The 144,179-nt window shown below is 46.5% G+C and overlaps 2 protein-coding genes and 2 long non-coding RNA genes across 7 annotated transcripts in view; 3 read left to right on the forward strand and 1 right to left on the reverse strand.

The window, feature by feature from the left end:
* Positions 1-979: 979 nt before the first annotated feature.
* On the reverse strand, positions 980-101,741 carry LOC117795195. 3 transcript variants are annotated; one of them, XR_004619067.1, is made up of 4 exons: positions 101,610-101,741; positions 13,497-13,564; positions 10,877-11,066; positions 980-1,074 (listed from the first exon to the last, which is right to left on the reverse strand). It is a non-coding gene; the product is annotated as an uncharacterized LOC117795195 (long non-coding RNA). The 3 variants fall into 3 exon arrangements; XR_004619066.1 differs by lacking the exon at positions 10,877-11,066 and having other exon boundaries at positions 997-2,219; XR_004619065.1 differs by lacking the exon at positions 980-1,074 and having other exon boundaries at positions 10,329-11,066.
* On the forward strand, positions 10,195-12,250 carry LOC117795196. 2 transcript variants are annotated; one of them, XR_004619068.1, is made up of 3 exons: positions 10,195-10,329; positions 10,584-10,665; positions 12,016-12,250. It is a non-coding gene; the product is annotated as an uncharacterized LOC117795196 (long non-coding RNA). The 2 variants fall into 2 exon arrangements; XR_004619069.1 differs by having other exon boundaries at positions 10,584-10,654.
* Positions 101,742-107,123: 5,382 nt separating the features above from the next.
* WDR87 (WD repeat domain 87) lies at positions 107,124-120,189 on the forward strand. Its single transcript, XM_019806564.2, has 5 exons — positions 107,124-107,217; positions 108,513-108,680; positions 109,075-111,950; positions 112,385-112,656; positions 113,016-120,189. The coding sequence occupies exons 1-5, from the start codon at positions 107,143-107,145 to the stop codon at positions 118,367-118,369; spliced, it is 8,745 nt and encodes a 2,914-aa protein (XP_019662123.1). The 5' UTR covers positions 107,124-107,142; the 3' UTR covers positions 118,370-120,189.
* Positions 120,190-134,695: 14,506 nt separating this feature from the next.
* LOC109490646 (WD repeat-containing protein 87-like) overlaps positions 134,696-144,179 on the forward strand; it is an 18,795-nt gene continuing 9,311 nt past the window's right edge. The window contains exons 1-2 of the mRNA XM_019806547.2: positions 134,696-135,270; positions 143,589-143,711. Of these exons, the coding sequence (XP_019662106.1) occupies positions 143,601-143,711 (111 nt within the window). The 5' untranslated portion in view covers positions 134,696-135,270; positions 143,589-143,600. The remainder of the gene's footprint in view (positions 135,271-143,588; positions 143,712-144,179) is intronic.

The following is a 144,179-nucleotide window of genomic DNA, read 5'->3' on the forward strand; positions in this document are numbered from 1 at the left end:
TGAAGCCAGATGGCCTGGGTTTGAATCCTGCCCTGCACTTTCTAGCTGTATGGCTCAGACAAGTGAGCTGCTTATCTGTGCCTCAGTTTCCTCATCTATAAAATTGATAGTATCTACCTCCTAGGGCTGTTGGGAGGATTAAATGAGTCAACAATACCCAGAACACACTTAAGAGCAAGGAACAGGCGTGGATGGGGAGCCCATCTGTTTAAGAGTCTCTGTAAGAGCCACAGTGGCAAGCTTTGTGGATTTCCTAAGATGCAAGGCACCCAAGCGCTCTGGAGGGAGGCTGCCCCCACTGTGGGGTCAGAATCCTCCTCGCTCTGGCAGCAGGCAGCCATGGGCACAGCAGAGCAAGGGACAGCAAGGGCCTCCAATTACCCAGCCACCAGCACGGGCCCCTCCAGCAGAGTGGCTGCTTAGGGTACCTGAGTCTCTCTGCACCCCAAGAATCTGACACCATTCCCAGGCCGGAGTGGGTGCTGGCAGACTCACCTGGGCCCTCACTACAGGGTGGGGACCCTGGCAGAGGGCCTCCCAAAGCAACTGGCCCACAAAAATAGCTATTTCCTGTGCTGGGCTGTGGAGACAAAGGTAATTTGGAAACTCCCCTCCCCGTCCTGTCCTGCCCCTCTCCGGGGCCTGGCCCAGAAGAGGGAACTGAGAGAACATACTGGTTGGCATCTTATAAAAGAAACAGGGAACTGGGGAGGGAGGGTGCTGTTGGCAACTCTGGGTCTGGGGGGAAACGAAGCAATCTTCGTAGGGAGCGCACTCAGTCCCTTCTCGAAGAGGAAGAGCTGGCGAGTCAGCGAGGCCCAGAGACTTTCCAAGGGGCAGGCGGGGCAGCGGGGACCTGTGCTGCGGGCCTCCCCGTGGCCTGGCCTGGGCTGGCAAGCGCTGCTTTCCTTGGGAGCCATGAGTCTGGAACCAGGGCACCTTCTCCTTAGATAAAGCTGCTTTCAACCCTGCACAGAGTGGCCTGAGGACAGTACGCGTCAAGGTACTGCATGTTGGGGGAGGGCTGGAGCGCCTGCCTGTGACCCTGGCTTGTAGCAGGCGGTACAAACTGTCCTAGGGGAAGGAATGGGACACCGAGCCTTAAAAGCACACACGGGAGTTAAAAAACCAAACCAAACCAAACAGTATCACTGCTCTCTTTAAAACCCTTCCATGGCTCCCAGGGGCCATGAGAAGAAAGTCCAAATCTCTTACCACCAGGCCCAGCATGACAGGCCTGATGACCTGGAGCCCCCCGCCCCCACTCAGGGCACACACCGGGTTCCTCCCACACGCTTCAGAGGCACAGCATCTCAGGACCTCTGTACAAGCAATTCTCTCTGCCCAAAACACCTCGCCCCTGGGGGAGTTCCTCTTTATCCTCCAAGTCTAGGCTGGCAGGGCACTTCTCCAGGAAAAGTCTTCTCGGACCCTCCCAGACCCACCCTCCTGCGTCGAATAAGACCCTCATCTCCTGCCCTGTTACTCTCTCAAGGCACCCAGGCTTTTCCTTACGAGTTTAACTGCCAGTTAAATTACGTGGTTATTTGAGTGATGACTTGATATCTATTTCCCCCACCAGCTGGGGAGTGCCATGAAGTCAGAATAATGGTAATGATATTATTACTTTTAACAACAGCTCACATTTATTAACACCTACGGTGTTTCACAGCATTATCTCATTGACTCCATACGACAGCTCTGTAGGGTCAATACTGTCATTATCCCATTTTACAGATGGGGAAGCCATGTCAGTCCTGCCAGGGGACAATGGTTAGTTTGGGGGCACCCGATGTCCGGGTGACATTTCCGATCATTCCCTCCCCCTGGATGGGGGGGAGGGAAGATGCTCACTGGGGACAGAAGCTCAGGTCCATATGACATATTTTTGTCACCTTCTGGAGTGACAATCTCTGATTCCAAGGTCTCCTTCAAGTTCGAGTCCCTCCCCAGTCAGAGAAGACATTAATTTCACACATTTTTACTGTGCAACTACGGTGTGTCAGATGTGGTGGCCTGAGTATGAGAGATGGAGCGATAAACAGGACGCACGGGGCCACACGTTTGCACAGCTCATGCCCGCTGGGGAGGTGGACGTGAGGCCCGGTCTCTGAGCAAGATCAGTCGGTGGCTGCTGGGGGAAGGGGAGAGCAGGAGGAAGACACGGGGAGTGTGGAACTGTTCTGTACCATACTGTGATGGTGGCTCCATGTCACAACCTGTGAAAACCCACAGAACGAATGCAAAGAGTGAACCCTAATGCAAATGAGGGACTTGAGCTAATGATAATGAACATCAGTTCATTAGTCGGGACAAATGCACCACGCTAACGGGAGACGTAAAGACCAGGGGAAATCACACAGTGGGGACAACTCTCTGTGATCAATTTTCCATAAACCTGAAACTGCTCTTCAAAAACAAAAACCCCCCAAACCCCCTCCAAAGCCCTCTCTTGAACCTGCTCCCATTAGCCACTCGTCCCTCATGTCGCCTGCCCTCACCTGGCCTCAGGGGCTCCGTGGTCCCCGGGTCTTCCCATCCCCTGGCACCCCCTTCCCAGCCTCCTCTGTGGATTCTTCACCATGACTCTGGACAGCTTTTCTCTTCTCTATCAACACCCCTCCCTTGGTGATCTCATCTAGTCTCCTGGCTTTTAAATACTGTCTCTTCGCTGAGGACTCCTACATTTCCCTCTGCAGCCCAGACCTCTCCCCTCAACTCCAGACTTCAACATTCAGCTGCCTCCTAGCCGGCTCGCACAGCTGCCTAAAAGGCATCTTACGTTTAATAGACCCAAAGGTGTATTCTCGATTCTTCACACCACCTTCACCTTCTCCTTGCAAACCTCCACTCGGGTGGTCCTCGACTCAATGTCTTCACTATTTACCTGGTATTGAGGCCAAAACCTTAGTGCCATCTTTCCCAGGCACCCCACCCCTGCCAACCCAGTCCATTCGGACTTACTGTTGGCCCCACCTTGAAAACATTAGGATCTGCTTACTTCCCCGCACAGCGTCTCTCGCCTGGACCATGGACTTGGCAGGAGCTTCCGCCCTAGTTTCCTGGCTCCCACCCCTGCTCCCACACACAGCCAGAGAGACTCTGTTAACATGACTCAGATCACGTCCTTCTTGCACTCAGAACCTTCCCACTATACATTTAGGAGAAAGCCTCAGTCCCTACATGGCTTCCCATGGAATTCTCTGACCTCATCTCTTCCCATGTTGTCTTTTATTTTAGCCATTGAGGTGGGTGTGTAATGGTATCTCACCGTGGTTATCATTTGCATTCCCATGATGATGATTAAGATGAGGTATGCACTTTAAATAATAATAAACCGGTACCATTAACACAGCATTTATTTTGTGCGAGGCACCATGCTAAGTGCTTTTCTACCGCGTGATACCTTTCCAAACCTCCTGGGCTAGATGTATTTTGGAATTCTGGATAATCTGGATTTTAGACAAGCAAAAGAGCTTGTACCCCAGGGAGGTCCAGGGAAGCATCTATCACATGAATATTTCTGCAGCAATGATAATCTGTCAGTTTGGATCATGTTCCATCTGGGATGGTGGATCTGTATGAAATCCCTGACTCTCCACAGCCATTTTATGAGGTAGGTAGTATTACCACCTCTAGTTTAGAGAAGGGGAAGTTGAGGCACAGGCAGGTAAGTGCTTTGGCCATAGTCACACAAGTAGAACTGGAAGGCTGGAGTCCCAACACAGGCCATTTTTACTATAGTCTTCCACCCCAGTTCTTAGGGCAGCTGACAGGAAATTAATCAATGCTTGAATGAGTGAATGAATGAATGAATGAATGGGATTAAAAGCTGGGAAAGTCAGGGGCGCCTGGGTGGCACAGCGGTTAGGCGTCTGCCTTCGGCTCAGGGCATGATCCTGGCGTTATGGGATCGAGCCCCACATCAGGCTCCTCCGCTGTGAGCCTGCTTCTTCCTCTCCCACTCCCCCTGCTTGTGTTCCCTCTCTCGCTGGCTGTGTCTATCTCTGTCGAATAAATAAATAAAATCTTAAAAAAAAAAAAAATAAAAGCTGGGAAAGTCAGAGAACCCAGGCTCTCCAGCTAATTATTGCTCATGGCAGGAAAGTCAAATGCACTCGGCTAATTCTGTGTGTTTAGCCTAATCAACGTACTTTGAATCCAAGATCTGCTCAGATATAAAGCAAAACACACACCCCCCCGCCCAAAAAATGATCCTCAGAAATAAGAGTTGTCTCTGAGAGTTTTCGTATTACCTTATTTTGAACAGAACGCTATTTGGCAGAGACACATTAGCACCTAAAGACTTGCCTTTTAAAGATTCTTTTACAAAGGAATAGGGACAAATAATTGTAAGCAACATTCATTTATTTTTATTTTTATTATTATTATTTTTAAAGATTTTATTTATTTATTTAACAGAGAGAGAGAGAGAGCCAGCGAGAGAGGGAACACAAGCAGGGGGAGTCGGAGAGGAAGAAGCAGGCTCCCAGCAGAGGGGCCTGATGTGGGGCTCGATCCCAGGACTCCGGGATCACACCCTGAGCCAAAGGCAGACGCTTAATGACTGAGCCACCCAGATGCTCCAACGTTCAATTATTTTAAACAAACTACTTGATGTAGAAGTCTTACGAGGCATTAAACTAGAATTTTGGAAACTGAAATAAGTGTGTGTACGGTAATACTGACACCTATCTTGAAGCACAGTGCCACTGGGAAGGATAAAATTTCATTTTCCTCAATTGACCTTTTTTTTTTTTTTTTAAAGATTTTATTTATTTATTCGACAGAGATAGAGACAGCCAGCGAGAGAGGGAACACAAGCAGGGGGAGTGGGAGAGGAAGAAGCAGGCTCATCGTGGAGGAGCCTGATGTGGGGCTCGATCCCATAACGCCAGGATCACGCCCTGATCCAAAGGCAGACGCTTAACTGCTGTGCCACCCAGACGCCCCCTCAATTGACCTTTTTTATTCATATTAGAATGATTAGTCTGATTGACTCAAAAAACAAGTGCTTATATAACCACTCTTACGTGTTCACGTTCATTGGTTTATCCATTTTCAGTAACTGTCCTTAAAAAAACATTAGGTTTTTATTTCTAAAGACCCAAATTTCTCTACACCCAACATGAGACTTGAACCCACAACCCGAGATCAAGAGTCGCATGCACTATGGACTCAGCCAGCTCTATGGACTTAGATAGCTGGGGACCCCTAGGGTTTTTGTTTGTTTGTTGTTTTAATTTTTTAAATGTAACAAAGTAAGTTAGTGGCTGGTTATACGTTAGAGATCACCAACACACAACTAAAAGGGGAATTAAAAAACCCCAACTGTCTCATATATATGACTGGGTTCCTGAGGCTTGGGGTATGGTTTCCCGTGAAAATGTAATGCGTAAGTTCCAGAAGTGCCATATCACACTTTCAGATGGATGTGGAAACAATGGATGCTGGAAATATATATAAATGGCCTGAAAAATGACTCTCATGAGAAGGATGCCTGTGACGAGTAGAACATTGTTTTCTGGTATGTGAGAAGACGTAAGCAACATTTACATTTCAGCTTTTTTTTTTATATCATAATGATTCTAAGCGTGTCACAAAATTTAAAAACTTAAACATATAAGTAGACAGCTGATTATGTCATCTGTAATCCCTACACAGTTCAAGTAGGCCCCAAAACTTTTTTAAAAATCTCTTTGAGGGGCGCCTGGGTGGCTCAGTCGTTAAGCATCTGCCTTGGGCTCGGGGCATGATCCCGGTGTTCTGGGATCGAGTCCTGCATCAGGCTCCTCCACTGGGAGCCTGCTTCTTCCTCTCCCACTCTCCCTGCTTGTGTTCCCTCTCTCGCTGGCTATCTCTGTCAAATAAATAAAAATAAAATCTTTAAAAAAAAATCTCTTTGAAAAGACGGGGAACACCTGGTTTTTGGACACGTATGGGTTTTTTAGTACAAGTATTTAAAAAAACTGGGAAGAAACACATTAGTTTGCAAATGTGATCGTCTTGGAGGATTCTGGGTACTGTGATTTCTTTTTTTTTTTTAAACAACATGTAAGAATTTGATAATCAGAGGTGCAAACAATACAGCTTTATAAATCTGAAGCTCACCCAAGGACATGATAAAGCAGTAGTTCTCACCCTTGGCCGCACCCCGGAAACATCTGGGGAGCTTTAAAAGAAAAACATCCCACGCCTGGTCCCACCCTTGGTGATTCTAATGAACTGGTCTGGGGTGGGGCCTCGGGGTTTCTTAAAACTCCCCACATGACTCTAATACGCAGTGAGGAGGAGAAGCATGGAAGCAAAAATTTTCCAATCTTTTTGTGGAACATGCTACTAAGTGTTTTTTAGAAAGTAAAAAGGTCCCATAGCCAAAGAAGCAGGATTCTTTCCTGTAAGATTTCTGAGCCTATAAAATGCAACTGTGGACCGTTGACTTTTACAGGAAGAAGTCACAGCGCAAGGTGGACATCTGTATGAGTCTGTGTCTGTCTGTCTGCTCAGCATTCCTTCTTTGGAGCAGCCGTGCCATTAGCAAGCCCTGTCCGCTCCACCTCCTAACCTGCCCCCCATTTTCCCTCTCCTCGTCCCACCCTGGTCCTGTTCTCCATGGTCTCCCGTCTGGACAATGGCAGCAGCCTCCTCCCTGCCCTCCAACTGCCCCTACAATTCATTAGCCACAAAAGTGAGCTAGTGGAGGTCCCTGGGGCACACCGAGTTTGAAAAAGCTGCTTCCAATGGAGACCGCCCACGGTGTTCCTAGGTGCCACACTAGGACTGCGGACGGGTCTGTCTTAAAGTGAAGGCAGTGTCAGGGATGGCAGGGCTGCGGCAGAATGAACCCGGGTCCCCGATGCCTCTGTGGAACCGCCAAGTCACGGGCCCAGGAAGCAGCCCGAAGAACCCCTGGACTTGGGAGTTGGGGAGCCCACCCATTCCGACAGCCTATGCTGGCACAAATGGGGTTTTCTGTTACTTGTAGCCAAAAGTATCCACGCTCTCCCCTCTCTGTGAAAGTACCGGAATTTATGGGTCATACTCATTTTCCCGGGTAAAATCACCTAATTTCTTTATCTCGCCGGCTCTACAACAGCGGGGACATTTGTCTGTCCTGTTTACCGCTCTGTCCCTAGTACCTGAAACACTGCCTGCCAAAGAGCAGGGACAATGACTGAGCTCAGTTCTTGCAACAGCTCCACAAGGTAGGTGTTCCAAATACCCAACTCCTCCCGACGTCTCCCCGTTGTCACCCTGCAGTTCCACTGGCCTTCTAGCTCCTTCGCAGAGCCAAGCTCTTCCCAGTCCAGGACTCCGCAGATGCTGTTCCCTCTAATGGGAATGCTCCCTCACATTCCACTAAGGTCTTCTCATCCCTCTGGCTTCCCCTCAAGTGTCAGTCCTTACAACAGACATCTCCTGACCCCTCCAAACACATCAGGCCTCCCTTGGATATGCCCTCATGGTCCCGCCATTGGGCCACTTAGCACAGATGCAATCACACAGCTGGTTTCCTCCCCTGAACTATGAGTTCCAGGAAGGTGGGGACCTCTATGTATTTCCAAACCCCTAGAGGGCCTGGCACACAGAAGGTGCTTAATAAATCCCACACCTGACTACTGTGGCCAGGACACTTACTGCTCACTGAATACCTTTCTAGCTCCTGCTGTGAGGGAGGCCCATTCAACACGTGCTGTGTGTGAAGGGAACTGAACTGTGTCACTCTGGGCCTTGGCATCTAAGTGCTGCTATGTGACTCTCTCGTTCCCTGTCCTGATGTAATGACCCTGGAAGCTACGTGTTCTAGGCGTGAGGCTTCAAGATGGGAGCCCCCATCGACCTGTGTCTCTGAGGTACAATATAAAGTACCCCTGACCTGACCTGCCTGGTGTCATGAGTAAGGAAATGATATCTGTTGGGTCCAACTTCAGGATTCCAGGGTCAACCTATTACGGCAGCAGTTCCTGCCTCTCACTAGCATCCCTGTGAATAGAGGCAGCTAGATGCAGAAACAATCGTGACCACAGATGGGAGGTGAGGTACAAGGTGGTGTGGCCTCTGGTTGCCAGAACTGAACCCCTGAAGGGAAGAGAGAAACGGGGGATGGAATAACTCATCCCTGGGGGAATCACCATTTTCAATTCCTGAGGTGAGGGATGAAAGGACCTGGACCCCCCCCCCAGGACAGAGCCTGCCTGGGGGCCCTCATCAAACACAGCTCCTTAGGGACCCCCCCCCCAAGGACAGAGCCTGCCTGGGGGCCCTCATCAAACACAGCTCCTTAGGGATCACGGCCAAAGTCTCAGCCCCTGGGGATGGGAGGAGGCTGCTCAGAAGCCAGCTCTGGCCTGGAAAACCCGATTAGCTAGAGGAAGCTGAAGCAGCAAGGCTGCAGGAATGGGCCTGGGCTAATTCGGGCTGACAACCTTCCCGCGGAATCACCCACTGGGGCTCTGCCCTCCCGGCTCCATCCCAGAGAATAAATCACACTGTCAGGTCTAATTTGGGATTCGGCTGATGGGCTGAGCAGAGCATCCATGCGTTCTGGCCACAGAGGTCAAGGGCAGCCCACACGCTAGCGGCCAATGCTAAAAGGCCCTGGGATTAGTGAGTTGGAAAAGGACTGGGAAGCCAACAGCAGCAGGTTTCCGACACACACCAGAGACGCTCTGCTCTGCTCCCATGAGATTGCTGGCCCAGGCCTCGGCTGTACAAGCCCCGTTTCCAGAGCATGGAGCTGCTATATCCAGCTTGGGGCTGAATGCAAGATAAACACTCATATTTAGTAAATAAATTGTCATAATGGCACCAGCGAGTGCTTGCTATCTTATAGGCCTGAGACGAAGCTGCCCAACCTCTGACACGCAGTAAAGGCTAATGCATGTAAGCCATGACCACCCACCATCACCTCCACCCCCTTGTCTACCATGTAACTACTTGGTGCCAGGCACTACTCTAAGTATCTGAGATCCACAACCAGTCCAATTCTCAAGGGTTAGGAGGCTCCTGGGTGGCACTCCCTACCCTGGGCTGAGCTGGACTCTGGAGCCTGTGCTCTTGGCAACCATGGCAAACCATTTTTGATTTCGCCATTTTGATTTCAAGAAGCTCGCCCTGAAACCCCGAGACAGGGTTTGGTGTCCCCTCTGACTTTCCGCAGCCCTGTGGCTTCCTGTATTAGAACTCTCATCACTCCAGGCTGTCTACCTACAGAGCTCTCCCCAAATACTCTCTCTCCAGGAGGGCATCTGGTAAGCCTAGGGCACAGCACTGGACCGGAAAATGGGAACTGCCCCATGTTTGTGAGATGGATGGATGGTGACCCAAGTCCCAACCCCTCATTTTACAGAGGAAGGGGTGGAGATTCAGAAAGAAGAGCTGTAGGGGGAATTTCACTGAAGAAAGGGGACATGGAGAAGGAGAAACTGCTCCTTGATGAGTCTCTTCCTCCTCTAAGGCCCAAAGCTGCTTCCAGAATGCCCATCTGACCTCCGGGCTGGCTCAGCACCTCCTCTGGCGGCCCACCGCCCGCTCTGGGGGGGTCACTGCCACTGAGGGCCTGCTTCCCTCACCAGATGAGGAGCCCCACAAGTGCAGGGTCCCCCCCGCCATGAGGCAGCCTCTCCACACCACCACACTACAGGGCTGGGCACAGAGGAGGCACGTGTTAAGTGTGTGTTGAATCGGCCCGCAGAACCCCAAGAAAGGAAACAAGGCCGGAGCCTCATTCTAGGAAGAGGAGTTAAAAGCACAGTTTGGGAAGGGGAGGCCGGGAGAGGTCTTCTCAGCCATCAACCTGCAAGCCAGAAGGAAGGTGTGGGGTTGGTGCTGCTCACCAGGACTGGACCGGAACCAGGGAGAGGTAGTTAACGCAGTGTGGATGTGATCCATGAGAAAGCTCTGGAATGACTGAAGCATCCCCAAAGCAAAATATACAGCCCCGTTCCCACCCTCCCAGGTGGGAGGATTTATTTATTTTTATTTTATTTTATTTTATTTTAAGATTTTATTTATTTATTCAACAGAGATAGAGACAGCCAGCGAGAGATGGAACACAAGCAGGGGGAGTGGGAGAGGAAGAAGCAGGCTCATAGCAGAAGAGCCTGATGTGGGGCTCGATCCCAGAACACTGGGATCACGCCCTGAGCTGAAGGCAGACGCTCAACCGCTGTGCCACCCAGGTGCCCCAAGGTGGGAGGATTTAAACCGAGGTCACAGAGCCAGACTGCTGGGGTCCTGGGGTCCTCTTATGACGTAAAAAAGCCCAGTGCCAAGAGCGAAGGATTTGGAGACAGACTGCAAAGGTCCCCACCCCAGCTCCTCTACCTGGTAAGTAGCTTCATCACTCTGTGCCTCAGTTTCCAAGTCATTACTGTGGGGAGATCACAGCAGGGACTTCACAGGCTGAGTGCAGGAAGGGAATGATCTCGTGCACATAGAGTGCTCAGGGAAGGGCTGGGTGCAGAGTCAGGACTCATTCATGTTAATGATTACTGTTCTTCTTCCCCTGTGGAGCCAGACACTGTTGGCTGGCTAACCCTACTGACATTCTCAAGTCCCTTTTCCCCTGGCTTCTTCCCCAGGAGAGGCTGAAAAGCTCAATGAAATTTCCCACCTTCCTGGGAGCAAGGGGAGGCCACTTGACACATTTCTGGTCAGTGAGATGTAAGTGGAATCTTCTGGGGGGGGGTTGGGGGGGGAAATCCTCAAGCAGTTCATGACTGGAAAACACTTGCTGCTGGGGTTGACCTTCCCCTCCTCGGCCTGGCTGGAGCCACAGCAGCAACCTTGAGACCTTGAGGGGAAGGCCAAGTGAATCCAAGAAGCTCTAGGCCAGACACCATGCAGCCTCTGAACTAACCTCCCGGCCAAGTACCTCCGGATTCGTTGTTACGGGAGAGAAATCAATCCTCATTTGTTTAAACCGCCGTGGGCTGGGTTTTCTGTTCTTGCAGCTAAAAGCATTCCTGGCTGATGCACCCACCGTAACACAAACGGCTCAGGGCACAAGTCCACGGTAATAGTTTGCCATCCTCCGTTTGGGTCCCTGGGTGAGAACCTCTGCCCTAGAGGGGAAAGTGTGGGAAACTGGGCTTGAATAGTGCTTATGAAGCCTCCGTCGCCATATTCTGCTCTTCCTTTTCAGCTGCATCTAGTTCCATCTGGGCAATTATTCACTTACTATGTTCTTTAAGCCACTTCATTTTCATTTTTAAAATTTCATTTTTAAGTAATCTCTGTACCTAGTGTGGGGCTCGACCTCACGACCCCGAGATCAAGAAATGCACAACTTTCCCGACTGAGCCAGCCAGGCGACCTGGTAAACCAATTCATTTTTAAACTTAAATATACATTTAAAATGGAAACTGTGGTAATACCAAAAAGAAAAGTTGGCATCGTTTGCTGCAAAAATAACAATAACTAATAACAAATACAATGTAAACAAAATATGTTCATCTACAAATCACTAAGAATTATCTGATGTAGCATAATTTGGGTTCATTGGACTAGCAAGAATTCTTCATTTTTGCCTTCTATCGGGGGAAAAAAAAGATCTGGCAATGCTCATCATTTTCACAGGGGAACAGAGGGCGAGAGTTAAGTAGGGGCTGCCCCTTGGAGAGGGGACACGTTGTGTTGTTTGCCAGGACTCCCGAAACGCCGTTCCCAAGTGAAATAATTGATTTAGATCTCCCACTGGCCGGTGGAAGAATTAGGTTGGGCACCTGCCTTACTACGTCCATTCGGGGCCTCCTCAGAGAGGCCTTCCTGGATTCCCTGGCCTAAAATCGCCCCTGTTCCTCCCAGGCAGCCCGCTTCCTGCTTTACTCATCACTGTAGTTCTTAACCCCACCCGACTTCTCCTCCATTCACTTGTTTGCCTGTCTGTTGTTTTATTCTCCAGGAGAAAGTTGGTTCCTGTAGGGAAAGGATTCTCTTTTATTCATTCTTGGAAGCCCCAGGGCCTAGAACATCACAGTTGGGGTTTAAATGCATATTTCTTGTTATGGTCAGGCAACACAGGGAAGACTGAGGAACCATTACAGCCTGGAGGATAGGAAGGAGACAGGGCAGCCCCACACGGTGTGGCATCCTGAGGAGGATCCTGGCATAGAGGACGGTCGTCGGTGGAAAAGAAGCAAAACATGACTAAACCCTGTGACTGAGTTCATCATACCAGCGCTCGTTTCCTGGTTCTGGTAATCGTACCAAGGTGCATAAGACGGTAACGTGAGGGGATGCTGGGTGAAGGGTCAATATGTGATCTTTCCGTATGCTTCCTGTAACTTTTTTGAAATCTAAAATTCCTTCAAAATAAAAAAGTTTTGTTCTTTTAAAGACTCTATTTATTTATTTGAGAGAGAGAGGGAGAAGCAGACTCCCCACTGAGCAGAGAGCAGACGCAGGGCTCGATCCCAGGACCCTGAGATGATGACATGAGCCGAAGGCAGACGGTTAACTCACCCAGGCACCCCCAAAATAAAGAAGTTAATAAAGAATTGTGCTAAGAAGCATTCTTTGATGGAAATGTGGCCCCTTGAGACTGTCCCACAAACACACTCCAGGTACGTGGGCAGAGCCTTACGCCAGGATGAAGGAATATGAAGAGACCCAACAAACAGGCAAGGGAGAAGTATCTGTCCAGATTTGCTCAGTTCCCAAAGTCTGACTCCCTGGTCCCTGCAACTCAGCCAACAACACTACCTGTGTGCAGAGTCTGGATGCTAAAATCTTCTGGTCTCCACTTTCCATACTGTGAGGGTCATTTGGTGCTTCGACGATCAAACGATACCCTCACTCCCACGGCTCCCAAGCACCCTGACTGCATCCTGCCAATAAAGGTTGGTGTCCCCTTATGAATTATGAATGCCCCACTACCAACTGCAACACCACTGCTTTGTCTATGCCAAAGGAACAAAGAGGATGTTCACTAGCAAAACCCCCAGAAACCTACTTATAATATACTCAAGATCTTTCTATCACGGGTATTTGGCAGATACACAGCTGAATGCATTTGCTTAAACTCAAAGAACTCGATACCAAAGAGGGAATTTTAATCTATGTAAGTTTTAAAAAGTAAATGGAGTTAAAATTGAAATTAAAACTGAATTTTAAAAAAAGTGTGATACACTAACGGATGCTATGAACAAAGATCTCCAAGCTCCCCCGTCGCTGGGAACAGTGGGAAACGTGCTGCGGAGGCTCCCACACAGAGCATGGCCTCTTTCCTCTTCATACTGCAAAGCATGTAAGTATGTCTCTGCATAAGGAGGGCTGTTCATGTGCGGGAAGAGGTCTGGCAGACACCCCGGCCCTCCAACTGCTGATGTCATTATCTCCGAAGGGAGGACATCAGGCTTGCTGGTGACGTGCGGGACAGTGAAGGAGACTTCCATTTTCCCCTTGATACTTTTTCAAGTAGTTTTTAAAAATAACAGAGGCCTGTGCGTCCTAGCTGCACGATTTAAGCAAACGAAGAGCCACACTCTACTCACGCTCCGTATGTTCCGGACACTAGTGCTCCTTGAGGGTCCCAGGAGAGCTGATGTCAAAGACTGTGCAGCTACGGAGAAGAACAACACAAGGTTATGTCTTTGGCCAACCTGAGCCTTCCTGCTCCAATTTCTGTCAGTCACAAATTCACTCCCTCAACAAATACTTATTGAATACCTGCTCTGTGCACCAAGGGTATAGCTGTGACCAAGACAAAGTCACTGTCCTCAGAGAGTAGACATTCCAGGAGGGGAAAAGACAATAAACAAATAATGTGGAGTCAGGGAATGGTGAGTGTCTTGAAGGAAACTAAGCAGGGTGAACAGAATGATGGGCCTGCTGCTTCCCATACTGTCAGAGAAGGCCTGAGGAGAGGACAGACACTTCGGTGCAGGAGGACCACAAACTGTGTGACTACTGGGGCAAGAGCCTTCCAGGCCATGGGAATGAATGGCCAGTGCCAAGGACCTGAGGCATACTATGCATGTGGAGCATCTTAGGAATAGCGGGGAGCCAGTGTGCCTGGCACAGGGTGAGTGAGGGGACAAGTGGAGGGAGGTGAGGGCAGGGAGGTGACAGGGGCAGATGGAAGGCCATTATGAGGATATTTCCTTCAGACAACTGGGAGCAGAGGAGTAGCAGAGAAATAGCACTCGTCCTGACTTGTAACTTTATATTATTAATTTATGTTTTAAAATATTTAGTATGATTGTTCATATGTGAATGGATAGTTCATGAAAACTTTATATTATTAATTTATGTTTTTGAATATTTAGTAGGGTTGTTCATATTTGAATGGATATTTTATGGATGAATGAATGTCTCCAGGCTGAGCAGCCATTGTCCATATTGTTCACCCTCACATTTCAGTTTAGGCCAGGTACTTACTAAGGCAGGGAAATGAGATCTGAGGGGATAATCTAGAACCTTCCTATAAGGTTCTAGGTTAGGCCATTAAATTAATGACTCTCACACCCTATGTGCCAGGCTCTGTCCTAGCAGACACATATTGATTCATTTCACTCTCTCAACAACCCTACAAAATAGACACTATGACTTCATCCATGGTGCGGAGGAGGGAACTGAGGCGCAAAGGGGGTAAAGAACCCATTGGCTGAGGCTGCCCAGCCAGTCAGAAGTATATTATAGCTGGGATGAACCCAGGCAGCCTGGCTTCAAGGCCCACTCCTGACCACTTGGCTAGGCCAATGGTCATGGCGGTCAACGAAGAGAGAGCTAACTACAGGCTGGAAATGCTTCCCAGCTCCACTTCTCCATTACCACAATGTCTGAATGCACCCAAACACCAAGGCCAAGCTCAAACTCCAGCCAGCTCCTCAAGGAAGCGCCCAGGAAGGAAACTAGCAAGCAGCTAGCCAACTTTCCAGAATCTAGGAATCAGGTTATCTTCAATAATCTTGCCCCCAGAGGGTCCAGGAGAAGCCAAAAGGGCTTCTTAGCCTCTTTCATGCCACAACCCCTGTTGGCAGGCTGCTAGAGTGTGGACTCCTCCTCAGAATCATGTTTTTAAGTGTACAAAATACAATACATAAGGTTATAAAGGAACCCAACTATACTCAGATATCAAAGGATCTGTAAAAACAAAACAAAACAAAAAAAACTTAAAAAACCTAACCTGAGATACAGTAATATTCATGCTTCTTTATAAATGCTTTAAATTACGAGATCCTAGTGCTGGGTCCAATAACTAGAGTAATTTAGAAACAGATGAGTGTAAATGATATTTTGCAATATCTGCAACAATTGTAATGTGATATGGAAATATTTTTACTTTCTCGTGGTGACAAAGTCATAGTCACTGCCAGTACAATGTGGCTTGTGGCCCTCACTGGCAAGGAAGGGAAATGCTAAATTTCAGAAGGTGGAGGAAATAAAGATGTAACTCCCCCCACCCCAGTCAACTTCACGGTGCTCTGAATTTCGTCCTTGGATGAAGGGTCCACGGACCTGAGATTAGGAATCCCGAAGCCAGACGCCAGACAGGGTGAAGGTGGAGCATCAGGTTCCCCGGGAAGGTAACTGGTGGGCGCAGGGGCAGATTCAGATCCTTGTGAGTCATATGGGAAGGGGTCCTGAGAACTGGCAGTTTGGGGCCGCCCTGCATTCGTCTCGCTTTCTCAGTCAGTCCCCTGAACCTTACCTTTCCCCCTCAGCACCTGGAATTCCTCTGGGAATGCCCCCTACCTCCACCATGAGTTGGCAGGGAAGGGGAAGGGCTGGTCATACGATCCAGGCCAGGCCAATAAAGCCACTGAACCTCCTCTTCCCTGCTCCTGGCCTCAGAGATGGCTTGGGGTAGCCCTAGCATTGAAGCCAAGGTGATTAGATTCAATAAACAGCAGCCTCAGGACGTGTCCGGGGACTACAGGGAAAAGAGATGGTTTCTTTCTCCAGGGGCGCTGCTTAGCCAGCTGGATATATACATGGAGCTGCCTCAGAGCCTATCTGAACACAAGGGATATACAGCCAGGAAGCAGAAGGAAACGGGGCCCTGGCCACTGCCTGTGAGGCTCTGGATCTAGCCACACCTGAAGCCATTCAGTACAGAACATCCCAGGCCTTGAGTTCAAACACCCTTTGATACTTAAGCAGGCTGACCTGAATGTCCATTTGTCCACAAAACTAAATGACTCGATTAACACAGAAGGGCAGAGCTGAGTGCAGTTCTCGACAATTCCCCTAGCTCACTACCAAGCCATTTAGAAAAGCACAAAATAAAATCAGATACAGTTACTATACATAGAAACACCAAACAGAAAAACACATATTCTTTAAAAGCTCAGAAATGGTCTCTTGGGTAGTTGCTTTCCCTACGCTGGTCTATGAAGCCCCGACCATCATGGTTTTTAAGATGCTTCGCAGGGCAGGAGGGAATCAGAAGCACCCTGAACATTTTCCTTTATCATCAGACTTTCCATTAAAAAAAAAAAAATTCCTGGGATGATCGGGAAACCCCTGCAATAAAGCTCCTGTAAAATTTTAATAGCTGCCTTTTAAATGACAGTGGAAATTGCTTTTCTGCCACTTTCATTCTCCCCCTTCACTTCTCTAGAGTGAGGTATGTGGCTCTTTAAATGCACAATAGCAGTGACGTGTGGCCGTGGGAGCTGTCATGTCCATCAGTATGGGGTCCCTCATCCATGGGAGGGGCCGAAGCAGAGGGGAGGATGATGAGGGGTTCGGGCAACGGCAGCAAAAGTGGGCTACAGGGCCAGCAATTCAGCCAGGACCCCAGAGCTCCCAGAGTCCCTCCCTCACACCACCTGGGGAAGAAGGACGGCCTTGCAGTTGCCTCAGCAATCCCAGCACACCTGCCAGAGCCACAGCCCAGCTGGCCCACCTGTCTGTCACACAGGCTACGCTCACAGGGCCACGCATCTCATCTCCCAGGGTTTACACCAAGAAACAGAATTCCAGATGACAGCACCTGGGGGTGAGAGGGTATCCTGGCCTGACTCCCGGCCTGACTGGTTCTTTGCCTCGGCCACAGTGATTGGTTCTGGGAGAGACACAAGGTCCAAGCAGGGCCAATCAGTGCAGGCCCTGGAAAGAGTGCTGGAAGTACTGGGGGGATGGCATGGGATGGAAGGCGGTCTGCTGAGGGCTCTCTGCCACCTGGGAGGTGGGGGGCACCGGAGAATGAAGTCAATGCTGAGAGAGGCAGAGCCCGGAAGTGGAGAAGGGTGCGTTCCTGACAACACCTGAGTGACTGACTCCAGTCGGGCCAGCCCTGGGACTTTCAGGTCCCAAAGCCATTAACTTCCCTTTGCAGCTTCAGCCAGTTTGAGCTGGGAAGATACTGTCATTTACAACAGAAATAACTGACTGACGGAACCGGAAGGGAACCTCAGAAATCAATAGCGCGTTCCTTGTGTTTTGGTGAATGCGATCCTTTCTAAGCTGATGAAACAAAACTATGTCATGTCTCTCCAGAAAACAAAACAAAACAAAACAAAAACACAAAACACTATGTTTCAAAAATGTCAAAGGCCTCTCTGAAGCCCCTGTCCATAGGAACTGGAAGAAGAACATTCTGATGTAGTCTGAACTGTCCACTTGATGGATAAGGAAATTGAGGTTCAGAAAGCTCACGTGACTTGTTTGGGGTGCAGGGCTAGCTCAAGGCAGAGCCAGGCCCTTCCAGAGCCCCCAGGAGGTACAGTCCTCGGGTGGACAGTGCAGAGGGAAGGGGAGGCAGTGGGTGAGGCTGCAGGCCCCCACACCCCCATTTACCAACAGCAGCTCCACTTTTTTCTGCTTTAAAAATTGGGCTTTCAGGGAAGTATCTGACCGAAGTTCTGCCACTCCACAGTAACATAGAGAAAACCAGTCTCCTATGACATTTCAAAGTATTTACGTGTTACTGACCTTGGTTTTGATCCTCACTGAAATCTTACGAAGCAGGCATTACATCCGCTTACATCTCTCCATTCCCCTTTGCTTGGCCCTCCCCGAAGACCACGTGAAGAAGGGGTCGCTAATCAGACGGGTCAGAGATTCTGACTGTTGGTACCTGCTCTTCCAGTGGGCGGCATTACCAGCCCCAAAGGCTAGCACCATGCCTACGCGCTCTTTTCTCTCCCTGCACCCAGAGATGGCAGCTTTCTCTCACGCTTTCTGTCTTGGAGCAGGACACACAACCCTGGGCAATGTTCATCCAACTTCTAAGAGGGCCTGGCCACACGCACGCCCTCTCCTGACCAAGCACTGATGGGGGCAGCCAGACCTTTCTCCTCTGTGCAGCTCATCGTGTAAGTGGCTCATAGGGGAACCTGGCTCGCTGGGGCCTTTTGCTACAAGTTGCCTTCTCCTTCCTAGACTTCATCAGAGATTCACATTGTGGCATCAGGGACCAACCCACCTATTAATAAAGTGGTTCAATCATGCTTCATTTAGAGAAGATTCCCATTATACCCATCCTTACCCCATCTTTGAAAGAGTAATTTAGGAAAATATCTGTTCATTCAATGGCTTCTACCCACCTGCCAACAAAGAAAATCTGCTATGTGCAAAGACTTCTGCCTTGGGAAAATCTAGGTTCTCAACTGCTATACTGTATGGCAGCCACTGAGATCATCTTGCAATTAATCATGTTTTCTCTTATGACCTATATTCTATTAATAACACACTAACGACTTAGCACTAGTTCTTTCGTTGATTGATTCAGTCCGCAGATAATGCCTGAGGCTGGGGCACTGACTTGGAGAGTCTTATGTCCTTGTTTCCTGTCCTCCCTTCCCCCCCCCCACCGCCACTGAAGGGAAACATCAGGATATAGGACACCACTGTGCCAGGGGGCCCTGTGGCTGTCCTGCCTCCAGCCTTGCCCAAGCGACTCCGCGAAAGAGCGACATAAGACAGACCTCTGCAGAGAAACTGCTGAGGGTAAGCAGCTTCGTGTGACCATTTCACGCACAGCAGCCTGGCCAGAATGTCAGGTCTGCCACCACCAAACGTACTGAAGCCACAGACTAAGGGGAACTCTCTGTCACTGCAGGTGGGAGCATACATAGGAAGAGACAGTTTGAGAGAGCGGTTGGCAATTTCTTGTAAAGAGGAAGAGACCGTAACCTCAGTGACACGCTTCACTTCCCCACTGGCTGGGGTCTGGGATTCCCTGCCGAGTTCCCAGACCCATGCGGCCTTGCAAATTCTCACTCTGGCCTGAAGCACGAGGTTTTTGCTTTGATTTGATGGCATGCCAGGCGCTGTGTTCAGTTAACTATCAACCCATTTAACCCTTGTAACAGCCCTGGAAGTGGGTCTAGTAGCATCCCCATTTTAACCAAGCAGCGAACTGAGGCACAGAGAGGTAACTTGCCCAAGATCCTATAGCAAGTAGATGGCACAAATCCACCAGGATTTGAACCCAGTAGGTCTGGCTCCAGAACCACCAACAAAGCCAGTTCCCAAACACTGCAGTTGAGAGTACGGGCTTCGCCTCGAAAGCCAGCAGATTCCACATCCAGACAAGCATTTCAGATGGATCAAAGACCAACTGCAAAAGGAAAAATCTATGTGTGTCTAGAAGATAACACAGGAGCATATCTTCATGTGGGTGTAGGTGAAGGTTTCCCCTTCAGCGATTCAAGGAGAGGGTGTGTTATCCTCATAGAAAGTGTCAGACTCATTCCCACAGTCCTTTGTCCCCTCCCCCGTCTGCCTTGTTCCAGCTTGTAATGTGGAGGTGACACTTGGATTTGAGAGGGTCCCACCTGTCCCCAGAACACCAGTCTCCCAACACAGAAGGACTGAACTCTCTGGGTGCCCCAGCCCCCCAGGGAAGGTGGGTTCAGCAGCCAGGAGGCTGGCTGTGGCCAGGAGGGGGTGAGAAAGCCAGACCAGTGCTGGTGTTCACTGCCCCCTGCCAAGCCATTGAACCACATGTCATTTGACACATCTTTCGTATTGAAACGACAATTCTACTTTAGACCACTACTTGCAGCCGCATGCACGCCTAACTAAAACTTTACCTTGCCACAGCTGGGCTCTGGCAGCCCCATGCAGCGCCATCCCCCTGGAGAGAGTGAACAGCCACTAACATGGATCTGAAGGTGCCTCCAAAAGAACTCGGCTCAGGGATAAACTTTGGGAATCAGAGATTTCCACTAAGCATGACTGATCACAGGCATCGAGAGAGAACGTGGTGTCTGAACTAATTCTCAGGGGACCTGAATTTTGAACAGCTTTCTTTCTCCCTATGGACGTCTAAGAGCAGTCAGGGAGACTGTCATTCTAGGGGCCAAGCCCAGCCCACTGGCACGACAACACTGTGCTCTGCTGGCCCCAGGCTCACAGGCTGGGGAAATCCTGCATAGCTTGTGGATCCTTTTTCCTCCTGTCACCAGCCGTTTGCTGGATGTGCCAACAGTTAAGCCCCTTCCTGCACTCCATAAAAACAGCCTGTCAATGTGGCTGACTGCTGGGTGCTTTTCCACAAAGCGCTCCCCAGATCTCAGCTAATCAGATGGAAGATAGAACAGTGGTCACTCTACCAAAATAGGTCAGGCTTTATTTGTTAATCCTCTTGTTCATAATATATTGAAAGGGAAGAATGAAAAAAAAAACATTAGCAGCGAGAACATGTAGGGTTGTTACTCAACCTATCTGTGCCTCAGTTTGCTCACCTATAAAATGGGGATAATAATAGGGGTGTTGTGAGGACTACGAAAATTACTCCATGAAAAAATATTTAGAGCAGAACCTATCATGTCGTGAGTGTTCAATAAAGGTGAGCTAACATTACATTACCTTACTGCTGGTGACATGGTGAATTTTTTACACTGAAGGCCCATGAAAAGCTTCAAAACCCTCCTCTCTGCAAAGAAAGGCACTATTCTCCAGGGCTCAGGGTCCTGTGGGTAGGAAATGGACCTACTGGGTGCTGGCTGCCCACCCAGCAGTCACTCTTCCCTTTCTTCGCCAGGTACTCGGTTAATACTACATCTCCCGACCTGCCCTGCAGCTAGAGGCGGCCAACAAGAGGTGGGACTTGCAGGAAAATTCCTCACCAGAGACCTGGAGCTGGACTATACTTTTGTGCCCATTCCCCCACCCCAATTCCCACCTGGATTCAACTCACTGGTTTGACTCCAGGGGTCATACTAGACCGTGATGCCACCTTATGGATGAAGGCCATCTGCTGGGGATGGTGAAGCAGAAAGATAGAAGGATCCCATGGAGTTGCCACACCAGCCCCGGGCTGCCAAACTCTGGACATTTTACATATGAGAGAAACCATCTTCCATGGATTTTATACTGGTGTCCTTTCTAGTCTCTGCAACTGGCAGTCAAGTGTATTTTCAAATGATACTCTGGCCTTACGCAGCAGATGGCCAGTGGGACAGCCTTCTACACCAGAGAAATCCCTCTTGAAACCTGCCACCATGTAACATGCCCTCAGGCTTTAGAGGACCCTTGATCTCTCCTTGACACCAGGCAGAAAGCTAGATGCAGAATTTCCCACACAACAGGGTTACCACCATTTTGCCTTACGAGGAGGTAAAATAAGAACTACGGAAGATCTACTGAGTCATTCATTCAGCAATTATTAAGCACTACTGTACGCTGGACACTGTGCATGGTAGGGTGCTGGATATGGTAAATAAAGGCAGGCACAGTTCCTGTCCTTACAGGTCTTACAGTCTAGAACGGGGGACAGAAAATAAACAGGCACACAAATACATTTTTGAGTGCAAATGGTGAGAAGTACCATTCAGGAAACCCAGGTGGATTTTAGCCCAGAGCTAAAGAGAAAGGAGAAGGAAGCCATTTGAAAAGTGGAAGTAAAAATACCCCAGGATGTCCATCAACTGAAGAATGGATAAACAAAATGTGGCACATCCACCCAATGGAATATTATTCAACCATAAAAAGAATGAAGGACTGATTCATGCACGTGAATGAACACTGAAAACATTATGCTGAGTGAAAGAAGCTAGTCACAAAAGACTATGTATTGTATGATTCCATTTACATGAAATGTCCAGAAGAGGCAAATCCATAGACACAGAAAGCAGATTAGTAGTTGCCAGGGGCTGGGAGAGGGGGAGGTGAGGTGGGGGGGGGTGACTGCTGATGAGTACACAGTTTTTCTGGGGGGGGCAATGAGAATGTTCTGGAATTAGATACTGGTGACGGCTGCACAACCTTGTGAATACACCAAAACCCACTGAACTGTGTACTTTAAGAGGGGTGAATTTTATGGCATGTGAATTATACCTCAATTAAAAGACACTCAAAGGGCTACCCTGATTCAATCACTGTGTTGATAATATAGTTCCTAGTGAAGGTAAAAAAAAAAAAAAAAAAAAAAATAGTATCCCAGGAGATGGAGGAGAATGTTTGAGTCTGTTCAAGGGAACTCACAGGAGGCCTGTGTAGCTAGATCATTGCGGCCCAGGTCAGATACATGCTTGCTAATTCTAAGTATGATGGGGAGCAGGAACATGATGTGTTCTGATCTACATTTCTGAACGATCCCTCTGGTTGTTGCAAAGAGAGTGCTGGGGTTCAGAAGAAACAGGGAGAACAATGAGGTAGCCACTGCATTATCCAAGGAGAGGCAGTGGTGGCTGGGACCAGGCTGAGGACAGAGGGATGGGAAGGAGAAGGCTGGCAAAGATGTAAATTTCAAATCGAGGGCATGCAGGCCTCGCTGATGGGGTGGTTGGGGGGGGCGGTGAGGCAGAAAAGGAAGATGTGCAGGTCTCATGAGTTTTTCCAGAGTGGTTTTCTGCCTGATTCAGACTGTGCACAGAACAAGAGCAGGTCACCAAATGCCTGTTAAATGAATTGAATAAATGAACAAAATCACTGCCTGGCTTTTTTGGGGGTGGGCACATTTTTGTGTTTTCAATAAAGATGTTAAATTCTCTCTCTCTCCCCACATATATATACACATATAGAAACATATATGTATCCTTACCTTCAACATAATATCCTTACCCATACCTGCTTTTCTCCCATCCACTGGTAGAGAGTGGACCACTAGACACCATCAACTACCCATCTGCTCAAACCAGAAACTTGAGGGTTATTCTTTTATACATATACACACTCTGTGCGGGATAAAGCTGCTAAGTCAGTGACAACAAGGCCCTTCCATCTCTGAGGGGGGCAAAGGAACAGATAAGCCAGCAAGACGTGAGCTCTTTCTTCTGATGAACAACCTATAGGAAAGGACAGAGGAAGAGATGCTGCTCCAGAGACAGGAATTGTCCTCTGTCTTGTTAGTGGGGGTGGGGAGGGGTAAGGGATATGGTCAAGAGGGGGAGAAAGCACTGTGAATACATACAGTCAAGTCAGGGGAGGAAGCTCAATTTGACCCTTCTAGCTTTCCCTGCTGCCGCAAGTGAAGCCCAGCAGAAGACAAGTTATAATCCAAACGGGTCATTAGCCCCAATCCGCTGCCAGCCACATCCGTTCCAAGGGAAACACCAGAACCCTGGAAGAATGCATCCTTATCCTGGAACCAGAAGTCGGAAAGGGCAAGGCACACAGAGTCTCAAAGAGAATGTCTCCACGGCCGCTGCCATCAGAGACCACAGTGCGCATAACACCCCAGGCTGATGCAACGCAATGGTCTTGCCAGGGTGTGCCCACTCAGAAACTTCCTTCTGGTTCCACCCTCCCCACCAATAGGGCTCATCTGGTTTAAGAACAGGGTGTGAGAAACATTTCACTGGGTGGTCCTTGGGCGGTGGGCTTGGTCGTGGACGTAAGGTAGATTAGCCTGTGCCACCTGCCCCACGAAGCCTCATCTGGAACACAGCCAGGGCCCCAATGTTTGATGTTAGCGGTTCTAGGACCCCTGTGTTATTCTTACGAGCGGCAGATCTGGTTGCACTGAATGCTTCGAACAGCTGACCAAACTCTGCATATTTCAATCTACGGTACTGGAAGGAGGTCAAAGTGCTTGTCACAGTCGGTTAGAAGGTACTTCTCATGCGGCACTCACGTTCGCCTCTCCTAGTGTGACCAAGGTCCAGGTGAGCGTTCACCAACATCAATGCCATGGACTCTCCACCTGTGGGCCGGAGCACCCTCCCAACGGGTCCCTAATGTGGATGGACATAGGAAGTTCGTTTGCACCACAATTAAGGATACTGCAGCACCTTTCGGACAGAATGCCGAGCAAAGCAGGCCATGTGACGTGGAAGAGAACGAGGGTACGACACCATCACTCAAACACAAGAGAGATACTTAAACTTTTGTCATTGGATTTTCCATGAATGGGATCATATCATTTTACTTCTCTGACTCTTGCTTTCCCTTAAATATATCACAAAAATGCCTTCAAATCAACTAGCATGCTTTTACCCACTCTTTTTAGCAGCTGATATTCCATAGTATGGATGTGCCAGGTTTTACTCAATCATTTCCTGAAAAAATGGACATGTATTTTATTCCCAGGGTTTTATTTATTTGCTACTGAAGATCATTCAGTAATAAACATCTTTTGGTACTGGGGCCTTTTTTTTTTTCCTGTAGGGTAGATTCTTAGGAGTGGGAGTGAGGCACTGAAGACTATTTATGGAATATTATATAGTTATCTTATGGAACGGATTCCAAGATCAAGGTGTAGAACTGTATGTGTAGGAGGTGCTTGTTTTGGGATTGAGTATCTCGGGAAGAACACACCTGAAATAGGTGTCCTCACTGGAGGGTAACTAGGCTACAATGGATGGGGGTGCGGGGGGCGCCACTTACTTTTTCTCCGTCCCTCTTTTTGGGTGCCATTTGAATGTTTTATCACGTGCCTATACCACTCATTCAAAAATAAATAAAAATTCTTTTTCAGGCTGTCTTCTAAAGTGGTTGCGATGATTCACACGTTCTCCAGCAGCCTGGGAGAGTACTCAGCTGAGCTCATTAATATCCTATATTTTTCTCCTTCAAGGCTGCCCTCCTCTGCACACCCCCCCCCATTTTTTTTGACCTAGTAGGAGCTGAAACATGTCAGATTTTACCTTCCCGTGATTCACAATTCCTCCTGTTCTACAGCCCTTGGGCAGACAGAAAGCAGACTCCCCGAGATGCTCATTTTGACAAGTCAACATGGCCAGCCCCTCCCAACAGCCTAGGAGAGAAGCCTGAGCCAGGATGGGAGCCAGATCCTCGGGGACCCGAGGGCACCCACGGCTCTCTCTTCAGATGCCTGCAGGCCACACTGTTTTAAACTCATGCTGACTGAGGGGCACCTGGGTGGCTCAGTCAATTAAGTGTCTGCCTTTGGCTCAGGTTATGATCCCAGGGTCCTGGGACTGAGCCCCACATTGGGCTCCCTGCTCAGGGGAGAGCCTGCTTCTCCCTCTCCCTCTGCTGCTTCCCCTCTGTTCTCTCTCTGTCAAATAAATAAAATCTTTTAAAAAAAATTTGCTTAAGAGAGAAATTAAAACAAACAAAAACCTCATGCTGACTGAGCTGCCCCCTCCTAGCTGAGTGGCCTGAATACCAAATGAGTCCCCCAAATGCCCAAAGTCTCTCAGAAAGGGCCAAGGAGGCTGGCAGCAGCTGCCGCTGCCCGAGGGACCCGCGCTCTTAAGAACAAGGCCAGAGACAAGAAACAGAAGGGAACAGGGGACAAAGAACACAAAAGAATCAAGCTCATACAAATGAGAGGCCTTCTCATTCACTTTCTATGGGCCAGGCATCCTCGATGGCTGGCCCCCAACCAAAGGCCTCGCCAGCCAATGCTTTTAAGCCCCACTGCGACTCTCAAGACAGGAAACCCAAGCTGACCTCGCGAGGAGAGCAGGCCCCGCTTAGGGCAGCAGCTCTGACAGCAGCACCTGTGGCTCCATGGCTGGCAGAAGCTCTGGGCTAATCTGCAGAGGGGAGGGGACTGGAGGAGAAAGCAGCTCTGGGGAAGGTAGCGGATGGGACAGCACGAAAAAACATCTCAAAATAGGCAGCGGGTCCGCTTCATGCAACTGGTGGGTTCAGGTCCTGTGCTCCAGTTCTGCAGCCTGCACTCAGGCCTGTGTTGAGTGTGGTGCAGGGGAGGGCCCAGCCTTTGCCTGAGCGGTTCCCTCCACCTGGGACGCTCTTGCCCTTGATCCTTCCAGACCCAGCTCAGCAAGCATATGTCCGTGTGGGTGCTGTCCAGACTGGCCTCGTTGAGTGAGGAACATGGGAGACAGCCTGAGTGGCCACCAGCAGGGATGAGTTGATGAAGTACGATGCAGACGCACAATGGAATCTTAGGTCTCTCCCTCCCTTGTCCTCCATGGCAAGTTCACTGGCAGGTTCTGTTGCCACTATCTCCAAAATATACCCTGAATCCATTTCTTTTCTCCTCTTTCCTAGGCCAGGCTACCACTCTCACTTTTCACCTGGACAATGCCATCAGATTCGCTGCTGGTGTCCCAGGGCCCACTCTTGCCTTCCTAGATTCTCGTCTCCACACACAGCCAGAGCAATCAAATCAAACAGAGATCATAGATTGCTTTCCTGCTTAAACATCCCTCAAACTTCATCGCCTTTCATTTTGCCCATTGCTCAAATGCTCCCAGCACACTGGCTTCCTTTCCCTTCCAAGCTTATCCCTACCCCAGGGCCTTTGCACATTTTGCTCTAGCTATTCTCAAGGCTGGCTTCTTTCTGCCAGTCAGGTTTCCCTGTGACTGTGTACAGGAGTGAGCAGGCATGAAATCTAACTACATGCAATGACATGGACATCTCATGGACCTAATGAAAGGCCAGACACAAAGGAGCATTTACCTAAGTTCAAAGTCAGGGGTGAGACGTCAAGAATGTGGTTTGACTTGGAAGGAAGGAGTGACTGGGAGAGAACAGGAAAAGGACTTCTGGAGGATAGAAATATTGTTTTGTTTTGAAGATTTTATTTATTTATTTGACACAGAGAGAGAGAGAGAGACAGCCAACGAGAGAGGGAACACAAGCAGGGGGAAAGGGAGAGGAAGAAGGAAACTCCCAACGGAGCAGGGAGCCTGATATGGGGCTTGATCCCAAGACCCTGGGTTCATGCCCTCGGCCGAAGGCAGGTGCTTAACGACTGAGCCACCCAGGCACCCTTAGAAATATTGTTTTTAGAGCTGGTTACATGAGTGTGTTCAGTTTGTAAAAGTTCACCCAGCTACACCCAGCTACACCCAGCAGGTGCTCTTGCTTTTATATATATATCTGTATCTATATAGGTAAAGATATAGATACAGATAAAGTTTAATAAAAATGTTCAAAGAATTAAAACATTTTGGCTGCATAATCTTTGCAAATCATAATCCTTCTTACGATTTGGGAATTTCCCACCCAGAAGTCTTAGCAGAAGGCTGGGCCTACCTCCCATATCAAATATCAAATATGACAAAGGGACTGGCTCTTACAGCCTCCCCTGCAGCTAGGCCACAGATGTGGGATCTGTGTTCTGCTTGGCAGATGTACCCTCCTTCCATGGCTTAAATCAGCCTGGAGAACCAGGGCTTATCTATCTTGCTGCTGGAGCCCAGAGCTGCAGCTTGGCACGAGATGAGCTCAAGGAGGCTTGAGGAGCATGACCCCCCCCCACCCATTTCCTCTCCCAGCACAACAGTACAAGAGCGGACCATTCTGTACTTGGGAGCCCATTCATTCTTTCAAGAGATGTTTACTGAGTGTCAGTCGATTTAGTGCCAGGCACTGTTCTAGGCACTAGGGATTCAGATGAACAGAACCCTGGAGCTGGCGATTCTAGTGGGGAAGATGAACAATAAAGTAAGTAAAAGATGGGTTAGAAAAGTGGTACAGAGAAAAACAGAAAAGAGGAGGCGACATATGAACAAAGGCTTTTAGGACATTAGGGAGGATGTGGGTAGGAGAGGAGAGCTTTCCTGGTAGCAGGAAGAGCCCATGCAAGGACCCTGAGGCAGGCACATACCTGGGTGTCTGTGGAGCACTGAGGAGGCCCAGGCACCTGGAGCAGGGCAAGTGAGAGAACAGAAGGAAGAGGTGAAGCCACAGGTAATGGGGGCAGATTGTGCGGGGCCTGGTTGGCCACAGTGAGGACCGTGGCTTTTACTCTGGGTAAGGTGGAGCCACGTGGGAGGGATCTCAGCAGAGGATGGAGGGATCTGATTGGGTGATAACAGAGTTCCTCTGGCAGCTATCCAACTCTCTCTCCTGCCCAAGATGGAAACCAATCCCAAGGAGAAGAAGTTTGGTCATTTGTGTGACAAATGTCTGTGAGAAATAAACAAGCAAAAAACTCTCCACCCACTTCCTCCAACCCGTCAAGGCCTCGTATGGGCCAGCATGGCTTTGCAACACTATGAATAAGCCACATCACATTATAGGAAACCAGACCCTCCTCCTCTGGTCACTGGGAGAATCCCAAAAGCAGATGGAGAAGCAGTAAGGCCGTGTGGCCAGGAGAGAGCCATCATCAAGTCCCAGCTCTGCCTCTTAGAACCTCTGTGCCCCATGACTCCTCACCAGACCTTTCTGAGTCCCAGGCTTCCTTATCAGTACAGTGGAGAGTGGAGAGGGGGAGTAATTTCTACCCTTGATGGGGCTGTTGGGAGGATTAAATGAGCTAACAGGTATCAAGTGATTGTGGCAAAGTGCCTGGCACAGAGGGAGGCCTAAAAGATGTTAGCAGAGCTGTCACGGTAACTGAAATCCGGAACGAAGCCTGAGGGTACCCCCTGGACAAACTGGACTCTTGACGACAGTAAACACTGGGCTGAGATGCAGGGTCCTCCTGAGGAGCGAGGCCTTCAGAATGGAAGTTTCTTTCTCCCTCTGCCTATTCTCCGGGGAATAACTGCCCAGAACAAGCATCACCCAAGCTATCCACACCTGCTTCTCTGTGCCCCAGGAGCAGAAGCCCCAGCAGAAGAGACCCTGACCCGGATCCACCTCTCTCAAGGAACTGTGAGTCAATGGAGATGCATAAATGACAGCATAGCTGGTGGTCTAGGGCAGTTTCTTGCTTCTCCAGTCAGAACAGCAGTTGGCCCCCGTCTGTTCCATGCAAAGAGGGCCAGGGCTCTGGGGGCCTCAGGTACACATCCGTAACAAAGGGAAAATAGTCACTATTCAGGCTTGTTCACATTCATTCAGCACAGACTTACTAAGCTACTGGGAGCCAGATGCTGCTCTAGACGCTGAGAGGATAGCAAGTAATACAACAAAGATCCCTGCCCTCACAGCTCACACGCTAAGGAGAATGGTGCAAAAAGCATACAAACATAAAAGGTCAGATGATAAGTGTTATGAAGAAAAATACAGCAGGGGACAGAAGGCGATGACAGGGAGGGCCAATTTAGACAGGGTGCTCCAGAAGGCCTGCCTGAGGCAGTGTCTCAGCCATTCAAGCAGAGACCTGAATAAAGTAATGAGATTATATGTGCATGTGTATATATATAATTTTGGATACGTCTGTCTGTATATAAAATATACATACACACAGAGCCGAGAACACAGTGCCTGCTATGGAAGCCTAAAGTGATCTAGTTTGGTAATTAAGAGTGTTCTTGGGCTTAAGACACCTGCCTTCGGCTCCGGTCATGATCACAGGGTCCTGGGATCAGCCCTGCATCAGGCTCCCTGCTCAGTGGGAAGCCTGTTTCTCCCTCTCCCACTCTGCCTGCTTGTGCTCCCTCTCTTGTTTTGTCTCTGTCAAATAAATAAAATCTTAAAGAGTGTTCTTGGGCTAACTGGGATTGGCATCTTTATAAAACCTACACTCTTCCCTCAGATTCCAACATGAGAATTACTACTAAAAGGTGTTCCCTGGGGGGGGGGGGCACCTGGGTGGCTCCGTTGGTGAAGCGTCTGCCTTCAGCTCAGGTCCTGATCTCAGGGTCCTGGGATCAAGCCCCACGTCGAGCTCCCTGCTCAGCGAGGAGTCTGCTTCTCCCTCTCACTCTGTCCCTCCCCCAGCTTGTGCTCTCTCTCTCTCTTTCAAATAAATAAAATCTTAAAAAAAAAGATTCAATGAGATGGCACAGGTAAGGGACTTAGAATAATGCTGGCACTCACTGCTATTGTTATTATATTTGATAAATGGGAGTCATAGTTTAAAAGCTTTGTATGTAAAAGTGCTTAGTAGTACACCTATTATAAAGTAGCTATTGTTTTTATTATATTACTATTATAATTTCCTTCATTTCCTCAGCAAGATTCAGTAAAGTGGGTATCTGGTGGAAGGGGTTACACCCTTAACAAAATGGATGTAGTCCCCTCCTTTAGGGAGCTGGTACCATCAAGAGGATGACAGGCCTCAAATACACCAGCTGAAGAGTTCAGGAAAGAAGGGTGGTACGCAGTTGGGGCAGGCCCCTTGGAGTGATGTTTAGAGATCTGAAAGAAGAGTCAGCTTTGGCAGGCTAGAACTGGGTGGGGTGGGGGTAGGGTAAGAGGGAGACCGGGAGAAGAGGAAGCACTCCAGGGCGAGGGAACAAATGCCCTGCATCACAGGAACTGGAAGCAGGCCAGGTGGCTGGAAGGCAGATGCAGAGGTACCCAAAGGATGAGGCTAGGGCCAGGCGGCAGGCAGGGGCCGTGGCACGCCAGGCCTGGGGGGCTGGCCTTTCCATAGGCTGCTGCTTTGGAAACGTGGACACTGCATGGGACACCCCTCATTCTCTAGTGGCCCAGGAGTGAAATGAAGTGTGTCCCTATGGTAAAAAAGTAAGCCCAATCACTGTCCTTAGGGTCTTGCTTAGACTCCCAGCTCAGAGGTCCTGGGAAGAGGACACAGTTGGTACCCAGGAGAGGACAGAGTAAACAATGACCTCATCCCTGCCTACAGCTGATCAGCCCAGGGAGAGCACCTGGCCTTAGCTGGACCTGTCTTGGGAACCCCTTCCTGGTCCTGATTAATGAGCCAAAGGGAGGTATCTTCCCTTCCTTGCGTTGTGGTGGGCTTGGGCTAAGAGAACTCAGGGCTGTTCTCCTCTGGAGTGTGTCCCGTAAGATGTACAACTTGGTCAGTGGATGGCCAATTTCCCACCCAGTGGAAGGAAAGACAGAGAGAGAGAGAGAGACACTAATATAAGAGAATGAATAAAGCAGACAAGGGCGGGGGGCGGGGGGAAGCCGTGAAGAAAGAATCCTGATAGTGGCATTCTGTTCTGGCTCCCATCTGCAGGCCAGCTGCTTCCCAGCACCCATCCTGACCGTGATCCCACCCTGGCCAGTGATTGGTTCAGGGAGGTCACATGACCCATGCTAGTCCAGTCGGAGAGCAGCTCTGACACCTTCCACTACAGTTGAGGGGCAGATACCTCCCCTCTTCCTCAAGCCAGGAACAGAGTCTTAAACCTGGACCAGTGGTGACAGCTAGTCTGCAATCTCCAGGGCAGCCAGGTTTGAGGATGACTTGATTATCAGAGGGAAGAATGGATGGACGGAAAGAAAGTGGGTTACTGGTGATGGCCCTGAGCTCCAGGCCCAACCAGCCCAGAAGCTGACCCCACCTCTGGGCTTTCCAGTTGTGTAAGACAATCCTTTCCCCTAGGGCCTATGGTGTTTCTGTTACTTGCAACCAAGTAACTGACGAGTACACAGTCCTTCCTGAGGCTTTGCTTTTGGTTTTCTGAACCATCCAGCACCCTCTGGTTAAATCCCCCTTTTTCACCTGAAGCCCTCAGGTGCTCTAAGAGCAGTCTAGCAATTTGGCCAAGGACTTAACTTGCCCCTGCCACAGTTTCCCCAGCTGTTAAATGGGGATAATAATGATAAACACTTCACTGGGTTGTTAAGAGGATTAAAACAATTTAAAGAATACCTCGCGCATTGTAAATTCTCAACACATCAGCAATTATTCTTCTAAAGCACTGAAGGGTAACTGAAAGGTCTCAATCTCAGTAAGCAATTAGCTACACCCCTCCCCCATCTTGTTTGCTGTTTCTTTGTTCAGGTCAGCCAAGACCCTTCTTCGCAAACAGTCTGAAAGAACAGCCAGCCCAATTTCTGTCAGGAGGGTGGCAAATCTAGTCTCAGTGGGGGATTGGAATGAAAGAGATTTGACTCAACTTCTCCGGGTAGCTGGGTGGTGGAGGAAGCCCTCATGAGCTCATTTCTCCATCAAATACAAGCTGGGGTCTAAAGTTTCAAAACACAGGCTGGGGCATGTTGGCACAGTCCCACAGGAGGACAAAGAAAAGAGAGTAAGAGCCTGGATGGAAGAGAAGCCACAACATGGCAGGTTCCACAATGAACTCTGTTGGGAGGAGGCTCCCAGGCTGGCTTCCAGCCACATCCGCTCTCTGCACAGCTATGAGGCTGCAGGAAGAAGGGACCCCACCACGTCTGTATTTACAGCTGGGAACTGGCACGGGCACGGGAAACTCGGAAATAAACTCAGTCAGGAAGTAAGAACTGGAAGATGCTTCCATAGCAACGCCCATCTGGAGCTCCCTGACTACAGCTGGAAACATTCAGAAGCAAGGCTTATCTAGAGATGTCCACCGAATTCACTTTTTCCATTTGTACCAGGAATATGTTACTTCGACCTCACTTCCTTGGGGAGCCTCTGGGAAGCCCCTGTTCTATGGCTCAAATAAATGCCATCCTTCTGAACATTTAGAACACAGGACTTGTCTGTGTGCCTGTGTGTGTTTCTTGTGTCTTCTCTCCTCTCTCTGTGGAGAGACGGAATGTGTCAGCCTTGTGCACTGGTACCTGGCCCAGAACAGGTCCTCAATCCATGTTTACTGAATAAATCAATCAACTGTTTTGTTCTCCATTTTGTTGCGATTCATAACTTCAGCTGACACGTAAGCCCCCATATGTACACAGCAGTGAACTGAGATGCGTGACACCTCCTGACAGACCTACTACTGTTATGCTCGTTTTAAAAATGAGGCTCCTTCTTGAGGTCACAGTCACAAAAGAACTGGAGTTCTTTCATCTCAAGAGAAGGATGGGAGACAGAGTGAATACCTAGAGCAGGGCTGGGCAGGTGGAGGGATGGCTAATTAGTAATGGGCTTTGATACTAATGACTTTTTGAGTAGAAATTTTGTAGAGCTGGAGTATACCTCATCAAGGAAGTTTGGAACATAGCTTCTTAGGACACAAACATTAAACAAATGGCTGTATTCTGGGAGAATTCTACCCAACCTCCCCAGAAACCACAGCTCACATGATTCCTTACATTTTTTATTTTTTTTTATTTTATTTTTTTTAAAGATTTTATTTATTTACTTGACAGAGATAGAGACAGCCAGCGAGAGAGGGAACACAAGCAGGGGGAGTGGGAGAGGAAGAAGCAGGCTCATAGCAGAGGAGCCTGATGTGGGGCTCGATCCCATAACGCCGGGATCACGCCCTGAGCCAAAGGCAGACGCTTAACTGCTGTGCCACCCAGGCGCCCCCATTTTTTTTAAATATTTATTTATTTTTAAAAAGATTTTATTTATTTGTCAGAGAGAGAGAGAGCACACACAAGCAGGGGGAGGGGCAGGTATGCAGAGAAGCAGGCTCCCCACTGAGCAGGGAGCCTAACATGGGGCTCAATCCCAGGACCCCGGGATCATCACCTGAGCTGAAGGCAGACGCTTAACCAACTGAGCCACCCAGGCATCCTTTATTTTATTTTTTTAAAGATTTATTTTATTTGGGGGGGGGAACAGAGAGAGGAGGAAAGAGAATCTCAAGCAGACTCCCTGTTCAGTGCAGAGCCCAACTTGGGGCTTGATCCTAGGACCCTGAGCTAAGATCATGACCTGAGTCAAAACCAAGAGCTGGCCACCTAACCAAATGAGTCACCCAGGTGCCCTCTGATGCTGTACTTTTGAACATATTTTTTCTATTTATGAAAGTGGTATATGCATACACACACACACACATTTGGAAAGTCACTTAACCTTTTTTTAAAAAAGATTTTATCTATTTGAGAAAGAGAGGGAGCAAGAGGAGAGCACAGGCAGTAGGGAGGGGCAGAGGGAGAGGGAGAATGCATATATATTACATAAAAACATATATGCATATAAAAAAAACTTGGGGGGGGCGCCTGGATGGCTCACCAGTTAAACGCCTGCCCTTGGCTCAGGTCATGATCCCAGGGTCCTGGGATCGAGTCCTGCATTGGGCTCCCTGCTCCGTGGGGGGTCTGCTTCTCTCTCTCCCTGTGCCTCCTCCCCTCTGCTCATGCTCTGTTTCTCTCTTTCAAATAAACGAATAAAATATTTTTTAAAAACCCTGGAAAATAAAGAAATGTGCAAAGAAGAATATAAAGTTACCCATGATCTCCCCACCAAAGGATAACCACTGTAAAGATGTTGGTTTATTTTCTTCCAGTTTTTTTTTTTCTAGTGTGAGCAGTGTGTGTATAGAGAAGTAGGGAGATAAATTTTTCCCCTTTAAAGTCTCCCACGCATGCTCTTCTATGAGATTTTAAACATCAAGTGAAAAGTAGTATTTTAAAATGGCAAAATTAAGCTTCTTTCCCCAAACTACAGACTTGGGGAGGAAGGAGACTTTGCGGTTTCTCTCTTCCAATTTCTGCTTCCACCTGAACCCTACTACAGTCCAGCAGTTCTCAATCCTAACTGTGCCCAACCATAACAGTAACTGCCACGGTCAGGATTAAATGAGCAACTACTACAGAACAGGCCATTTAAAACATCTGACAATGTTCTCTAATTTAATCCTTATAATCCTATGAGGCAGGTATCATCATTTTTACAGAAGAGGAAACTGAGACAAAGAAGGTTAAGTGACTTGGGCGCCTGGTTGCTCAGTCGGTTAAGCATCTGCCTTCAGCTCAGGTAGTGATGCTGGGGTCCTGGGATGGAGCCCCATGTTGGGTGCCCTAGTCAGTGGGGAGTCTGCTCCTCCCTCTCCCTTTGCCCTTCCCCACCACCTGTGCTCTCTCTCAAATAAATAGATAAAATGTTTTAAAAAGGTTAAGTGACTTTCCCAAGGTCGCTTGGCTGTTAAGTGGTGGTGTTGGGATTTGAACCCAGGCCATGTGACTCTGTTGTGCCCCTTTCCCTGGTCTACACTGCTCAAGACCTTGGCAACAATGACACCAACTGTGAGCTTCAGGGCAAGGTTCCCAATGTCCCTATTGCCAAGTGTGTCATCATGATTATTCATACTTCTCTCCAGACGAATTTTGTTTCCTAAAGGAAATGAGAAATTGCTGAAATTCAGCAGAAGTGAGACAGCCGGAAACTATAGCTGACCACATCCACATGTAGGTCTCTTGTGGGGCTGCCTAAGAAACATTCTTAAATGATGATCTTTCTTGAGGGTCCAGGGTCAGCTCCTGGGCCGTTTATCCTCCACTAACTGAGACCCCACCCGGCACCAGCTGGGATGGGAAGGCCCCTCCTTAACTTCCCTGCAGCCAGTGGGACACAGAACAAACCGAGCCGGAAAACTCAACAGCCCGCCACCTACTTACGAGTCAGTCTGGAGAAGTGGCTGGGGGCAAAGCCTGTCTGGCAGGGTTGGCCAAGGCCTGATCTTGCGTGTTCAGAGGACTAGGTGGGCTAGGATCAATACCCAGTCACCGCTGGGGCTCAGCCAGTTCTGTTTTTGCCACCAGCACACAGATCCCTGGACAAGAGCAGCTCTCATGACTCCCTCTGCCCCATGACACAACCACACCCACCTCCAAGTGTGTGTGTGGGAGTTCCCAGGAGTTAAGGCACTAGGGAGTTTGTGGGAAGAGAAAACCTCCATTTCAGAAAAAGGATGCTGAATGCCAGGGTCAGATGAGAAATTACTGCTTTGGGCCTGAAAGCCACTACCCTTCCAGACGCTGAGCCCAAAGGGTCTCCCCACAAACGGGCTCCAGGCAGGGGAAGGGCTGCAAGACTGTTGTTGAGCCAGTGGGCCCTCCAACTTCCCATGCACAGCGGGAGTCAAGTAGCTTTTTACCACCGTTCAATTTTAGGCCGTGCGTGCGTGTGCGCACGCGCGTGCGTGTGCGCACGCGCGTGTGTGTGCATGTACTGGGGACTGAGTGGGGCTGGGTTTGTTAACATTCTAAAAAAAGGTCGAGGGAAGGGTACAGTGAACAAGGAATTTTTTTTCTCCAGGAAATAAGACTCTCAAAGAGAAGTGTTGACAAACGAGCAGGGAAATGGGTCATCTCGTCTTCTACTGGAGTAATGGCTTTCTGGAGGGCCGCCTGGCAATACAAACCCAAAAAGGTTTAACAACCTGTGTGTGCTTTCTGACTCAGCTTTTCCATTTGTGCATTCATCAAGAAAATATTTGCTGGGGCGCCTGGGTGGCACAGCGGTTAAGCGTCTGCCTTCAGCTCAGGGCGTGATCCCGGCGTTACGGGATCGAGCCCCACATCAGGCTCCTCCGCTATAAGCCTGCTTCTTCCTCTCCCACTCTCCCTGCTTGTGTTCCCTCTCTCGCTGGCTGTCTCTATCTCTGTCGAATAAATAAATAAAATCTTTAAAAAAAAAAAAAGAAAAAAAAAAGAAAATATTTGCTGATGTCTACCATGTACCTGGCAGTGTCCTGAGCACTTGGCTCCCTGGTTCAGATGTAGAAATGGAGGCACAGAGAGGTCAAGGTGTTTGCCCGGGGTTACACTGCTCTGATGTGCCAGAGCTGCTATCCGAACCCAAACCACCTAGGTTTAAGCGGTAAACCCAGGTCCTGGCAAAGTAGCATCTTGGGGCTTCCACTGGGGAGGCCACTGTTGTAGGTTCCACAGAGCACTCCCTATCCATCCTGGTGAATGCTGGTCATGTGTGGTCTGCCCCAGACCCCATGTATGAGGTGGGGATGATCACAGCAGTCCCATTTTTCAGATTAGGAAACTAAAGTACAGAAGTTGAAGACACCCACTGCAGATTGCACATGTGCTAGTAGATATGTGTTGTGAGCCCAGCATCTCTTCTTTATCATTCAGGAGGTTCCCTCTCCACCCTGTTGTCATGCTGCTCCACCATCCTGGCAAGGCTGTGGCTCTGGGTTTATCCTTCATCCCACCTTCATATGCCACTTTCGGGGATGGGCAGAGGCCCTGCTGCTACAGACTGAATGTGTGTGCCCCCCACACAATTTGCTGAATCCAATCTCCAAGGTGATCGTATGAAGAAGCAAGACCTTCATTCATGCCCTTATAAAGAAGGTTCCAGAGAGCTTCCTTGACCTCTCTGCCTTATGTGAGGGCAGAGTGAAAAGATGGTCATCTATGAACCAGGAAGCTGGCCCTGAGCAAATAACAGATCTCCCGACACCCTGATCCTGGACTCCTGAGGTTCCAGGAGAGTGAGAAAGAAATTTCTAGGTTTATAAGCGACCCAATCTATGGTATTTTTGTTCTAGCAGATGGAATGGACTGAGACACCCGATGAGAGTCTTCCCTAGGGCTTGTATAAAGATGTAGAAGAAATTCTCTTTCCCTGGGGTTTATAAATCAGGAGGATTTGCACCTTACCCCTGCCTGTCTGGATGGTGAAGCCAAGTGGAGCAAGGGAGAGAAACAGAACCCCAGTGACATGTTTGAGCCCCTTACTTGGGTTGGGTCTAAAGCTCCTATCCTCCAGGTTTCCCAGTGACATAAGACCAATTGATCTTATATCCCAAGGAGCCTTGATTACTCGGCATGCGCTGTCCCACCGCCCACTTTTGTTCATCCTGGGGTCCACCCTCCTCATGCCATTTCCCTTGTACCTGGTAGAAGTCCTTTCAAAGGCCAGCACAATCGCTGAGGGTGATTCTCTACACACTCTTTTCTTTCCTCTCCAGCCCACTCCCCCTGCCTGTGCCTGAGCAGGATCTCTGTCCTCCACATTCCCACAGCACTTAGTGCTCGCCACTCATCACCCTGCATTATGGCTGTCTGGGTGTCCCCTGCCAGAGAGGCAGTACCAGACACGGATTAAGACTGCAGGCTCCGCAGGAGGAAAGATGTGGGTTCAAATTCCTGCTCTGCCACTACGAACTCTACAGAGAGTGAGGCAAGCCATCTTTTTCTCTCTCTGCTCCTTGATTTTGTTCATCTAGAGAGGGGGGCAGTAATAGTACCCACAGGAAGCAGACCCTGGCTGTGTGGCTTATGGTCACTCCCAACCCTTGTCTCTTGCTGCCTCTTACTACAGAGACATCCGCCTTCCCAGCCTCCCCTGTAACCAGGGGCAATAACTGGCTCCTTTATGGCCAATGAGAGAGAAAGAGAGGTCTGCTGGGGTTAGGAATGTTTATGAGAACATGTTCCCTTTGGAAAGGAAAGACACAGGAAGAGAAAGCCTTTTCCCCTGCCACCCTCCCCTGCTTGGGATGCTGTGTGTAAGGATGTGATCATCAGGCTGGGGAAGCCACCCTACGACCACACAATGACCAACATTGGGATGAAACGGACACACACGAGGACCGTGAAAAAGAGAGAAAGCACCCAGTTCTCAAAGGTGTCACTGAGCCTCTGCACTGGCCACAGAGCTTGTCTCTTTCACACTCCAAAGTGAGAGAATTCAACATCTCCATCGCTTAGCCAAGCATCACCTGGCATCTTGGTACCTGCGGCCCAACGTGTCCCAACCAGCAGATCGCCTCGTAGAGTAAGGTAAGGGTTCAGTGCCATCACGTGCGCAAAGAGCAGAGGAGGAGGGGCGGGGAGGCCAACAGCTCAGCAACGTCCCGAAGGAGCTACAGCCTTTCCATGGCCAAACACTGAGAGTAAAGCCCCGCTTGGACCTGTTTCTCCTACTGTCACATGTTCCAACTGCTAGGATCCATATGCACCCGCACCATGTTTGCCACATCTATCCCCGTACCACCTGTACTATTACTTACTCTGCATTTTTCTTTAACTGCATTCACTTTATTTTGGCTTACATACCAACGTTAGCCTCACCCAAAGCAGAAATAGCCATGGAACACTGGGTTTGATGTGCTATTGAAATTCCTTTCCTGTTACGCATTAAAATAAAAGTACAACTATTAAAATGTTTAAAGTGCTTATTCATACACCACCTCAAATTATCTAGTGGAATGATCTGACCTTGGGAAACCTGTCCCTGTGGCAATAAGACATCATTCCTAGTCAGCATGCTCTTCCTACCCCCCTTACTTTCCTCGTTCTCTCTTCACTTATGCTCTAGAAACACAAAAGCTGGACTGCCAGCTCTAAATAACCCTTCCAGAGGCTGAAATCTCTCCCCAACTCCCTCATCAGAGTGCTGTTCCCCCGGAACACATCCGCGGTTTATACTTGCTTCCTACCTTGTCTTCTAGGACAGGTTAATAGTAATAGCAATAAAGCCAACATGCACTGGGTGAGGACTTCTCTGTGCCAGGTGCCACTTTAAAGGATTTTACATAGATTAATATGATCTTCATGATCTTCAAATGACACCATGTGAAGCAGGCACTATCACCCCCATTTCAAAGATAAGAAAACTGAGGCTCAGAAGGAATTCATTCCCTTGCTCAAGGTCCCACCATTCGGACATGATACAGTCAGGCCCCGATGCAAGTGACAGACTCTGGGGCCTGCCCTCCTGCCCTCCTCCCTACTCTGCTGTCCCCACAACAGCCAGCACTGACCAAGTTTTATGTGGACGGAATACTATCGTGAGCGAGTCTGAGGAACTCACCTCAAGTCAAGTAGGTGGGAACACCTGGGACCCAGGTCTGCCATCTTCTTGCTCGCTCTCATCCTGTACAACAGACCACAGAGCCAGCATACATTTCAACCTTAATGGAACCTTCCTGTACTCCTGGAGGTCATGGTGCACCTCCACTTCCTGGCTTCCTCCTGTCCCGTTTGAGTTCATATTACTCAACTCTGAGGGGCCAACTCTCCACTGAAAGGAGGAAGAAAGTTCCTTATACAACCAAACAAAGCCTCCTGTCACCATCCCTCATGCCACAGAGGGGCTGGCTGACTCAACAGTTTTCTAACACCAACCCATTCATAACATTATTCTGCGGAAGGTTTCTCCTCACCTGGTTGCTGGGCCCCAGGCCCACAATCTTAATTGACTGTCATCATGATAGCCAATGCTTATGGGGCTTACCATGAGTGTTGAGCCATGTGCTAACGTGTGCTAAATGTTTCACAAGTAATGACTCACTGAATGCTCGCAACCTCCTTATGAGGAGGGCACTAACATTATCCCTATTTTAGGGTAAGGAAATGCAGCTGCACAGAGGCTGAAGCCAGTGGCCTAAGGCCAATGAGCTGGGAGTGGTGGTTCCAGAGGCCCTGCCTTACCCACCTGGTGACACTGCCTCCCACAACATAATCTCTCCCGTGTACGGTGCACTCACAGGGTGCCAAGTTCTGGACTAAACACATAAGATGACCTCAGTGAATTACCACCACTCCCATACACAAATACCTCAGCGAGGGAGGTATTTTAAAAACAAAGCGCCCGAAGCTCAGAGAGGTGAAGTCACCTGCCCAAGGTCACACAGCTATAGTACCAAGTGGAGCAGGACACAGTTAACTACAGTGTGACTATAAGCCATTAGCTGCGAGGCTCCATAGCTTTAAACCCAAACTCGGTCCCAAATATCCCTGTTCGCAGCAAGTCCCTAAGAGAAATCAATCTCTAGCTCCAAGGAAACGGGGTGGCCCGTCATCTCTGTAATAGGCTATCAGCGTGCAGGACAGAGCTCAGCAGCTGCACTCCTCCTGCTAACTGCTGCTCTGCAGCTCTCAGGGACCTTCTCAGCAATGAACCCACTGAGCTCATGTGCAGGGGGTGCTCCAGGAGCCAGGACAAGTCTTTCCAGGGCAACAGTAACTACCCAGAGACGCTGCTCTCTCCCTTGCTCTGCTGTTAGGTTTTTCTCTATGGCCTTTGCTCTGGGGATGCGAGGAGGTGTTTCTTCCCTGAAGGTCTGTCATTGGGACTCTTTGCCTTCCCGCCCTAGTAGGGCCTTCCTCTAGTCTCCTGATGTGTTCACAGGGTGTGTTAAGAGCAAGGACTCCAAAGACAGCCCTGGTTCAAATCCCAGCTTTGCCATTTGGGATCTCAGATAAGTTATCTCCCTTCTCCATTCCTCATCTGGAAAAGGGGATAATGCTAGTACCAACATCTTAAGATTGTTAGAGGAATTAAAAACACTTAGAATAGGGCCTGGCACTCAGAGCTACATAAATGTTTGTTACTGTTCGTGTGAGTGACCCAATAAAACACACGCCCACCCCTTCGGTGGGCAGAGATGTCCACTGGGCCTCTAAGACCTTGCGATCACCCACCAGCTACACATCAAGGAAAAGCAGACTCTCTCAAAGGACCCACTGGCTTGCCAGTGGCAAAGGGCACGTGAGCCTACATTTAGCACAGGGTTCTTGGTTCCTGCTGGACCAGCCGTTGAGACAGCAGTAATTCTAGTCCACTTGCAATAATTTGGCTTGTTTGGCTGTTTGTATGTTTATTCTTCGTTCCTGCCCCCAGACAGAATAGAAAGTGCCATGAAGGCAAGGCTAGTGTTCCAGACCCCACAGGACTTGGCAGGAGATGGAATTCAATAAATGTTCCCCTCATGGCCAACGTCTTGTGTGAAGAGAATTCCTCCACCCCGACTGTCTCAATTGGCTGCTTTCCCCTTACATGCCATGCCCAAGGCAGTGCCTGCCACACAAGAGGCCCCCAAAGAGATATCCAGTGACTGAATAAGGTTCTTGGATCCACTTAACAGAGCACCTACCACCTGCCAGGCCTAAGAGACCAAAAAAAGATGCCTCTATCCCTGCCCCCAGGCATCCGGTGATCTAGTCCATCTGGTCACAGGGATCAAGATGTGGTATAAAATGACTCAGAAACACCCCAGGGTGGTTCAGCAGCCAGCAGATGGGATGGGTGAGGGGAGGGACAGAAACAGAAGCTGACACCACTCCAGAAGTCTACAGAGCATACACCAGAGAATGTGCCTCCCTGACCCTGCCATACAGAACCTAAGTAAACATAGGAGCTTCACTCATGCAAACAGACAACACCGGGCCCAACAAAAAGGCGAGGTGGGTGGTCCACGTGGTCGTCTTTCTAAGCAACATCAACAAACTCAGCAGTGAACCCCATATCCTCTCTTCTGGAAGGCTGGCTCAGTAAGGCCCTCGCACCCCCACTGGGTGGGTGGAAACCCCAGGCCCAGTCTGGATGTGCTGTGCCAACAAGCAACGATGTAACAATGTAACAAGTGAAATGCATCCTGACTAGGAAGGCCTGGTGTATATCCTGACCCCACCCAGAACTAAAGCAGCCGTGACCTCCGCCGCAGGGTCTGCACATCTGTAGGCACAGCTGAGCTTGAGGGCTTTAGGCCACTGGTTCTCACTGTGGGGTGATTTGCCAACCCTACCCCAGAGAACACTTGCAGACAGTTTTGGTCATGACTGGGGGTGGGGAGCTGCGAAATGCCCCACGATGCACAGGACAGCCCGCACAACAAAGAATGATCCCACCCACAAGGTCAACGCCGTTGAGGTTGAGAAACCCTGGGTCTAGGCTCTCAAACTGTAAAACACAGTGAATCACCGAGGGGTCTGGTGAAAATGCAGACTAGATTCAGTGAGGGGGGCCCGAGATTCTGCGGTCTGAGAAACAGTCCAGGTCGGAACTGGTCCCGGGGGGGGGGGCGGGCAGTGGCATCCGGCAGCATCCATATCCCTGGGAGCTCCTTGGAAATGCAGACCCTCAGCTCTTTCCCCAGACCCGATGAATCAGAATCTGCATTTTCACAAGATTCCTAGGTGATTCTCAGGTACATTCAGTGAATGGAAATTAAAGAGCTCTGAAAAAAATCTCCATTCCTGGGTCTTAGGCCCTTTGGCAGGAGCAGTCTCCTCTGTGGGAGTGCCACACAGTTCCTGATGGCTGGTGACAGATATCCTGTCAACTCTCAGCTTCTTGGCATCAAATAACCTGTCCCCGCCCCCAGGAGCAGAGCTGCTCTGGCACCTGAGGCCTGGCTGTCTGCCAGACACCAAGCTCCTGGGCAAGAGTCTGGCTGAGGTGTGGAGAAACAGCAGTCAAATTCAAGCATCTTAATTGTTAACAAAAAACGAGAGGAAAGAGGACTTCATCTCACAGTGACTTAAAAATTGGAAGCTGATGATAATGATAGCCTACCTTTCCTGTATGCACTATTCTGAGCATGGGAACTACTGTCCCTATTCTACAGATAAGAAAGCAAAGGCAAGGCACAGGTAAGTTATTTGCCCAAGGTCACATGGGTGGGGAAGTGGTGAAGTCAGAGCCCACACCCAAGTCCAGGCTCCCACCTGCTGCTCTATTCCACCAAGCCCTGATGCTTTAATAGCTTCCTTACCTTTGGCACAAAGGAAAGAGCTCATTAATCCCCCACACCACCAAGAAACAGACTTCATTTGGCTGGACTGTTTTCTGGCACTTCTCCAGGGCAGCTAGCTTTTGGCTGTCCTACTTTGGAGAAGAAAGTAGGCTTCAGGCACAGAGCATCACAGCACAGCTGGGCCACCATAGGGACAAAAAAGTGAACCACATTCTTGTCTGAGAAATCAGAGAACCTAGCTGTGGAGTGAAGGGTCTCTTCCTCATGGACTGGAGTTCCTGGGTAACGGTCTTCAGAAGGTTCAAGTGAGGCAGGTGCCAGACCTCTCTGGTCCCCTCACACCTCTACCCAGATGCCAAAGTCAGCCCCCCAACAGCCCTTTTCTCCAAACGATCCCAGGGAATGGAACAAAGTGGAGGCTTCAGGGAGCAAATCCCTCCCATCACATTCTGAACCTTGTTCATCCAGCTCAAGCTGTGCCAGCCTCCTCTCTGTTCCTCCAACTTGCCAAACCGGTTCCTACCTCAGGGCCGTTGCACCTTCAGTCCTCAGGGCCTTTGCACCTTCAGTCCTCTCTGCCAGGAACCTTCTTTTTTCAACTCTTTGTACGGCTGGCCCCTTTTCACCCTTCAAGTCTCAGATCAAATGTCACTTCCTCAGACAGGCCCTTCCTGACCCCACTTAGGTATCCCTCTCACCAATTGCTCATATTACATAGTATCCTGTCTTGGTTAAGTGCCTGGCACAGAGCAAAAGCCCTCTAAATATCTGTTGAATGAACACATGGATCTTTATTTCTAGTCAGGTTAATGAAATGATGATTATCGTCTTAAGGGTTCTTCAGGACAAGAAGCTCTACTTTGCTAGTTGTAAACTCTATTTGTGGATACAAGACCAGCCACATTCCACAGAAACTAAAGAATAATAAAAACAACAAAACGATTAAAATAATATTAATGCAGTTAACATTTAATGCACCTTTACTATATTCCAGGGACCATGTACAAGGTGTTTTACTAGTTCAACGCTCATGAATAAGCCTGTGATGAACTTGTTCTTCATTTTACAGAGACAGACACCAAGGCTTGAAAAAGCGATGTCATTTGCCTAAATTCACAACTTAAGGATCATAAGGATCAAATACAGCGCAGGGCCCTTAACCACTGCCCAGCCCCCACCCCACACAGCTTTTGACAGTGTTCCCTGAGACTGGAATGACAGGGCATCTGGGAAAGTGACCTGTTATTCTCAGGAGATTCAGCCCAGCTGTGTCTTTCTCCCACAAAGAACACACAGTTAGTTGCTCACAACTCCCAAAATTCCAACTCTAGGGGCGCCTAAGTGGCTCAGTCAGTTAAGTGTCTGCCTTCAGCTTGGGTCATGATCCCTGGGGTCCTGGGACTGAGTCCCGCATCAGGCTCCCTGCTCAGCAGGAGTCTGCTTCTGCCTCTGATCCTTCCCCATCTCGTGCTCTTTTTCTGAAATAAATAAATAAAATCTTAAAAAAAAAACTCCGCCTCTATAATCATATTTGTACTAAGCAACTGATTGATCAGAGTTGTATACAAAATTCTATGGTTTTTAAAAAAAGATTTTATTTATTTATTTGACAGAGAGAGAGAGAGAGCACACGCAGGGGGAGGGGCAGAGGGAGAGGGAGAGGGAGAAGAAGACTCCCCACTGAGCAGGGAGCCTGATACAGGGCTCGATCCCAGGACCCCAAGATCATTACCTGAGCAGAAGACAGACGCTTAACTGACTGAGCCACCCAGGAGCCCCAAATTTTATGGGTTTTTAAAAAAGATTTTATTTATTTATTTGAAAGAATGAGAGCATGAATGGGGCGGAGGGTGGGTAACAGAGGGATAAGCAGACTCTCTGTTGAGCAGGGAGCCCAATGCGGGGCTCAATCCCAGGACCCTGAGATCATGACCTGAGCCAAAGGCAGATGCTTAACCAACTGAGCCATGCAGGTGCCCCCAAATTTTGTTTTATATGTAAAACATAAAATCATTGCTGGGCAGCTGTTTTTAGCTGAAGTTACTGGTTGAACTGGGCTTCACTTCCCCTGGAATTGAGCTTATGACTTGACATACCTGAAGCCAAGACTCAATTACTCTTCATGTTTGAAACTATCATATAAGACCTGATAACACTAGATAACTTTTATGCATGTGCCTGTGTGCCAGACACTTTACAATTCCAACTCATTTAACCCTCACAACCACCTCATGGCGTAGGTCCTATTATTATCCCCACTTCACAGATGAGAACACTGAGGTCCCAAGAGGGAACAGTCCCTTGCCTAAGATCACCCAGCAGGTAAGTAGCAGAACCAGATTTGAACCTGAGCCCCTGGCTCGGGTTTGCTTTCAATCACTGCCCTCCACTGACTCTGTAACCAAGTTGAAATCTGCCCAGAGGATATTGCACATAAGTTCTGTTTAGCTTTCACTGTACCACAAGAGTCATTCATTCACTCATTCATTCAAACATGTTTTTAAAACCTATTGCACGGTCAGGATTGGCCTAAGGGAAGTGGATGCAAAGGTTCCCACCTTCCAAACATTTGGCTTAGGTGAACGAATAACTGAAAAGACAATTTCATAACATCATAATATAAGAGGCTCAAAGCTTTCCCACTAAGATCAGGAACAACGCAAGGATGTCCCTTCTCACCACTACTTTCCTTACCTTTCCTTTCTTTCTTTCTTTTTTTAAAGATTTTATTTATTTATTTGACAGAGATAGAGACAGCCAGCGAGAGAGGGAACACAAGCAGGGGGAGGGGGAGAGGAAGAAGCAGGCTCATAGCAGAGGAGCCTGATGTGGGGCCCGATCCCACAACACCGGGATCACACCCTGAGCCAAAGGCAGACGCCCAACTGCTGTGCCACCCAGGCGCCCCTCACCACTACTTTTCAACAACATGCTGGAAGCCCTAGCTAATGCAATAAGACAAGAAAAGGAAATAAAAGGTATACAAATTAGAAAGGAAGAAATAAAACTGTCTTTGTTCATAAATGACATGATCACATGTGCAGAAAATCCTAAAAATCAAATAAAAACAAAGAAAACACAAAGCTCCTGAGAATGAGTGATTATAGCAAGGTTGTAGGATACAAGGTTAATATACAAAATCAATTGCTGTCCTATATACCAGCAGTGAAAAAAGTGGAATTTGAAATTAAAAACTCAGTATCATGTACATTAGCATACCCCAAAATTAAATATTTAGGTATAAAGCTAACAAAATATGTACAAGAGCCATATGAGGAAAATTCTGATGAAAGACATCAAAGAAATAAATAAATGGAGAGATATTCTATGTTCATAAACAGTAACACTCAATGTTGTCAAGTTTTCTGGTCTTTCTAACCTGGCAAGGTGACATGTGCCTGTAGTCTCAGCTACTTGGGAGGCTGAGGCATGAGGATGCCCATCAGGTGTCAGCACTAAGTTCAGCATCAATATACTAACCTCCTAAGAGTGGGGGAACACCAGGTTACCTAAGGAGTGGTGAACTGGCCCAGGTCAGAAATGGAGCAGGTCAAAACTTCTGTGCTGATCAGTAGTGGGATTGTGACTATGAATAGCCAGTACACTTCAGCCTGGGTACATAGTGGAACCCCATTTAAAAAAAAAGAAGAAAAGAAAAGAAAAGAAAAGAAAAGAAAAGAAAAGAAAAGAAAAGAAAGAAAGAAAGAAAGAAAGAAAGAAAGAAAAAGATATCAGTTCTTTCCAACTTAATCTGTAGATTCAATGTACTCCCAGCAATTCTGAATACAGACAAAATGATTCTGAAGTTTATACGGAGAGGGGCGCCTGGGTGGATCAGCTGGTTGAGTTCCACTCTTGATTTTGGCTAAGGTCATGAGATCAAGCTGTCTGGCTCTGCACTCCGTGGGGAGTCTGCTTGAGAGTCTGTCTCTCCTTCTGCCACTCCCCCCTCTAAATAAATAAATCTTAAAAAAAAAAAAAGTTTATATGGAGAGCCAAAGACCCAGAATAGCCCACCCAATACAGGAGGAGAGGAACAAAGTCAGAGGACTGATACTACCCAACTTCAAGACTTATTACAAAGCCACAGTCATTAAGAAAGGGCTGTACTGGTGAAAGAATAGACAAATAGATGAATGGAACTGAAGAGACAGCCCAGAAACAGACCCACATAAGTACAGTCAACTGATCTTTGACAAAGAAGCAAAGACAATACAATGGAGCGAAGATAATCTTTCCAACGAATGATGCTGGAACTGAACATCCACATGCAAAACAGTGAATCTAGACGCAGACTTTACACCTTTCACAAAAGCTAACTCAAAATGGATCACAGACCTAAAGGTAAAACAAAAAATTATAGAACTCCTAAAAGATAACACAGGAGAAAACCTACGTACCCTTGGTATCCTTGATTACTATAATCATTTTTTAGATGTAACACCAAAGACATAACATATGAAAAAAAGAGCTGATAAGCTGGACTTCATTAAAATTTAAAACTTCTCTGTTAAAGACAATGTCAAAAGAATGAGAAGAAAAGCCACAGACTGTGAGAAAATACTTGCAAAAGGTTTCAAAAATGGGCCAAAGATCTTAATAGACACTTCACTAAAGAAGACCTAAAGATAACAAATAAGCTTATGAAAAGATGTTCCACATTATATGTCATCAGGGAAATGCAAATTAGTCTAAAACAAGAGGGGTGCCTGGCTGGCTCAGTTGTACAGCATGTGACTCTTGATATCAGGGTCATGAGTTCAGCCCCACAACGGGCACAGAGCTTACTTAAAAACAAACAAAAACCACAACAACAATAAGATACCACCACACACCCGTTAGAATGGTCAAATCCAGAACACTGACACCAAATGCTGGTGAGGATGTGGAAAAACAGGAACTCCCATTCATTGCAGGTGGTAATGCAAAATGGTACAGCCACTCTGGAAGACAATTTGGCGCTTTCTTACAAAAGCAAACATACTCTTACCATTTGATCCACTAATCATGCTCTTTGGTATTTACCCAAAGGAGCTGAAAACTTCTCTTCACACAAAAACCTGCACATAGATGTTTACAGCAACTTTATTCATAATTGCCAAAACTTGGAAGTAACCAAGACGTCCTCCGTAGATGAATAGATAAAGTGTGGTATATCCAAACAATGCAGTATTACTCAAGCCATATAAAGACATGGAGAAACCTTAAGTATATTTACTAAGTGAAATAAGCCCATTGAGAAGGCCACATACTGTATCATTCCAATCATATAACATTGTGGGAAAGGCAAAACTATGGATACAGTAAAGAGACTGATGATTGCCAGGAGTTAGAGGGAGAGAAGGACGAACTGATGGAGCACACAGGGTTTTTAGGGCAGTGAAACTACTCTTTATGATACTACAATTGTAGATACGTGTCATTACACATTTGTCCAAACTCATAGAACGTACACGAAGAGTGTGGAAACTATGTAAACTATGAACTCTGGGTGACAACGATGGGTCAGTGGAGGTTTGTCAATTGTAATAAATGTACCACTCTGGTGGGTGATGTTGATGACAGGGGAAGCTGTGCATTGGTGGGGTAGGGGGTACTCTCCATTTTGCTATGAGTCTGAAACTGCTCTAAAAAGTAAAGTCAAAAAGAAAATCAGGCTACCAAAATAAGCCATCAATGAAAAGGTTCATGTTATTCTGAGATACCACATATCCATAATTTTAAAAATTGAACATTATGAAAAATCAGGGTTTGTTTCTTTTTTAATTAAGACTTGATTTTTCACACATCTGTAATGAGCCTGATGCAGACCCATCTCTTGGGGCTGCTGAGAGGGTTAAATGAGTTAACCCAAGTACCTGCAATGCCTGGCACCTGGTGAACGCACAATAAATGTTACCTATTATTATCTCCAGCACCCTGGACAGTACCCCGACACACAGTAGGCATTCCCTGGCCCAAGGGGCCCCAGCCATCTGCAGAGAGAGGCCCAGCACAAGGGAGGAGGAGACCTGGAAGGCCTCTAAAAGCCAATGGGATTGTCCTCTAGGCAATCAGACAACTAGGTAAATAAGATCTGCCTAGAAAAAACCGGTTCTGCAGCCTTTCTCCGGCTGCTCCAGGCCCTCTTCCCAGAGCCTGCCTCTCAACTTTGATCTAGGAGGTATAATTGTTTCCCTGATTAGACAGATACAACTCAAGAGGCTTTAGAACTGTGTCCCTCACAAGCTTTCCTCCAGCACCTCAGGCTGGAGGCCAGCAGTTTTGCCACATTCCAGGGGTCACTCTCTGCAAAATGACCCCAACATGGACATGTGTAATATGCTGGAAGGAGTGATGGAGAGACTGGTAAATGGATTCATGTGCTTGCAAATATTTACTGGGCATCCCTGTGATTATGTATTTCTCTTCTACAGGAGAGACAATTAGGAAAATTCTAGATTTCCTAGACTTCCTTGCACTTAAGTGTGGTCACATGGCTTTATATGGTCAATGACATATAAAGGGGAGTCTAGTGGAATTACCATTACTGACTAAACAGACAATCCTCTGCTCCAGGTATGTGTAGGAAGGTGTTTTCCGGAAGAGGTGGTATTCCTGGTAACAAAGGGCACTGTTCCCCTGGAATGATGGTGGCACCGCCATTGCGGCCATCAAGTTCCCCACAGTAATGCAGGGACTTCCTGAGGGAAAGCAGAGAGTGTGCAAAACAGTACCAATAACAGCTGGCAGCCACTGATGTCACCGCTTGCTACACACTATTTTAAGTGCAACACAAATGTTATCTCATTTCCTCCTCAGCACTGGACCAAGAGGCAGGTATTTATTATTTCCATTTATAGATGGAAAAAGTCTGGGACAGAAGGGATAAGTTACTTGCCCAGTGCAGACAGTAACTGGCAGAAGGGTTATCAGTACCCAAGTGATGAGGCTCTGAATCAAAAGTCTTCACTGTGAGCTATGCTAACAAAGTATGAGCCTGAACCAGGCCTGTGAAAATAAATGGAAGCCATCACCACCACGTACTGAGCACTTACTATGTGGTTACCTTGGAACTGAGCACAGCGTGGGGTTACCCTTCAAAACCCCTGTGGCTGGCACTGTGTGTCTACTGAAAAGAGCAGTGATGGACTTAAAGTTGTGTCACATGATTGGCAAGGACCATGAAGTCCAGAGGTACAGGCCTGCAAACCCCTAGATACTAGATCACACCTCCTGGGAAGAGCTCACAAGAGAAATTTTCTTTCATTATTAACTACAGTCAATAACCTGCTCTCAAGGACATTCTTGGCCTCTCCTTCGCCACACGTGGTAAAGGCCACATGCACTTGGCCACACAGAAAAGCAGGGCATGGAAGGAAACAGAGCAGAACTCCACACCCAGGTGCTCCTAGAATCAAGGCCATGGTCCCTCCCTTGGCCTTCGGGCCCTGGCAGCCAGAACAGGCTCCTCCTCCACCCTGGAGGAAGCAACGCTCCTCAGGACCTCCACACATGCTGTTCAGGCTATTTTCTCTGCCTGGAATGCTCTTCCTCAATACACACCTTTCTCTTTCCCCTAATTAACTCCTACCCATCCTTCAGTGTTCAATCGCTGGGCTGGATAAAGAGAGATTTCCAAAAAAAAAAAAAAAAAAAAAAACAGCAAAGTGTAGGATAGGGTGTATGCTACATTTTGCATAAGGAAGGGAAGATAAAAATAGATATACGTATTTGCTTAAAAAAACTTTAGAAGGATATGTAAAAAACTAATACAAATGGTTGCTTAAGGGGTGGAGGAACAAGGCAGGCAGGAAAGGGAGCAGCAGAGAAAGACCCGTCAATATATAGGTCTACACATGCACACATACACACATGCGAGTGCGCGCGCACACACACATACACACACAAATTGACTTTTCAAGCATATAAATGCATGATCTAATTTTTAAAAAAGGGTCACAAATAAAAACAAAGCAGGAGTAATGGGCAGAGGGTGAGAGAAGGCACCTAAATACATCCTTGTGTGAGACTGCCTGATACTGTCTGACTCCCCCAGAGGCCTGTGGGTTCCTGAGGGCAGGCCTAGACCTGCTGTGGCTGCCACCCGGGGGCCTGCCACGCAGCTGGTGCCCAAGAAATGCTTCGAGTGAGCGTGAGCAGAGGGACGAACCGGCCCACCTCTAGCCACACACCGGGGCTTGGTCCACAGTTTGCGGCCCGGCTGTTTTCTATGAAATAAATGGGCGAGGGAGCACAGCCACCTTGCAAGAAAACTGCTCTAAAACATACTGTTGAAGGAAACTGTGTCGTGCAAGGATCGACAAACCTTTTCTGCGAAGGGCCACATACTAATTACTTTTAAGTTTGGGGGCTGTATGGTCTCTATTGCAACGACTCAACTCTGCTAAGACAGCATGGACAGAGCCACAGACAATACCTAACCAGATGAGCATGGCTGTGCCCCAGTAAAACTTTATTCGTGGATGCACAAACCCAAAGCTCACGTCATTTCTCATGTCATGAGAGGTTCTTTTGATTTTTTTCTCAACCATTAAAAATGTAAAAATGTAAAAGCCCGGGTCATACAAAAACAGGCAGTGGGCCAAATATGGCCCATGGGCTGTAGCCTCCTGCACTTGGCTATCATTCATATAGTAGTTGTACGTACACAGCGAATTTCTGAAAGGAGGCGGGACACTGTGGAGGGTTCAGGGGAAGGAAGAAAGTTGACTTTATTTTTAAATAACGTACCATGTGCAAATTAATAAAAGACTGTTTTAAAGTCAGTACTACAGAGAGAAAGGAGACTGTGCATGGGGTGAAGAGCCCAAGCTCTTGAAGCGAGAAACCATGGCCAGAATCCCAGCTCTCTTCCTCACTTGCTGTGAACCCAAAAGGCAAGTAATTTTTCCTCCCTGAGCCTCAGCACCATTGGGCTAATGTTAATACGGGCCTCACGGGATGTTATGAGGATTCTGTGGGTTAATCCTTTTGCACGGTGTCAGGCACCTGGAAAGTGCTGGCTATTATTATCTTCCTTATTAAGAGTCTTTTGTGGAGAAAGGGCCTTCTCCGAAGGGAAGCCTGAAGCATAACTGTGGCTATGAATTTCCTCTTGAGAGCCCGCCCAGTCCCACAGAGAGTCATCCAACTGTTCACATAATAGATGCCTTGTGACGTGAGGAAGCTCATTTGTATTAGCAACCGCATTCCACAGAGATGCATCCTGGAGCCACGTCTGCACATCCTGTTCCATGGAGAAGGCAGCCAGCTCCCCAACTCTGGGTCTGCCCCCGACTGTCACACCGGGTGGACTGAAGGGGCTATGCACCTAGGAGATCATAAGGCGGCCATTTATTAAACACCTACTGTGTGCAAGGAGGCAGGCATACAGCCCTCTGCACCTCACCTGGAGGCTGCAGGTGCAACCATGAGCTTCTTTTGCCATTGCCAGTGGGACCAGAGAGTAGCTGCTTTGGTTGTGTGCTCCCATAAACCTCTTGCATTTCCCCGCGTGTTGATTCATTCAAGAAATATTTACTGACATCCTAAGGGCCAAGCATTGTTCCAGGCACTTGGTCTTAACCAGGATTCTCATTCTCCAGCTGTTTCCCTCTGAACTTTGAGACATGCCAGGAAGATACCTTGCATATCTCTGTCTCCTTTTGCAAAGCAGACAAATAACCGATACTTATTAGGTCAATTTATTAGGTCAAATGACTGAACACAGAGGACATGTGGAGTCAGAGCCTGACTGGTGTCTCTGCCCTAACTTCTGGGGATAGCAGCCCACTTTTTCTGGGGACAACCAGTCCTTCCCAGTTCCTCCTAGCTGGGGGGCTGGAGGAGGCCTGGCCAATCACAGGCCCCACCCAGTCACATGATCCAAGCTGGGACAGTCAGCTACTCTTCCTCAGGAATTTGCATTCCAAGCTGCCAATAAAAATAGTGCTAACGCTAGTAACATAATAATGACGCAAATAACCAAATAATGATAACAGCAATAAAATAAAAATAGTGGCTAATATTTATCTAGCTACATGCTCTGTACTAGGCACTGTTTGAAAGGTCTCAAGTATCAGCTTGCTGGCTCCTTGCAGCAACCCTGTCTATCCGTGTCTTACAGCTGACACACCGAGGCCAGGAGGGCTGGAAAACTTACGAAGTGGTGGTGAGGCTGGGAATCATGCCCAGGAGGCCAGCGACAGTCAGAGGCCTTCTTGCCACCTCAGTGCCTCCTCCTCTGCCAGGACAGCCCTGAAGCCACAGCCCTGAAGACAGCTTTCAACACGCCCCAGAGCTGCTTGACCCATATCTCACTTTTACTGCAGGTGTCCAGCTGGTTTCTGTTGCCTGCAACCCAAGAACCAGGACTGATAAACCAGGACTGTTTGCTTGGTTTCACCCCTTCTGCCAAAGAGCCGGCAGTGCTCCCAAGTGGTGCAGGGCAGGGGCAGCTTGTGAACATTTCAGGAGGTGGAGTTAGTGGTCAGGGCATCTGGGGGAAGCCCACACCTGCAAAAGCAGCCATCCTTCCACTGGGGAAGGAAATCAACCAGGAGCAGGAAGGAAAGCCAAGGATGGGCATTAGCGGATGCCAGCCCCGGGGGGCTACTGCTGGAGCTCTGGCTGGAACAATCCTTTGTTCTAACACCAATCTTCTGCATTGCAGGAAGTTTAGCATTCTTGGCCTCCAGGCCACTGTGAGACCAAACCATCCCACACATCTCTGCATGCCTCCTGGGGGGTAGCATCCAATGGTTGCACCTTTGACCCCAACACCAAGTTCCCCTGTCTGGCAGCCCCTCTCAAGCCCTTTCCTAACTTGGATTTCGGTTTTCTATTAGTGGTTTTAATTCCCACAACATAAAAGGCTTAGTTACTTATTAATACCCATAGAGCCCTTGCTCCATGCCAGAGAGAGTTCTAGAGGTCTTATGTATAGTACTCACTTAACCCTCATGGTCACCAATGAAGTGGGCACCATGACCAGTGTTGCACCCACCTTAAAGATGAGGAAACAGACTTGCTAGCAGGCGAGACAGCCTTGATGTCAGGCGGTGTCCTCAGAGTCCAGTGGGAGTCAGGGGGTTCTGACCAGTACCTAGGGCTTTCAACTTCACCCTGGAGGTGGTCTGCTTCCCCCCTGCCCGGATGCTGCCCTCTTGTCCCCATTCAGCCTTAGGGCTTGGCAAAGACATGTGCCTCCTCACGAAGCACCCCCCTCACCAGCTCCCGGGACCCCTGGGTCAGGCCCTCTCTTCCACACAGTAATCTCCTCTCCAAAGTCCCTGTATTTTCCCTGTATGGTACTTAACACAATCCGTGTTGGTGAAGTTATTTCGTGAGTGAATCCTTGCCTCCCCTCCAGATCATCAATTCCATGAAGGTAAGGGGCATGCTTAATAATGTACCTGTGTCTGGTGGCCCAGATCTGGCACCTCATGGGCACTGTAAACATTTGCTGAGTAACAAATCAACTGCTTTTTTAAAATTCATGTTTAAAACTAGGCCAGCTAAACACTGGCTCTTAAAACCTGAAACCAGGCTGAGGGCTGGCCTAGAATCAAGGGAGAAAGAGATCGGTAGTCAACGTGAGCGTTTACTTGGTGGTGCAAAGGAAGGGGGTATGTACCACTGGGTGCAAGAAGAGAGGGAGGGGGTCTGTGATGGCACAATTACAGGAACTCAAAAGTCATCGTTAAAAATAAATACCGGGGAAGCAAAAGCATGAAAGTGAACACAAACTTCTCTGTCTAGAAATTCAAGCCTTCTAACTCCTGCACTTTACCGTCCTCCTTCACCTTCCTCTTAAGGTTAATTAAAAGTACAAGCCAGAAACGGCCCCTCTGGCTTCAAATTCCACCTCTACCACAAATAAACAAACATATGATCTTGAGTAGGTCAATTAACCCCCATGCATCAGGAAAATGGGGACATGGCAGGATCCAGCTTGTGAGGCTGTAAAATGAGTTCATCCATGCACACTGCCAGGCATATGGTAAGTGATCAATAAAGACCAGCTGTTACCATTATTATGAGCAGTATCACTGCTCTTCAACCCCCACAAGCAAAACCACGGGGAGGTCACGCTGCCAATGGGCCATACACATCCTGCGATTTCCTACCCCTGACACCTAAGCTGCCCTCTCTCTTTGTTGCTGACCTTCCTGGATTCTGAGCCAATAAATCAGTCACTCATCTGCCTCAGGTGATCCAACAGGAGCTCGGACACTTCGAATCAAGCATTTCAGTATAACACCAACATCCAGTCATTTGAGAAGCCAACCACACATCTTCTGGCACAGTAAAAAGGTAACAAAGTGGTTGCGTCAGATGTTTAGCTCAACATACTCAATGATGCAACTGACCCCCTCAATCCTCCCGCTCCCCCAAAAAGGAAAAATAATTTAAATAGCACAGATGTCCACCATTCCACTTCATGAGCATGTGCTCTGGTGTGAGTGTGAGATCAGAGTCAAGCATATGCCATTCCCTTAGGCAGATTCAGTTCATCTTGGAGCAGATTACCACTGAGTAGCATCTAGTGTTTCAAGAAGTACATTGTAGGGGAGACTGGGTGGCTCAGTCGGCTGGGCATCTGCCTTCAGCTCAGGTCGTGATCTCAGGTCCTGGGATCGAGTTCCGCATGGGGGCTCCCTGCTCAGTGGGAAGTTTGCTTCTCCCTCTCTTTCAGCCCCCACCCCTGCTCGTGTGTGCTCTCTCTGTTTTAAATAAATAAAATCTTTAAAAAAAAAAAAGCAGCACATTGTTCATACCATATGGCCTCTAAAGGGCAAACCCCTTTGGCAGGTGCTTCTCAGAAAAAAGAACACGTGTTTTGAACCCAGGGAAGAAACCGGCTATATTGGGTGTAGTGCCATGTTGACTTGCTATCTTCCAATACCCAGTCTCCCTTTTCCTTTAACAACTGAACTCCTACATTTAGCCAGGCACATGGCTGATGTGAACAAAGACTACAATTCCCAGCCTCCCTTGCAGCAAGGTGTGGTCACCTGACTAAATTCAGACCAATGAGAAGAGAGTGGAAGAGGTTTATGACTTCTGGGTCACCCCCCTGAAGCGTGACAGAACTCAGGAGCTCCAGTAATTTAGAGTGGGGGAAAAAAAGACCTATTTTCACCAGGCTTTAAACTGAAATTCAGCATTTTCTTCAATTACGAATCCAGGCAAACAACAGTAGTTTTCACACCTGTGAATTTGTCATCAATTGAGATCACAGGTATTTTTTAAGATTACATTAGTTCTTACACACATCTCAAAATAACATTCATGTCCTTTAGTACTTTGAAATCATGTAGTTATTAGACCCATCACTGGATTTTGCCATACTAGATCACAGATTTGTTATAACACTTCACATTTCAAAAAACCGTATTTCTTTCTTTCTTTTTTTTTTAAAGATTCCATTCATTTACTTGACAGAGATAGAGACAGCCAGCGAGAGAGGGAACACAAGCAGGGGGAGGGGGAGAGGAAGAAGCAGGCCCCCAGCAGTGGAGCCCGACGTGGGGCTCGATCCCAGAACGCCGGGACCACGCCCTGAGCCAAAGGCAGATGCTAAATGACTGAGCCACCCAGGCGCCCCTCAAAAAACTGTATTTCAACACAACTGGTTTACTTTGTAATCCCATGTGTTTTATGAATTCAAAAACAAGACTTTGAGAAGTACATGTGCAAAAGTCTATGGCACACCAATGTTAAGAACCTCTGCCTGTTCTTCAGGAAGTTAAAACATGCTTAAAATATGGCCCATCAATTCCACTCTTAGGCATATATCCAAGAAAACTGAAAAATATGTTCACAGAAAAATCTGTACATAAATCAACGTTCACACTGCATTCAGAATAGCCAAAAAGTAGAAATAATCCAAAGGTCCATCAACTGCTGAATGGATAAGCAAAATGTGGTACACCCATACAAAAGAATGTCCAGCCACAGAAAGAAATTAAGTACTGGCCATCATTATGCTGAGTGAAAGAAGCCAGACACAAAAGGCCCTATATTGCATTATTCAATTTACATGAAATGTCTAGAACAGGCAAATCCATAGAGACAGAAAGTAGATTAGTGGTTGCCAGGGGTTGGGAGGAGGGGGAAAGGGGGGGTGATTAGGTTCTGGGTTTCTTTTTGGGGTCACGAAAATGTTCTGCAATTAGATTGTGATGATAGTGCACAACCTTGTGAATACACTAAGAACCACTCAACCATTCACTTAAAAGGGTAAATTTTATGTGAATCTTAGGTGAAAAAAAATTTCCCGCCTTAAGAAGGCGGCAGGAAATTTCACTCTGTCCTCTCTCACGTCTTCCTTTCTCACAGGCTGGAATGTGCATGATGGTGGGCAGTCTTTCTGGACCATGTAAGATGAGGGCAACATCCCAGGAATGGGGAGCAACAAATTGGTAGGCCCCAACACCGCGGAGCTGCCTCATCAGCCCTGGGCTGCTCACTCTCAAACTGTTTCATTAAAGACAAATCAACCGCTCTCTCATTTACACCACTGCTATTCCGAGTCTGTTACAGCAGCCAAACCAATAATCAATGAATCCTCGACATCTTAAGGAAAGGTTAAAGGGGATCTCACTTCACAGCCTTTTTGCATGACCTGATGACTGCCAAAGTTAATTCTTCCATGAGATGTACCCCCACATCCTTGAGTGTCCCCATGCCCGCCTTCTGCCAGAGAAGAAAATTCAGCTACCTTTGCCATTATGCCAGTTTGGTGACCACTTCACTCTGCACTAGGAGGCTAACCGTGGCTTTAGGAGGGAAGTGAGCGACCTGTAACAAGGCTTCCATCCTTAACAGACTGCAGATTCTGAAGTGTCAGCAGCATGGTTCCTTGGAGGTATTCGGAGAGCCAAGTGTTAAAACACTTGGCCTTAGCTCTCCACTCCCCGGCCTCCTCGGATACAAGATGACTAACAGGCTAACTAAAAAAATGCGTTAATTGTCATACTCCAGTTAATGTGGTGAAGTTTTTAGTGTTAGGAGATGTAGATGAGATGTTGGCTGGCCCCAAGACTCTTAAAGGAGGGTCTGGGCATCATTAATGCCAAGAGGCCTACAAAAATATGGCTGAAGCATGCATTTCAGTTAATCAACGAGTAAAACTTTCCCTTTGAAATTTCACTGCCAGGGTTTTTAATACTTCCTGCTAGTCATTATTCCCTGCTCTAGTTCAATAACAGGCTAGTCATAATCTTAAATGAGGAAACCATTACAATTCAACCACATTTACTTAATACTTTTTTTTTTTTTTTTTTGAGCACCTTGTATGTACTGGGGATGCAATGGGAGGAACTATAAATAGGCCTGGGCTTGACCTTCCTGTGGGGAAGACAGACATGAAGCATGTAAACATAACGTGTAATAAAATAAGACAACTGCTCTGATGGTTTGCTGGGTGAGAAGAACAGGGGCCCTAGTTTAGATTCACGATGGTCCGGGAGACCCTCTTGGAAGACCAGACATTGAAGCTGAGGTCTGAAGGATGAGAAGGACAAGGCCAGATGAAAAGTCAACAGGAATAGCATTTTAAGGACAAGGGAGAGCACGTACAAAGGCCCTGGGGTAGGAAAACATCTTGGCTTGTTTGAGAAACTACATGAAAGCCTGGCTGGTGTGCCATGAGCAACACTGGCAGGGGCTGCATCATGGTGTGGTATGCCACAACAAGGACTTTTTCCCACAAAGCACCCTGTTTTCACTTGGAGCCCAGATAGCCCCCTCTTTCAGGCCATGAGATAGCCAGGGAGCTCTGGCCCTGACCCAGGCCTAACAAAGCCTTCCCCCAGTCATCATGATGGTAATAGTTGCGGCATGTGACCTAAGCTGGCTCGCAGTGCATCTCAGAATTTTTGTAGAAAAAGTCCCACAAAAAAGGTCTTTCGTCCTCTTTTTCCACTGGACTTGTGCCTGTAATTTAAGGCTGGGGTTTATTGCAATCATCTTACAACTATCAGAGAACAACCAACTTGAGACTGAAACTGTGATAAATATAGAGTTGGCCTTTGTCCCTGGTTGCTGACACAGAGCTTCTAAAACCCTTGGAATTTCTTGAATGACAGGGGTGATAAGAACATCTTGTGTTATTCTTAACAAACAAGCCCCATGCAACCTGAGTCTATGCTAATAAAGTGACTCCTGGCTGAGAGGCCCCGAGATAGCTTCATAGCTTTGGTATGGAGGCTGGTCACCAGAAAGAACAAGGCATGATAAAAGGGTTGGAACTGGCAGTCCCACCCCTCAACCTACAGGAAGGGAGAGCGGCTGGAGATGAAGCTAATCGGCACCAGTCAGTGATTTAATCAATCATGTCTGCATAATGAAATCCCCATGAAAACCCCTCAACAACAAGACTGGAGAGCTCCCAGGTTGGGGAGCATGGCGGCGGTGTGCATGGAAAGGTCATGGAAGCTCTGTGCCTCTTCCCCCACACCTTGTCCTATGCATCTCTTCCATCTGGCTATTCCTTTTTTTTTTTTTTTTTTAAGATTTTATTTATTTATTTATTTTTTTAAAGATTTTATTTATTTATTTGACAGAGAGAGAGACAGCCAGCGAGAGAGGGAACACAAGCAGGGGGAGTGGGAGAGGAAGAAGAAGGCTCCCAGCGGAGGAGACCGATGCGGGGCTCGATCCCAGGACTCTGGGATCACACCCTGGGCCAAAGGCGCCCCCCATCTGGCTATTCCTGAGTCATATTCTATCTAATAAAGCAGTAAATGTAAGGAAAGTGTCTTCCTAAGTTCTATGAGCCATGCTAGCAGCAAATCATCAAATCTGAGACAAGCGTCACCAGAACCCCCAATTTACAGCCCGCTGGTCAGAAGTACGGGGTGGTAATCTGGGATTTGCTACCTGTGTCTGCAGTGGGACTGAGCCCTTAACTTGCAGGCTCTGTGGTAAGTCGAGGTAGTGTGTGTCAGAACTGAACGGAATGGTAATACCCAGTTAGCATCTGGGGAGTTGGGGGAATCGGTCAGTATGAGAAAAACCCCCATACATTAGGTGTCATAAATGTTACCTGTAAAAACAGCTCAGAGGAACCAAATGAGAGATCAAGAAGAGAAACCTCAGTATTGGTAATAACATTATTTGAGCTCTGCATAAAGCGGGTCCGAAAAAGATTACGCTCTGGACTTCAATTATGTTAGGCCAATAATCTCCCAATGTCCTTAAACCAGTTTGGGTTGGGTTTTCTGTTACTCGCAGCCTGAAGATCCTGACTGCTAGAAATGGGAAATCACTGAAGTGTTTACATTTGGGGTCTGACATGACTTCATTTCTATCTCTGAGAATGGAACGGAAGAGAGGCAGGGATAGAAGCAGAGGGTCCATCAGGAGGCTACTGCAAGGGTCCCATTGAGAGAGGAGCTCATCAAAGCCCTTTAATAAGACTACCATTACTGAGCAATTACTACGTGACAGGAACTGAGCTGAGGGCTTTACTGGCGTGAACTAATTACCTAACAACCCTAACGCATGGGCGGTATTATCAATGCTACTTTTTTCTGTTATAGGTTGAATTGGGTCCCCCCAAAATGTATGTGTTGAAGGCTTAACCTCCAGTACTTTAGAATATGACCTTATTTGGAGCTGGGGTATTTGGAGCTGTAGTCTGAGTGAAGGTACACCGGGATAGGGTGGGCCTCTCATCCAATGTGTCTGGTGTTCTTACAAGAAGGGGAAATGTGGACAGGGACATACACACAGGAAGACCGCCATGGGAAGATGAAGGTAGAGATTAAGGTGATGCAGCAGAAGCCAAGACACACCAAATATTATAAGCAAACCAGCAGAAGCTAGCAGTAAGGTGTGGAACCGATCCTTCCTCACTGACCTCAAAAGGAATCAACCCCGCTGAAACCTTGATCTTGGACCTCCAGCCTCTAGAACTATGTGGACAATACATTCCTGCTGTTTAAGCCACCCAGTCTGTAGTACTTGGTTATGGCAGCCCTAGCAAACAAAGCTGCAACGAGGAAACTGAGGCCCAGGAGGGCATGGTAACCTGCACCAAATTCCCTGGTCAGCTGCTAAGCACAGGGTTGCCCACCTTGGGAAGCCATGTTTCCAACCACTGTGCTGTTCCTCTGGCCTTGTGCAAATTGCTCTGCCCTCAACCATGGGATCTAGAAAAGTCCTGAGCCCTCCACATGCCCCTGTTTTCCATCTGCATGGCTGACATCTGCCCGCCCCTCCCCCTCTGCCTGGCAGGTGAGGCGAACAAACAAGAATGGCTGTAGAGGAGAAGGCCTCTGGAGGCAGCACAGAAGCCAGACAATCCTGGACGATATCCTGAACAGAACACCACACTGGAGAGGAGGGCGGAGGCGAATCAAAATCACTTCCCCACCCCAAATGGCTGGCACAACACGATCCAGCCTCTCCCTCCTGCAGCCAACTAGAGAACAGAGCTGGCTCCTATGGGCAACACAGAGGGAGGTGGGCCTGTGGCAGAAGTCATCCAGGAGACATGGGAATGCTCCCGAATCCCAGATCAGAAGTCCACCGCCCACCTACTCCAAACTGGTCACATGACATCCCGCCAGCCCCCATGAACCAAGGCCCCGTGATGCTCCCTTGAAGAAAGGGAGCTCTGTCCAAACCTGTCCTTGCCATCATGAGCAAGTTGCTGCAAGGCATCCCTTGCTGAGCCCAAGCAGGTGGTACATGCGGCTGGCTGAGGCCCAGGGCCACCATAACAAGTTGGGAAGGACAGAGCCTGCCAGAGCCCTGCGATGCTGATTCTCCCTCCCGAGGAACTTTTCTTGAAACGGATCGATGTTTCTGGACCAAGGCAGCTGTGGACAGCATTAAAATCCAAGAGGAACTGAAAACGAATTATTTGCACTTCTTCTGGGAAAAACAGTGAGCTATCTATCACACAGCAGGGGAGTGGGGCGACTCCGTGTCTAGACCAAATGGTACTAACAGAGTGGGTGGGGAACTAGCCCGGCACACACCCGGGCCACGCGATATCATGTGTTAGATCACAGCTTGCTGCTCCTAATGTGCACATTTCCTCAAAGTGCCGACCACACACAATCATCAGAAATGCAGCAGGTGCTTTTGAGGTGGGCAGAAGCTGGCAACGTCCTGACATCCTGAAGACAGAGTTGAAGGCTGGGTCCCTAACTTGAACCCTGCAGAGATGGGGTCTATGACAGAGGGGCTGAAATTGCATTTGATGTCGCCCAACACCGTGGATGACACCAACATCAGAAAACATTCCAAGTGCAACTAAGGACTGGGAAATGCAAATGTGGGGGGGAACTGGGGGGGGGGATAAGACAGTCTGCTGCTGTTTTCCTTCACTTCACATGGCAAAAAGTTATGAAGGAAATAGGAATCTAAATCTTTAAAACATTCAAAAATATAAGAACTGACAAAATCATAATCACTGTGAGAACACACTTCTTTTAGGAGAGTAACAGATAAAGTTGGCCAAAAATAAGGCTAGAGAAATTCAAACAACACAAACCAGCAACTTGATTTTAAAGGTTTATATAAAGCTCTTTTACCAGAATACAGATGAGATTCAGTCTTTATAAAATATCCATTGAATGTTTATCAAAACTGATTCTATGTTAAGAAAAGAAAAAAAAACCCTCAAATTCCCCCTTAAAAGAGAATTTTTCCTATCATAATACTCTGACTCTAATGCATTTAAACTCTAAAGGAAGGACAATTTTGGAAAGGGATAGAGAAATAACAGAATGGTTTTCAACCTTTGCTACATGTCACAATTCCCTGGAGAGTTTAATCTATTCTGATGCCTGGACTTCTCCCTCAAGAGTCTGATCTCACTGGACTGGGCAGCTTATTTTTCAAAGTTCCCCGAGTCTATTTGATGATGCTAAGGAATAACTACTCATTGTTTTAGCTGTAATAATGGTATTGTGGTTATGTTTTAAAAACAAACCTTCTCCTTTTAGAACTGCATGCTGAAATATTGGTGGGCAAAAGAATACGATGTATAGTGTGTGCTTCAAAATAATGGGTGGGGGGAGGGCAAAGTTAGAATATAAATGAGACAAGACTGGTCACAACTAGGTAACATACACCCTATTTCTTGTGTCTGCAACTGTTCATAAGGAAAAGTAAAATGGGGGCGCCTGGGTGGCTCAGTTGGTTAAGCACCTGCCTTCGGCTCAGGTCACGATCCCAGGGTCCTGGGATCGAGCCCCAAGTTGGGCTCCCTGCTCAGTGGGAGTTTGCCTCTCTATCTGCCTCTCCCCCCTTCTCATGCTCTCTCTCTCTCAAATAAATAAATAAAATCTTTAAAAATAGATAAATAAAAGAAAAAGTAAAATATAAAAAAATAAAAAATTTTAAAAGTTCCCTAATGGATCACAATGTGCAGCCAGGGTTATGTATTTGAAGTTTGTAAAATACATATTTGTATGTCTTAAAGAGGAAATCAATGTCAAAACTGCCAACCAGACCTCTGGAATGGCAAAATGAAGAGTTCAGAAAATTCTTTCTTCTAAAAACCAACAATAAAACGGAACAACCACCTGAGGGCTCTAGAAATCAAAGGTGTACAAGAACCTGAGAAACATTTATTCAAGGAAAACCGAAGTCCACTCTTCGGTTGGTGGCCACAGTGTTGGGAGTCCCCAGAATTTTCGGAATCTCCCCAGGCCTCGAGTGGCACAATCACTTGGTTGGGAAGCCATGAGGAAGCAGCCTGGTGGCCAGCCTGGCAAAACCAACACCAGTCCCCAGTCCTGAGTAGCCACCACCAGCCACCAGACTTCAGGAGGCACTAGGCTCATCAGAGCCCCTCCCCGCCCCACCCAGTAGACTAGACAGGCCATAACAAGCAGAAGCAGTTGGGTTCTTTCACATCAAAGCAGCGAAACAGCAAAAAGGTAGAGAACCCTGCTCTTTACTATCCAAGCCACACATGAGCCTTCCTGACAATCTATAATGTGTCCCTTTCACTAGGTGGAAAATAAACTCCAAGCAGCCAGATAAATAAGAAAGAAAATGAGAGTCACAGACTAGGAGAAATATTTGCAAATTACATATTTGATGAATGACTTATCTAGAACATAAAAGACTTCTTACAACTCAATAAGAAATGAACAAAAGATTCAAAGAGACGTTTAATCAAAGAAGACATACATGTGACCAATAAGCACAAAAAAGGATGATCAACATCATTAGTCCCCAGGGAAATGTGAATCAAAACCATAATAAGACATCACCATACATCCACTAGGATGGCTGTAAGAACAAGTGTTGGTAAAAATACGGAAAAACTGTAATCTTCAATACATTGCTAGCAGGACTATAAAATGGTGTGGTCACTTTAGAAAACAATTTGGCAGTCTTTTAAAAAGTTAAGCAGCAGAGTTACCAAAGGACCCAGCAATTCTATTCCTAGGTGGAAATGAAACCATATATCCACACCAAGACTTGTACTTAAATGTTCACAACCGTATTACTCATAATAGCCCAGCACTGGACATAATCCAAATATCCATCAACCGGTGAAGGGATAAACAAAGTGTGACATACCTGTACAAGAGGGATTTGTTACTCAGCAATAAAAAGGAATGAAATACTGATACACGCTGCAACATGGAAAATCTCAGAAACATTATGTGAAGTGACAGAAGCCAGATGCAAAAAGTCCTGCCTCAAGAAAGATGTTTAAAAATTGTGAATCATTTAGGGGCACCTGGCTGGTTCAGTCAGTAAAACACACAACTCTCGATCTTGGGGTTGTGAGTTCAAGCCCCACACTGGGTGTAGAGCTTACATTAAAAAAAAAAAATGTTGGGGCACCTGGGTGGCTCAGCCGGTTAAGCATCTGACTCTTGATTCAGCTCAGGTCATGATCTCAGGGTCATGGGATGGAGCCCCACGTTGGGCTCCACACTGTGGAGCCTGCTTAAAATTCTCTCTCTCCCTCTTCCCTCTGCTCTTCCCCCCACCTCTAAAAAAAAAAAGTTCAAAAAATAGCAAATCATTTAGAAATGAAGGACTCAGGAGAAATAACATATCAAAATCTGTAGGGTATGTGTGGGGCGTAAATGGAGTGTGGAGGGAAAGAACAGAGAAGTGATAAGTAATTTGAAATTTACTTGATGTGGGACATTTCAGGGCCACCTAGTAAAGCAATATTGGTGACAACAATAGTAACAACCCACTGTTTTTTTCCCTAGGCAAAAATATTTTTATTAACTTTTTAATTCCAGTATAATTAACATTGTTATATTAGTTTCAGGTATATGATACAATGATTCAGCAAGACGCATTACTCAGTGCTCATCATGGTAAGTGTGCTCTTAATCCCATTTACCTATTTCACCCCCCACACACACACCCATATCCCCTCTGGCAACCATCAGTTTGTTCTCTAGAGTTAAGAGTCTGTGTTTTTTTGTTTGTCCTTCTTTGGTTTCTTAAATTCCACATGAGTGAAAGCATATGATATTTGTCTAACATTTCATTTAGCAGTATAATCTCCAGATCAATCCATGCTGTAGGAAATGGTAAGATTTCATTCTTTTTTATGACTTAGTAGTATTCCTCTGTGTGTGTGTGCATGTACCACATCTTCCATAATTTGCCTATTGTAAATAATGCTGCAATAAACATAGGGGTGCATGTACCTTTTCAAATTAGTGTTTTTGTATTCTTTGTGTAAATATCCAGTAGTGGAATTACTAGATCCTACAATAATTCTTTTTTTTTTTTTAAAGATTTTATTTATTTATTCCACAGAGTTAGAGACAGCCAGCGAGAGAGGGAACACAAGCAGGGGGAGTGGGAGAGGAAGAAGCAGGCTCATAGCAGAGGAGCCTGATGTGGGGCTCGATCCCACAACGCCGGGATCACGCCCTGAGCCGAAGGCAGACGCTTAACCGCTGTGCCACCCAGGCGCCCCCAATAATTCTTTTTTTTATGTATCTCCATACTGCCTTCCACAGTGGCTGCACCGGTTTGCTTTCCACCAACAGTGCACAAGGGTTCCTTTTACTCCACATCCTTGCCAACACCTGTTGTTTCTTGTGTTGTTGATTTTAGCCATTCTGACAAGTGTGAGGTGATATCTCATTGTGGTTTTGATTTTCATTTCCCTGAAGAGTGATGTTAAAGATCTTTTCATGCGTCTGTTGGCCATTTGTATGTCTTTGGAGAAATGTTTGTTCATGTCTTCTACCCACTTTGTAATTGGACTATTTGTTTTTTTGGTGTTGAGGTATAGAAGTTCTTTATGTATTTTGGATGCTAACCCTTTACTGAATATGTCCTTTGCAAATATCTTCTCCCATTCAGTAGGCTGTCAGTTAGTTGATTGTTTCCTTTGCTCTGAAGCTCTTTATTTCGATATAGTCCCAATAGCTTATTTTTGCTTTTGTCTCTCTTGTCTTAGGAGAAATATACAGAAAAATGTTGCTATGGTCAATGTCAGAGAAATCACTGTTTGTGCTCCCTTCTAGAATGTTTATGGTTTTAAGTTTCACGTTGAAGTCTTTAATCCATTTTTGAGTTTATTTTTGTGTGTAGTGTAAGAAAGTAGTCCAACTTTATTCTTTTGCATATGGCTGTCCAGTTTTCCCAACACTATTTGTTGAAGACTTTTTCTCATTGTATAATCTTTCCTCCTTTGTCAAAGATTAATTAGCCAATATAATTGTGGGTTTATTTCTGGGCTCTCTATTCTGTTCCATTGATCTATGTGTCTCTTTTTGTGCCAGTACCATACTGTTTTCATTACTATAGCTTTCTAATATAACTTGAAGTCTGGAACTGTGATGCCTCTAGCTTTGCTCTTCTTCTTCAGGATTGCTTTGGTTATTCTGGGTCTTTTGTGGTTCCATACAAATTTTAGGATTATTTGCTCTAGTTCTATGAAAAATGCTATTGGTATTTTGATAGGGATTTCACGAAATCTGTTGATCGCTTTGGGTAGCATGGACATTTTATTTTTATTTATTTTTTTTTAAAGATTTTTTTTATTTTTTATTTATGTGACAGAGAGACAGCCAGTGAGAGAGAGAACACAGCAGGGGAGTGGGAGAGGAAGAAGCAGGCTCCCAGCAGAGGAGCCCGATGTGGGACTCGATCCTGGAACGCCGGGATCACGCCCTGAGCCGAAGGCAGACGCCCAATGACTGCGCTACCCAGGCGCCCCATCAGCATGGACATTTTAACCACATCTGTTCTCCCAATCCATGAGCATGGAATATCTTTCCATTTGCTTATGTCATTTTCAATTTCTTTCATCAATGTTTTAGAGTTTTCACAGTACAGGTCTTTCACTTCCTTGGTGAAGCTTACTCCTAGGTATTTTATTATTTTTCAGTAACAACCCACTTTTGATTGTGTCCAGCTCAGGCTCTGGACTTATCCCTTCCATGCATGAACATCAAATCGCCACATCCCCAGGAGTTCACTACTATAACCACTCTTATTTAACAGGGTTAGCAAGTAGGGGAAATGAGATTGGAACCTTAGTCACCAAGCTCATCCACCAGCCCCCAATGCAATTTGCAGGATGAAAGTAGTAACCCCTTATTCTCCTATCATCATCAACCATGATAAACTGCACTTCCATTTCCTGCTTTTACTGTGACCTAATGATGACTACTTCGTACAATTTACCTTATTTAAACTTCAGGGCAATTGTGGTAGATGATAGTATTCTTTTTTTTTTTTAATTTTTTTTAAGATTGTTTATTTATTTATTTGACAGAGATAGAGACAGCCAGCGAGAGAGGGAACACAAGCAGGGGGAGTGGGAGAGGGAGAAGCAGGCTCATAGAGGAGGAGCCTGACGTGGGGCTCGATCCCATAACGCCGGGATCATGCCCTGAGCCGAAGGCAGACGCTTTACCGCTGTGCCACCCAGGCACCCCGATGATAGTATTCTTACTATTATTTCTGATTCACTTTTCAGGCACAGAGTAGAACTGCACTTCCTCACCACCCTGAAGTTGACTATGGCTATAAGATTTGCTTTAGCCAATGAAACATGAGCAGAAGCAATGGGGGTCAGTTCCATGTGGGATCATTTGAGAGCTAACGTATATGCCCCTATCTCCCTCTTACTGAATAAACAAATCTGTTCCAGATGGTGGAACCTGGGTCCCCAATGAAGATGATATAGAGCAGAGACCACCACCAAACCGTGAAGAACACGTGGCATTAGTAAGACTTAATGAGAAGTCTTTTAAACCACTGAGATATTAGGGTTATTAGTTACAGCAGCAGAACCTAAGCTGTCCTTACTGATTCAGTACCCTTTGAGTTAATCCTCTTTTAACTAAGAGATTAACTGAGGCTCAGACAAGTTAAATGATTTGTTCAAGGACACACAATCGAAAGGTGGCAGAGGCAGGATTAGAATTTAGGTCTGGTTCCAGGACTCTTAAAAGTTGTCAATTCAGTCACTATCCTGTACTTCCTCCTAATTCACTCACCACTTAATTCATTCAACAGCAACATGTACTGAGGGCTTATGATGGGCCAGGGGCCACTGCAAAGAATGTCTTCCAGGTTAACATTTTTTTCCCCAGTAAAATGCCTTTTTGGTTTTTAATATTCAAACTTCATGGAATGTATATAATTCTTCATGTGTTTTCATATAATTTTTATACGGGAAAATTGTATGCTCTCAAAACTCAATTAACATTTTTTAACAAAACAATAAGCAGGAAGTCTCAAGATTACATTTTAAATACAATCAGTAGAAGGTCGGAACCATGTGTGGACACAGAAAGGTTGACTGAGGTCAACAGAGGCGATGCAAGATTGAGATGCTGTTGACCAGAGGGCAATGGCAGTGTGAAGGCTGTGCAAGCTGTTTTTTAGCAACCCCATTAGTTGTTTAGTGTTCCGGAACTGAAATATTTTTGAGCATTTTACATCTTAACATATTAATTTGTTACTTATCTCTAGGAGATAGGCTGGCCTAAGTCAGTTGGGTCAATGAGATATACGGAGAGAGTTGCTGCCAGGGTTTCTGGACAGGTACCCAGCTTCCTACTCCTTTAGACACCATCTTGTCTGGCCAGGATGCCCAACACTGCCAGAGTGCTCCAGGGATCAGGCTAGGGCTGCACACAGGAAGAAGTCTCCAGAACCAGGAAATGAGATAAACTGGGTCTGTAATGGTGGTGGTGGTGGTGAACCAATCAACCACCTTTGCAACCTTTGGACTTCCTCCTCTATGAGATAAGAAACACCCAGATTTTTTAAGCTGACAGTCTTCAGGCTTGAATGTGCTTATCCCCAAGGGTTTGTGGAGACTTGTTTTGTTTACTTAAGAGAGAGAGCCCCCTACGGGCATAAGCAAGAGAGGGGAAGGGGCAGAGGGAGAGAGAGAATCTCAAGCAGACTCCGTGCTGAGTGGGGAGCCTGACATGGGGCTCGATCTTATAACTCTGAGATCATGACCTGAGCCAAAACCAAGAGCTGGATGCTTAACCGACTGAGCCACCCAGGTGCCCCTATGGGGACTTTTAATGGATCCAAGGACACAAATGTTTTCAAGGGAAGCAGTGTTCAGATCCTCAATGGCCTCAAGTTCCCCTTCCCAACACTGATCTGACTGCAAGCCAGCCTTCCTTCTCAGTTGTCCAGCCCCTACTGTACAGCTGCCTCCTCATCCCAAGGAGCACTGCCCAGGGGGTGTGTAAGCCTCTAGGACTCCAAACAACACAAAACATCAAAATACTGGTTTGAAGTAAGTTGTCTTTAATGAATAATAAAGCTCCTTAAGCTCCCAGGCTTGTCTGTCCTTCCCTGACTTACACGTCTTTCTGTTAAATATAAATCTTGGCTTTAAAAACAGGATATTCTGGCCCATGCTGGGATCCCCTAAATTCCAAACACTCAAAACTGTATAGGTTAGTGGCCCTTTTTCATTTAAATGGAATGGTTTTGCAGGACCATCAAAATTTCGAGTCCCCTAGAAAAAATTTCCTGGGGGAAAATATATGTGATTTCTCTTGCATTCTGTGTGCTTTGTACAATAAAGTGGTGAAAAATCTACTTTATCTAGCCATATTGTAAAATATTTATTTCAACTACAGCCAATCTCCATCGTATCTTACAAAATATGTACTATTTTCTTTCTCCCACAAATAACAACATTTTAAAGTTACCATAAAATTATTTTAGACATTAGCTTTATGATGCACAAGAAGGTATGGTTTATCAAAATTCTTTTGAGGGAACACAAACAAAAATATTTGAAGATGATCAGTTTAAATTTGAATGATCCCGGCCAGCCCACGCCCTAATTCCTGGTGGCTGAGCTAAAGGAACTAAGCATGGGGTACAAATCCTGGGGGAAAAAAGACTTCAGACAATGGCAAAGTCACACGTGCCTGGGGTGAGAGCCAAACGGTGCAGTCAGTCAGGCTCCACACCCCGTCCCTCTCAGCTCTTAGGGGCCTCAAAAGAAAGCTGCTACAAGACAGTATTTGAAAAGGGATTTTCTGGCCCAATGGATCAACTCAAAAGATTCCCTTTCACCCAAGTAAAAGAGCTGTGGCCCTTCCTTTACCTCCACGTTAAGTATGGGTACACGTTTGTGTACACACACATACACACACGGGGGAAGTATTCATCGTAAATTACTTGGGACTAAGTCAGTGAGTAATTACCCTCTTGAATAGTTTCCACTATTACCAAAAACTCTTCTTCAAGAGATGACTGTTCTCGATCTGAAGCAACATTTCAGCATGTACTATATGTTCTTTCCAAAGTTACCTGAGGGGCTACACACTGGTAAAACCATTATGCCAATAAAGCTCGCCTATTTAACAAGTTTCCCCTACAACACGATGTGATGTGCAAGGCTGGGTAACAGACAGAAAAGGAATGATTTCCCAGAGAAGACCTAGACTCATACTACTTTCACTGATTTGAGAAAGACCCTGGGCCCCTCTATGGGTAAGGCCCAATGTTGGGCATGATCCCTGTACTGTATCAGAGTGCTTCTCAAACTCTGATGTATGTCCAATCACCCAGAATGTTGCTCAAAACTCAGATATACCCAGGCCCCAGATCAGAATCACCAGCAGTGTGGAACAGAGCCTCTGTATTTTTAACAAGTTCCCCAGACCAAGTCTGTTGCTCACTGAAGTCTGAGGACTACCACCCAGAAAAGTCTAGCAAAGTGGTTCTCAAACAGCTGATTCATACAAACTATGGAGAATTTTGTTTTATTTTTTTAAGATTTTTAAAATTTGACAGGGAAAGAGAGCAAGCGAGCACACAAGCAGGGGGAGCGGCAGGCATAGGGAGAAGCAGACTTCCTGTTGAGTAGGGAGCCTGATGCGGGGCTTGATCCCAGGAAGATCGTGACCAGAGCCAAAGACAGACACTAAACCGGCTGAGCCACCCAGGCGCCCCTTTATGGAGAATTTTAAAATACGGATTCTAGAGCCCATGGGAATTACTGCATCCTTTATAGGACTCTTGGCTGCAAGTGGCAGAGCCCCAATTTAAACTGGCTCAAGAAAAAAAAGAAAAAGCAATTTTTTGGCTCATGATACCGAAAAGTTCAGGGGTTATTCTGATTTTCAGTTACTCAAAGAATTTATCAAGAACCGATCATTTACAATGTCGTTTCTATCTCACCCTTTGGGCAAACATGGCCCCCTGTAGAATTAGGCTTATGCCCCACAATTTAGCACCCCAGTAGAAAGCATCTCTCTCCTGGCACTCGAGCAAGAGATGCATATAAATTGTGAACAGACTGACGTGACTCATGAGCCCTTTCCTGAGCCAATCACTGGGGCAGAGAGAAGCAGAACAATCTGAGAGGCCCACGACTACGCCCGTTCCACATCCAAACCACATGGACCAGAATGTTCCACAAGGCGGGGGCGCCCTTTTTAAAAGTTGGGTTTCTTTACTCCCATTTCTAAAAGTTCTTTCCAAAAAAATATGCAAAATACATACACATATAAAGAAAAAAATGAAAATAATCTAACACACCCTACCTACTGAAGTTTTTAGAATCTGCAAGCTCAAAATTGTGCATATAAGCATTGATTTGTTGAGTAGAAAACTATTCTGTACGGTAGAGCATTTCACTCTGGCTGCGTCTTCAAAACAATACCCCCAAACTGAAAAAAGACAAATATTTTAGACATTTTTATGACTGTTCAGCCAATACTACTTTGCCTCCCTTTCTCCATGAATTTGTTCTGGCTTTGAATCCCTACAGAAGTCAGTGGGTGTCTGCTAAGAACAGTGATATTCTCTCAATTACAGTGTAATTATTGAAATCAGAAAGTGCCAGTGTGATAATCCTGCCAGCTAATGTACAGTTATCTATTGTATAACTTATAATTTACAACTTATAAGATAGTTACCTCCTTCCATTTTCCAAGGCAGGGCTTCTGTCTGATTCACTGCACACCACCCCCCCACCCCAATCCCAGGCCTAGAGTAAGTAGTGTCGCACACACAGTTGGGCTCAGTGAATGAATGAGCTGGATAGCGGAGGAGCAATCCTCAAAGGAAAACCACAGAAGAACCATGAATGGTTGTTGGGCCAAACCAGCAGCCAATATCCACTACACCTCCCCAGACAGACACTCCCAGAGGAAGGCCAGAGAATCCCAACTGTTAATAAGACTCCCTAGGTGGTGCCAATCCCCCACCCGGGTTCAGAAGCACACTGTCCAGGGGCTGGGTGTGACTGGATGCAAACACAACATTTCTTGAGAAAGCTGTTTTTCAGATCTTTCGTAAGAGGAGAAACCTGATGAAGGCAAGCATTCCTGCACTCCCACGCGGCACTGCGGGCCAGGGACCTGGAGGTGGGGGGGAGGTCAGGCCTGGGTCCTGCTCTCACAGATCTCACAGCCTAGGGGGTGGCAGATGTGCCTACAGGGAGCAGAACGGTGCTCTGCCACGTGGAGGAGGCCCCCACGCAAGCCGTTGTGAAGGAGGTGAGGCAGGTCCTAACGTTACCTTTACGGTCAGGTCACACTCACGGGCTGAGATCAGGAGCCAGGGCTGTCCTGCACCCAGCACCTGGGGTTGATGTTGGAAACAAAGGCAGAAGAGAAATGATTAAATTTCCTTACTCCCTACAGCCCACCGACAAGTCCTTGAAACAGGCAGATGGACCTTCCTCTAGGAGCTTAGCTGCCTCGATGCTGACACTTGGCTAAGGGCAAAAGGCTGACCCCCAGGACCCTGTACGTCTACTTGAACATATAAAAATTCCTTTGGAAACTTCCTTTATCTCTACCCTCCAAGATATATGTTGGCAGTCATCCCCCAAGTATGTGACCCACCGATATACATCTGAAGGGTCTCATGACTGAGTTTTTACTAAACAGGAATAAATAACCCTTCCTAACTACAGCTAGCCCCCTCAGGATCCCAGAAACCTTGTTTACAATATACCTGGGAGGCTCATGCTCTCCCAAATCCCCTTCCAACTTGAAAGTATATAATGGTCCACTCCTCAGGACCCCGGGGCAGCTCTTTCTGCCCACGGGCCCTCTCCCAGTGCTTCAATAAAACCACCTTTTTGCACCAAAGATGTCTCAAGAATTCATTCTTGGCTGTCAGCTTCAAACCCTAATGTCTTTCCTACAACAGGATCACTTGAATTTCCACAATAATCCCAAACCTTAGACAACACACATATACCCAGTGAATGAGTCCTGGTGGCTTCTCATTCTTTCTACTCTGAAGAAAGAAGTTGCGTACTTGGCCAAGATCAAAGAGCTAGTTGGTGGTGGAGCTGGGATCAATTCCAGACTCTATCCCCAAGCCCCAGCTTGAACTACAAGGAGCACTAATCAGGAGGAAAGGTGAGGAGGATGATAAACAGCACTACCTGAGTGCCTAGTATGGGTCAGGTGCCAACTAAATTCTTTATTTAACTTATTTAATGCTCTCACGGCCCCTTGAGTAGAAACCTTTATCATCCACATTTTATAGCTGACAAAACTGAGGCCCAGAGAGGTGAAGTGATAAAGCGAGGGTCACACAGCTAGCAAGCACGTGAGTTCTGAATCGAGGCCATTTGACCCCTGTTCTTAACCACATGTTGATGCTGCATGTGGAAGAGGAATGATGCCCTAGGCCAGGAGACCAAAGAAAGTCCTCATTTTATGAGAAGTACGTGTGTCATGCTTACTGCCTTGCCAGAGCTCACTGGATAAGAGGCAGCCAACTGACCAAAGCTGGGCCAACCGGACTCCTGTCTCGGGGCCCTGAGCCTGTGGGTCCTGAGGCCAGCAGACAGGGCCTGTCCCAAGCTCCAGGAGGCATCTTAGAATGCTTTTAGGTTTGGATGGATCGCACATGGGCTTCTTTCATTTTCAACTCAGAAAACCTAGGCTAAGAACTTCCTACCTGGCTCCTTCTGCCATTCTCACCTTCCCTTCCCTCGTAGCCCTCTGGGCACCATGGTCTCCTTGTACTTCTTAGAACATGCTCTGTAATCTTCTGCCTTAGGGCTTTTACATTTGTTATGCTGTCTGGAATGCTCTTTCCCAAATGTTTCCACGGCTGGCTTCTTATATTCGGGTCTTGATCAGAGTCACCTCTTCAGGGGTCTGCCCTCATCATCTCTGCTAAAATAGTAGCCTCCCACTCTCCAGTCTTTCCCCTGGTCTGTTTTCTTCACAGCACATCTCACTACTTAACATTACATTATTTATGTTTGTTTAGGCTCCAGATCCCCTCCAGAATGTCAGCACCAAAAGTGTGGGGACTGTGTCTATCCTGAGCCTTGCTGTGGCCTGAGCACTTGGGTGCCATGTCGTAGGTGTTCAGGAAATACCTAAGTGATATCTGTCCCCACACACTTTAGTACATCTCTTGGGACCTTTATCCCCGCCCTCCGAAATACAGAAAGGGTGGGGGGACAGAGAAAGAAACAATGACTCACATTTATTTGAGTGTTTACTATGTGGCAGCCACAGTTCTGAGCACTTTGAATGGACCATTTGATCTTCACAAAAACAGAGGGTAGGAGCTATTATTATTCCATTATACAGAAGCTGAGGCCCAGAGAGGCTAAGTTACTGGCCCAAGGACATTCAGCCAAGACAAGGCAAAGTTGAGCTGTGAAGCTGGCAGTCAGATGTCAGGCCTCATGAATCCCAGTGGGCAAGCAGTTCCCCAGATCCAGCAGCAGACTCTGAAGCTGTCTTTCCATGTCTGTGTCTGCTATGCTAGCTTTCTGCTGAGCTCTCTACAACTCTGTTGACTTTTTTCTTTTTTTCCCTATTAGTCAAGGCCCCAGAATGTTGCCCACTGCTGCTTGTACTCAAGTTTTGTCACCCTTGGGGCGCCTGGGTGGCACAGCGGTTAAGCGTCTGCCTTCGGCTCAGGGCGTGATCCCGGCGTTATGGGATCGAGCCCCACGTCAGGCTCCTCCGCTATGAGCCTGCTTCTTCCTCTCCCACTCCCCCTGCTTGTGTTCCCTCTCTCGCTGGCTGTTTCTATCTCTGTCAAATAAATAAATAAAATCTTTAAAAAAAAAAAAAAAAAGTTTTGTCACCCTTAATCCCAGCTTTTCCCCTGGTTTGGCCTAACCATGGGAACAGAGGAGTCCTTCACCGATGTTGTCACACAGTGGCCACTGTGGACTTCTGGGTCCTGCCTAACCAGGCCCCCATCAATGGGGGTCCTGCAGGATAAAACGTCTGAGGGCACCCACACCTGCCTGTGACCTCCACTGGCATTTAACACCATCATGGAAGTCTTGGCCGGGGCAGCGAGGGGGGAGAATAGGCCTAACCCAAGCCACAACAGCCCAGGGGCAATCACAGGGACTATCACCGGTGGACAAAAGGAAGGTTTGCTGAGGAACTGCAAAAAAGCTGCTGGAAATACATTAGTAATAAGGACGCTGGTTACTAAGTCTGCCCTATTCCAAACTAGACTCTGCCTCATCCAAGTTGTGAGACATTAAGCGAGGTGTGCACTCTAGGCTACTCACTGTGGACGGGGACGTCGCCAACCTGTGTCACTGAGTTATGGCAAAGGACTGAAAGGTGACCACTCCAACACACAGACTGGGGCCGGGCTCACACTGAGGTTTCCAAGTCAGTGCGAAAGGATGGATTATTTGATCGATACTACGAGAGATAACTGGTTAACTATTGGCAGGGGGCAGGTTTAAGTTCTGTATCCCACACCTAACACGAGGGGGGGACAATCCAGGTGTTGGATATAAACTATGAAGCTCTACACGTGACTCTTTTTTTTTTTTTTAAAGATTTTTTATTTATTTATTTGACAGAGATAGAGACAGCTAGCAAGAGAGGGAACACAAGCAGGGGGAGTGGGAGAGGAAGAAGCAGGCTCATAGCAGAAGAGCCTGATGTGGGGCTCGATCCCATAACGCCAGGATCACGCCCTGAGCCAAAGGCAGACGCTTAACCGCTGTGCCACCCAGGCGCCCCTCTACACGTGACTCTTGATCTCGGGGTTGGGAATTCGAGCACCATGTTGAGTGTAGAGATTACTTAAAAATAAAATCTTAAAAAAAAAATGAAGGTATAAAATGACTAGGAAGAAAATACAGTGTTTATCTCATGTTAAAGTAAAAGGCCAAAGCACAAAAGCAAACAACATCAACAAAAAACCTCAGTATGATGATTAATAACAAAAAAATCCAAAGGTGAACAACTCACTAGGGATGTAAACTTGTCCTGTAAGACATGATTTCTACCTTCGATAATATAAAGAGCCCCTACAAGTCAGTAAGAGATTAAAAACTACCCCTTAGAAAAACAGGCAACAAACGAGGAAAAGCAGATGGCTCAGAAACAAGCAAGTCCGGGAGGCATAGCACAAGCCTTTAAACATATTTATACACTTTGTTTCAGTAATTGCAACCCCAGGACTTTGTCCTAAGAAAAATCCAAGAAGCAAATAAAGGTTTTTGTGTCTTCAGAGCCATAATAAGGAAAGGTGGAAATGAACAGAACGTCCAATGACAGGGTGCTACCAGGATGGAACACCAAGAAGTCATTAAAAAGAATGTGGCCGGGGTGCCTGGTGGCTCAGTTGGTTAAGCGTCTGCCTCTGGATCAGGTCATGATCCCAGGGTCCTGGGATCGAGCGCCGCATTGGGCTTCCTGCACAGTGGGGAGTCTGCTTGTCCCTCTGCTTCTCCCCTCCTTCTCATGTTCTCTCTTTCTCTCAAATAAACAAACAAAATCTTAAAAAAAAGAAAAATGTGGCTGACCTTGACCTTGACCCACGGCCACGATAGGCTCTCCAAGGCAGATCCTTAAAGGAAAGTATAATCTGCACAACAACATACCTAGAGAGTATGTTTGTAAAACAAACAACTACGGGCATACGTGTGTGTAACAAATAACTAACATGTGAGTGCTTATCACACGCCAGGCACCACTCTAACTTTTACATATATTAACATGATGAATCCCTACAAGCCATCACCACCACTTCATAGCTGGAGAAAATGAGGCACAGAATGATTAAGGCCCAAGTCGGTACATAACAAAACTGGGGTTTGAACCCAAGCACTGTGGCCCCCAGAGCCCAGGCTCTTAAACATAATCTGCACACACAGCAAGAAGGGCACACTTAAGGTCACTCTGGAAAGTGGGGGGGGGGAGGGCGGAGAGGCCAGGTTCCAGGGTCACCAGGGGAACAAGGAACTGCCATGCTATGCTTTACATACTGCTCTACTGCTTGAAATGTTTACAACCAGCATGTGGCTTCTGTAAGTTTTAAATCAATAAAAAAATCAATCAGTATGAAATTTCTGTCATGTGACCTAAATGCAAGAAGGAGCATGAGAGGATCAGCATCTCTCAGTGATGCTGAGCACCCAGCAGGACCGAACTGAGCACCACCTTTCACCCACCCCACATGAAGACAGAGGGTGGGGGCACACCTCTCCCCTAGAGGACGTCAAGTAAAGCCATGTGCCTGGGCTGAGGTATCACATGGGTCACACCCCCATGGGGAGTGAGTTCCCTTTACATGTGGCTCCCTGGAGGAAGAGATAAGAAGGGTCTGATGGGCAAGAAGACTTTCAGCTCAATCAGTTAAGCAGGCTCAGAAGCTCAAAGTCTGGGGGCCTACATACACCTTATCTGGTCCACACGTCAAGTTACCTAAGTGTCAGCACCCAGAAAGTCCGTTTTCTGCCCTGTAATAAATACTGTAATAAAAGGCACGTCAGGATCTAGGTTAGTGGGGATGGTGGAAGGGCCACCTATGTGGACTTGAGCCCTTCCTGATTTCATAAATGTAGGACACTGACATCACCTCCTCCTGGGCACGGGCTGCGTCAACATCAGGAATTAACAGCTGTGGGGGTGCCTGGGTGGCACGGCAGTTGGGCGTCTGCCTTCGGCTCAGGGCGTGATCCCAGCGTTATAGGATCGAGCCCCATATCAGGCTCCTCCGCTTTGAGCCTGCTTCTTCCTCTCCCACTCCCCCTGCTTGTGTTCCCTCTCTCGCTGGCTGTCTCTATCTCTGTCAAATAAATAAATAAAATCTTAAAAAAAAAAAAAAAGGAATTAACAGCTGTGGCTGGAGTGAGAGAAAGGGGAACAAGGTCAGACTGCAGGGTGGGCTATCTAGGTTCCAACCCAGCCCCAACTGGCTGAGTGACAAGGATCAAGGGCTTCGTTTCTCTGGGCCTCAGTTTCCTCATCTGCAAAATGGGGAATAAGAGTCTACTATAAAGAGGGCCTGTGTGAGTAGGACACCTCAGCCCATTAAAGGGGCCAGGGACAGTCATTACTACCATCCATCCAAACCTGCAGACCAAACCCCAAAATCTCTCACCCCACTCACCACCCACTGACCCATCCCTTAGCAAGTTGTCAGGCCATGTACTTCTTTTGAGCGCCAATGCCAGCACTCGGGTCAGGTACCACACCCCCTCCACCCTCCAGTAACAGCTGCCTCCCTCTCATCCCAGCATCACCCCTCCATCTAGCTTCCAAGGCAGCCAGAGGCAATGACAGCGAGAACACTCAGGATAAAAGTTGAACCCTCTACCAGCCTCCCGTCCCTGCCTGCCCTTCCACCTCCCTCTACGAAGCTCCAGCCACACAGGCTACTCTACTGTTCCTCCACACACCTAGCTCATTCCTGCATCAGCACCTCCGCACTGGCTGTTCTTTCTGCCAGGACGCCTCTTTCCGCAGATCTCCTGCAAGGCAGGTGCCTCTGTACCACCCCAGTCTCCGCTGCTGCGTCACCACCCTGGCAAAGCTCTCCCCCCAAGCTCCCCCGCTATCCAGCCTCCCACAGCCCCCTCCACCTTCCAGGTGTGTCTTTCATCATTCTGCTTTAATCACTTCATAGCACTATTCATCCCCACCTGAAATATCTGATTAATCTGTTTACTACTTTATCTTTTGTGTCCTTCAACGTGAACCTAAACTCCAGGAGGACAGGCCTTCTCAGGCTCTGACCCCGGCCCTTGGAATGCCTGTGATGCTCAATAAATATTTGCCAAAGGAACAAGTCAGTGACTGAATGAATTAATGAATTCGACATCATTCTACATCAAATCTCTTCCCCCCCAGACGGAGTAAATGTGTTGTAATCTCCAGAAGAAAAGAAAGCCCTTAGGTAGTGTGCAATATAATGCGTAACTGATCCCAAGGCATCCAAATGATTTCATGCGTGCTAGTGCTCTAAAGAATTTATGACCCAGACAACAGCGCCTGGGGTCAGAGCTCGCCCCTGACGAGGCTACTAGAAGGAGAGCCTCTCCAGTGGAGCAGAGCCCTTTTTGTTCTTTTGTCTAGGAATGGGGTTTCAGATCAGAAGAAATTCAGATGCTCAGAAACCTCTTGCCCCAAGCATAAGGGTTTAATCCCCTGGCGTGGAGCAGGAACTCTCTAGAGGCTGTAAGTCTGAAAATACGTGGCCAGTGAAAGAGAACAAAAAAAGGAAATGTCAACAACACCCTAGAGTCATCGCTCCCTGGTTACATGGGGTGACACACACAGGCTCCACCTGGCCAAAGGTAAGGCCTGCAGCACCTGTGCCTAAACAATGAGAGATCTGTGACAGTTCATCTGTTTATTCCCGAATCCAAGACTAGGCTTGCCAGTAGCGGAGATCGGAGATCGGTGCACGTCGAATGAATGAACACGAAAACAAAGACGACTTGAATCACCAAAGGAAAAAACTGCAGATCAGAAGCCACCAGCCCAGTTGTTCGATACTCATTTCTAATGTAAACAAAAGTTCAAAAGAGTCGGTACCCTCAGGATACCTGAATAATAGATGAGGGAGGTTTCTCTCGAGAAATATTCCAGCTAATAAATGAAGAGGAGGACAGAACTACAAATGTCACAATTTTTGCAAACCCCAAGTGAAATCATGGGTCTATTTACAGCCATTAACCCTACAGAACATGACAGAGAGAGACCACGGGCTTTGCCCACCTGCTGACGGACAGAACATGCAGCAACAGCCAGAAAAATTGACCACCATCCCCGCCCCTGAAACACACACAAATATGTGTGTGTTGTGTGTGTGTGTGTGTGTGTGTGTGTGTGTACACATCTCAAACCTGAATCTGATCCAGGCTCCAAACGCAACCACCCATTTGCAGGAAACACAGGGACAGAAGAACGAGTTCGCCGCCACCACAGAAATACTATCCCAGACACAGACTGTGGGAGATCTACACAACAAATTGCAGGGCTTTCCTCAACAAATAAATTATACAAAAAAAAGGGGGGATGGCTGGGGACCCATAGATTAAATGACACTTAACAGGCATGTGAGCCAAATCCCACAGTGGACCTTGATTGGAACAAATCAATTCTAAAAAGACATTTATGAGATGATCTGAAATGTTAACACTAACTGGAATCTAGATGAGGTCAAGCTATTATTGTTAGTTATTTTAATCAGGACTATAATATTGTCATTGTGCCCTTAAAAAAATTCTTATCTTTCCTAGATAAAAACTGAACTATTGAACTTTAAAATCATCCTGTGGGGATGGGTAGTGGTCCTGGTTAAGGAGAGTTGAAACTATTTACTTTTTTTCACAAGGCATCTAGAGGTGATTAAGAAGCTGGACTCAGAGAAGACGGCTCGTGACTACTGTCACTCCCAAGGGCTAACAAACAGATGGCGTCTTTCTCCTGGGGCTTCATGTCAGTGTAGGTAAAGCCAGAGTCCTCACTGTGGCCCCCATGGCCACGCAGATCGCCACCGCTCATTCCCACCCTCCTGCTCCCCTCCCCTGCTCCCTGTACTTGTTTTCCCCCAAATGCTCTTCCCCCAGATACCCACGTGACCCCCGCACTCCCCTTCTCCACCTCCGCTCCAATGTCATCTCCTGAAAATGGCCTGCCCTGGCCCCACCCTCTACAACACCCGCACGTCTTCAGAAACTAGAGAGCCTGCCCTGACCCCACCCTCTACAACAACACCGCATGTCTTCAGAAACTAGAGAGCACCCCTTACTCTCATTGTGTGTACCCTCCTTTATTGTTTCTCACACCTATTCTATCTTTTGGACTTACTACATACTCCTTGTTTCTTTACTATTTATCTTCCCTTTCACAATGTAAGCTCCACAAGGCTGGAAACATCATCTGTTTTGTTCGTCACTGTCTTCCTGACTCCCAGAACAGTGCTGGTACAAAACAGGTGCTCAAGAAATATTTGTGTAATAAATCAAAGAATCAAAAGAGTCATCATCTTGAGGTACCATCCTCGTTGTCTGGCAGCTGCTTTAAGAGCCATTTTTAGGAAACACATCTGAACTAGAAAAGCTGCTGGCTGCCTAATCCAATAGTGAGTCTCCCCTCTTAACTTAGAAATTTTTTACCTCAAAACAAACATTGCTGGGATACAATGGCTGGAGCCTGAGCAGTCATATTGAATCATGAGGTGGCAGGACAAGGATGATGGATCAAAGAGATAGAAGGAGCCCAGGTCCACGATAAGAATGCAGCACTGGGCTCCTTTATGTGATAGAGAAATAAACTTCTATCTTGCTTAGGCCATTGTCATTTTGTTTTATATGCAATTTTCTACTATATGCAGTTGAACCTAATCAAACTGATACACTGGGATCAAAAAGCTCCGCACAGTGAGTGGGGTGGGTCCTATAACTACACAAATATATAAAAATGCCCACAAATTGAGGACTACTCCAAAGAAGAGAGAATCACCAGGAGCTGCAGATACACAAAGAGCTATCATGGAGTTGGTGGGCAGGGGGCAAGCAGGGGTTAGGAAACAACCAAGGAAATATGACATAAGAATCACAAAATTTAAAATTAGGTTAAATAGGCTGCTGCCCCAGGATTAGTAACCAGAGTACAGCTGACCCGGAAATGATTTTCAAACCTGCAGGTTTAAATTGTGCAGTACTATAAATGCATTTTCTCTTCCTCGTGATTATCTCAATACCATTTTCTTTTCTCTGGCTTACTTTAAGAATACAGTACATAATACATATCACATACAGAAGGCGTGTTAACCAACTCTTTATGTTATCAGTAAGGCTTCCAGTCAACAGTACACAATTAGTAGTTAAGTTTCTGGGGACTGAAAAGTTATACATAGAGTTTCAACTACTCGGTAGATATGCGCCCCTAACCTCCACAGTTTCAGGATCAAGTGTATATAAAGAACACCTACAAATCAGTACTAAGAAGCAGCAAAAGTGATGAGTAAGCTACGACCAGGAGAAGAAAGGTAAAAGATATTCTGCCTTATTAGTCTTTGGAGGAGCAGAACTGAAACCACAATGAGATTTCGTTTCGTATCTGGCAAAAAATAAAAAAGCTTTACCAAACCGAGCCCTTAGTGGCAATGTTCAGAGAACAGTAACAATCTTTGGCAAAGTCAAAGATGCTCACATCCTACAACCCAACAATCTGGTGCCCACTACATACCCAAAGGAAATTCTTTTTTTTTTTTTTTTTTTTTTTTTTTTTTTTTATATTTTATTTATTTATTGACAGAGATAGAGACAGCCAGCGAGAGAGGGAACACAAGCAGGGGGAGTGGGAGAGGAAGAAGCAGGCTCATAGCACAGGAACCTGATGTGGGGCTCGATCCCATAACGCCGGGATCACGCCCTGAGCCGAAGGCAGACGCTTAACCGCTGTGCCACCCAGGCGCCCCCCAAAGGAAATTCTTGTCAATGATATTAGGAAATCCATGGAACAACATTCACAGTAGCCCATGAACAGCAAAAAATCTAGAAACCAATGAAATGCTCTTTGGCATACGAATAACGAACACAAAAATGTGGTATATTCAACCAGTGGAATATCACATTGCAGCAAAAAAACAGAATGAACTACAGCTACACAAAAAGTCTGGATCAATCTTAGAATCACAGTATTATGTGAAAAATGCAAGTCCCACAAGACCATACATCATTTGTAGACAATATCATTTGTATAAAGTTCAAAAATAATTCTTTTTAAGATAAAGAATGATAAACAACAAATTCAAGATGGTGGTCACCTCCGGGAGAGCAGGCAGGGGATGGGAGGGAAAGTACCACAACGCAGGTTCACGTGTTATTGCTAACGTTCTCATTCCTGGGCAGGCAACTGGCTAATTAATGGCTGTTCATTATAACAGACATTTTTGGATGAACCCCCAAATCCCAGTGTATGGTGCACCAAGGATTCTGATTAATTTGATGTTGTGTGTCCAAAGGCCATTTTTTAAAAATAGAATGCATTTAGAAAGAGGTGAGGAAGGATGTTCACCAAGTGACTGACAGATGGGACCAATGAGGCCGGAAGCAGGAGTGGAGGGGATGAAGCAGTAGGTGGTTTCTGCTTCATGTTTTGTTCTGCCGTCACTCACATATTCATTTCCACAAGAAACAGTTCCTGTAATAAACTCAAAAAGCATAGCGCAGTGGTTCACAACTCCAGAGCCAGACCACCAGAGACCTCATGTCAACTGTACACTCCCTGGGGCGGGGGGGGTTGGCTATGGCAAGTTACTTAACTTTGTGCATCTGTTTCTGTAATCTGAAAAGGGAGGACAGTAACAGTGTTACTTCATGGGGCCATCGTGAAGACTGAGTGGGTTGGTTCATAGTTCCTCTACACAAGGTAAGTCCTTAACGAGACTGGCTATTATTATCATTAGTCAACTTCAAACATCTACATGGGAGACGTGAGCTGAGCAATTATCTAGTCAAGGCCAGCAAATGATCAGTTTTACCCCCAAAGGTGCTCCCTTCCCCGATACCTGCAGCCTCTCTAAAAGGCCAGGTGTGCCGCCCATCCCAAGTACTTACTGAACAGACGGTAAATGAATACATGCTGCCTCACTACCTCTTAGGCTGTCTGGACAGACCACTTCTAGATGCCTACTCGCAAGCCCATTCTCTCTTCTTCTTCAATACTGACCCTTCATTCAGGGAGGTGAGAAGCCCGGCTTGAAAAACTCCAAGACTTCCCCTTAGCTAGGGGTGGTCATGCTATGGACTGCTCCAGCCAAAGCGACACAAGTAGAAGTCAGCTAAAGATTTCAGGAAAGGTTGTGGTTTCCCAATAGAGGATCATCTCCCTTCCTTAAGAGTTTTGCTTCTTTCTGCCTGTAACGAGGATGTGGGGCTGAGGTGGATCAGCCTTCTTAGCGCTCTGAGGTGAAGGGCAGCAGCGATACACACAGAGAGGAGCCTGGGACACTGGAGCTACGGTGAGCTGTGGCACCACCTTCTCCTGATCACCTCGGCACTTGTCCTTACCTGAGAAAATGAAGGCTGTGGTAGTCTCTAAAGACGGCCCCCACTGGCCCCACCCCTCGGAACTCAAGTCCTATGTCAGCCCTCCCATGCTGAATCTGGGCTGACCCTATGACTCACTTTAGCCAACAGAATGAGGCTGAAGTGAGCTGGGCCAGTTCTGGAAGAAGGCTTAGGAAGCCCTGGGCTGCCATGTTGTAAGTCCAGCTACTGGCTGGCAATTGCCATATGGAAGAAGAATGGAGACCACGGAGGTGGCCCAGCCACCCCCAAGGTGTCATGTGAGTAAAACAGCTTGAGTGTTTCAGCTCCATCCACCCTTTGTCTGCTGCCACCTAAGAAACCCCAGTCAAGAGTGGCAGGAGAGCCATCCACATGGGCCTCAGTAAACCAGAGTTTGTCATTTTAAAGCCTTATGTTTTAGGATGCTTGTTCTGTAGCAACAGAGAACTGTAATAAACCTCTATCTTGTACACTGCTGTACAAGTTTCATGAAGCCAAATATGTTCCATAATTAAAGGACAACCCATCGATCCAAGATCCCCACCAAACCTCTCACATACTGATAACAAAGGTCCTTAAAACGAAAAACACGAACCTCCTTTCTCTTGTTTTGTAACAAGTATTCATTAGGCACAACTGATCTGTTATTAAGGGTGATGAATCTATTAATCGCTTTTATAATCAAAAAGCATTTAAAGCCGATAGTTCAACATTGTGCTGGACCTGGTGAGAACCCTCAGAAAATACATCTCCTATCTGGGCCAGAGGTATCATTATGTTAATGCTACTTCATATTCGTTCTCAAAGGCTGAGAGCTTAAGTTAACAAGGTGGTGAAGCAGGTTGGACGCCTGCAATCTAATTAAAGAAGGCTATCAATAAAAATAATAATTTGGAAAAAAAAAAGCCAGAAACAAAGGGAATGCACATCAGGGATGGCCTGGCCAAATAAATTATGGTACATCCACACCACCATGTGTTACTGCAGCCATTAAAAAGAGCAAACGTGAGTGCTACCTGAGAACTTGGAGCCGTTTCTACATGGTATCGCCATGTCAGAAAAGCCAAATGCAGGAAAATGCAGGTAATATTATCCCTTATGGGATAACATTTCTCTCTATAGGATTATACAACCATGGGGGAAAATGAGGAAAGACCTATACAGTACTGGATTGTTACTATGGGTGCAGTATTGGGGGAGGATGTGGACATGGAGGTGGGGCAGAGAGGAGTCCACAAAACAGGGACAGAAAAAAGTTTAAAAGGGGCTTGGAATTAATTCATAATTATCACCCCCATTTAGTGAGTGCTCTCTATGCATTAGACACAGTGCTAACTAGGTCACCCGATCTCACTTGAACTTCTCATTGAAGGCAGGAACTATTAATTATTCCCATTTTCCAGATAAGGAAACGGAGGCCCAGAGAAGGTAAGCACTGTGTCCAGAGCGCAGGCAGTGCTGGCACTTGAGCATCATGTGCAATGGTCTCTCAGGAGGGACCCCAACCCGACTCCAAAACCGCTGCACTTGGAGCTCGAAGGGCACAGTTAAACGCTGTAGGAGTCGCTGTGCGGACACTTCGCACATCCTTAATGTAGCAAGCAGCAGGCCCAGAGGTGATGATACGTGATGCAGCGGGAGGTTTATCAGCACCTCAGTCCCTCGGTGTCTCATGCTGTTGGGAGAAATCCGGGAGGGCCACTGACCTGGTTCCAAGGAGCCTGGGGAAGCCCTGCCCAGGATATTTTTACAGAACCAATTGCTGACACCAGGAGCCAGAGGACTGATGAGGTGTCAGCTACGACACAGACTCCTCGAGTTCACCGTTTAATTAAATCTGTTCAGCCCCAGAACGAGAATTATTGCCTGTGAAAGCAGGGAAGACCAATAAAATGTGCCTAGCTGGTTAATTCTTATTTCCAAAGCATTCCCTGACCTTGCTGCAGGAACACCAAGCAGGACGTGGTGATAGAGTGGGCTTTCCATATACACAGGAACGTGTGTGCATATGGGTGGTGTCTCCGACAAAGCTTGCCCCACCCGAATTAACCTGCACACATCCTCCACACTCACCAGGGCCAAGGCCGTCTGTCCCCTGCCATGTGAATCTGGGCTGCCTGGGTGAGCTACCGGCAGGGCCCGGACTGTACACACTGAAGGGGCTGAGGCACAGGAAGCCAGAAGCCTGGATGCCTCAGGCAGGCCCAATGAGGATCAAAGGGAGGGTGTGGGTATGCCACCTCCCCACAGCTGCAGGTTTGGTGACATTCTAACTCAAACCCCAAATGCGGACAGCCATCCATCGTCGGACAATATTGCACCTGATATCATAAATTCATTCATAAAGTAATTTATCCCACACCTACCACATGCCAGGAACTGCCCTATAAGGATAGAGACAGAAGTCCCTGTACTTTTATGGAGCCTACAGCTGGGCTGGGGGTGGAGGGGCAGATAATAAACAGTATGTCAAGTGGTAATAAATGCTCTGAAGAAAAATAAAACACAGTAAAGGGCTAGGAGTCGGGGAAAAGGTAGTATTTAGTAGGGACAGAGGCCTCATGGACAGGGTGACATCTGAGCAGAGACCTGAAGGGGGAGGGAGTTTGGGGGACACTAGGGGAAGTGTTCTAGGCAGAGGGAACAGCCAGGGCAAAGGCCCTGAGGGAGGAACAGGAGGAGGCCCGAGTTCTGGAGTACAGCCAGCGGCAGTTAAGAAGTCAGATACAGCCAGGGAATTGGGGGGGGGTGAGGGTTGGGGTGGGGGCACAGGGCCAGCTGACACTGAGCACCACTCAGTGCCCAGGCTGTAAGCACTTTACATAATAAGATTCATTGGAAAGGTGAGTGGGTACTGCTCCTATTTCCCATTTCTTCAGATGAGGACAAGGAGGCCCAGAGAGGGAAAGGAACCCGCCTGAGATCACACAGCTCCTCTGTACCAGGCTGGGATGCCCCACGGCCCCTGGCACAGAAGTCTGCATCCCACAGGAGCTCAGCATTCACCGACTGATTCCTTCTGGTGGGGAGAAATACCCTCCATTTTCTTCTCACTCCAACACTCCGCCCACCTTTCTTCACAGTTAGGAGCAGACAGGTAAACATTTCATGACAGAGAAGGGGGGGGGGAGAAAACAAGAAAGCCACCAGTCTAATTCCCGAAACCGAGAAACACATTATCACCTTTCTTTGCTCTACAAGTTACCAGCAAACTTGGCAACCATCACTCACCCCAGAGCCGGCCTGGAATGCACCGGGATCACAGAGCCGGCAGGTGAGCGGGCAGGTGGCTGCGGGGAGCTGGGGGCCGCGTCCGCTCCCGGCGAGGGGCAAGGCCACCTGCCCGAGCGCGGCGGGCTGCGGCGGCCCCGGCGGCTGCCTCCCCCGGCCCCCCGGCCCGCTGTGGGTGTCTGGAATGCGGAAACGGGAACCTGCCGCGCCAGCTCCCAACAGCGGCTTATTCAGCAGCCGCAAGCACACGCCAGCCGCGGAGTTTCCCGCGCGGGGCCGGCTCAACGAGAAGCGAACCGCCGCGCTCCCAAGGAGGGCTCTTCGCCCACAGTCCCTTTGGAAGGGCGGAGAGGGGGGAGGAAAAAAAAGAACTCCTTACTCACCAGACACGTGGCCTGAGGAGCCTGAATGGGCTGCAGAGAAAGCTCAAAGGTAACAAAGACGGCTCGCCTGTTAGCGCCGACCCAGGAGCGGGCCACCTGTTCACCGACCGAGCCAGGGCTGGATCCGTGCCCACAGCCGCCCCGGCCTGGCGCCCGCCCGCTTCATTCACAACCTCCCCATCCAAAGGTGGGCTCCCTCCCGGGGGCGGATTCCCCGTCCGCTCCCTGCCCGCCAGCTCGCTCGCACACAGAGGCAACGTAGCTTAATGATTAAGCACCCCCGCTGGGCCTCTCCAGCCAGCTTTGCAAACACAGCCCAATGGCTTTGCCTAATAATAACAACGACCAGAACCTGAGGGCCCCTGCACCAGGCACCCTTGTAAGCACTTCACAGGAGTTCTCTCCCCCAGCCCTCGCAGCTACCCTCCTAGTGTGCACTATTATCATTCCTATTTCACAAGTGAGAAAGTTCAGGAACAGAGAAGTCACAGGTTGGAGGGCACTCCCCAGGAAAGTGGTCTGTGGGGGGGGAGGTAACCCCAGAAGAGCAGCTCTGGGTTTCCAGTTTTAACCACTGCACCAGATCTCCTTGCAAGATGGGAGACAGGTCCCCCCACTGGGCCCTAGTTGCCACATCTGTAAAATGGGGTGAATGTGAGAGTTAGGGAGGTCTGTAGAGTGAGCACTTAGCCTAACCCACAAAAAATGCTCAACAGCTATCAGCTACAGTTATGACAGGCTGCCCTCAGAGTCAATCAGATTCAGCCTCTACCTTCAAAATAGGGGGTGATCATGGTCACGGTGTTTAAATCCTGGGCAGCTGAAGGGGGAAAAAAAGATTCTTACTGCCCTTCTTTTCATTCATACACACACAAATACTGTTGACTCTTGAACATGAGTTTGAACTGTGCAGGTCCACTTATATAGTTCTTATAGTACAGTACTGTAAATGTACTTTCTCTTCTTTATGATTTTCTTAATAACATTTTCTTTTCTCCAGCTTATTCTAAAAATACAGTATATAATACAACATACAAAATATGTGTATGTGATCGGTAAGGCTTTGGGTCAACAATAGGCTATTAGTTAAGTCTGGGGGGAGTCAAAAGTCATATACAGATTTTCGACTATATGGGAGTCGGTGCCCCAACCCCCAAGCTGTTCAAGGGTCAACTGTAAGGCGTGTATTAAGTGCTCGCTGTGGGCCACTGCAGTGTTCTAAGCGCTCTATATACTTTAACTAACTGAATCCACCCAACAACCTAGAAGTCAATATCACTACCAACCCCACTTTAGCCCACACTCGTTCCTCAGTCCCTCTGTAGTCTTGCAGGGCAGTAACTTTACACTGTGTCCACGAGCAGGAGCAACAGGCATGCACAGGAAACCTCAGTCTGCGAAATGAATGGTCACTTTCACAGACTGTTGGAAGAAGAGGGCGGGCTTATTAAATGGTAACTTAATTATTCAATTAATAAGTCCCATTTGTTGGGGCACCTGAGTGTTAAGTGTCTGCCTTCGGTGCTCCGGTTATGATCCTGGAGTCCCAGGATTCAGCCCCAAGTCCCGCTCCCTGCTCAGCAGGGAGTCAGCGTCTCCCTCTGCCCCCCCCCCCCGCTTATGTGCGCCATCTCTCTCTCTCTCAAATAAATAAATAGAATCTTTTTTTAAAAAAGTCCCATTTGTTAATAGTGGAGGTCATACCCCCAGTGACTGGGGGTAAGCATTGGACCTGTATCCTCTCCTTTTATCCACCCAGCCACCTTACAAGCCAGTCCTCAGACGGGAAAACTGAGCCTCTGCGAGGAGCACCTTGCACCGCAACTGGTCAAGAGCAGAGAGAGAATCAGGTGTTTCTGAGCAGAGCAAACACTCTCAAACACGTGCACACTGCCCTCAGACTGCTGCCTCATCACTCTCAGCTTGCATTTGCCTGGATTTTCAGACAAAATATTAGATTTCTCGGGCGCCTGGGTGGCTCAGTCGGTTAAGCATCTGTCTTCAGCCCAGGTCATGATTCCAGGGTCCTGGGATCGAGTCCCCTGTCAGGCTCCCTGCTCAGTGGGGAGCCTGGTTCTCCCTCTGCCCACACCCACCCCCCCCATGCCCCACTCGTGCACGCATGTGCTTGTGTGTACTCTCTCACACACGAAATGTATGAATAAAATCTTAAAAAAAAATACTGGATTTCTCAACAAGACCAACATCTCCTATGGTACAGGGACTGCGTGCACCTTCTTGAAGGTGGACATGAGTAGAAAACAAAAGTGATGTCCTGATTCAGGTAATTATAAAACAAAGTGTGTAAGTACACTGACATGAGAATATATGAGGGTGATGCTTCCACTTTGTTTTACTAACTTCTGCACCAGATCCAGTCATTTGCCTACCAATTCCAACCCTCTCTCCAAGTCCTCTTCTAAATAGTACTCCAATTTTATTTCTGTAGCCACTCTCCTCCCAGCAGTCACGTGCTTCAGGTAAGGATGGTTCCAGCCTCAGCCCTGAGAGTAAATCCTGATCTGCTCTTGCCTGTGATTTGCCCAGGCATGGTCACATGCCACAATGCTGGCCAATGAGATATGAAGGGAATCTGAGAGTCGGATTGTCCAGGAAAGGTTTCCTCACTTGTTAGAGATAAATGGTGAGTAATAGATAGATGCCCTCTTTTCGCTGCTAGATACAGCCTTGTCAGGGTGTGACAGCTGGGGCTGTGGCAGTCACCTTGTGGCCACGAGGAGAGTCTGAGGACATGGGAGACAAACCAAGGATGGCAGAGTGGCACAACATAGCAGGCTTGCTTAGAGGCATCGTGAGTCAATCCTGGTGCTGCCAATCTATGGGCTTCTTTGTTTCATGAGATCATAAATCTGACCAGGCCACTATCATCTGGGTTTCCTATTCCAGTAGGTCAGTGGTTCCCAAAATGTGCTCTCAGGCCCAGTAGCACCTGGGTACTTATCGAAAATGCAGATTCTTGGGTTCCTGGGTGGCTCAAGCGGTTAAGCATTTGCCTTCTGCTCAGGTCATGATCTCAGGGTCCTGGGATTGAACCCCACATCAGGCTCCTTGCTCAGCAGGGAGTCTGCTTGTCCTTCTGCCTCTGCCCCCCCTCAATGTGCTTTGTCTCTCTCAAATAAATAAATAAATAACATTTTTTTAAAAAAATGCAGATTCTCAAGTCAGACCTATTGAATCAGAAACTCTGGGTGGGGTCTGGCAATCTGTGTTTTAACAAGCACTCCAGGTTTGGGGGTTGCAAACCACTCCAGAAACGCACAGTGAGTTCAGAGTGAGGCCTCTGGAGTCATACTCCTTGGGTCCAAATCTTGTCACTACTATTTTCTGGGTGTGCGACCTTGGGCAAGTTATTTAAATTTAATTGTCTCATCTACAAAAAAAGGAATAATAAGGGTACTTATCTTACAGGGTTGTTGGGAGACTTGGATGAGTCACTTCGTGGGAAGCGCCTAGCACGGTGACTAGCATAGGGCAGACATTATATAAATTACCTATTTGCTGCTGTTGTTGCTACTACTATTGTTTGCAACCAAAGGCATACCAACTGACACAACCTCCTGACTGAGCTCCTCCAAAGCTGGATCCAAAACTCCTTTACCTTTATTTTACACCCAGAACCCAGCCCAGTGCCCTGGGCTTCTAGAGACATGAGACTGTCTGGTCAGTGCAGGGTTGTGGCACACAGGAGGGGCTGAAGGCCTTTCTCCATCATTCCCGGACCTCCTTCTGTAGCCTGAGCCTCTGAGATCCCAGCAGATATCCCAGGGACACCCCAGGCTGGGCACTCTGCCAGCTACTCTGCCCAGTTAGCGATCCAGAATGCCCAGAAGTTCTGCCCGGCCCCAGAGAGCACCCCCACCATGTGAGTCATGCCAAACATCCGGCAAGAGTCCAGGGGTGCCCTTCCTTCTGGGAGCTCTCTGTGATTTCAAAACTGGTAGCACTAAAATGCAGAAAGCCAAAGAATGACTAATGCCACCCCCAGGTAAGGTCCTAGCAGAAGAGGTACCCTCTTGTCAGGCTTAACAGCAAGACTGGGTATGGGGCTCTGGCAGGGGCAGGGGTTCTATACTCACTGGTGTCGTCGCTGACACTGTTGGGCTCGTCACTGACAGAGCTGTGTAGGATGCAGAAAGGGGGAAGGGGTCCTGACCTCTGACCACTAACCCCTGCAGCAGGAAAGCACCGGTCGATTTCTCAGGCTCTGGAAAGCTATTAGGCTGAACCTCATAAAACTGCCAATATTCAAACACTCTGGGCTCTGCAAAAAGGTAATTTCATATGGTTCAACCGAATACAAGCCAGGAAACTCACTTAATGCAGTGTCAAGAAGCTGGTTGCCAGCAAGAAACTGGGATGGTGGTGGCCTCTGCACAAGGGAGGTGAGTGCCTTATTTTTGTTCCTTTGGTTCCATGCATATGTGGTGACTTTTCAAAACTTAATGAAACTCAACCCTGCAATATCTTCCCATCTCAAAAAAAAGACAAACTTGTACTGGATCCTAAGAGATCACCAAGCCTGTCACTTCTCTGCCCTCATCCCCCTGCTCTGGCCGCATGGGCCTCCTTGTAAGCTTCTCAATCTCACCAGGCCCATGTCTCAGGGCCTCTGCACTGGCTGACCCCTCTGCCGAGACACCCCCACCACTCACTGCCTCATCTCCTTCAGGCCTGTACTCATGTCACCTCCCAAGGAGGCCATCTCTGGCCATGCTGTCTAAAACTTCAACACCCTCCCCCCTAATATTTCCTATCCCCTTTCCCTATTTAATTTCTTCTGCTTAGTGCTTATTACCACCTGACACAGCATACATCTTCCCAAGTTCTCTTGTTTACTGTCTGAATCCCCTACTTGAATGACAGCCCCAGGAGGGGAGAAGCTTTTCTGTCTTGCTTGCTGCCATCTCCCTAGTTCCTAGAAGAGTGCTCTGCTCCGTGAATACCCACCGAATGCCCACGCTGAAAAATCACAGTATTTAGGGTTTGCCACCCTCAGACCCCACATGTGCAGGTCTACACTGGCAACACGGGAAAATTAAGCTAAGCTGGTGACAGTGCCTCCTCATGTTTTCACCACACTGGACTCACCTCGAAGCCTTTGAAAGGAAAAGAAAGGTCAGAGTTGAAGAGGATGCTGGGGGCAGAAGGCGGAGGAAGCCAGAGGGCTGCAGAAGGAGTTCTGCCTTCCTGCCCACACACTGAGCGAAACCGGGCACTGGAGAAAAGAACGAATCAGGAGACGAACAAATGCCAGCCTCTGGCAGGATCAGACCAGTGCTCCTGTCCCTGTCACCTATGTCTACCTACCTGGCAGGCAAACAATAAGCAGAGACCCCCAAATGAGGGTGTCCTCTTTTCCTGCCAGTTCCACACAAGGATTTCTGCCACGTTCAGATTAAATGAGAGTCCCCCAAAGAACAAATGCAACAGGAGTCTCTACATATGGGGAGTTGGGGGCGTGTATATATGTGATAAAGGAGTTTTAACTGCTGGCTGGCTGAGGAATATTAGGTCCGAGGCACTGTCTGTCACAAGCTGCATCTTGCCCCTTCTGCTGTCAAAATTCAGAACTGAAAGGGGGCACCTTCCCTGCCTCCTGCTGCAGTGCTAGAGGCAAACCAAAGGCTGGGTTCTGGTTCTCTGTGGGACCTTAACAAAGACCCATCAAAAGAAGGATCTGTGCATGTCTGTCCTGAGGGGAGGATTGGGGGAGGATCTGAAGCCTCCTGTTGAAACAGGTCTTTGGAAAAAATGTGGGAGGGGCCCCCGAAGTCAGGTGGTGGAAGGAAACAGATCTCAGGGAAGTGGGACCTCTGTAAACTGCCTCAGAGGGCCAGTGCCACTGCGGCCCGTACTCACAGCCGGGCGTATGTGTGGCCACTGGGACCTTCACCGGTGTCCTCACTGCTCCCAGATGCTGCTTTACCAAAGGGGGTTTCCAAGGCCTTGGGCCACGTATTGACTCCCATAATGGACAACAACAAGAAAGCCCCAAAACCCTGTTTTTATTATAAAAGTGGACTGGGCAGAGGCAAGAAACTCCCCCAGACCTACACTTGAGCTTGAAATACACAAATTCCGAGTGAAATTTTAGTCCTTGATTCTAACTTTTCATGGAGAGACATCTCAAACACAAAAAGGTGAGAAAAGAGTATAATAACCCCCCTTGGCTGTTTCAACAGTTCCTTCATCTCTTCATTCACCCAGACACACTGTCCCTTCCACTCCCAGCCCGTCCACATTATTTTGAAGCAAATCCTGGACACCTTACCAGTTCACGGTATTTTAGAATGTGGGTCTTAAAGATAAAGACTTTTTTCTTAAGCAGAACCCCAGTAGCATTATCGCACCTAAAAAAAATCAGAATTCTTTCATAACATCAAATAACCAGTTAGTTCTTGTTAATTTAAACAAAGGGGAAGTGCAGGTTCCAGAATCATAGAAAAACCTCACGCCCAGAGTGGTGTTCAAGCCTCCAGGGCCAAAGGGGCTGAGACCTGATGCAGGGCTATCCCAGAACAGGAGGACAGAGACCACACGTGGAGTGGAGAAGCTGGAAGAGTTAGTATGGTCCCACTTGTCCACCCCATTCGTCTATCTGTCCTTCCACAAGAGACCAAAGAGTTAGTGTTTATGAGCCTGGAACGTGGAGCCAGTGGCTCGGGTTTGAATCCTGGCTGGGATACTCAGCAGCTTTAGGACCTGCACTTCTCAGGACCAGTTTCCTTATATGGGAAAGGGGAATAATAACAGAACCTACCCCACAGAGTAGTGATGAGGATGAAATGAGAAATTACATGAAAAGCACTCAGAGCAGTGTGTCTATACACAAGAGCTCAGTGAATGCTATCTAGTATTATTACTTCAGCGGAAAGACACTTTACTGAGCTTCTGTCACATACCAGGCACTGTCTAGCAGCAGGAGACGAGAGTGCTGAAGAGGTTAAAACCTTCATGAGTCACCACCTGGGGGCAGAGACTGGCACCAGGCCACTACCTGGGGACATGAGCAAACTGAGAAATCTCCAGTACCTGCCTTGTTTGGGTAGGAGGCCCAGATTCATCCTGCCCCTGAGCGGGGGCACCCTGAACCAGGAGAGTAATTAGAAGTCTAGAACAATGACTCTCAATGGATGAAAGAGGAAAACCACTGTGGCATGCCCCTTGCCCCCATCCAGCAATACCTCTTTGGATCAGAGCAAAGGCAAGATTCGTGCGCTGGGAAAGTGCTGCTATCGCTGGGCTTGCTGGAAGGTGTCACACAGCTCTCATAGAGAGCCACAGCCTCGAGGGACAGAGTCGGTGGGGAAAAGAGGCTTCATGCCCAAAGAATTAGAATGAGCTTTCAATAGGCTGGGCCCTTTTCTTGCCTCCCTCACTGTCCCTGCCCACCCTCTTCCTTAGTCCTCAAAGTCCCCTCTCTTTCCTGGGAGATAAGACCTGTTTCCACTGAACCTAGAGCTCAAAGTAAGGAGTGCAAGTGTCAGTCACTCACATCTACAGCAGCACCCCAGCACCAACATGGCCTCAAGGACTGATCCTGGCAAACTCTGGGAATCCATTTTGTGCGATGAGTCCCTCCTGTGGCTTTTATTGCTCAAAACTCAGAGCCCATCCCCCTCAAACACTAATACAGCAGAGACGACAGAGATTTAAGAGTACGGTCTCTGGACCAGAGTTCAAATTCTGCCTCCAGCACTTCCGAACCTTGAGCAAGTGGCCTCTCGTAGCCAGACCGCAGCTCCCTCAGCTGTACAACAGGGATCATCATGGTCCCTGCCGGCTCGCACGGCTCGCACGGCACGCACGGCACGCACAGCACACACGAAGCACAGTGCCAGGCCCATAAGGCACCTATGACGGATGACAGATGGAAGGTTAGCTATACCTGCCTATGGTAAATATGCTTTTCAGCCCTCACGCGCCTTTATTCACCAAGATACAACAGGGACCGCATTTCTGATCTATCACCGTGAACTACCACCCTCGATTTCCGTATGAGTCTCATACCCTATGTCTACATTGTCCAACACATGTGGCTACTGCACCCTTGAAATATGTCTGGGCAAATGGAGATAGGCTGAAGGAGTAAAACGCACATTGTATTTTGAAGACTTAATGTGAAAAAGAAAAAGTAAAACGTCTCAATAATTCTTATGCTGATTTCATGTGAAATGATAATATTTTAGATGAAATAAAATATATTATTAAAATTAATTTCTCCCATTTCATTTTACTCTCATAAATGTGGCCATTATAAAATTTTCAGTTCTGTATATGGTCCACATTGGTGGCTCACACTGTATTTCAAATGGACAATACTGCTACCGACCCTTGGGAGTCAGTGTCTTCTTACAGGACTTCAGATTGTCAGTGTCTGGCATGGTGCCTGGCACACAGGCTAGGTAGGAAAAAAATGTTTCCTAGATGGCAGGATAAAAGATGCTCTCCTCTTAAAAGCACCCACCACTGTCTTCACATCTAGCCAGGCCTGCCCTTCTTTCAAACAACCCATAAAGCCCAGGCTATGTCAAATCAAAATGGACACAGTCATGGTGATGGGAGCAGGGTGCAAGGGCCCCCACAGGTCCAGGTAGCTCTGTAGTTCCTGATACTGTGACAGTCAAAAATGCTGGCCTAGTGCTTAGAAACACTCTTTCCCCTTTTAGCCCAAGTCCCTCTTCAAAGCTCACCCAAATGGGACACTCACCTTGCTCACTCTCCTTCACACCTCAAGCATGCTCACCCTTGTTTTATTTGAAGACAGGCTCTGCTAAAGAGCCTTCAATTCTGAAACAACCAAACAAACCTCCCAATAGAAATTGACCACGTTGTGTCTGTCAGTGGTAATGATGCCACAACCTCCCCAGACCACTCACAGGGCCACATGAATGATGTACTAAATATAGTCCACAGCGCTCAGCATGTCAGACAACTTGGAAAGGAAATGCTGCATCCACATCGTAAACTTGCCTCAGACTCATAAGGAGGGCCTGGGAAGAGGAGCAATTTGGCATGTGGGCAGAGTCTAGAGTCTGGAATTGGCTCCTCATCTGTAAAGTGAGTCCCATGCACTTATCTACTTCATGGGAGTCTTGTGAGGATAAGTGTGAAATGCTTAGAAGAGCAACGAGTACAGAGTAAGCATTAAGAAATGTTAGGTGCTATTACAATCATTAGCCAATATTTTACAAAAATTAAAGTAGCACGAACTTGAAAAATGGGATTTCGCCTTTCTCCAGCCACAATGATCCTGTTTTTGTAGTCAACTCACTCCCACCTCTGGGCCTTTGTATTTGCTGTTCCTGCTGCCTGGAATGTTCTTCCCCCAGCTCTTGGCACATCTGGTGCCTCTTGCACCTGCAAGCCTGCCCGTACCATCCGAGTTAAAGTAACCACTCCTTCCCCCCCACCAGCCTGCCCTATCAGCCACTCTCTAACCCCTCACCCTGTTATTTCCTCAATGATACTTAAACCATCTAAAATTACCTTATTGCATGCCTCCTCAGCTAGAATGTAAACCCTAGGACAGTGAGGATCTTACCTGTCTTGTTCACTGTCCAAATGCTTTCAGTCACTATGCTCTACTGCCTATGTACCAGAACGCTTACTGGATGTGTCTTTGCAAAGGTAAAAAAAAAAAAATACCAGAAACAACCTAAATGTCCAGTGACAGAGGAATGGTAGTATAAAGCATGGTCTCCTCATACTGAAGAATGTGGATCTAGCTGTTAAAAAGAATGAGTCAAGGGTGCCTGACTGGCTCAGTTGGTGGAGTATGCAACTCTTGATCTCAGGGTTGTAAGTTTGAGCCCCAGGATGGGTATAGAGATTACTTAAAAATAAAATCTTAAAAAGAAAAAAGAATGAGTCAGATCTGTATGCAATGACTTGAAGGGATATGACCTATTATTAATTGAAAAAAATCAAATTACAAATACGTGTGGTTTGATCCCTACCCCTCCTTTATGGGGGAGTGGCGAGGGAGAAGGAAAAAAACAATCAATAGATGCATATGTACATCCTTACAAGCACAGAAAAAGGCAAGGGAGAGCATCTACAGAACTCGCCAAAGGCAGAAAGCATATCCATTGTGTTCACTACCATTTCTCCAATCCCGACTGCAGATGCTTAGTAAAGACTCCCTGCCTGAGTAAATAGTTACCTTCAGGGGACGGGATTTTAGAGTGGAGGGCGGCACCTACTACCTTCTTTATTCATCTCTGTGTCGTTTGACATGTTACAACAAGCGCGTATATCTCCACATAACCTTTTTAAGGACAAATTCAACCCATTCTCACACACAGGAATCAAGTCCATGACCAGAGCAGTCCTAAGCAACAGGAGCAGTTATCAGTCTTAAAGAAAGCACAGATGCACGAATTGGTTCAGTAGCCTCTCATTCTAAAAGCTAAAAACAAACACTTTAAAGGAGATCACTGTTTGTCTTATTAAAACATAAATACATTTAATTTAGATTTTGCAAGTTAAACACATGACAAGGTTAGGCTGTTACCATAACCTGTGTCATTTTTTAAACCTAAATTTGAAATCTACCAGTGAAATATGTTTACGGGGAAAAAAAAAAAGGCACCAATTACCGCACATTCTAAATTCCATTTTTGATTTACCACCTGACAACTGCAATGTCTGAAAAACAGGCTCACATTTAACTCTTAGACCATTCCACACAGACTGCTAAAAAACCATGTGCTGTTGTCACTAACAATTAAGACCAAGATTTCTTTAAAAGTCACTACTCTATTTCCTCAGATTAAAAAAACACTTAGGCAAATTTGGTGGCCATCACAAATGTGACTGAGATCACAGGTTCCCATCATCAAATGAAATCACAATGACAGGTTTCTGCCAACAGACTTAAACCCACACGGGGATGTAATAAATTCCCTTGCCAGCCTCTTTCCCGGCATGTGCACTGCCTCCCCAAATGCCCAGGATGGATGCTTTCCATACAGGATATTCTAACTCACTGACACAGTATAACTTTTGAGAAAGAAATGAACAACTTACCCACATCGGTAGAAATGAGCCCCCTCAAAACACAGGCCTTTTTGCCACACCTGTGGCCACTGCAGTCAGCCCAAGTCTGTATTGTCTTTTCCAACCCTTAATAATGTTTTACATGCATTAATCCTTGGTGAGCCGAAGGAAATAACTCAACCTTATCAGAAAAAGGCCATCTCCAGTGGCTAAGGTGGACTTTCGGTGCCCACGAGATGGGAGACCATCATGGGCCAATGAAATGGTGTTTCTTTGAAATGGCAGCTCCATCCTCCTTGCCAATCAGCTGGACCTGGGAAGGCTGCCGGGAGAAGTGCAACTCCCAAGTTTCTGGCTTGGGCAACTGGGTCACAGTTGGCCCATTTGCCGAGATGGTGACTCCTGGGTCTGGGAGGAGAAGTTTAGGTTGAACATGTTGAGATCATGGTGCCCAAGGGAGAGTCACCAGGGGAAATCAAGGAAGCAGAGGCTCTGCATCTGGAGCTGGAACTCAGGGGGCTAATACAGCTTCGAGACAGGGTCAAATGCTTGCAGCCCCAGGGTGGTTCATAAAGCACTGGGGTAAATGTGCTGGCTTAGGGGGAAGAGCGTGGGAGAGGTGAGCAGGGGGCTGCTGACAGCAGGCCAGTGCCATCTCTTCTCAGGCTCCTACACTGTACATGTTCCAGAATTTAATCTCTGATGAATAAAAATTAGAGGGGGAGCACTAACTTCATCCCTGCTCTGCTCTGCATATAACCAAAAGCAGCAAAGGCCTATTAAGAGAAAGAAGATCTGTTTCTTAAGTGCTTACTATGCACCCTGCCCTGTGCTAAACGCTAAACATGAATTATCTCCTGGAATCATCAAAACAAGCCTGGCACAAAATCCTGTGACTACCATTTCACAGATGGGACACTGAGGCTGGGAGTGAACGTGTGGGGGAACTCAGGGCTGTCATGTCACAGCCCACAGTTAGATAGTCTCTGGGCCAGATGGAGAACATTGAAGAAGAACAATTATAATACAGAAGAGCTGCTACTTAGTAAGAGATGGCTCTGGACTAGGAATACAATCTCAGCAAATCCTTACAACCCGGTGAGATGATGCTGTCATCCCATTTTACAAACGAGGAACCTGATGCTGCAGGAGAGGAAATCAAGTAAATCAGAGGTTTCCGCCGTGGACCAGACCTAGACTACAGCTAGAGCCCCACCCTCAGAGGGTCTCTGGGACGCAGGAAAAACGCTGAATAAATGGTACCATTTATTGAATGCTGACTATGTGCCAACTGCTGCTCTAAGCACTTTACAAACAATATTCTCAATGCATCCTCAAAACAACTCCATGAGGTGGCTGCTATTAAAATCCCCATTTTACAGATAGGGAAACCGAGCCACAGAGGGGTGAAGTCAGTTGCCCAAGGTCACACACCTGATAAATGGCAGAGCTTAAATTTGAGTCTGGGTCTCTGCCTCCCAACCAAAGCTTAAAATAATTTCAGTTAACAGCTGCCACCCTGCACTGAGTGCTAACTACGGACTCGGCCCTTTACACGCACACCCTCAACTAACCTTATGCTATACATAACACCTTCACCCTATTTCTTGGGAGCCAACAATAGCGCAAATATGTAGTAAGTGTCTTCCATGTGCCAAATGCTTTATTCGCCATATCTCAACATCTCAACAGAATCCCCAGCAAAAGACACTCTTCTTCCCGTTTTACCGAAGGGGAAACTGAGGTTCGGTGCGGTTTCCCTAGATCGCAGCTCCCGAGTGGCAGAGGCAGGACGCGAACCCACCGCTATCCGACTCCCACTCCATGCTCTTCCATACAGTGCTGGGTAGCACGTCTCGAAAGTTGAGCCATGCGGGCACAGGTCCAGTGAGGTCCGGAGGGCGCGAGTCCCAGCGCCGCCGCCCCCCACAACCGGTGCCCATACCCGGCGGTCCGCCGGGTCTCCAGCCCGCGCTGACCCTCGGGGTCCGAGGGGACATCGATTCCCCGCCACCCTCGAGTGAGGCCGCCCCTGCACCCGAAGCCACATACCTGGGCGTCCCTGCTGCCCGCCCTGCGGGCCCCACGACCGCGGCGTCCGGCCCCGCGCCGTTCGCTAGAGACGCCGCCAGCTCGGGTGGCCCGAGTGACTTCCAGGCTGCCCACTTCCAAGCCGCTTTGCGCGAAGCCNGTTGCCCCCTGGGGGGCACCAAAGGGGGGGGGGGGGGGAGAGGGGGAAGGCCTGGCGCGCAGGTATTGCCGGGAGCAGTAGGCGCAGCCCCGCGCTGCCTTCTGGGAAGGGTAGTCCACCTGTCGCCTCCGTGCCGCTCCAGTCTCCAGAGTACTTCCGCAGCCCCGAGGGGCGTGAGGGATGGAGGCGTGCCTTCTGCAGACTCCTGCCCGGTAGCCGAGCTCTTCGCTCCGCGAGGGCGGTTTTTCCCTTTCTCCCAGACCTGTCCGCCTCCAACCTTCCTCCGGCGGACTCACCCCGCTCTCCGCCAGGCGCGAGGTACTTACCCCGAGGGCGCGAGCCTCGGGAGAGGCGGGGACAGCGGAGCTGTGCGCTAGACCCCCAATGGAGGGGAGCGGCTGAGGAGGGTGTCTTTCCGCGCTCGCGCACGCGCGCTCGCCGGCCAACACCGGCCTAAATGCCGCGGGCACCCGCGGGGGAGACTCCCCCGCCCTTTCGAACGCGCGCGCGCGCGGAACCGCGCGCTGGGCTTTTTCCTACGGGGCGCGCGCCAGTGCGCACGCGCGCTCGCTCCCTTCGCCTCGGTCTCTCTGCGGGGCGCGGGGTTGGGGGGCTAACCGCTCGGTCCGCCGAGTCTTCCCGCAGCATCCCCAAGGTCGCTACTCAGGCGCTCCTTCTAGGTCTTCTCCTTCACATAGGAACTCCCGGATATCGCCCGACACACGCCGTACCCGTCCCTTGTCGGGAGTCCTGTCGTCACAGGTATTAGGCATGGATGGCCCCAGCCTTGAAAAGGCGGTCACGCCCTCCTTCCCGCCCACTCCGAGGGCCGGAACGCCAGAGCGTGTAGGGACTCGGGTGTGGTGGCCTCTCACTGGCCCAGGCAGCTTCAGAGCTCTTCCTTTCACGGGACCCTCAGGACCACCACCTAGAGGGCTGCCCTGGAGACCCTGTGAGCCACCTTTCAGTCGTTGATCAGACATTCTGAGGGTGTCCAGTGTTTGTTGAGTACCTACAGCCTGGGAATTTTGTTCAAATTTAGTCCACCTGCCGACATAATCAAGAATCCGACCCTTTTATCAAAAAATGAATGTTACCACTCCAACTCCGTAGGGGTTACCGAGGGAATTGGCTTAAGTGCAAGGTCCTCCATCAAGAAGACCCAGTCAATACCATTCTTTCTTAAAGAAAATGCTCAGTAAGACTTGAAGCTGGGAAGCATATATTCTTCCTGGGAGAGGACAGAGGGTTATTCATTTGCTCATTCATTCAACAAAACTGTATTAAGCACCTACTTCATGCCAGGTTGGGTGATTATGGGGACAGCGGGAAGTCAAGACAGACTTGAGTCCTACCCTAGGGAACTCAGTCTGGTGGGGGTATCAGACCACCGCCAGAGAGGGACAATCTAAAGCAGGACTATCTAACAGAATTATAATACAACCACATATGCCATTTTAATTATTACATTAAAAAATTAAAGAAATGGGTGAAATTAACTTTAATATTTTATTTAACCCAATATATCCAAAATAAGTTATGTTTAATAAGAAAACATTTACATTGCTTCAACTTTAAAATTTCATTTAACTAAAATAAAATTAAAACTCTGAGGCATAAACAAAGATACTCATTTGTGGCATTGTAGCAAAAGGTTGGAAACTGTCTAATGTCCATTAATAGAAGTTTGGATAAATAAATGATCAATACCATGCCACTGGCAACTGTTGAAAAATGAGACCGAGCTATATGTAGTTACTATGAGTTCATCCCTAAGATATATTAGGTGAGAAAGAGGTGCAGAACACTGTATGTAGTGCACTATTTGTAAGGATATCTTTTACATATATGCTTGAGTGTGTACAGAACACCTGTAGAAAGACAAAACCAGGGTTACCTTTGTGAAGAGGAAACAAGGATAGGTTATCATGCATGTAAAGGTTACTTTTTCATTATATGCTCCTTAGTATCTTTTCAATATTTTTTACCATGTCCATTTAAAAAAGTTGTTTAAATGGAGGATGCTAGCTAAGTCATAGAATCATCATAAGAATTAAACAAAACAATGTATTTAAAGTGCCTAATCAATTCCCAAGATTGCCTCTGGCATTACAGCCCCTCTGACTAATTAGGCCCTTCTGATACCAGCTTTCTGCACCCCTGACACCTGATGTGAGAGCCATCTACGAGGCCACAGGAATTCATGCAGGGCATTATCACAATGTGTGGAGCACACGTCACCCTTCTTTTGGGTGGCCAAGTTTCCTTCTTATATGTACTCACAGCACTTTGTTCCTTTGATTCTTAAAAGTGAATCAGTAGCATAATTTGTTTTAAGCTTGAGAAGATTAAAAATTGCAGAAAGGTTCAAAGAATAATAGAACCCATCACTCAGAATTTCTCATTGTAATCAATTTTATGACAATTTTTTGATATCTGCCTTCCCCCGCTGAACTGTAAGGTCTATGGGGCAAGAACTGTGTGCCCGCACGTTCCTATAACAGAGCATATGGAGCCTCGGAGTGACCCAAAAGGAGCGCTGGGGCCCAATACTGTCATGGAGTGCAGTGCCCCCTAGAGCCAATTCTCTTTATTACAAAGGCAGGGCTTGCTGGAATCTGGCCTTCCATCCCACCACCTGGGAGAGTGGACTGCGGCTAAGAAAAGGATGCAGTGCGGTGCCCAGTCACAGACCTGGTTTGCCTCCATAGTCAGTAAGCATACCAAACCTTGGCCCCAAGTACTAACTCCCCGAAATTGACTGCAGGGTTTGAATTCTCCCGTTCGATTATCTTTGGGTTATCAAGATATTAAAAAGTCAAGACTATTGGAACTAAGGCATCTGGAGCTCACTCCGAATTTGCTTTTAAGGACAGATAATGAGATTAGGGAATCAAAGGTGGGGGAACTTTAGGAGAGAGGTTTCCTCTGAGGATGACCTGAGGAAGTTGGTACATGGGGTAGGAGAGAGTGGCAAAAATAAATAAACAAACAAACAGAGGCTTGGGGTTGGAAGGCCTTTCTCTCCAACCCCCAAGGAATGTGCCCCCAAAGGGTCCTAACTGGTTGCATTTGCAGTCTAGCCAAGAGAAGTTGGACCCAGAGGAGATGTTAGAAACAGTGGAAAGTGATGGCAGTGACTGCAAATTTGTTACAAAGGACTACTCTCTCAGCAGCTCTGGGGCCTCAAGGAGGAGCCAGTGGGGCAAATACGAGCTGTGGGGCCTGGCCCACTGGGCCATCTGCTGATGTGCAGGATCTGAAGCAGCTCACACAGGTTCCTGAAATGTGGTCCAAAGGAGCGGCAAGTGTGGGCTTGTAGGGGAAGAAAATGAGAAAAGCAACGGCAGGAGGGCAGCATGCAGTAGAAAGAGACCGAGGGGACATTAGTGTCTGATAGCCAGTCACCAGTCACCAGTTCTCATTTGTGGGTCTGTGGGTCGGAGAGCTTCCTTGGCATCAGCTGGCAGAGCCTCTTCCTCCTCTGATATGGTAGAAGCAGCCTGAACTGTGGGTTGGATCTTTGTCTTGAATCTGTCCCATGAAGCCTTGAATACATCCCTTTCCCCCTCTGAATTCATGTTCCCCATAATGTATAATGGAAATAATACTATTTGCCTTTCAGAATTCTTTTGAGAAGGAATAAAGTGATTGATGTGAAAACTTTTGGGGGAGGGCTCTAACAAGTGACTGATGTGAAAACTCGAGGCGGGGGGGGGCAGTTTCTAACCCACTCTACACAATGAAAGGATGATACATTTTGCCTACTGCTTCCCCCAAATCCAGCCACCAAGTCTCTGTGGCAACACAGGGCTTAGGCTTAGTCATGCCAGAGGGTAGGCTCTGCTGACCTCACCTCAGGAGGCCCCGGGCCAAACTGATCTGGAACTCCAACCACTCCAGGTAAGTGGTTCTCAGAGTTTAGTGTGCCTAAGATCAGCCGGCGAGATTGTAAACCTCAGACTTGGGGGCCCTACCATCAGGGCTACCAGTTCAGTAAGTCTGGTGTAGAGCCTGATAATTTGCATTCCCAAAAGGTTCCCAGGTGATGCTGATGCTGCTGGCCTAGGGATCTCATTCTGGTAGGAGCTACTTCTTCAAAGCAAAGTTCATCAGTTTTCCTTCATCAGGCAGGCACAAGATGGCCTTCATTGCCCTCTGCTGGCCAGACTATAAATTCAGCTGTCATGTTCCTAGAGCAACTAAAAAGTACAAAGTAGGGGTTGGAGAGAAACAAACACTTCTCTGAGAACCAGAGGAGCTTAAAAACAGCAATCATAATTGTTTGTTGCTTCAGAGTATACTTAAAAAGGAATTCACAGGAATTATCTTATTTGATCTTTGCAACAATCCTGTGAAGTAGGCAAGGCTGGCATTTTCCTTTTACAAATGAAGAAGACAAGCCCATCGTCAGACCCGTAATGACAGACTCCCTGACAGAGGGGGGCTTATTAAAAGTAAGATTCCCAATCCAAGAAGGAAAAGTAGAGGTTTGTTCTCATGAAGGCCAAGGAGGAGGGAATGGGGAAGAGGATGATGAACAGCAGATGTGTCATGAGTAAGAGAGCTACTTGATTCCACAAGCCAGGAAAGCCTGCAAAGCCAGAGGGCTGGATCCTTTCTCCAGTGGTGCAAGGTGGGGTCGACTCTTAGTACTGGGGGCTCCCTCATTTCAATTTTCTATTTCAGTAGTCAGACTTGAATGTCCATAGAGTCACCCAGGGAATTTGTTAGAAGTGAAGATCCCTATACGCAACTAATGAATCATCGAACTTTACATCAGAAACCAGGGATGTACTGTATGGTGACTAACATAATATAATAAAAAAAATTAAAAAAAAAAGAGTGAAGATCCCTGGGTCCCGCCACCATGGTTCTGCTTCAGTTGGTCCAGGACAGTACCCAGGGATCTGTATTTTAAGACAGGCTCTTTCCCTAGGGATCCCTGCAGGAGATCCAAGGACCGCACTCGGGAACTCCCAAGTCCTTGCAAGATGCTCTCTTGACACACCACCAGCAGCAAAGAGATGTTATTTGCCTGTAACGGTATTCCTTTCTAGCCCCCCTCCCTGCTTCCTTCACCCATAATATCCTATGGGGTTATGACAGCCAATGTTAAGATTCAGTCCTCAACTCTTGTATTCACCCCCCCAAGCCTCAATTTCCTCATCTATAAAATGGGGTCATACCTACTTCACCAGGCCTCCGTGAGGGTTAAATGTGTCTTATGTATAGTTCCTGATGTTCAAAAAGTGTTCAATATACATGAGTTCATGGATCTTGACTTCTGAGTCCTAATTCCTCAAAAAGTAGTAATGGCTAAGCTGGCCTCTTTTGGATTCCCACAGGTTTTTAAGCAACGGTCCTGAGGAGGACCAGGGAATAATCAAGGTGATGTCTTCTGCCAGACTCATTCCCCTGTGGAAGGATTTTAAATACTTGGTAAATGACATCATACATAAGAGCAAGGTAATACATATGTAGGATATAAATATGTTATTGGCCTCTATCTATCTTAATTGTTATGAGTACTTCAGAGGAGCATAGATTTTCCGGGGTGGCAGAAAGCAGGCACAGTAGACCATAAGACAATTGTCCTCTTTTTTTTTTAATTTTTTTAAAAGATTTTATTTATTTATTCGACAGAGATAGAGACAGCCAGCGAGAGAGGGAACACAAGCGGGGAGTGGGAGAGGAAGAAGCAGGCCCACAGCGGGAAGAGCCCGACATGGGGCTCGATCCCATAATGCCGGGATCATGCCCTGAGCCGAAGGCAGACGCCCAACCGCTGTGCCACCCAGGCGCCCCTACAATCGTCCTCTTAATAGGAAGTGGGCCATCCATTTCCAAATGAGCCTCGGGATCTCTCGCATGAACATTTTGATAGTGGAAGGTGAATACTTTGGAGCATTGTTAGAGGAACCAACGCTTTAGGGAGAGAGATTTTTCCAAAAGAGAAGGGAGAGTGGGGCACCTGGGTGGCTCAGTCGTTAAGTATCTGCCTTCGGCTCAGGTCATGATTGGGATCGAGCCCTGCATCGGGCTCCCTGCTCAGCAGGAAGCCTGCTTCTCTCTCTCCCACTCCCCCTGCTTGTGTTCCCTCTCTTGCTGTGTCTCTGTCAAATAAATAAAATCTTTAAAAAAGATAGAAGGGAGAAGGCACCAGACAGAACATTTGCTGACCTCAGTTTTGCTCTGGTTAGCTCTGTGTAAACTATTCTAGGCGAATGTGTCATAGCACATGTTCTATCACTGTGGGATAATACATATTGTATATATTTTATCTTCCTCTGTCAAGTTTAAAGGCCAGGCAGGGTATTAAAGTCTTAACTTTTGTGAATTTTTAAGCCTTAAGAACTTAAAGTTGCACCAACTTTTGTCACACTCTGTCACATTCCATGTAGGTCTGCGGCGACGCACTTCCCTGGGTAATGGGTTAAATATGTCTTTTATGACATCTGTACCTTGTAGACAGAAAGGGGAGTGTTAGTGAATGGGTATGTTGGGAAGAAAATCTGTTTTACCCAGTACTCTCACCATGAAATTTGCCCATTTAGGCCCTGTAGGGGTTTGGTTCTCTCTAGTGTCGGGTTGTGTTACTTGCTTGTGAAGTGTAGGTGTCCTATGAACAACAAGTTGTGCATGTGTGGGTGTAACAGGCATGAGGCATGACCTTGGGAATGGCTTCAGTTGTGACTTGTGTGAGAATATATTTAGTGTACATGTGTCCTGGTCTCTTCGTTTCACGCCATGCCTCTCCCCAGCAAACGTCAGAAGACCCAAAGAATGATGTGGTTGTGCTGAGTGACCAGTCCCAGATACTGTTCAGAGAGTCTCGCCATCCTCAAAATATGCCACTTATATGCTATTACTTCAGTGATGCCAACTTCTTTGCCTCCCTCGCTTGGGTGACAAGCGCCAAAGAAATCCAGGTAAAACTGCGTCGCCTTTCTTCTCCTCCTTAGTTCATTCGACAGGGACCGTGCCCACGTAAGCGCTCACCCCAGACTGACAAAGGGAGATCTACCTCTTGAATGAAAATGACCTAAATCTAGGGTTCCCCCCCTCCTCCCTTCTCCAATTACAGTCTCTCCTTGCATAGATTTTCTGGTTCCCCTAAAGTAGGCCAAGGTTAGGGAAAGGGTCCCAGGCTTCCTGCTTCTACAGTATTTCCAATTCCCATAACCGGGGTGGGGGGCAGTGGTGGTAAAAACACTTGAGAGTCTTCCACATCCTCCTTAGCACGAGCACAGGGGAAAGGAGCTGCATATTCTGCCCTTTCCTCTTCTATCTTTCCTAGGCAGGGTCGATCTTACTCTCTTGTAGGCTGTAGTATGGATGAAGAGCAAAACTGAGGACATGGTCGAGAAGAGAACATTCTCCATGACTGAACGATTGCCGCCCATCCAGTCCATGGTCCACACAGGTTCCTTTCATATCCTTGTGGCCTACTGTGGTGATCTGATCCTGCGGCTCTTTGGGGACCACTTCCGGTCGTTCAAACCCCTGGGTATAGTGCCCTGCCGCTTTAACATCAACTGCCTCTGCTACGACCCGGAAATGAAAATGCTTCTGTCAGGCATCCTGGGGGCAGTGGTCACCTGGATCATCGAGAGAAGCGGCAAGGGCCTCCAAGTAGCCCACATGGTTCCCATGTCTGGTGATGAGCTCGTCCAGGACATCAGGCTGAACGGCCCCAATGGCTCCCTCCTGGCGCTGTGTGAGACGGTGGTGAGGGTCCTTGAGCGCCAGGGCCACGGCCAGCTAGGAGAGGTTCAGAGGTTCACGTCCACCACCAGCGGCTCCTTTATCACCTGTTGCTTCACCTGTTTTGACCAGGGCTTTCTCTATGCTGGAAATAAGACTGGGGAAATCCAAGTATGGAGCCTCGTCCGGGGAAACTCTCTCCACAGTTTCAAGGCCCATTTCTCATCGGTGATCTGTATCCGCAGCCGGCCAGAAGCCCACACCCTGCTAACAGCTGGCAAGGAAGGCCTGATCAAGGAGTGGAACCTGACTTTGGGGAACCTGCTGCGGCGGCTAGAACTTGGAGAGGAACTGTATAAACTCGAGTTTATCGACAACATTACTTTCTTCTGCCAAACTACCCATACTTTCTCCTTGCGCCGCCTGCCTTGCTTCTACAGCCTCTTCAATGTCTGTGGCTCTGCTCCCCAGCAGCTGCGTCGGGTCCACTGCGGTGAAAACCGGTTCCGGATCCTGTGCAGTACTGAGGATGGCTTATTGCGCTTTGTATCCCCACTCACAGGGGACCTTCTGGTCCTCACCTGGCCCTTCGCGATCTTGGACCAGGCTGTGGATTGGGCCTATGACCCAGAAAAAGAGGAGCTCTTTGTAGCAACAGGCAACGCAGAGGTGCTGGTGTTTGACACGACCCGCTGCCCTTGCCCAGCCAAGTATCTCTTGTGCACCTCACCAGATTCTCAAGACTGGGTACAATGCCTGGCTTATGGGCATTTCCACCTGGGTCGGGGTCTACAAGGACTGGTGTTCTCTGGACACCAGAGTGGTGTGATAAGAGTGCTTTCCCAGAACTACTGTGCCCGAATAGAGAAGTTCATGCACTTTGGAACTATACTGGCACTCTCTACACTACCTGGAGGGGTTTTTGGTAGCCGAGAAAACTCTTTGCTCTGTTCCTATGGAATGGATGACTATGTACACCTATCAGAAGCTGTGCTCGAGGGGAAGAAAGTACGTTTGAAGCCCCTTGCCAGCATTCTCAGCAGCTGTCATCTAAAACACCTGATACTCTTACCCGCGTCTGTGGGCGCTATCACGGAGACTAACTGCCTGCGTCTCTGGAAGTTCCATGATTTTCTGTCCTCTGAGTCACAAGAAGGCTCAACGTATATAGAGACATTGCCTCTGCACCAGTGTCCCATCATATCCTTTGATGTCTGCTGGTCCTTGAGTCTTTTTGTCACGGGGGGTATTGATGGGTCTGTCCGGGTCTGGAACTTCCATGGAAGACTTGTAGCCATGCTGGACTCATCGCTGCACTTTGGCCCACTCTGCTTTGCAAATGACCGGGGTGACTTGCTTGTGACTTTTAACCACAGTCTTTATCTGGTATCCTGTCTAAAACTGCTTCACCCAACCCTGCTGGCTCGCCTTTCCTTTATGAGCATGACAGATGAAGTGCTAGAGGCCCCTAAGCCTTTCACACCAAGCTTCTTCTTCTCTTTTGAGACCATATTTGTGCCCAAGTATATCTACCTTGGAAAAGGGCAACAGGAATTAGTCGGTCTAGAGAAACTTGTCAATAAGCGGGCCATTGCCTTTGATCATACAGTGCCACATGTCATAGAAGAAGATGAGCAAGGGAGCCCCACGTTACTGTCTGCCTTCAGACGTGGTTTCTTGCATAAAGAGGAAACTGATGGGATGGAGGTGAGCAAACCTCCCCATTACATGTTTCCTCCCCAACTACAGTTGACTACCTGGGATGGACTCAACCCCTACCAAATATTGCGATGCTACTTTGGTCATGGGCGGAAATGGCTCTTGGCTCCTGACTGTTACATCCCCAACTCAGTGATTCGTGCCCGTCTTTGGCCAGAGGGAAGTCCAATATACCTACAGTGCAACCTGCATTCACCCATGTGGGAAATGGAATGGGACAAGTCCAAACAATTCTTCTTCTGGCACAGTAGGGAAAAAGCTCTAAGTGATGCAGGAGAATATTCAGAGGAAAGGGAGGATGCAGACTTCATAGAAATGAGATTGTCCAAGGATATAACTTACAGTGTCCTTACAGACTCAGCAAACCATAGTTGGCTGGGGAAAAAGATGAGTGAAATAGCTATTAATAGCCTAGTAGAGACAATCCTCAACATTATGATCCACGCTTCTCCACTGAAGTACCAATGCTGTATTGGTGCACTGGGGCAAATCTTTGCCTCTTACGAGGTGTCTTCATCCCTGCGCTCTGAAACAGCCCATCGTCTACTGGATGACACCACCAATTCCAACCCACTGATCCGAGAGCTAGCTTGGGAAGGGCTGAAGCGTCTAGGAATGATCACTCATCTCTTTGCCATGCCTCTGGCCCAAGGATTGATGGACAAGGACCAAAGAGTGAGGAGTAAGGCCCTAAGCCTCATGGCTGACACTGGAATCCACTCTAAGTCCTCACTCTTAAACCTGATCCAGCACCGAGAGACCTTCCGGGAGATGCAGTAAGTTCTTTATGTCTTCTGCAATTCTTGACTAGCCTCTAGTTTCCGTTCCTTCACTATCTCTTCATACCTGTCCATTAACTCTTCCTATCCTTTTTCTCTTTCAGTCTTTTTCCATTCCTAGACTATCCTGACAATCCTGACTCATTCCTGTCTCCATTTTTTTTTCCTGCTCCTGTCTGTCCCCTAACTCTTGAGTTCCCCTTTTCATTCTTTTCTCCTACCCCCTCAGTCCCCATACAAACCACTCCATTCATTGCCACCTTAGCTTTCTAGACTTTTTCTTTCTTCTTGGCCATCTTTTACCTCGATGTACACTGTCTCTGTTGGCCACTGTGCCAAGCCCCCTGCCTGTTCCACAGCAGTTCCTTCCTTTTCGTTCTCCCTGTTGTCCCTAATTCACCATGGTCTTTCCTCTCCTTTGACTTTCATAGACAGGAAATGATTGGGGAGGAATCCCTAGACCATCTGTTGGGGATGCGGGCCACAGATCTCCAAATCCTTCATACTCAAGTGGAGCAGCGATTAAATGAAAACCTGACCTTGTCAGAGGGACAGGAAAAGCCTGCTTTTTCTTTAGAGGTCTCAAGGGTTTCTGAATGTGTATCCCTTTCCAAGCAACCTGATGTAATTCCTGAAGAAACTGAAGCTGCCATGAAGTCCGGCAAAGGCCAAAGACGGGGCCGAGCGGCAGTCAAAAAGCACAGTATGTATGGGGTGATCTGGTTCATGCCTCAGGGTCTCCAAGAGGCAACACAGTTAGGGCTAACATGGGTCAAGAGTTATCAATCAGGTAGGACCGGAGACAAGCAGACAGATCTTTTCTTAGAAACTTCCTAGAAAGAATCTGCCCAAATTCAGGGATACTCCAGTGCTTATCTCCATAGAATTTGGAAGGGGGGAGTGCTGGAATAAAGCAAGGAGAATCCTTTCTTTTTTTTTTAAAGGCCTCAGCCCTGTGCTACTTCCTTTATGGCAATTCCTCTTATTCATGCCACTAGTGGGAAAGATGTGACTTAAGCCTCCCATGCCTTCCTTATCTCCGTCTCCTGATCTTCCCTGCAGCCCGAAAATTGTGGAGGGCCTTCAAGAAGATAAAAGAGGCTGGCAAAGAGCCAGGTCCCTTAGAGGGTGAAAGTGACCAGAGGGAAGCTGCACCAGTTTTGGTGGAGGATACAGCCACCCATTCTAGAATGTCTTCAACCATAAGTGTGTTAAAGATTTCAAAAGATGGTGAGCAACACCCTCCAGAGAAAGACACCTCAAAGGACCATTTTGCATTGACCCTGAAGATGCTGAGGAAAATACATGACAGAAAAGGCAAGAAAAGAACAGTTCAGAAACCCCAAAAGAGGCACAAGAAGAAAACAAAAGACGCTGAAGTTACAACCGAGGAATCTCTACCTGCTGTAAAGAAAGAACCAGTGGTGAAGCAGCTGAAAGCCAAAGGGCGGGGTGCTGCTGGAGCACCTGGCCGCAAGACCATCCCTGAAGAGGGCTCCTCATGGAGGGATGATCTCTGTCGTCTTATGACCCTTAGAATATCTGGTTCCCAGACAAAAATGTCAGAAGCTCTGAACATGGAGCTAGTGACCATGGCTCAGGAGGTGCTGGCAGATCAACAGCCCAGTTGGGAACTTTTTCAGGAGATCTGCCCCTTGCTGGAGAAAAAAAGTGAGGTTCTGCTTGAAGACCTCAAATGGGATATAGCCTGGCCAGAGGAGAAACCAATTTTTATTCATGAAAGGGCAATTAGAGAAGACATGATGGTCAGAAGGGAGGACGAGATACCAGAGGTGCAAGAGCAAGTGCAAAAGGAAGCAGAGGACACGCCATACTTGCAGGAAACCCAGATGATTCCCAAAAAAGGCAAGAAAAAGAAAATCGTCTTTTTAGGACCCAGTGGCCTAACCAAGGGAAAACGAATATTGAAGAAAGAAGAGAAGAATTCCTTTAAGAAGCCCTTTAAGCAAGAGAGGAAAGAAATTCAGCAGGAAATAAAAGTGGATAAAAAAGAGACCGTGAGCAAAGGAGAGAGGGATGTGAGTCAGGAAATAGAGGAGGTGGCCAAACCAGAGGAAGAAGAAGTAGTTAAGCAAGAAGAAAGGCCAATTATGGATGAGAGGAAGCTGTCTTGGCAGGAGTGGAAGAAGTCCTGGGATGAGTGGAAACAGGCCCAGGATGAGACGAAGATATCCTGGGATGAATGGAAGAAATCTTGGGACAAGACGCATCTTGAGGAAGAGGAGAAACAACAAACAGATGAAAGGAAGCCACTCCCAGAGGAGGAAAAGCTGGATGTGGACAAGCTGAGATGGGATGAATGGTTAGACGTCTGGGAAAAGATAGAGGCCAGGTCCAGAGAGGAACACGAGGATGAGGAGGAATTTACCCCGGAGGGAGAAGAATTGTCTCAGGAATGGGGAGAAGAAGAACAAGAAGAGGTGATGTCAGAGGAGCAGAGACAGATCCAAAAAGAATATAATCAGGCCTGGATCGAGAGGAAACGAGCCCAGGCTGAAAGGAAACGAGCCCAAGAAGAAAGGAAGCTAGCCCAAGAGGAAGAGAAGCTAGCACAGGAAGAGAGAAAACTGGCCCAGGAAGAGAGAAAACTGGCCAGGGAATATGGGAAACTGGCTCAGAGAGACAGGACAATGGTCCAGGCAGAGAGGAAGTTTGTCCACAATGAGGAAAAGTTGGCCCAAAGAGAGGATAAGTTAAGCCAAGAAGCAGAGAAACTGGCCCAGAAAAGGAAGAAACTGGCCAAGCAATTTGAGGAACTGGCTCGAGAAGAAGAGAAAACAGCAAAGAAAGGAGGGAAGCTGGCTGAAGCAAAAAAGATACTGGCCCAGAAAATGGAAAAACTGACCCAGAAAGAGCAAGATCTGGCACTGCAAGAAAGGGAACTAGCCCAGGAATTGGAGGAGCTGATGTGGGAAGAGGAGGAACTGGCACGGAAAGAAGAGGAACTGAATCAGGAATTGAAGGATCTGTCTGAGGAAGAGGAGGGACTGGTTCAGGAAGAGAAGACACTGGCCTGGCAAGAGCAGAAACTGATTAAGGAAGAGAAAACACTGGCCCTGGAAGAAGAACTGCTGATCCAGGAAGAGAAGAAACTGGCCCAGGACAAGGAAAAACTGCCTGGGGAAGAGGAAAATCTTGCCCAGAAAAGGAAGAAACTGATGGAGAACAAGTTAAAACTGGCCCAGGAAAAAGAAAAATTGGCCCAGGACAAGGAGAGACTCATGAAGAACAAGAATATACTAGCCTGGAGGGAGAAGTCTGTGGCTCAGGAGAAGGAGAATCTGCTTCAGGAGAAAGTGAAATTGGCTCAGAGTAAAGAGAACTTCCTCCAGGTCAAACAAAACCTCGCCCAGAACAAAAATAAATTAGTCCAAGCAAAGGAGAAACTGGACATGTACAAGAAGAAACTTGCTCAGGTAGAGAAGACGCTGATGGAAGAAAAGGAAAAACTTTCCCAGAAGAAGGAGAAGCTGGATGAGGCAGAGAAAAAGCTGGCCCAATTAGAGGAAAGTCTGGCTCAGAAGCAGCACAATCTAGCCCAGGACAAGATGGAATTAGCTACGGAGAAGAGGGCGGTATTTCAAGAACTGAAAATGCTCAAAGGAGAGTGGGATAGTGCCAAAGAAGAAAAGGCACTGGGCACAGAAATGAAGAAACTGGCCCAGGAGAAGATCAGGCTGGCTGAGGAAAAGCAAATTCTCTCTGCAGGAGAGACTGAAGGAACCTTAAAACAGGTAAGACTGACCAAGAATGAACTAGAACTAATCAAGAGGAAATTGTCACTAGAGGAGAAGATACTGAGGTATGAAGATAGGGTATTGGCCACAGAGCAAAGGGACATTGCCAAAGGAAAACTGGAATTTACCAGAGGAGGGAGAGTCTTTGCCCAGGAAGAGAGGAAGCTAGCCAAAGTAGTAAGGAAGTTGATTAAAGAAAAGGAGGGCACTTCCAGGGCACAATCAAAAGTGAGCAGCAAAGTCTTAAAGGCACTTCGAGATCTTACCAAAAAAGAAATGAAACTGACCCAGGAAGAAATAGAGATGACAAAGATGAAGAGGAACTTCTTTGTTAAGGAAAGGAGATTGAGCAAGGAACAAAATAAACTTGATGCCAAACAGTGGGATTTTTCTGAGGAAGAACCAGAAGTAACCAAAGATGAGAAGAAACTGGCTAAGAAGCAGAGAAAACTGGCCAAGGAAATGAAAAGAATGATAAAGAAAGAGAAAAAAATAACTGAGGAAGAAAGCAGATTGGCCAGACAACAGAGAGAAGTCATACAGGAAGAAGAGGAGGAAGGACTAACAAAGGATGAAGAAGTAATACCACTGCTTGAACAAAGGTCAAGAAAGAGAAAAGAGAAAGGAAGAAAAGAGCTAAAGACAGTTGATACACCATGGGAAAAGCTTCCTAGTCAAAAGGAAAGTAGAGAGAGCCTTTCCGAAGAAACAGAAAGCTTTTTAGATGAAATAGAGCGAGAGAGTTCATCTGAGGAAGAGGAGGAGGAGGAAGAGGAGGAAAGGAAGGTGGCAGAGGAGGCAGAGGTAGAGGGGGAAGAGGAGAGAAAGGAGAAGGAGAAAGAGAAGAAAAAGAAGGTGCAGGAGGGGAAGGAGGAGGAGGAGGAGAAAAAGGAGGAGGAAGGGGAGGAGGAGGAAGTGTCTGAAGAGGAGGAGGAGGAAAGCATCAGTGAAGAAGAGTCAGAAAGTCTGAGTGAGGAAGAGTCAGAAAGTCTGAGTGAGAAAGAAGAGCAGGAAAGCTCACTGAAAAAAGAGGCAGACAAGAAAAAAGAGATCTTAAAAAAAGAAAAATTATTTAAGTCACAAGACGAAAGACAAAAGGACCGAAGAGGAAGAGAAATAATCCCTTCTATTGGAAAAAGAATCCCTGATATCAAAGACAGTGCTATACAACTAAAAATTCTGAAAGCCCCTTCCAGGAAAGTGATCCCAATAGCTCTGGGCAGGCAAGAGAAGATACCAGTACTAGTGTCTATGAAACAAGTACCCTGGGAAGAAAAGGCCAGAGCACCTGAGGCATCCAGGATACTTCCAGAGTCAAGGTTTATGGATAGGCAAGGAGAACTGTTGAAGAAATATAAGCCCAAACCTCTACAACTTTTGGATACAGTTTTGGAGTCCCCAGAGCGAGACTTAAAGACTCCATATTTACCTCACATATTGAAGAAGACTACGGAAGCTCACAAACTCCAAGGCGAACCACTGGAGCCCAAATGGCAGTGGATTTTGAAGCATCATCCAGCTATGATAAGAAAGACTAAGGCACCTGTGCCCCAAATCTGGGCCAAGGAAATAGGTGCTCAGGTAGGACTCTCAGATATAGAATGGATCCACCATGTCCTAGAACGGATGGAGGCAGGAGAACAGCTTTCTAGGGATAGTTTCCACAGATTGTGCCAGCTTCTCAAAGATCTCACCTCAAAGGGAAACTTAGAGTGCCTACATCTGGCCCAACTTGAAGCCATTGTGTATCATCACAAGCAGGTCCTGGAATCACAAAGTGCACATATCTCAAAACCCAGTAAGGAGCCCATGGGTCCAAAGTACCTGAAAGTGATCCCGCCTATAAAAGGAAAGGAAAGCTGGTTAAAACCTTTTGCTGTTCCCACACCAAAGTCCCCATTAGGTACCAAAGGGATTCCAACCCCAAAGGGTGTAAATTGGCATCTTCTAGAAGAGCCTTACAGGAGTGCATGGGCAGAGCAGATATCCACTGCTCTCAAGGAGATGGAGGTGCAACACTTTCATCCTGCCACAGGAGACATTTTCACAGGTGCCCCTGCCTCTGTGGAAAAACAAACTCTTGCACTGATGTTTCAAAAGGACTTCTGGGATTTTAAGGACAAAGGCAGGTTTCCCAGATTGCCCAAGCTGGAGAAGAAGGCACAGGCCATCTCTAAGAAAAAGGAAGAGGTGCCTCTCTGGGAGACATTTGTGGCACTGTACTATGTCTTGCGGATGTTGCAGCAACGATATGCAAAAGACAGTGCTGCTTGGATGGAACAGTTCCACCAGCTCATGGACCTGTACCAACTTAAGTCACCCCGAATCCAGAAGCTGCTACAGGAGCTGTTACTGAGAAAGGAACCCCAATCCCAAGAGATCACCTGCGAGGAGGCCCTGAAGGCCATGGAGCTGGCTCCTGGGGAGCGCTTGTTCTGCCACCTGTTTTGTGGTGGCTCTCAAAACCCTAAAGGTCCTCTGGAGTTCCGGGAGGTGGTGTCCCTCCCAGGTCAGAATAACGTCCGTACCATGAGTCCCATGGGCATTGCTCAGTATGGGATCTTAGAACTCGCCTGGAAGAGCCTGCCCCAAGCTGATATTCACCTCACCAAGGAAATGCCCCCACATCATTGCTCCCGCCCCCTAATTTGGGACTGACTGGAGGTCAGGACTTTTCATTCCTACCTGGAGGAAGGACTTGTCACCCTAATCTAAGACCCTTATCCCTAGGGCCCACACAGAGGTAGGGTCAGGCCAAAGCCCTTTCCCTACCTAGCTCCAGAAACCAGCGTCCATATGTGGAATAAAGGGGAGGTTCTCATTTGCAGCATCCCTGTAATGTGTCCCTCTTCCTCAAACATTGCTCCTCCAGAAGGGTAGCCAGGGAGACCAGATACATACTCCCGAGAATGGGAAAACATCCCAAAAGCCAGTGGGTGCTCACCCTCTGGAGGCCTTCAGGCAGAACAGTCTTTCCTTGTCCTCTTCCTTCCTTGCCTCCCCCCATCCTTCCCTAAAGACTATAGGAAGGAAAGATGAATATTTGGCATTAATATCAGAGGCACTGACATAGTAGGAAGAAAATGGACTTTAGTATCAGAAGACCTGGCATAGTTCTTGGAGGTTCACAGTGGAGGTGGACTCTATTTCCCTGTTCATAACTCTGCATGCTGATGACTGGAGTCCCAAACAGCAGGTGTGGTGGGTGATGAGGGGACCCTGAGAGTATATTATGAGTCCCTTCCCTCTAGCAACGAAGACAAGAGTTAAAGGGAAGGGGTAGTAAAGTGGAGGAAGTTGTCCCTGCTGGTAACTGTGTTCCCTCCCTGATCCCTCCCCACCACAGAAACTTCAGAATTGCCTTTCTCCAGGTAAGCTGAGCCTTCCATCAGCTTCTAGCAAGGAGCCCATCTATGCTCTTTGCCACCCTGCATCGTGATGTCGTCTTTGTTATTCTGTTCCCTCTACCTGTGTTTGGTTTTGTGGGAGAAGCCAGGGATAGAGGGCAAGAGAACATTCTGAGAAGTTGGAGTCACTCAGAGGCCAAGCAATACAGGCCCACGTTGGAGGGTACAAGAGCTATGGGCTGGAGATATGAAGCCACAGTGGCTGCAAAATTATTTTCTGACTCCAGCATGCCCACCATATTTTCTAGTCAGCCCTCAGCCTCTTGTGTCCTTTGTGACATGCTCCCTGACCTTTTTTTTTTTTTTCCTTTTAGCACTTCATTACTTTCTGGTATAACAAGATATTCCAGGTTTATTTTATACCCACCCTTCTCCAGCTCTGGAATTAGCTATTTCTCTGGGGAGACCTGGTTCCTCTTAATGGGGAATGGTATTAGAAACTATTGTGAGTTGAATTATGTCTTGCCAAAAGGGTATATTACAGTTCTAACCTGCAGAACCTATGAATGTGATCTTTAGAAAGAGAGTTTTTGCAGTTGTAATCAAGATGATGTCCTGCTGGACTAGAGTAGACCATAAATCCAATGACTGGTGTTCTTATAAGGTGAGGGAAATTTGGAGACACACGGGCACACAGGGAAGATGGCCACGTGATGACAGAGATAGAGGGCGGAGTGGCGCAACCACAAGCCAAGGAACTCCAAGGGCTGCCAGCAACCACAGGAAGACAGGAGAGAGGCACAGAACAGTGTTTGTTCACACCCCTCTTGGGAGCTTCCCGGGCATAATCTGAAACCAGTCCCTGTACACTGAGGGCAGGGAGAGAGAGAAGGAGGAGGGAAGGCACCCCAGGTTGGTACGTGCCAGTTTTAATAGGCAAAACGAACTTACATATGAGGCTTGTCTTGGCAGCAGCGAGAAGAAAGGATCCTGCCCACCAAATCTTAACAGTTTATAAAGAGGTCCTAATTAAGCTCAGTCATGTATAACATGCAGTGTTTTCAGCACCACATCCTTTTTTTTTTAATTTTTAATTTTTATTTTTTTGATGTGAAGATCGATGATTCATTAGTTGCGTATAACACCCGGTGCACCATGCAGTAAGTGCCCTCCTTACTACCCATCACCAGTCTATCCCATTCCCCCACCCCCTCCCCTCTGAAGCCCTGTTTGTTTCCCAGAGTCCATAATCTCTCATGCTTCACTCCCCCTTCTGATTACCCCCCCTTTCTTTATCCCTTTCTTTTCCTACCGATCTTCCTAGTTCTTATGTTCCATAGATGAGAGAAACCATATGATAATTGTCTTTCTCTGCTTGACTTATTTTACTTAGCATTATCTCCTCCAGTCAGCACCACATCCTTATCTCATCCTTCTGTCCTTGAAGCAGCCTCTGGGAAAGGCAAGCAGAACCTCCATTCCAAGAGTAGAGGAGAAGGTGAGGAGACTCCGAGTGCCTGGGTCCACTTCATGGGTCAATCAGCTGTCACATCTTTTTGATGATGTTCCCCAACAAACAGATTCTCCCTCAGAGCCTCCAGAAGGACCCAACACTACTGACCCTTTGATTTTGGACATCTGGCATCCTGAGCTGTGAGAGTATAAATTTCTGTTGTTTTAAGGTTCGTGGTAATCTATTATGGCAGCCCTAGGAAACAATTAAGATCTGGACACTAAGTGTGCTCATTGCTATTGGGGTGATTTTGCTTTGTGGCCCCTTCAGCAGACACAGCTGGGAATCTGTGTATGTATAAATATACATAAATACATACACATCTACATATATGCATGTGCACATAAACATGCTTATCTACATACATACACATATTTTAGAGACCATGAGTACACACCAATACCTTCAATTTCAGTCCATCTCCAGAGGGGTCATTGTTGCCTGTCCTTATCTTGTATTAGTATGTCTTGTCTCGAACAGTCAGTACCCACACCATAAACACACCCATTTTTACTCAAGCCTATGGTGCATTTAAAATAGTTCAGGGGTGCCTGGGTGACATAGTTGGTTAAGCGTCCAACTCCTGGTTTTGGCTCAGTTTGTGATCTCAGGGTCATGAGATGGAGCCCCACATCAGGCTCTGCACTCATTGTGAGGTCTGCTTGAGACTCTCTCTCCATCTCCCTCTGTCTCTCCCACTTGTGCTCTCTCTCTCTAAAATAAATCAATCTTGAAAAAATAGTTTCGGGGCACCTGGGTGGCTCAGTAAGTTAGCGGCTGCCTTTGGATGAGGTCATGATCCCAGGGTCCTGGGATGAGCCCCACTCATGCCCCTCCCCCCATTCATGCTCTCTCTTGCTAGCTGTCTCTTCTTCTCTCAAATAAATAAAAATCTTAAAAAAATAAAATAGTTTCAGAATTGCTTCACTACAATAAATAAACCTATTAAAAAGAATTCAGAATTTGTGATTCTTTTCTCATATATACCTTACCCTGCTCAAGACTGAGAGTATTTGACAAATGTTATGCACACAAGATATTTGGACTAGTTCATCCTTCCATTCTTTCCTTTTTTCTTTCAGGATTATGTTATTTGTTTGAAATAGAATCAATTTCATTTCTGTTAGTTTGGTATCAGTTATAGGATTTCATACCTTCCAATTCTTACTAATTTATTTTTGCTTGAATATGTATTTAGCTATGCTTTCAAAAGTCAACAGTACACAAAAAGTATACTCAGAGAAGTGTCATTCCCACCCATATGTCATCTGCCCCATTTTGCCCAACATACTCCTTGTTTCCCCACGTAGAAAACAATTGCATTGACTGCACCTGTCTGATAGAACTATGTTGAAACTCTGGAGTCTACTGAGGCTTGCAACTTCTAGGGGAATACTTAGATGGGAAACTGCGTTAATTTGGGTCAATTTCAGCTCCTAGCACAGTAGCAGCTACCCAGCCCCCAACCCCAGCCCAGTGGCAGACACTGTGCATGTGTTCTTGGAGCAGCTTGCACAGAAATTGCAGGAGCCAGGACAGGCAAAAAGGACCCTACCCTTCAAATATAAGGGATCTGTGCTCTCACCTCTTACTGCTGTTTCTGATCACAGAGGTGCAGACAAAGAGGTGGGCAACCACTTCAACAATGTACCTCCTCCATTGTTGTAAGCCCTTTCCTTCTGACTGAAGGGACTTCCAGGGGATTTAAAGGGACAGAGCTGTTTATTTCCCCTCTTCACTTTTCTATTTTTTCCCCCTTTGGGATCCAGGCAATAAACAGTAGGACATTCAAAGACAACTGCATAGGGACGCCTGGGTGGCTCAGTCAGTTAAGCATCTGCCTTCAGCTCGGGATCCCAGGGTCCTGGGATCAAGTCTTGCATTGGGCTCCTTGCACAGCAGGGAGTCTGCTTCTCCCTCTGCCTGCCACTCCCCTTGCTTGTGCTCTCTCTCTCTCTTTCTCTCTCTGATAAATAAAATCTTTTAAAAAACTGCATATACAGAGAGAATCAGAAAGTGACCATATGTACCAAGGAAAGGCTCAAAAAAGACCTTTGAAGGCTTTAGGTTTAGGGTCAGCCTCAGCACACAGACAACCTATTACAATAATAAATAACAAAACCAGCAAACCCAGGGGAAGGGGAAAAAAAAAACAAGGCATACAAAGAACAGAAAAGTATGGCCCATTCAAAGGGAAAAAAAACAATCAACAGAACCTGTCCCTGCAAAAGACCTGACTGCATATATACTAGACAAAAACTTTAACTGTTTTAAAGAAGCTCAAGGAACTAAACAATGATGTGAAGAAAGTAAAAAAACAATGTATGAGCAAATGGAAATATCAACAAAGTAATAGAAAACCTAAAAAGAAATGCTGCAAAGTACAGTAAGTGAAGGAAAAAAATTCACTAGAGGGATTGAATGGCAGATCTGAGCAGGCAGAAGAAAAGAATCAGCAAATTTGAAGATAGGACAAAGGAAAGTATTGAGTCTGAGGAAGAGAAATAGAAAAAATTGAAGAAAAGTGAACAGAACCCATGGGTCCTGTGGGACACCATGAAGTGGACAAACATAATCCAGTGCTGGAGAAGAGAAAGAGAAATGAAAGCTCAAAAAAGAAAAAAAGTATCTGAAAAAAAAAACAGTCTGAAAACTTCCCAAATTTGATGACATACATGAATATAAACATCCAAGAAGTTCAATGAACTCCAAGTAAATGAATTCAAAGAGACTCACACCAAGACGCATTGTAATCAAACTTTTTAAAGGTAAAGACAAAGAGAGAATCTTAAAAGCAGCAAGAAAGAAGCAAATCATCACATACAAGGGACTCCTCCACCCCACCATCACTAATAAGATTACCGGCAGATTTCTCATCAGAAACTTTGGAGACAGCAAGGCATTAAGATGCTGTATTCAGAGTGCTAAAGAACAAACTGTCAACTAAGAATCTTATATCCAGCAAAACTGTCCTTGAAGGGAGGGAGCAGCGCCTGGGAAGCTCAGTCAGTTAAGCATCAGACTCGATCTTGGGGTTGTGAGTTCAAGCCCTGTGTTGGGTTCCATGCTGGGTGTGGAGCCTACCTAAAAAAAAAGTGAGCGAGAAATTAAGACATTCCCACATAAACAAAAGCTGAGGGAATGGAATTCATTGCTACTATTACTGCCCTGCAAGAAATGCTTAAGGGAGTACCACAAAGTAAAATAAAAGGACACTAGACAGTAACCCAAAGCCATGTGAAGAAATAAAGATCTCAATTTAGGTATATACACAGGGAGTTATAAAAGCTAGCAATATTCTAAAAATGGTTTGTAACTCCACTTTTTGTTTTCTGCATGATTTAAGAGACTAATACATTTAAATACATATATAAACAGGGCCTCCTGGGTGGCTCAGTTGATTAAGTGTCTGATTCTTGGTTTTGGCTCAGGTCATGATCTCAGGGTCCTGTAATTGAGCCCCATGTTGGGCTCCATGCTCAGTGGGGAGTCTGCTTGAGATTCTCTCCCTCTCTCTCTGCCCCTCCCCCTGCTCATGCTCTCTCTCTCCCTCTCTCTCTAAAATAAATAAATAAATACATCTTTATAAATAAATAAATAAATAGAAACAATTATTACTCTAAAAGTTAGTATTATTGTAACTTTGGTTTGTAACTCCATAATCTTATTTTCTACATAATTTAAAAAATGAGTAAATTTAAAGAATTATTAGTTTATGTCTCAGGACATACAATGTATAAAGATGTAAATCTGTGACATCAACAACTGGAAGGGGTAGGGACACAACTATAAGGGAACAGAGTTTTTGTATGTTGTTGAAGTTAAGCTGGTATAAATTCAAACTAGCGTGTAGTAACTTTAGGGTGTAAAATGCAATTCCCATGGAAACCACAAAGAAAATAGCTATAGAATATACATAAAATGAGAGGGGTGCCTGGGTGGCTCAGTCAGTTAAGCGTCTGCCTTCAGCTCAGGTCACGATGCCAGGGTCCTGGGATCAAGCCCCACATCGGGCTCCCTGCTCAGCAGAGAGCCTGCTTCTCCCTCTCCCTCTGCCTGCTGCTCTGCCTACTTGTGCTTTCTATCTCTCTGTCAAACCAATAAATAAAATCTTAACAAAAAAGAAAATGAGAAAGGAATTTAAACATTTCAGTACAAAAAACTGACTAAACATAAGACAGTAAAGCAGGATATGAGGGACAAAAATAGCAATAAGGTATCAGGAAAACAAATAACAAAATGACAAAGAAGTCCTCCTTTATCAGTAATTAAATGTAGCAACTAGGTTAAACTCTCCAATCAGAACACAAAGACTGGCAGAACAGATTTAGGGGAAAAAAACAAAACATGATCCAACTATATGCTGTCTACAAGAAACCTGCTTTAGATCCAAACACACGAATAGACTGAAGGGGAAAGGATGGGAAAAGATATTCTATTCCATGCAAATAGTAATCAAAAGAGCAAGGGTGGCTATATTAATATCAGACAAAATGTACTTTAAATCAAAAGTGCTTACAAGCGATAAAGGACATTATATGTATTAATAAAAGCTTTAATACACTAAGGGGATATAGCAATTATAAACATTTATGCACCTAATGACAGCCCATTAAAATATATAAAGCAAAAAGTGACATAGCTGAAGGGAGAGATGGAAGAGTTCTACAATAGTTAGAGACTTCAATAGCCCACTCACAATAATGGATAAACCACCAGACAGAAGGTAAGTAAAGAAACAGAGGACTTAACACAACAGACCAAATAATCTAACAGATATATACAGAACACTCTCCCCAGCAATAGCGCACACATTCTTCTCCAGTGAAAAATGGAATATTTTCCAAGATAGACCATATGTTAGGCCAAAAAGTAAGTCTCAATAGATTTTAAAAGATAGATGTCATACAGAGTATCTTCTCCAACCACAACAGACTGAAGTTAGAAATCAGTAACAGAAAGAAAACTGAAAATTCACCAAACTGGGAAATGAAAACACACTTTTAAACAACCAATGGATCAAAGAAGAAATGACAGGGGAAAATGAATTAGTTGAATGAAATGAAGTTGAAAGAAAAAAACTTTTGAGATGCAATGAAAGCAATACTAAAGAGGAGATTTATACCTGTAAATTCTTACATTTAAAAATAAGATATCAAGCCAACAACTTAATTTTACAATTTAAGGAACTAGAAAAAGAAGAACAAATTAAACTCAAAGATAGCAGAAGGAAGAAAATAATGAATATTAGATCACAGTTAAATGCAATAGAAAACAGAAAAAATTAATGAAACCAAAAGTTGGTTCTTCAAAGATCAACAAAATTGATAAACCTTTAGCCACATGAACTAAGAAAAAGAGGGGAGGGATGCCTTGGTGACTCAGTCAGTTAAGCATCTGACTCTTGATCTCAGGGTTGTGAGTTCAAGACCCCACCTCCAAAAAAGAGAGAATACTCAAATTACTAAAATCAGAAATGAAAGTGGGGACATTATTAAATTACTAAATGTTCTACCAACCATTTAAAGAAGAACTAATACTAATCCATCTCAAACTTTTCCAAAAATATTTAAGGGAACAACTTCCTAATTCATTTATGAGGTCAGCATTACCCTAATATCAAAGCCAGATAAGGACACTACAAGAAAGAAAACTACAGACTGATATCCCTTGTGAACATGGATGCAAAAATCCTCAACGAACTATTAGCAAACTGAATTCAGCAGCATATTAAAAGGATTAGACACTGTGACCAAATGGGATATATTCCTGGGATGCAAGGATAGTTCAACATTCAAAACTCAGTCAACGTAATATACCACATTAACAGAATGAAGGAAAAAACCCCACATGATCATCTCGGTTGATACACAAAAGGCATCTGACAAAATTCAACACTCTTTCATAACAACGCTCATAAAACTAAAAATAGAAGGAAACTACCTCAACATAATAAAAGCAATATGTAAAAAACTTAGAGCAAACAGACTCGATGGTGAAAGCTGAGAGCTTTTCCTCTAAGATTAGGAACAAGGCAAGAATGACTGCTCTCACCACTTCCATTCAACATATTACTGGAAGTTCTAGCTAGATCATTTAGGCAAACAAATTGAAAAGGAAGAAGTAAAATTATCTCTGTTTGCAGATAAGATGATCTTATATGTAGAAAATCCTAAAGACACCATATACAAAATAAGTTGTTAGATCTAGTAAATAAATTCAGCAAAGCATCAGGATACAAAGTTAACATACAAAAACCAGTTGCATTTCTATACACTAACAATGAACAATCTGAAAAGTAATTTAGAAAAATAATTCAATTTACAATTGCACCAAAAAGAGTGAAATATTTACAAACTAACCTGAACCAAGGAGGTGAAAAACTTGTATGGTGAAAACTACAAAACACTGCTGAAGGAAATTAAAGAAAATATAAATAAATGAAAACACATTCTGGGGGAACCTGGGTGACTCAGTCGGTCGAGCATCTGACTCTTGATTTCAGCTCAGGTCATGATCTCAGGGTTGTGAGATTGAGCCCCGCTCAAGATTCTCTCCCTCTCCCTCTCCCTCTGCCCTTATCCCCACCCTCGCCTCTGCTCATGTGTGTGCTCTCTCTCTCTAAAAAGGAGAAGAAGAAGAAGAAGAAGGAGAAGAAGAAGAAGAAGAAGAAGAAGAAGAAGAAGAAGAAGAAGAAGAAGAAGAAGAAGAAGAAGAAGGAGGAGGAGGAGGAGGAGGAGAAGAAGAAGAAAAGTAACAGGTCATATGTGACAACCAGGTTTTCTTCTCATGTAACTTGAACACATATTGTTTTTCCTGAAAAAGGTAGGAGTTTTTAAGTGGAAATGAAGAAAGGCAGAGAAAAGGTGCCCAGTGTGAAACATGCTGAATTTGGGGTGCCTATGGAGCAAGAAAACGGCAATGTCCAGTGAATGATGGGAAATTTGTGTCTGAAACTCGGAAGAAAAGTCTGGGCTGGAGACAGAAGATGGGAAGTCATCAATATATAGATAGCAACTGAACTCCTGGAAATTATTGAGATTATCCAAGCAGCATAAACTAGAAAGAGAAAAGAGTATAGGTTGTAACTCTGAAGAGCACCACCATTTAACGAATGGGTGGAACCAGAGGAGACAGACAAATTTTAATGTCTACATTGGTTTATATTATTCTGAAAGCAAACATGAGGTTTCTGGATCAAAGACCAGACATTATAATAGTTATAACAATAGCTGCATTAGTTCCCCATGGCCAGTACCCTACAGCTGACAGGATGGGAACCAAATGAATCCTGCTCACGTAGAAGAGTTTTTTTTTTTTTAAAGATTTTATTTATTTATTCGACACAGATAGAGACAGCCAGCGAGAGAGGGAACACAAGCAGGGGAAGTGGGAGAGGAAGAAGCAGGCTCATAGCAGAGGAGCCTGATGTGGGGCTCGATCCCATAATGCCGGGATCACGCCCTGAGCCAAAGGCAGACGCTCAACCGCTGTGCCACCCAGGCGCCCCAAAAGAGTTTTTTTGAATCACAAGAGAGAAACGTGAAAATTAGGAATCTGACTTGATACAGACTACATGCTGCCCATCTGCCACCCTTCCCTCCTAAGAGAGGGAAAGAAACCCAACCTCCCCAAAGTAAACAAATCCCTCCCAAGGTAAATAACTTTTCTCAGGAGGGGAAAGAGGAGAGTCACTGCCTTAAAATGGAGGCATTTGGCTCTGAGAACTTTAATTACCCTTTGAACAGAAGCAGATGGCTCTAGGTCTAACATCATTGGAACGTGAGGAGTAAACGGGTCTGGAGAAAAAGAGACATTCCCTAGCATGTCATTCTCCTTTGCTCAAGAAACCAAAATGTGTAGAAACGTGACAATATTCAAAGAGCATTATTTCCCTGACAGAGACTTTGAGGGAGAAGCCAGAGAAAGGCAGAAGAAAAATCAGGAGGAATCAGGAGGAAGAATGTCTGGAGATAGTGCTCGATAAGGTCTGTTACTACAGAGAGGTGTGAAACGGACTGCAGGGGATTCATTGCATTTAGCAATAAGAAGGTTGTGGTGACCTTGACCAAAACAGATTCAGTGTAGTGACTGGGGCTGAAACTAGACAGCAGTGGCTTGAGGAGTGAATGAATAGGGAGAACAAAACGTAATGTAAACTCAATAGGACTGACTGTGAGATGGGGGGAGGGCATAAAGCAGCATCTCATCAGAAGGTAGGGTAGGGAGACTTTAATACGGGAGAAACCTACACGTTTGATGTGCTGATAGGGCCAAGTTAGTGGAGGTGGTAGTCTTAAATATATAGGAGAAAAAGCAGAATCCTGGAGATATTGGTATATGTGAGGTCCTTGAGAAAACAATGGGATCTAGAGCCCAGCTGGCAGAATTCTGTTCAGACAAGGGCGGGTGGTGCGGTATATCTTTCCAACATGGTAAGAGGAATAAGGAAAGATAGGTAAGAATGCAGGTGTGACAAAAAGTTATGAAAAAAATACTGAATAACACATGTTAAGGCACGATAAGGAAGATTATTCAAGCAAGGTGAGACTATCTCGATAGGTATAGGGACCACTGTGATGGAATTTTACAGTGGGAGAGAGAGACTGGGCTCAGCTCTGAGTACAACAGGGCAAAGTGCAAATTTATAGCCAAAGAGCAGGGTAGGGGGTCAGCAGATGGGAAATTACTAAAAGGAAACATCAGGGGGAAGAAGGGATTCTGGCCAAACTGACCCAATGGGATTCTTACTAAAGGCGGGCCAGGGCGATCAGACGTCAACTGGCAGGTGGTGCAGGACAAGGAACCCCATTAGATATGTTGGGGGATCAGATTTCAAGGGTTGGGGGTGATTTTGCTAAACTGACTTAGCAGGGTTCTTGCTAAAACTGGATTTCAAAGTGTGCAGATGGGCCAAGAAGAAGGTTCAGGAGTCTGACAAAGTTTGGTCAAGCAAAGAATCTTTGTTAGAGCTCCCTTCTAATACGTTCACTTTCTTGAGTGAAGTAAAAAGTTATTTGCTGGGAGCATGCAGCGAGTGAGAAAAGACTTGAGCTTGTAAGGCTCCGATCTCCAGAAGCATGGGTGCAAGAGCAGTGAATGTGGTCAAATCGAACAAAAGCTTTTCTTTTATAGGGAGGGCAGCCAGGGACTTTTGTGAGGAACCTGGCAAGTAAGGAGCTGGACAGACAGCACGATCAGGTTCATCTGACAAGAAATATTTCTCCCTGTGTTCAGCTGATAGCTGATTCTCAGGAAGAGTTGTTAAGGGAGGATGTTCTGGATTTTAGTGCTCACTTGGAAGAGGTCAATTTAAATTTCAGGGGCTGTCAAGGAGAAGAGAATCCTCACTAAAGTTTGGTGAAGCCAAGGCAGAGGGTTAAAAAATGGTCAACTGTGAACACCTGGTCAGTGTGCACATATGGACTGATCTACAGTGGAAGGTTTCACTGAGTGGGAGAAAAAGAAGCAATGAGGATTAAGTATACTGGCAAAGGAGTGGATTAATCAAATGTTCCTGGTATCTAGGCTGGATAGAGAAGGAAATGAAGTCAGCAGGAGGCTGATAAATAGGGAGAAAGGTCAATAATTGGAGACCTTGATGCAGCTGAAAAATAAGTATGTGGTAAAAATGGAGCGAGTAAACAGAAGAATCATCCCAGGGTTTAATCATCCCAGGGCCAGGTACCAGGCAATGAGAGACCACCCCTAAGGTCCAAAACCTGCTGAGATTATTCAAAGTAGCCAATCTTAGTGCTCATCCTACCCTGCCTTTCTGTCAGAAGCTCCAACCAAGATTGTGGCCTAAGCCTTCCCCTCATTCCTGTCTTCTGCCTCCTAACTACCCTGGTGTATTTCTCGAGCAGCCCTGTGTGGTGTGCCCCGCCTCCTGTCTCTAGGACCTATGTATGGTAAACTGGTTTCCTGAACCTCTCATCTGTCTTCTCTGATGGCTGCACCTGACTGACCGTCTCATAAAAGAACACAAAACACAGAGAAACAAAATAGTCACAGTCCCGTGATCTCTTGGGATCGGACCAAATGCTCCCTGTAAGTCAGTTATTGGGGGATTTGGAGGCTAAAAACGTAAAGATATCAGAATGTGTCTGGTAACCTGTGTAGACTTCAGTAAAATGCAATTGGGATGAAATAGACTTTAGTCTAGTAGTGCTTTAAAAAGCAGTATGGGGGGGGTCCCTAGATAGCTCAGTTGGTTAGGCATCTGATTCTTGGTTTCGGCTCAGGTTGTAATCTCAGGGTTGTGGGACCCAGCCCTGAGTGGGCTCTGAGCTCAGCAGGGAGTCTGCTTGAGGATTCTCTCCCTCTGCCCTCTCCCCACTCACTCGCTCTCTCACGATCTCTCTCTTTAGAAAAAAAAATCTTTAAAAAATATAAATAAAAAGCAGTATGGGATCTAGAATTAGATTGCTTGGATTCAAATCCTAGCTTTAACAGTGAAGGCAAGTTTCTGCATCTGTAAAATGGGTATATTAACAACATCTACCTACATTAGTTAGGGAATGGAAGCAGAGAGGTAAATCAGGAGGTTACTACAATAATTCACAGGAAAGAGGAAAGTGGATTTGAACCATGGAGAAAGAAGCAGTAGAAGTGAGAAGTACGGGCAGATCTGCATCTAGCTACTGTAACATAAACACTAACATTTCACTGGCGTTATGAAAGTAAAGCTTATTTCTCTTTTGCATAGGTGGCAGATATCCCTGGTCATCCATGCAGCGATTCAGGGACCATGACTTCCTCCATCTTGTGGTCCTTGGAGTCCTCTGCCTGCAGAAAAGAGGAGGTGAAGAAGGCAAAGCTGTTGGCCCAAAAGCAACACTTACCATTTCTGTTTACATTCCACTGGCAGGAGTGGTTAATGGCTTCACCAAAATGGAAGTGGTTGAGCAGCCTTGGCTGGGCAGTCCCTTCCTAGCCTCAGTTCAATACTATGAGAGGAGAAACATGAATTTTGATGGACAGGTGGTCATTATGAGCATTAAATGAGATAAACGTATGTTTAAAAAGTCTAGAAATGTCAGCCCCTCCCCTCTGAAGCCCTCAGTTTGTTTCTCAGATTCCATAGTCTCTCATGCTTCATTCCCCCTCAGGGGGAAGGGGGTGGGGGAATGGGATGGGCTGGTGATGGGCAGTAAGGAGGGCACGTATTGCATGGTGCACTGGGTGTTATATGCAACTAATGAATCATCGAACTTTATATCAAAAACCAGGGATGTACTGTACGGTGACTAACATAATATAATTAAAAAATATTATTATAAAAAAAAGTTACATTCTAAAAAAAAAAGTCTAGAAATGTCAATACCCCAATGTTCTTCTCCCTAAGGGTTTAAAGGAGAAACACTGATCACAGAAGTTTCCTACTACACTAGCAGCAAATAGGAGTAATCGGTAGTGGTTATTTGGGGCCTGTGGCACTCCACGATGGGTCTCATCCCTCTCCCCTCCTCACCCTCACCAGAACTCCCTTGTTTTCAGCCCTTTCTCAGTACATGTTTCTCAGACAGGGAGGATGACTTCCCCAAGAGAACATGAGCTCACAGGCCAAAGGAGCCACATACCCAAGGAACACAAATTCCTTAAAAGAGGGAACATGATGGAAAAACACCGCCTGAAGTAGAACTATGTGAACAAAAAATTTTAAATACAAGATAAATACTCTTAAGTAATTCAGGGAAGATATCTGCAATATGAAACACAGAATAATATACATTTAGGAACCAAGAGGAAATTTTAGGTATTAAAAACATAGTAGCTGATATAAAGAACAAAACAGATGAGACAGTAGGCTAGATATAGCTCAGAAATGAGTTAAGTTGAAAGATCAGCTTGAGGAGCTCCCCCAGGAAATAGCCAGAAATGTATAAAGAGAAAACATAAAATAAAGGCTATGAGACATAAAGGACAGAAATAAAAATGCCCTCATTCAGATAACAGAGCTCCAGGAGAGAAAAATAAAAATGGAGACAAATATTTGAAGAAATAATTGTGATACTTTCCAAGAACCAAAAAAAAACTACTACATAATGGGTCAGCAGAATAGAAGTGAGGACATCCAAAAGAGCTCTGCCACAGTCAGCCATCCAGAACATGCAGTCTCTTGGTGACCTTGCAGCCTTGACTTGGTCTTCCAATTGCCTGCCTGCACTAACAGGGAAACAAGTGCTGCAACCTGTGGATCTCCTTCTGTGGAGGGTTCCCAGCAAGCCTCTGATTCCTCTGCACACCCTTGCCATTGGTTGCTGATCATCTGTAGAATGTATGCATTCCAAAGGGTTGGTTTCTGTTTGCCCAGAGATTGCAGACCAGCTCCATCCTGGATAAACCAGCAAAATTTTTTGCTACCCAGTGAGCTGAACTATATCTTCTCCAGTAAGGTCTGAACCCCAGCCTTGGAGAGAGACCATCCTTCCAAGTTTGTCCTTGTTTAGGTATTCTTAGTTCTGGGGTGGCAAATAGGTTTTCCTTATATCTTATAATGGCTTTTGGGCCATCTTAAGGCCTTTGGCTTTTACCCTGCATGAGATGGAAACCATAGGTGGGTTCTGAGCAGAGGAGCGATACAATCTAATTTACATGAAAAAACAACAACAACCTTTGATGGTTGTATGAATGAATTGTGGCAATGGGAGTCAAGAGGTTGGGGGCAGGAACCAAAGCAGGGAGATAAGTGAGGAGGTTCTACAATAATTCAGAGGGAAGAGGATAGTGGGTTTGAAACAGGGAGAAGCAGAAGTGAAAAGTATTGAGCAGATCTGGATCTATTTGGAGATAAAGCCATCAGGATTTGCTGATAGACTGGATATAAATGTGAGAGAGAGGAGTCAAGGATGACTCCAAGCTTTCTGGCTTGACCAGGTAGAAACTGGAGGCACCATGAAGTTAGTTGAGGAAGATTCACAGGGGAGTTGACACCAGGAGGAAGATTAGAAATTCAGGAGTTCAGTTTTGGACAAAAAGAGATTGAGATTCCTATTAGGCACTGAAGTAAAGATGTGTGTGTAGTAGGCAACTGGATATAAGAGTCTATAGTTCAGGGGACAGGTTAGGACTGGAATTATAAATCTGGCAATCACTGGTATATAGATGATACTTAAAGCCACAAGACTGGATAAGATGACCAAGGAAGCGCGTGTGGATAAGGAAAAGGACCAAGGGCCTGAGGAGCTCTAACATTAAGAGGTCACAGAAAGGTCAGGACAGGAAACTGAGAAGGATCGACTGACTACTGGGTAGGAGAAAAACCAAGAAACTAGTCTGTCATAGAAACTAAGAAAGCGTATCAAGAAGTGGTAGCGATCGATTGTGTCAAGTTCTATTAATATGTCAAGTAAAGCAAGAATTGAAAGTCAACCATTAGATTTAGTAAAAGGAAGATCATTGGTAACTTTGACAAGAGCAGTTTTAGTTGAGTGATGGGCGCAAAAAGTCTGATTAGAGTGGATTCAAGAGAGAAAAAAACTGGAAGCAAGATATATCGATAATATATTCCAGGAGTTTTTCTAGAAACGGGGCAGCAGTTGAAGGCAAAGGCGAAACTCGCGGAACTCGGGAGGGATCGTAGTGGAAACTGCAGTTTGCAGAATATGGCCGCATACTGGAAAATCCAATGGGCAGTCCTCACGTGCCCCGCAGAGATGAACGGTAGCGCCTAGGGAGCGCCGCACCTTGGACGCCGGGAAATACAGTCTCGCATCCCCGGCCTAAACTGGGAATAGAAGCCACATGCCGTCCTGAGCGAGCGTAGTTCTGGGCCCCCTGCCCGGAAGCACAAAGTCTTCCACCTCAAGGGAGATGGCGCACTACCCCTTCGGGCCACCCCTTCACGCTGCTCTCTCAGTCCGCCCCTTCCGGCGTCCATCTACGAACCGGACAGGAGCCGCGAATCTTGTTGCGAAAGAAGGCAGAGAGCGCGTGCGCGACCAAGAAAGGCAGCCTGTGGAGCTCCACGGAGGAGGCGGGGTTAGCCGCGCGGGCTACCGGGGTGGAAAGTGGGGTCCCAAGCGGGGCAGGGCCTCTGGGATGGCACCCCGGCTCGCCGGCGCGCGCACGCGCATCTGAATGCCTACCTAACTCCTGCTCGCCGCGCGTCCTAGCTCCACCCGTGTGCCCGCACTCACGCGTGGTGAATGAGTCTCGCGTGCTTTCCCGCCAAAACTTGGCAATGGAATTTCCCAGCCCCAGCAAGGCGGATGTAAGGCCTTAGCAGAGGGCTGGGAGGGCGCGGAAGCGAGCGACTGCTTCCGCTCAGGCAGCGTGCCTGCTCCCGACCAACCCGCTCAGACAGCGGTTTCCTCAGGCGTCTACACCGAAGGCAGAGGGGAGGGGGGGCGCTTTGCCTTTCCGTGGCCGCCCCGCCCACCTATGCGCCTCTGTGAGGAGTGGAGCAGAAAGAAGCCAGAGGAATATTTGCGTACTGATGGTTCTGTTTCGTACCACTGTTGTTTTTATAATAGGTTTTGCTTTGTGGCTTCTCCAGGCTTGGTGGCGCTGGGGCGCTGTCCTCACACAGGGCCCAAGGAGACCCTTTATAAGCACACAAAGCCAGCCACGCTCGTGGGCCGCTGATGCAGGGCCTCTGTCATAAAGCCTCACACACACATACTCGCCTGTCCGGTGACTGGCATAATAGCTAAGGACATGCCTGGAGTGTGACTGTTGCCCAGGTCCTCAGCCAGGTAAGTGCACAAATTCAGAATAAGCATTTAGGAACTTTTATAGTAATTTGACATTATAATCTTATGTCTGATGAACTTATTGAAAAATCTGGAGTTAAAAAATAACTTTCCTATATACTCTTCTACCTCTCTCCCTCTCTCTCGCGTTCCTCTCTTCTTCCTCTCTTCCCTTCATCCCCAAGCTTTTGAAAAGTTCTTACTTTTCACTTACTCCTCAGTTCCTTCCAGGCTGACATCAGGAATAACTACTCTGCTGATACTGTTCTCATTAAGGACACCAGAACTGTTTGCCAAATCCACTCTTTCTCTTACCTGATGTCTCTGTTACAGCTGACTTACCTTCATGAAACTCTCCTCCTCTGGTTTCTGGAGGAAAATCCTATCTCTCTATAGGTCTTTCTCAGTGTGTGCTCCCTTAATTATCTGGTTATCAGGTCTCCTTCTCATGCTGCATGCCCCCATATGGGCAGACTGCTCCAGATACCTGGCTTCAGCTGTTTCTATAGGTTGGTTATTTCCATATATTTGTTTCCAACCTAGACCTATTTTCCTGATCTCCAGACTCATGTATTTAGTTGTCTTCCTTCAGATGTTCCATAACCACCTCAACAAATCCAAAGCCAAACTAATCTTTTCTCCTCCATACCCGTTCCTACTCTTCTTTAGCCCTTTTGAATATAACAAATTTCATTCAGAGCCTAGCCCAGAAGCCCAGGAACCATTCTAGATTTCTCTTTTCCTGACTCTCCATACCCAATTAATCTTCAATATCCATGAATCCTACCCCCTAAATATTTTATATCCTAAATATTTTATATCGTTCTTGTCATTTGCTTTTCCTTTCCTGCTGCTCTAAATCAGAATATATAATTATATTTCATCTCTACTATTGCAATAGCCTCCTGCGGGTTGTCTTGACTGTTCCCCAGTCCAGCTTCAGGCTGGACCAGTGAATATTCGAAAAGGTTAATCTGACATCACTCTCCTACTAAAATTGTTTATCAGTGTTTCAGTATGAAAACTGAATTCCTTAGTATGGCACTTAAATTTATTCCTACCTGTCTAGCCATTTTTCTTCGACTGCCTTCTTGGACATTGTGCTGTAAGAATATTTAACTCCTCTGTATTTTCTGGCAAAAATCGTACTTTTAAGTGTCTGTGCCATCTTTTCTTTCTTGAGTGCCTTAGTAAGCTTCATCCGCCTGGCAGCTTCCTTGTGCTACTCCTGGGTTAAGTGCCAGCATTTTCTCCTGGTGTCTTCTGTGGTACCCCATGCAGTTTTGGGTGCTCTGGTACAGCAATTACCAAATTTTAACAATTAAAGTTCCTTGAAGACAGTACCGACTTTTGAACTTAGGATATCCAGTCAATAGCAAAATACATGTTCTAAAGTAGAATCTCAGCAAATATTTGTTGATTGTTTTTGGAATTAGCATTTTTGAAACTAGACCAACCAGCCTCACTTTTGAGCTCAGCTAATTAGATGCTGTTTCACCTTGGACACACTTAATATAAGTACTGTGAGCTCCACTGACTCTAGGAAGGTTGTGTAGCTCAGTAGTTCAAAGCATGCATTCTGCAGTCATGCTTCCTGGGTTGGAATCCTGGCTTTGTCACTTACTAGCTTGCAACTGTAGGTATGCCAATTAACATCTTTTGCAGAATGGGAATAAAACAAGCTACTACTTCAGAACATTGTTGGTATTAAATGAGATAATACACAGAAAGTACTTACTGCATAACTGAACATAATAAAAATAAATAAATAAATAATAAATAAAAAGAAAGTACTTACTGCATAAGTACATTTTCAAAAAATGTTAGTGCCTGAATTAATTGTCTATCACTTCTGTAACAAATTACCATAAACTTAGCTGCTTTGAACAACATAAATTTACTTTATCATATTTCTGTAGGCCAGAAGTCCGGGTAGGTTTGGCTAGTTTCTCTGCTCTGAGTTTCACAAAGCTGAAATGAAGAGGTTGGCTCTGGGTTGATATTCAAATGCTCTGGAAAGAATCTGCTTCGAAGCTCATTCAGGTTGTTGATAAAATTCAGTTTCATGAGATTGTAGAACCAAGGTTTCTGGTTCCTTGCTAACTTTCAGCTGGAGGTTGTCGTTGGCTCCTAGGGGCCTCGCTCCAGTCCTTGCACTTGGGCCTCTACGTCTCAGAGCCAGCAATGGCTCATCAAATCCTTCTTACCCTTAGAATTTCTCCGACCCTTTTGCCCGCTTTCCCTTCTGCTTCCTCTTGTGCCACCTCTTACTGATTCCAACTGGAGAAAATTTTCTGATTTAAAGGAGTCATGGGATAAGAGTTCATTTCCCTCCCCACCGATAATCCAAGATAATCTCCCTATTTCAAAATCCCTAATCTTAATTACATCTGCGTACCTTTTTGCCATGTAGTTTAACATATTTGCAGGTTCCAGGGGTCAGGTTATGGACATCTTTATGAGGCCATTCTGCCTACCATAAGGCCCTTCTTGTATCTCTATTTGGAAGATAGATAGGATGGATTCAGATACATGTGTAATGTTTTACATGTAGTAGGTCCCCAGTATATGCAGGTTCCCCTTAGCTCTGGAGAAACTTTTTTTACTCCAGAACTTTCACCTGAGTCCCTCTAATCACAAGTATCTGTCTTGTAAAGGGTTCCTCCTTGTAGGAAAACAAGCAAACAAATACCACTGATGTTCTAGGAAAGCTGCATGTCCTCTGAAGTTTCCTCTCTCAATGTTTGAAACAAACATCTCCCTCTTCGGGCCTTGGAGTCAGTTCCCATTGTTATGTACCCTTATTATGCACTGTTGTCCTTAATATTTGGTACAGCTGTAATTTGTTTTCAATTTAGACACATTGCAGAAAAGTATATGGAATATTAGAGCAAGTACTCTGTCCACACAACTCAGAATTTCATATTTGAAATTCATTGTATAATTGGTTTTCTGTGTAGTTATCCACTGTCTGGAGGCTTTCACTTAGCATAGTATTTTTAGGGTTCATCCACACTGTAGCAGGTACCAGTACTTCATTCCTTTTTTATGGCTGAATCACATTCCATTATATATGTACAAATTTTGTTTAACCATTCATCAGTTGAGGGACATTTAGGTTGTTTCTACTTTTGGGCTATTATGAACATTCATGTACAAGTTTTTGAGTGAAGATACATTTTTAAAAGGTTTTATTTTTTAAAAGCACTTTTAGTTTTATAACAAAATTGACAGGAAGTCACAGAGATCTCTTTTACACTCCCTGTGTCCACACATGCATATCATCATCACTCACCCATTATCATCACTCACCGTAATGGTACATTTTTAAAGAGATTTGTTTATTTATTTATTTTAGAGAGAGAGTGGGGGGAGGCATAGAGGGAGAGGAGAAAGAGAATCTCCAGCAGACTCCCTGCTGAGTGCAGAGCCCAACGTGGGGCTTGATCCCACAACCCTGAGATCATGACCTGAACTGAAACCAAGAGTTGGGTGATCAGGGGCGCCTGGGTGGCACAGTGGTTAAGCGTCTGCCTTCGGCTCAGGGCGTGATCCCGGCGTTATGGGATCGAGCCCCACATCAGGCTCCTCTGCTAGGAGCCTGCTTCTTCCTCTCCCACTCCCCCTGCTTGTGTTCCCTCTCTCGCTGGCTGTCTCTATCTCTGTCANAAAAAAAAAAAAAAAAATTTAAAAAAAAAAAAAAAAAAAAAAAAGAGTTGGGTGATCAGCCGACTGAGCCACCCAGGCTCCCCCATTATGGTACATTTTTTTTTACCAAGGATGAACCTACATTGACACATCATAATTACCCAAAATCCATAGTTTACCTTAGAGTTCACGCTTGGTGATGTACATTCTATGTACATCAAAAAAGTATGATAACCTATATCCATTAATTATAATATTAATTATAATTATAAAATATAATATTAATTATAATATAATTATAATATCATAGAATATTTTTACTGCCCTAAAAGTCCTCTATGTTCCGCCCATTCATCTCTGCTGCACCCCAACCCTGACAATCTTTTTATTGCCTCCATTGTTTTGGACGTTTTGAGAATGTCATATAGTTGGAATCATACAGTATATAGCCTTTTCAGATCGGCTTCCTTCACTTGGTAATATGCATTTAAGATTCCTCCATGTCTTTTCATGGCTTGGTAGCTCACTTCTTTTTAGCCCTAAGTAATATTCCAATGTCTGGACGTACCACAGTTTATCCATTCACCTACTGAAGGACATCTTGATTACTTCAAGTTTTGACAATTTGATTCCAATTTCTCCATAATCTTGTCAACATCTGTGATTTTCCACTTTAAAAAATTATAGCCATCCTAGAGGCACTTGGCTGGCTCAGTCAGTGAAGCGTGTGACCCTTGATCTTCGGGTTATGAGTTTGAGCCCCATGTTGGATGTAGAGATTACTTAAAAATAAAATCTTTTAAAAAATTATAGCCATCCGAAGGGATGTGAAATGTTATCTCATTATCGTTTTTATTTCATTATCCTAATGACTAATGATGTTGAGCATCTTCTCATGTAGGTACTGACCATTTGTATATCTTCTCTGAAGAAATGTTTTTTCAAATTGTTAGCCTATTTTTAATTGGGGTTATTTGTCTTTTTATTGTTCAGTTGTAACAGTTCTTTACACGCTCTAGATACTGTACCCTTACCAAATAGATGATTTGCAAATATTTTCTCCCATTTTCAGGTTGTCTTTTCAGTTTTTTTTTTAATAAGGAAAATATATAGGAAAACAGCTGGAAGGTAGTGGGGGTGGAAGATATGGAAAAACGTAATCACAAAACAAGCTGCCAAAACATGGCTACCTGCTGTGGAGGAGAGATTTGGCCCTTATCTTTCCCACCTTTCCTGACTCGAAGAAACCTGCTCTTAGCAGGCTGGGCCTAGGGAGCCCCATTTTCCAATCTGTCTCTTCCTGGGAATTTGGGAAATGTTGTACCGTTCTCAGGCTTTCAAGATACAAAAGACAGTGTGGAGAAGGAAAGGATGTTACAGCCCTTTGGTCTGATGTCATCCCCAGCCCCATCTCTCAGTATTTGTTGATGCCAAAGAAATGAACCCCATGGAAGTGGGGCAACTTAGGCAGCAATACACTGAGCAATGAGGCTGTGTTGATGAGGAAATGAGCAACATCACACTTGGTGTAGAAGCTGGCCAGGATGTAGGAGAGATGCTGAGGAATTTGCAGGAAGAGGTAAATTGGAGCCTGTAGCCCATCTGTTCCCAGCACGTCAGCAGCTGAGCCTTTCCTTGGTCAGGGGTCTCAAAGGGTGACCCTTTCACTGTATGTAAGAAGACATACATAGCCTGCTGGCTTCAGACGCCCGTCTGACAAGGTGTGGTTCTCATTTCTACACCTGTGGTCTCCAGAAAGCAGCTACCTGTCTTTTTACTTTTTTGATAGTGTCCTTTGATGTACAAATTTCAGCTGCTTTTCTCAGCCCTTACATGTAATTTGTTATCTACAGATTATACTTATCTCCCGGTTCTGCTGAAGTTGCATTTGCAAGGATCTTTTCATTCTCCTTATTGCTTTTAGATGATTTTCAGAACAGAAGTTGATGGTAATAATGATACTTTAATGTTTCTATGTTTTTACATTTTAGATTTGCCCCTTATTAACAGCATGCGATTATATTTTATTCATTTAAAAGATCTAATGGAAAATTTGTCTTCTATGGGTTTAATCTGTATTTGTTACTAGAATGACATATTTAGACTTGTTTCTGTCACTCTCTTTCAATTTATCATACCCCTTTTTTTCTTGTTATGGTTCATCTTATATTTCTTTCATTGGATCAATATGTATTTCCTTTATTCTTATCCCTTCCTTCAATTGGTTAAATCATATATTCTGTTTGTTTCTTTCTTTTTGGTATTAGTATTTTTTTCAATTTTAAAATCTAATTGGCTTTATTAAGTGATTCATGAATCAAGCAGCATCCTTTCTAGCAAGTAGAGGGAAGCTTTCTTCCTTAGCATTTTTTTTTCTAAGAAAGCTCTACGACCAATGTGGGGCTTGAACTCACCTTGAGATCAAGAGCAGCATGCTCTACTGACTGAGCCAGCCAGGTACCCCTATTCCTTAGCCTTCTTTTTTTTTTTAAGAGAGAGAAAGTGCAAGTGGGAAGGGACAGAGGGAGAAAGAGAGAAAGAATCTCAAGAAGGCTCCATGCTCAGTGCAGAGCCCAGAGCCTGATATGGGGCTTGATCTCACAACCCTGGGATCATGACCTGACCCAAAATCAAGAGTCCAGCACTTAACCAACTGAGCCACCCAAGTGCCCCTAGCATTTTTTTTAAGAGAGAGAGAGAGAGTGTGCATGCACATGAGCAGGTGGGGGAAGGGCAAAGGAAGAGGGAGAGAATTCCAAGCAGGCTCCACAACCAGTGCGAGCCTGAGGTGGGGCTCGATCTCATGACCCTGAGATCATGACCTGAGCCAAAATGAAGTCAGGCACTTAACTGACTGAGCCATCCAAGTGACCCAACCCCTAGAAATTCTAATTTACACATATAACAGGATATTAAATGTGACTTTCAGTGTGCTGGGAATTTCATTAGAGAACAACAAATGTCAGATATAAACTATGCAGAGCATGCTAAGCGTGTGAAGGAGATTTTTGTGACCCTTAGATCTTGTCCTCTCAGGTCTAGATTTTACATGATGATTTCTTTAGAGAAAATTGTTGGTATGCTCTGTGGTGTTTCTTCTTCCCTCTTGCTTCTTTTCCTTGTCAATCCAGGTGAGGTATATGTCAGAGAATCATTTGGAGAACTTGATGGGTATCCCCTGGAATTTGGAGGTATGTAGGTTCCTGACTCGTTCTTGGAAAAATGTTTAAATGTGTGTAAGCTTTCAGAAAGCTGGTCATGAGCCAGCTCTGTCCATGGAAGTATCTCTTTCTAAGGTAATGGAGGGGTCTCAGTTCCAGCTCCCCAGCTCCTATGAGCCCAAGTCCTGTCTCCTCTCTTTGTCAGGGCAAACTACCCTAGTTCCTAGTCATTACCATCACTTTGGGGTTCTGATAACTACACCTTGTCAGAACTATCACAAAGGCACTTTGCACTTATTGCTGTATCTCCCCCCACCTCCTTTATTTCTGGCTCCTGGATTTCAGCCTCGTATTATCTTACCCAGAATTTCTAGGAGTTTGTAAGTGGGAGAATTTCAGGTTCTGGCATCTTACCAGAACTAGACATCTATTTTAAGTTGTTCAGTATTTGCCTTCCATAATCAAATAATCAGGCAGGCAAATAATCATTCTTGTTCACTGTTTTATCTCCCCCTCAGCACAGAGGCCTGGCATGTAATGAATATTGAGTAAATATTTGTTGAACATGTGAGTGACTCACATACATGAAGGCTTCAGTAGGAAAGGGGGATAGACATAATTAAGTCTAAAAATTATGTTTATAAAAATAAGCATCCCAATGAAGAGAGTTAAGGAAGGGCTACAAAGCCAGGCTCTTGTATTCTTTTAGCTATCTGCAACTGACTCACCTAAGCTTACCTCACAGCTTCTTTTGCCACATTTTTTTCCTGTTTCTAGATTCCCTAAAACTCACACTTCACTCCTTTCTTCTTTTAATAATCAAATTTATTAGGTATAATTTATATGTAATAAAGTGTATGTTTAAGTGTATGTTTCGATGAGTTGTGACAAATTTATATATAACCATATAACCACTACCATAGCCAAGATATTGAACATTCCCATCACTACTATAAGAAGTTCCCTTTTGGGATGCCTTGGTGGCTCAGTCGGTTAAATGTCTGCCTTCAGCTCAGGTCATGATCTTGGGGTCCTGGGATTCAGCCCCACATCAGGCTCCCTGCTCAGTAGGGAGTCTGCTTATCCCTCTCCCTCTGCCCTCTTCCCTGCTTGTGCTCACTCTCTTCTCTCCCCCCGCCCCGATAAACAAAAAATCTTTAAAAAAAAGTTCTCTTTTACCCCTTCTCATGAATCTCCCAATCTCTCAGCCCCAGGTAAGGACTGATTTGCTCTGTCCCTGTGGGTTAGATGACTCTTTTCTAGAATTTCATAAAAATGAAATCATATAGTATGTGCTCTTTGGTATCTGGGCTTCTCCTCACTATAATGTTTTTGAGATTCATCCATGTTGTTGCAAGTGTCAGTAGTTCATTGTCACTACAATCTTTCTGAAATGAGAGTTTCTCCTGTTTCTAATACTCTTGCTTTCCCTGTTGCTCTTCCCTCTCTCAATTCCCTTGATTTCCAATCTAACATCAGATGTTGTGATTAGTTCATTTTTACCTTCCACAGGTTCTGTAATGCATGATGTCTGTAAAGAACTGGAACACTACAAAGATGTCACCTTCGCCCAGACTTATTCCTCAGTGGAAGGACTTGAAACTCCTCATAAATAATACCCTGAAGGATATAAAGGTGATGTATATGAGAGATATGCACACAGTGGGCTTGTACTGAATATCCCTGCCAAGGCAGCTTGTGGCATTGGCAACATGTGAGCAGCTTTGGAAGAGCCCTCCTGTACCCATAAACAACTCCTCCTTATAGATTGAGATGATAATACATATAATTAAACATACATATAATACATATAATTAAAATTCTGCTGCAAAAAAACCCAACCCAAAACCAGAAACAGAAAATGGACTCACATGGGTTAAACAAGCAGGAGGTGCCTTTGTCTTACATGTTGTCAAGGACCCATGTTCTTTTTCTTTCTTTTCTTTTCTTTTTTTTTTTTTTTAAAGATTTTATTTATTTATTTGACAGAGATAGAGACAGCCAGTGAGAGAGGGAGCACAAGCAGGGGGAGTGGGAGAGGAAGAAGCAGGCCCACAGCAGAGGAGCCCGATGTGGGGCTTCGATCCCATAACGCCGGGATCA

This window comes from Ailuropoda melanoleuca, chromosome 12 (assembly GCF_002007445.2).
Source record: "Ailuropoda melanoleuca isolate Jingjing chromosome 12, ASM200744v2, whole genome shotgun sequence".
NCBI classification, from domain to species: domain Eukaryota; kingdom Metazoa; phylum Chordata; class Mammalia; order Carnivora; family Ursidae; genus Ailuropoda; species Ailuropoda melanoleuca.

What these genes read in the sequence shown, in the direction of transcription:
- WDR87 (XM_019806564.2), top strand. Translation starts at nt 107,143, where the DNA reads ATGTCTTCTGCCAGACTCATTCCCCTGTGGAAGGATTTTAAATACTTG. An exon ending in ACATCATACATAAGAGCAAG is followed by an intron (nt 107,218 to 108,512) that starts GTAATACATATG and finishes GCCTCTCCCCAG; the next exon opens with CAAACGTCAGAAGACCCAAA. An exon ending in GAGACCTTCCGGGAGATGCA is followed by an intron (nt 111,951 to 112,384) that starts GTAAGTTCTTTA and finishes TGACTTTCATAG; the next exon opens with ACAGGAAATGATTGGGGAGG.